At 41.6% G+C, this 122,760-nt stretch overlaps 2 protein-coding genes across 3 annotated transcripts; one reads left to right on the top strand and one right to left on the bottom strand.

Moving 5' to 3' along the window:
- Positions 1-1,543: 1,543 nt before the first annotated feature.
- On the bottom strand, positions 1,544-66,557 carry pdxkb (pyridoxal (pyridoxine, vitamin B6) kinase b). Of its 2 annotated transcripts, none has more exons than XM_060898834.1 (11): positions 66,246-66,557; positions 53,383-53,437; positions 37,639-37,743; positions 25,986-26,069; positions 25,833-25,867; positions 25,186-25,271; positions 15,090-15,135; positions 14,386-14,497; positions 6,149-6,285; positions 5,965-6,031; positions 1,544-3,684 (listed from the first exon to the last, which is right to left on the bottom strand). In XM_060898834.1, the coding sequence occupies exons 1-11, from the start codon at positions 66,495-66,497 to the stop codon at positions 3,572-3,574; spliced, it is 1,092 nt and encodes a 363-aa protein (XP_060754817.1). In that variant the 5' UTR covers positions 66,498-66,557; the 3' UTR covers positions 1,544-3,571. The 2 variants fall into 2 exon arrangements, with proteins under 2 accessions (XP_060754817.1, XP_060754818.1); XM_060898835.1 differs by lacking the exon at positions 66,246-66,557 and adding an exon at positions 64,185-64,247.
- Positions 66,558-77,360: 10,803 nt separating this feature from the next.
- tmprss3b (transmembrane serine protease 3b) lies at positions 77,361-110,709 on the top strand. Its single transcript, XM_060898285.1, has 12 exons — positions 77,361-77,432; positions 80,307-80,604; positions 87,664-87,780; positions 92,588-92,704; positions 93,506-93,629; positions 96,720-96,848; positions 98,446-98,492; positions 101,728-101,893; positions 105,230-105,399; positions 105,641-105,736; positions 109,998-110,125; positions 110,524-110,709. Exons 1-12 carry the CDS (start codon positions 77,361-77,363, stop codon positions 110,707-110,709), a joined length of 1,650 nt encoding a protein of 549 aa, XP_060754268.1.
- Positions 110,710-122,760: the final 12,051 nt, after the last annotated feature.

Genomic DNA, 122,760 nt, shown 5'->3' with positions numbered 1-122,760 from the left:
GGCAGTTCACTTGCAGTCAATTTCAAAGAGCTTTAGGTAGAAGTTGTCTTCCTGTGCTGATCTCAGATCAGGCTCTTTAACTCAAAAGGTTTACCACTAACTATCCAAAGAGAAAACAAAGCTGTTCTTCAGTCAGCAACCACAGGTTACTGCTACATGGATCATTTAATTCAGCTGCCCTCACATAGAAAGTTTCAGATTTCAGTATGACAAGCATGTTTTATATATAGTTGCAGGTTGCAGCCAGAAGTTTGCATACACTCATCATGAACATGAGTATCATAGCAACGTTGGGCTTTCAATGATTTCTTTGAACTGTTCTTTTTCTGTGGCAGAATGACTGCACAACTTGCATCTTTAATCTTGAAAAAAAAAAGTGCATAAGTTTTAATTTATTTTGGGTTTTCTGACATCAGCACAGTGTCAAAATTATACATCCTGGGTCAAAAAGATACATACACCCATTTAGGTTAACTCAGTGATGCTCAAAGTTCCAGCATGTCTTAACTTGCCAAGGCCAAGGTCTCTTAACTTCCTGTTAGTGATCATGAATTAATACAGCGGTCAGTATGGCAGCTGAGCTCCTGATAGCTGCTCTATGCCAACATAAAGGGTTTGTTTGACAAGTACAAGTTAATGGAAAGTATAGCAACTTTACCAAGGTCTGGAAGAAAACCCAGACTGTCACCCTCAGCTGAGAGGAAATTGGTTCGGATGGTCAGGAACAATCCAGGAACCACCAAGGTACAGGCCTGCCATGAAGTGGAAGCTGCTGAAACACCAGTGTCCCTGTCTACAGTCAAACGTGTTTTTCATCACCATGGACTGAGGAAGAGGCTGCCATATAAAAAAGAAGCAGCTGACCACATAGATAAAGAAAAAGCCTTCTGGAGGAAAGATTGAGTTGTTTGCAGACAATGACCAGAGGTATGTTTGGAGGAGTAAAGGTGAGGCACTTAACCCCAAGAACACTGTACCAACTGTTAAGCTTGGTTAAACAAAGGGGATGGAATAATAAAGGAGGACTACCTCATTATTCTTCAGCATCACCTCCAATCATCAGCGAGATGGTTGAAACTTGAACACAATTGGGTGTTCCAACAGGACCATGACCCCAAACACATCAAAACTGGTTGTGAAATGGATAAAGCAGGCTCACATTAAGCTTTTGGAATGGCCTTACCAAATTCCTGACCTCAATGGTACTGAAAATACCATTGAGGTAAGGACTTTACCAAGAAGCACACAAATGTAATTGAACTCTAACAATTCTACCAAGAAGAGTGGTCAAATATCCAACCAGAATTCTGTTAGAAACTTGCTGAAAGGGTCTGGTCAAGGTGAAACTTGCTAATCAAATATTAGGTGTGCTGTCTCATCTCATCTCATTATCTCTAGCCGCTTTATCCTGTTCTACAGGGTCGAAGGCAAGCTGAAGCCTATCCCAGCGAAAGGCGGGGTACACCCTGGACAAGTCGCCAGGTCATCACAGGGCTGACACATAGACACAGACAACCATTCACACTCACATTCACACCTACGGTCAATTTAGAGTCACCAGTTAACCTAACCTGCATGTCTTTGGACTGTGGGGGAAACCGGAGCACCCGGAGGAAACCCACGCGGACACAGGGAGAACATGCAAACTCCGCACAGAAAGGCCCTCGCCGGCCACGGGGCTCGAACCCGGACCTTCTTGCTGTGAGGCGACAGCGCTAACCACTACACCACCGTGCCGCTTAGGTGTGCTGTATTTTTATATAATCATTGAAAGCCCAATATTGCCATGGCATTCATATCCATAGAGTGTATGTAAACTTGTGAACGCAACCGTCCATATACCCAAAATACCCCATTAACCTTCAAATCTTATCTACGGACACAAATATGTATATAGAATTATACACAAACGCACACAATTCTTCCACCCCCTTAAACACGTTCATACGTTTACATGTACAGATACACGCTAGACCATATTTAATACATCATCGCTTTTATGAAAAGGTGAGGAGGAAGTGCAACACCGAGAGCAACACTGACCCCTGACTGGTCCTGCACATGGACACGATTTCAGAAACAACACAAGCTCACAGGTCCTTGGAAAGGAAAATGTCACACATGGCCAGCATGGATGAATGATGAATGGGAAAACAGAAATGTGAAATAAAATAGAAACGAAATGTGCAAAGATGACTAAATCTGTGTAAAGGAGTGATACGCTGTGTTTACCAGTGCAGTATTTATTACTGTTTAAACTATTAAACAATAGAGCTAAGCTACTGAGTCCAGTTGGTGAAGGAAAAAAAAGAGGGGAAAAAGAGATTTAGAAAATAAGAGAGAAAACTCACAAAAACACTCGAGTTTTTGTGAAAAGCTAAAGGTGATTTTAGTAATCAGTCATTCACCTTCATGACATGAAAGTTAACAAAAAGTCTGAATAAAACAATATTTTGTAGGCACAGACTATTAGCACCAAATTTAGTCATTGCCAATTCACAAATCATCTCTTGCTTTACACAGTGTAGTTGTAGTAGTTAGCCTAGTGTTAGCTAGCTTGCTAGCAACATTAATTACTGGTTTTTACAATATAATAGTTAGCCAAATGTTAGCTAGCTTGCTAGAGACACTGGCTATTGGTGTACAAAATATAGCACTTAGCCAAACATTACCTAGCTAGCTACTGGGTCACACAATATAATAATAATTTGTCAAATATTAGCTAGCTTGCTAGCAACCCTGGTTGCTAGAACAATATAGTAATTAGCTATCAAACCTGGTAATATATTATTTCTTGTAAAATATTCTTCTGGTCGGTCTTTAAAACATGGAATGAAACAGCAGCATAGACATTTTTAAGACCGGTTAAAAATATGTCGAAATGTTAGTCCCACATTTCAAACATGCAAAAGTAAATGAGAAATAAAAATAATTAAAAAAAATTTTTAAAAAGGGGTATATGACAAATAGTTTTGTCCCCCTAAAGGCATGGACTCATGCAATAAAAATAACCACAGCATTTTTTCCCCTCGAAACATCCATGCAAGAGGGGCATACAAAGCTTCTTTCTGAGCTGTCGTACAGTTTATCACGTCAAACTTCATTGTGAAGATTTAATTGTAACACGATTTCCTGGAAACACATATCCATTAATGATGATGGTTTAATGAGATGCTAATTAACGTCTTCACTTTCGCTTGTTTCAGTGCTGAGAGTTTCTCAAGTAAATCTGATGAAACCTGCATTCAATTGCTTCTTCAATGTGCAGGACAAACAGGGGTTTGAGATGAGCGCAGAGAAGGAGACCTGGTTAGAGAGGAAAATAACTGAAAAAAGAGAGATTTCTCTCTCCTTCCTCACTTTCATCACAGAATTCGGTCCTTCTCCTGCTCCTTCTCTCTCTGCTGCTCGTCGATGCGGCTGTACCCTGCTATTTCTCCCTCCGAATGAAATGTTGTGCTCTGTTCAAGATTTCTAAGGCAAATGTCACATTACAGATCCAAAAAATGTACAACATCTATACATTGTGCGATTGTGGTATAGGGGAGAAGGGCATGGTGTGTGTGTATTTCTATAGAACAGTGGCCTCCATTACGATGGCTGGATCCTCGATGTCTGCTTTGCTCTGAATCATTCGTAGCTCAAGCTGAGCCGGGCTCGGTTTTCTGCCAGGACCTGCCATCTCTGGGAGAAGAGAAATAAAATTAGTTGGGAAGTCCCCAAAGCGTGCACACACACACACACACGCACACCAGGGCTTTACATTAACTTTTTTGCTCACCGGCCACTGTGGCTAGTGGTTTTCCCGAGTCACTAGCCATTCAGCCTTTTCACTAGCCACAATTTTGTTGCCAGGAAATCGCAGTTTTTTCTTCACCGTGATGCGTTAAAGTTCGGAAGATCTAGATTTAATTATGAATGGCAGCGTATAATGTATCTCTACAGTAGCACGCAAGTATTCAGTGCTGTTAAGGTAGATCCCTGTATGAAAACATGCAACCAATTCAGACAAAAATATAAACAGAGTATTCTGTTTATTGAACTCAAATTCAAGCCCCTTACAATATGAAATATCGTATAATATGAAAAATAACATTCAGTACAACTGAACTGATTCTAATATTAAAAGTCCAATTCAAAACATTTATAATTGAAAAACATTTGATGTTTTGATATGCAAGTATTATGTGTATTATCAAGTATTATTATGTATATTATGTATTATCTATTAATAGTGTGTGTGTGTGTGTGTGTGTGTGTGTGAGAACATGTGTAGAGAGAGACATTAAATGTTCTCATTACATTCATCATCAGATGAGTCTGAATGGTCCATGAAAAATGGTCTTCGTGACCTGAGGCTTCCAGCATGCCGTAAGTTGATAGCTGGGGCGGATCAATTTCTTTCCAATCGCGTGAACGTTTCTAAACAGCAGCTCCATCCTCTCCAGCTCAGCCGACTTCATGACAGCCAGAGACTGAAAGCAATGCTGTCCTGTAGTGGCAAGCCGTCTTTGCCGGTTTTGATGTTATAGTACTGATGCGTGCATTTGACTTTTCGTGGTCCTTTATAGTTTCGAGTTTAAAATTACTGGTGTCTGTCTTTGCCAGACTTTCTACAGTCTTCACAGTACATGGTATTTTCGGTTTTGCTATGAACTATCCAATCTCGCCCGAACTTCCATTTGTCATTGAACTGTCTTATCTTCCTATTAGCGTCTTGTTCATCTCCATGGCCGCAGCCAGCTCTGAGGCCCCCGCGGTCCGGACCTCGGTCATTTTTAAGAGCTGAAAATACATTTGTACGCTAAATATTCAACTGGATAAAAAAATAAAGAATAACATTAAAACGTCTCTGTAAAAAGTGCATTGTTAATTATGTTAAACGTTGATTCTGTCTTCTGTCTGTTTGGTGCGCGGCTCTGAGACCAAGAACACAAAAGTGAACGAGCGCGCGACTCGGCAGAGGAACGCAGTGCAGGAGACACGGGGTTTCCATGGGAACCATCATCGCACTTTCATGAAGCTGTTAAATTTACATTTTCAAAGCAGAGCAGTTGTAGTCTGCCTTGTTTGTGATTTTAAAAATAAATCATTCGATAAGCCAAAGCAATAGAGTGGAAAGTTTCAACTTATGTTTGCCTTGGATAACTTTGCCTAAAACATGGTGGTGTATACTGATTTTTTTCCCAGAATTTTTTTTTTGTGTGTAGGTGTAACAGATGCCAGATTGTTAATGTATCTTAGTTCCATAGGCTACATGGTTAAGGTATCTTTTGTCCTCATTGCTTGGGCCAGATCAAACCATTAAACAAGCTTAAATTATTCTTACTCTTGCCACATACATGATTTTTTTTCAAAACTGATGATATTCAGTTCAAACACCATTAAAAATAATTTCAGGAATAGATCTCTTGTGTGACGTGTAATTCACCCCCTCATTTAAATATGTCGAACATTTTTCGGTGCGCGCTTTGCGCATCACGGTCCTCAGTGATTTTAAAATGCTGCTCTGGCCCTGCGCATCTCTGCCCCTTTTCCCCTGAGCAGCAGGGTTTGAAACTCCTGCTATATGCCGCCACATAGTGCGCTTGTCAGTCGTCAGCAACTTTGTTGCTTCGTTCATTAACCGCAGGTTACCGTATCATTGATTTTATCTGAGACGTTAATGAACAGTCTCAACAATTCTAACATGTCAGAATGTTTATGCAGGTGCTCATGGGAGTTGTAGGCACGTAATATTACATTGCAATGTGTTTATTATATCAGATGCCTTCAGAGAAAACTACAATTAAAATATATTGTCATACCACAGAATAAACCACCCGCTGAAGTGGCTAGTGGGACTAAAGTCATTACCCGCCGAAGTCGAATTTTACCCGCATTTGGTGGGTGGGCAGGTGCTAATGTAAAGCCCTGACACACACACACACACACACACACACACACACACAGGCTAATAGTTACCGAAGGCATAAGAAATGGTCCTCTGAATAACATGGTACATGACGGAGAAGGTTTTCTCACACGCCATCTATGAAAGAGAAAAGGGAACAAAAGGCATAGGATTCAACATAACACAACAAATGTGCTGAACTATTATTTAAGTCATGGGTAGCATGCTGACTGTCTGTGTGCACACTGGATATACCTTCAGGTCTGTTGGGTAGTGGTGTGTCCAAGCCAGCAGCATAGCTGCAAACAGGTCGCCCGTCCCAACAAACACTGCATCTACTTTGGGCACCTCTATCCGGATCCTCTGGGTCGTGAACGTGCCGTCTGGCATCACTGCGGTGCAGTCAAAACAAATGCATGACTCACTTTAATTTTCCCTTTTTAAAAGACACACCATCAATTTCGGTAACACTAAAGCTAGAAGCCCATGAGCTGGCCTAGTGGTTAGCGTGTCCGTCTCTTGATCATGAGTTCTATTCACGGTCGGGTCATACCAAAGACCATCTTTAAAAAAATGGTACCTACTGCTGTCTGGCAAGGCACACTGCAATACAGATGTGAGTAGGAAGTCAAACTCTTGTGGTTACCAGAGGACTGGCCCCCCACTGTAACCCTAGTTGTACAGGCAAGAAGCGGAGATTAGCACCGCCCAATGCGCCTTAAGGACCTGGTTAGTACTGGGATGGGAGACTGCCTGGGAAGACCAGGTCCCGGTATGGGAAGGGCTTTAACTTTAGGGCACTCGGAGAGCAAAGACATCTTCTGTGATATGCAAATCTGCAACCGCAAACACTTTATATGTCTGGATACATTTCCAAAATTATTATGTGCCTCCAAGTGTATCTCAGAGGATTACTGGTACCTATGAATGTTGATTACAATAAGGAATCATTGTATTTCTACACCGGGCGACACGGTGGTTAGCACTGTCGCCTCACAGCAAGAAGGTCCTGGGTTCAAGCCCAGCGGCTGGTGAGGGCCTTTCTGTGTGGAGTTTGCATGTTCTCCCTGTGTCTGCGTGGGTTTCCTCTGGGTGCTCCGGTTTCCCCCACAGTCCAAAGACATGCAGGTTCGGCTCTATGTGTCAGCCCTGCGATGACCTGGCGACTTGTCCAGGGCCTCTCGCCTATAGTCAGCTGGGATAGGCTCCAGCTTGCCTGCAACCCTGTAGAACAGGATAAGCGGCTACAGATAATGGATGGATGGATGGATGGATGGATGGATGTATTTCTACACTGGCAGATACTGCCATCTACTGGATTTTAAGATGTATGGGATTTTTGAGTGCAGACCTTTGCCAAGGCCGAATGCCATATTTCATGTTAACAAAAGGGAAAATTAATTTTTTGATCCGCTCCAAAATGTAAATGGTTCTTCCTTGGACTATGATACACCCTTCTCCAGAATTTCATGGAAATTGGGTTGTAGGTTTTGCGCAATCCTGCTTAGTTAGATAAACCACACTGAAAACATAACCTCCTCAGTGGAGGTAATAACAGTTTATCATACTCCTAAATGATTATTCAATCTTTCCAGTGACTGCTGATCATTTCAGTAACTCCCGTCATGCTGTATACGAACTGAAACACATGATATACAGTGCTGAGCGTAAATGAGTGCACCCCCTTTGAAAAGTAACACTGTAAACAATATCTCGAACACAATTTCCAAAATATTGACAAGACAAAGTTTAATATAACATCTGTTTAACTTAGAACGTGAAAGTAAGGTTAATCATATAACTTAGATTACACATTTTTTTCAGTTTTACTCAAATTAGGGTGGTGCAAAAATGAGTACACCCCACAACAAAAACTACTACATCTAGTACTTTGTCTGGCCTCCATGATTTTTAATGACAGTACCAAGTCTTCTAGGCATGGAATGAACAAGTTGGCGACATTTTGCAACATCAATCTTTTTCCATTCTTTAACAATGACCTCTTTTAGTGACTGGATGCAGGATGGAGAGTGATGCTCAACTTGTCTCTTCAGAATTCCCCATAGGTGTTCGATTGGGTTCAGATCAGGAGACATACTTGGCCACTGAATCACTTTCACCCTGTTCTTCTTCAGAAATCCAACAGTGGCCTTAGATGTGTGTTTAGTCATGTTGGAAAAGTGCACAACGACCAAGGGCACGGAGTGATGGTAGCATCTTCACTTTCAGTATAGAGCAATACGTCTGTGAATTCATGATGCCATCAATGAAATGCAGCTCCCGACACCAGCAGCACTCATGCAGCCCCACATAAGGACACTGCCACCACCATGTTTCACTGTAGGCACCATGCATTTTTCTTTGTATTCCTCAACTTTGCGATGCCATACAGTTTTGAAGCCATCAGTTCCAAAAACATTTATCTTGGTCTCATCACTCCAGAGTATAGAGTCCCAGTAGTCTTCATCTTTGTCAGCATGGGCCCTGGCAAACTCTAGGCGGGCTTTTTTGTGCCTGGGCTTTAGGAGAGGCTTCTTTCGTGGACGGCATCCATGCATGCCATTCCTCTGCAGTGTACGCCGTATTGTGTCACGGGAAATAGTCACCCCAGTTTGGCTTTCTACTTCTTTAGATAACTGCAGTGAACTTGCATGCCGATTTTCTTCAACCTTCTCATCAGAAGACGCTCCTGTTGAGGTGTTAACTTCCGTGGACAACCTGGACGTCTCTGTGAGACGGTTGCAGTTCCGTCTTTCTTAAATTTTTGTGCCACTTTTGCTATAGTATTCTGACTGATAAGTAAAGCTTTGCTGATCTTCTTGTAGCCTTCACCTTTGTGGTGCAAAGAAATTATTTTCTTTGGGGAATTCTGAAGAGACAAGTTGAGCATCACTCTCCATCCAGCATCCAGTCACTAAAAGAGGTCATTGTTGAAGAATGGAAAAAAGATTGATGTTGCAAAATGTCGCCAACTTGTTCATTCCATGCCTAGAAGACTTGGTGCTGTCATTAAAAATCATGGAGGCCATACAAAGTACTAGATGTAGTAGTTTTTGTTGTGGGGTGTACTCATTTTTGCACCACCTTAATTTGAGTTAAACTGAAAAAAAATGTGTAATCTAAGTTATATTATTAACCTTACTTTCACGTTAAGCCCTGTGATGACCTGGTGACTTGTCCAGGGTGTACCCCGCCTTTCGCCCGTAGTCAGCTGGGATAGGCTCCAGCTTGCCTGCGACCCTGTAGAACAGGATAAAGCGGCTAGAGATAATGAGATGAGATGAGACTTTCACGTTATAAGTTAAACAGATGTTATATTAAACTTTGTCTTGTCAACATTTTGGAAATTGTTTGAGTTCATTGAGATATTGTTTAAAATGTTACTTTTCAAACGGGGTGTACTCATTTACGCTGAGCACTGTACTTTTTTTTTTACTATCTTTATGCAAGTTGGAACACACCCAACAGATTACAGGATTGTGGTTTTATAGTCTTCAAGACATTTTTATTAAAAATCGGACGTGTGAAGCATCTGTGCAAGCCTGGGAAACACCTACACATGATCTGATCTGTTGCGTTATCCCCAAAAGTCAAAAGGGAGAAAACAGCATTTAACGGTTCCAGTCTGAATGTGACGCAGGAGCATCATGGACATTTTGATAGCTGGGATCCTGTTACAAACTGAACTGATTAGACGATGCAACAAATTGATCAGTGTGACATTCTTTGTGTGAGACAATAACAGCTAGCCGGCACTGTTTTAGACATCTTTAAGGCAGACAGACTGCATTTACAACACTTTGTTAAACTGCCACCTTGTCTTTATACTATTTGTTAAAAGCCTAGGGAAGAATAAAAAGCAAATAAAACAACATTTCGCATATCATTTTGGTTGAAATAATTATGGTTTCTTAAAATCATGTTGTAAAGTATGATATAGGGATGAAAAAAACTATTTTGGCCAAAACTTGACTCCTTCTTCTTTTTTTTGGTCAACATCTGATGGGTTTTTCCCACACCATCACATGTATGAAATGAGAAGTTCTTTTCAGGAACAGAAGGCAACTAGTACTCAGCATGCAGCATGCACGGGAGCATCTACATCACAGGAGGTCCTCATGAAGCTGCCGAAGAAAACCCAAAGAATGCGTTCAAAGTGTCATCAGTGTTACTTTGAGGAATATTAGATGTTTTTCCCCCTGTGATGATCTGGCAACTTGTCCGGGTGTACCCTGCCTCTCGCCCATAGTCACCTGGGATAGACTCCAGCTTGCCTGCGACCCTGTACAGGATAAGCAGTTACAGATAATGGATGGATGGATGGATGGATGGATTTTTTGGTAGTCATTTTCAGTATTCATGTCCAGCTAACATCTATAACTTCTCTGGTGTATTTACTATTGACTGCAAAAGAAAGAATCTCGTTGGTTCCTGTATTATGAATGTACAGTACCAGTCAAAAGTTTGTACACCCCTATTCATTCTGTATTTTGACTATTTTCTACATTCTAGAACAATACTGAAGACATCAAAACTATTGAAATAACATAAGGAGCATATATGGAATTATGTGGTAAACAAAACGTGTTAAATAAACAAAAGATGTGTCATATTTTAGATTCTTCGAAGTATCCAGCGTTTACCTTGATGACACTTTGCACACTACTGGCGTTATCTTAACCAGCTTCATGAGGTCGTCACCTGGAATGCTTTTCAATTAACAAGTGTGCCTTGTCAAAAGTTAATTAGTGCAATTTCTTACCTTCTTAATGTGTTTGATCTCAAACAGTAAATAGTAAGTAATAAAAATACAGTAAATAGCCCGATTCCACAACTGTAGTAATCCGTATTCCACTCAAGTAAGTAAAGAGAAACGACATCCATCATTACTTTAAGACATGAAGAGTCTTTTAATTAATAAAAATAAAGAACAAATATTGAATTAGAAGGTGTGTCCAAACTGTATACTTTATGTCAAGTGCTGTATGTTTGTGTCTGATACCGGCTTTACCCCAACCATTAAAACTGAAGTGACTTCCTTCCTCCTGAGTGACTGGGACCAACACTGCATCCAGTTAGCAATCATACCTGTCAACCCTCCCGTTTTTCCCGGGAAATCCCTTATTTTGACTTATTTCCTGCTGTCTTCCCGTTTTTTTATTTTCCCGAAAATATCCCGTATTTTCACATTATATAAAAGTCCCGTATTTTCACAATATAAAAAAGTCGGTAGGTCCAGAATTCATGACGCGCCTCTGACAGGAGTTTACAGCAGGAAGTCGGGCCATGAATTCATGTCCCCGCCCTCTCAGGCATCAGTAATTACATAACTACGTCCAGAGGCGAGGCTGAGCAAGTGATTAGGTCCAGTGTTGCCAGATTGGGCGGTTTCCTGCCCAAGTTGGGCGGTTTCAAGTGCATTTTGGCGGGTTTTGAACAGGGCTTTGAACCGGAATTTTTTTCCTATTGGTTCGTTCCGAACAGAAACGGAATTTTAACGTTTCCGGTTTTGGGTTCCACCATTAAATAGACGTTCCCGAACCGGTTAGAACAAAAAAATTTCGTTCCCGGAACGGTTAATTACGTTCCCTCTCAGCTGTTTAACAAATGGCTATAAAATTATGTCTCTGTCTCATCCAGCTTAAGCCAAATGTAGGCTAATTCTATTACAACCTTCATTAAATAAGACAAGAAATAATTCAAAACAATTATTATTTCAAATGTTGGCGATTTGGATTCTCAGTATGTCTTCCCATCTACACAAACAGAAAAAGTGGCAAAAATGAAAGAGAATTCGTTTAGTGTGTTACCAAAGGCTAGTCAGGCCCTATAGAGGGCTACCGCATGACGTCACCGCGCCGCGAGATTTTGTTAGGCGCCATATTTGAAGACCAAGTACACATCTATGCAAGTACATACATACATAAAACAAACTACACCTGAAATGTAGCCAGGGCCGGTTCTGCCCTAATCTGGACCCGGGTGCAACATCGCGCAACCCCCCCCAAAAAAAACAGTCTAAATCAGGACAACCATCACATAACTATAACTATAAACATTTTATATCAACTATTTTAACTAAATGGGCTATAATAAATAAGCCTGCAGGCAGCCACGGCGGGCTGCCTCAGAAAAGTAACCATTCAATGACACAACTGAAAGCCTGCAGCCACGGCGGGCTGCCTCAGAAAAGTAACCATTTGTCCTACCTTAAAACTCGTTTTGCATTTTCTGCCTCCTTTTTTGTATTTTCGACCCTCTGTTTATTTTCTTTCCTTTTCTGAAAACCCGATTTGTGTCCAGACATTTTGTTCTGCTACCAACGAACTAACTCGTCAGGTCTCGTCTCTCGAGCCCGCGATGATTCCCGTGGGAAGGGCAACAATTGATACATTTTTACAAACAGCCAATAGGGAGGTTGCATCGTTCAGGCTCTTCTTTGCTCAGACACTCAGTAATGCACTTACTCACTAGTAGTCCACCTTCCCGCTCTCTCCATTCAATCAGCGAACGTCACACAGGAAGTGAACCCCAGCGGGTCATAGAAACTTGCGCAGGAGAAGAATGACTATTTGTAGGCTACAGAAACTTTGAGGAACGAAATAAAAACCGGTATTAACCGGTTACCATTATTTTTAATAAGCGTTTCTGTTCCGGAACATAAAAAATAATAAAGTTTCTGGTTTCGTTTCTGTTCCATGTGAAATAGAAAAAGTTCCCGGTTTTCGTTTTCGTTCCTTGAACCGGTTCAAAGCCCTGGTTTTGAACATATTTTGGGCTGGAAAACGTCAGCAGTATCTGGCAACACTGATTAGGTCTGAGGTGAAGATGGCGATGCTAATAGCTAAGAAAAACATTAGCCTCTCTTTCTTTGATGATTTCAACAAGTGCGTGGCTGGAATGTTCCCAGACTCTTCCCTCGCAAAGAAATTTTCCATGGGGAAAACGAAAGCCTCCCAAATAATCAAAGGTAAGCTACACATGTTTACATTAAGTATGTCCTGGCTAAGACCTCATAAATAGCCTAGTGTAAACTAATTGGTGTATTAACTGTTTTATCCACTCATTGTCTATTTTATTTTCTATCTGAAACTTACCCATTTTAAATCACTCTTGGTTTAATATCTTATATTACTCTCTCTTTATTACATCTAGTTTCTCTTTATTACATCTATCTATCTATCTATCTATCTATCTATCTATCTATCTATCTATCTATCTATCTATCTATCTATCTATCTATCTATCTAGTGTTCCGAGGCCATGATTATGGTAAAACCATAATAGATTGCAATGGAATTGAATTTATTGACTGGTTATATAATAACCTTTCTTATTTTAACATAAGATACGTATTTTAGCCCTTAATTTGGGAAATAACTGGTACCACTGAAAGCAAATAAAAATAAATGTATAGTTTATTCACAAATGCACTCTATAAACCATAAGCATATTGAGTTTGTGTCTTGGCTATCACCAACATGCACCAGAGTACAGGAAATCACAAATACTAGATAGAAAATTGCCCCCCATTCAACTACACACCCACTTTTGGTGAAGGGTATGACTTTCCGAAATTTTCCCTTCTTTTGAGTTAAAAATCTGGGAAATATCCCTTTTTTTCAAACCTCAAAGTTGACAGGTATGTTAGCAATTTGTATCCATGGTCTTTAGCTCAGTATTTAAAGTCATGCTGAATAGTTTCTTCTAAATACTACACTGTGACAAGATAATCGCAACCTTCAGCACTCACCCTGGATATGGTGAGTGAACTATAAAGCTCATTTTAAACCAGAAGTTGTAACCACAGTGCTTTTCTCCAATTGCAATATGATTCTACGGAGCTTTTTGATATTGGATGGAGGAAACAACGGCGCAGCAATCAAGCATGCACTGTAAAAAATGTTTGTTGCTTTGAATTAAAAAAGTGAGTAACCTGGTTGCCTTAAAATTTTGAGTTCATTAAAACTCATATAGTAAGTTAGCATAATGAGGCAATCAAGTTGCATTGCGCGAACTTACTATCTGAGTTTCAACAAACTTGAAATTTTACGGCAACCAGGTTAATCACTTTTTTAAGTTAACACAACAAATTATTTTTTTACAGTGTGCACAAACTGCAGTATTATCCTGTTTTTCCCACCAAGACTTCGTGAAAATGCTTCACTTGTACGTATAAAAAGGAAATGGAGACAATGCTTCAACTGTAGTGAAAAAAAGAAATCAAGTCGATGCATAAAACAAGCACAGCGTGACAGGAGCGCCTTGGAGACAGCTGGTGTGCTTGTTAAAATTTACGTGCATCAAAAAAACTCTTCAGCAGTGCATCTGGTAAGAATTGGCCATTAGAATAAATGTAAGGTTTGTTTCTGGATGCAGGACATTTAACTAAATTTGGTCATGCTGCTTTGTCCCAAAATGTTGTGGGGCAGGGAGGAAGACTAACACTTAAAAATCTTTATGCACGCTCACACAAGCTCTCACACACATACCGATACGTTGGCTGCCAAGTGAAACCAGAAAGCGGTCTCCGAGGCGAGGTGGCAGATCAGAGCTGGTGATGACCACTGTGTCTGGACCCATATTATGGAGCAGATCCATCACCTGGCAGAAAGAGATTCATTTACACATTTATTTGAGAAACTTAACAAAAAAGTCCCAGGCCATGATTTCTACCTTAGAAGTGTATAATATGAAAAAAGTATGTTAGGCAAAGGGGGCGGCACGGTGGTGTAGTGGTTAGCGCTGTCGCCTCACAGCAAGAAGGTCCGGGTTCGAGCCCCGTGGCTGGCGAGGGCCTTTCTGTGTGGAGTTTGCATGTTCTCCCCGTGTCCGCATGGGTTTCCTCCGGGTGCTCCGGTTTCCCCCACAGTCCAAAGACATGCAGGTTAGGTTAACTGGTGACTCTAAATTGAGCGTAGGTGTGAATGTGAGTGTGAATGGTTGTCTGTGTCTATATGTCAGCCCTGTGATGACCTGGCGACTTGTCCAGGGTGTACCCCGCCTCTCGCCCGTAGTCAGCTGGGATAGGCTCCAGCTTGCCTGCGACCCTGTAGAACAGGATAAAGCGGCTACAGATAATGGATGGATGGATAGATGTTAGGCAAAGGCTTCAGGAGGGGTAGGGGTTTGTGTGGAAAGAATACAGGAGAAAGGAGTTTGCATCGAAAATATTGTGTATACGTTGCTCTCTTACCTCTACTGCATCTTTCTCTGTGCTGATATTCTTTCCTGTCAAGAGCCTAAAAATAAAAATTAGTGATTGAACACTTTCTTTTTTTTTAAATCACTGCTCGTTTCTGAGTCAAACATTAAGAACTTTTTACATTAACACTAAACCACACTTAAAAGGAATTCAGATGAGAGATGTAGATAACAGATTTAATAATGCAGTGCTGCACTAATGATTATCATGCTAATTAAGTAATAATTATTCAGTAATAGTTGTTGGAAAAGAATTGCAGTTCTTGATCTTGGCCATCAGGGGGAGACATATAACTACTGATAAACAAAGCCTTCTGATGTTAATTGATTGTGTTGCAGCGCAAAGCCAATTATTTCATCTCATCACGATTCAGCTTCATGCAGAAGAATCTTACACACACACACACACACACACACACACACACACACACACAAATCTCACACCTAGAAATCTCTTTTATTAAATGAACAAAACTCATTCAAGCTTATGAAAGCGCTGACCCATAAAACGCACATCATCAGTCCAAACCTAGATCAGTGTGCAAACACAGAGGAAGGCAGGTTAACGTTTACACTGGTATGACAAGAACAGTAGAAGGACACGAAGACAATGACACCTACAACCCCGATTCCAAAAAAGTTGGGACAAAGTACAAATTGTAAATAAAAAAGGAATGCAATAATTTACAAATCTCAAAAACTGATATTGTATTCACAATAGAACATAGACAACATATCAAATGTCGAAAGTGAGACAGTTTGAAATTTCATGACAAATATTGGCTCATTTGAAATTTCATGACAGCAACACATCTCAAAAAAGTTGGGACAGGGGCAATAAGAGGCTGGAAAAGTTAAAGGTACAAAAAAGGAACAGCTGGAGGACCAAATTGCAACTCATTAGGTCAATTGGCAATAGGTCATTAACATGACTGGGTATAAAAAGAGCATCTTGGAGTGGCAGCGGCTCTCAGAAGTAAAGATGGGAAGAGGATCACCAATCCCCCTAATTCTGCGCCGACAAATAGTGGAGCAATATCAGAAAGGAGTTCGACAGTGTAAAATTGCAAAGAGTTTGAACATATCATCATCTACAGTGCATAATATCATCAAAAGATTCAGAGAATCTGGAAGAATCTCTGTGCATAAGGGTCAAGGCCGGAAAACCATGCTGGGTGCCCGTGATCTTCGGGCCCTTAGACGGCACTGCATCACATACAGGCATGCTTCTGGATTAGAAATCACAAAATGGGCTCAGGAATATTTCCAGAGAACATTATCTGTGAACACAATTCACCGTGCCATCCGCCGTTGCCAGCTAAACTCTATAGTTCAAAGAAGAAGCCGTATCTAAACACGATCCAGAAGCGCAGACGTCTTCTCTGGGCCAAGGCTCATTTAAAATGGACTGTGGCAAAGTGGAAAACTGTTCTGTGGTCAGATGAATCAAAATTTGAAGTTCTTTATGGAAATCAGGGACGCCGTGTCATTCGGACTAAAGAGGAGAAGGATGACCCAAGTTGTTATCAGCGCTCAGTTCAGAAGCCTGCATCTCTGATGGTATGGAGTTGCATTAGTGCGTGTGGCATGGGCAGCTTACACATCTGGAAAGACACCATCAATGCTGAAAGGTATATCCAGGTTCTAGAGCAACATATGCTCCCATCCAGACGACGTCTCTTTCAGGGAAGACCTTGCATTTTCCAACATGACAATGCCAAGCCACATACTGCATCAATTACAGCATCATGGCTGCATAGAAGAAGGGTCCGGGTACTGAACTGGCCAGCCTGCAGTCCAGATCTTTCACCCATAGAAAACATTTGGTGCATCATAAAACGGAAGATATGACAAAAAAGACCTAAGACAGTTGAGCAACTAGAATCCTACATTAGACAAGAATGGGTTAACATTCCTATCCCTAAACTTGAGCAACTTGTCTCCTCAGTCCCCAGACGTTTACAGACTGTTGTAAAGAGAAAAGGGGATGTCTCACAGTGGTAAACATGGCCTTGTCCCAACTTTTTTGAGATGTGGTGTTGTCATGAAATTTAAAATCACCTAATTTTTCTCTTTAAATGATACATTTTCTCAGTTTAAACATTTGATATGTCATCTATGTTCTATTCTGAATAAAATATGGAATTTTGAAACTTCCACATCATTGCATTCCGTTTTTATTTACAATTTGTACTTTGTCCCAACTTTTTTGGAATCGGGGTTGTACATTAATGGATTACAAAGCTCCAGGGGTCGAGCTACACACACACACACACACACACACACACACACACACACACACACACACACACACACACACACACACACCCCAGGGCTGTCCAACTTCTTCTAAAACTGCATTCCGACATTAGAACTCTAATGCTTAATGTTTAACATCCTGGCATTGCAGCACCCACGCAGTTTGAGATTCAGCAACAGATAATGCCTGACTACACAAGTGCCTTCTGTAAGTTAACACATTCAAAGTTTCAGCACAGTTTAAAAATATGTATAATTTAAAAATATAGGAAAATAAAGAGCCCTTGGGCTTCTGAGTGGCAGAACAGAAAAGCTATGACCCTGGATGGCATACTATCTCTCCGTGTCAATCAGAGCGACACTAGCCAATCGCAGGCGTCTGTGAGCTCATGTATGTGAAAGAGGGCAGATAGCACTTTAAAAAGATACAGCTGTCTGGTTTCATGTGTCTCTGAGGAATCATGTTAAGGCTGATTTATACTTCTGTGTAAAATCTAGCCACGTACCCGATGCCATACCCTGACACGCGCCGCACCAGAAATGTAATTACACATCGCAGTGACACAAATCACAACAAGTGTGACTGGTCTGCTTGATAGCATCGTATTTCCTTCTTCTCCAGAAATATACTATCACGACAGTGTGTTAACATAAATCATGTGCAAGGCTCTAGAGCGGCTGTAGTTCATTATAACAACCGGTTTAAATTCTACAGAATCACACACTTTTCTTTCTTTTTTCTTCTAACAAACTCACAATAGACACACGACGTGTCCATGATGTAAACTGTAGCAACTCAATAAAAATAATAAAGGATCAATCAATCAGTGATTTATAGACTTATGGATTTATACACTAATTACACCGAAGTGCTTCGAGCTGCTCATACTGCTGAATACAGGCGAGTTAAAACACTTCAGAAATGCTTTCAGCAAAAATTCACTTGGGTTATAATTAATCACACAAGGCTCCTTTGTCCCCACATAAATTTGTTTTAAAAGATTTTGTCTGTGTTATTAACCCCGCCGACAGTAGTCGGAGGGGTTATTATTTTCACCTGCGTCAGTCTGTGTGTGTGTGTGTGTGTCTGTCTGTGTGTCTGCAAGATATCTCAAGAACCAATGGATCGATTTGGACCAAATTTTGTACGTGTTGCCAATCACCCAGGAAGGAAACCATTAAATTTTGGAGGTCAAAGGTCAAAGGTCAAGGTCATGGCAGAACTTCGAAATTTTCGCCCAATGTATTTTAATAGGGAAAAGGCGGGGTTTGCACTCGTTAGAGTGTCCCTGTCTAGTTTTCTGTTTATTATTCCTACGGTGAAACGCGGAATTTTTTTTTTTTTTGCTCTCCTTCTATGTCAGTAAATTCTGGTGTATTTTATACAACAGTGTCTCATAGAGCAGGGGTTCTCAACCTTTTCTACTTCGAGGCCCACCTATTCATACTTGTAACGAGTCGGGGCCCATTAAAAAATGTCCTCAATTATTTTGGCTCCTCTATTCTATTAGAATCTAATAATCTATTGTAAAGTGTATTAATGGGATGCGACATCACTCCCTGTTACAGACAGGAGCCCAGGAATTAAATAAATGCAAAAAAAACAATTTTTAAATTGTAGGTATTGTATTTAAAACTGCACGTGAAATTAGCTCAGCCTTTAGGGGCACCAGCAGCCTTAGTCAGGTGTATACCGGGAGCCAGGGCGCCGGACATAGCAGGTAATCTTAGGGTCCTAGGCAAGCATAGGTTCTCAAAGATAGTTATCCATGCAGGAGCTAATGATATACGCCTTCGTCAGTCTGAGGTTACTAAGAGTAACTTTGTAGAGGTGTTTAAATTAGCGAAGGCGATGTCCGATGCTGTAGTATGCTCTGGCCCCATCCCAATGCGGCGTGGCGATGTAGCTTACAGCAGGTTATGGTCGCTGAACTGCTGGCTGTCCAGGTGGTGCTCTGAAAACAGTGTGGGCTTTATAGATAATTGGGCTAATTTTGAGGGCACTGCTGGCCTGTTAGGGCGGGACGGTATCCATCCCACTCGGGAAGGTGCTGCTCTCATTTCCTGCAGCATAGGTCATAGTCTCAGAACAGGCCTAGTTAATTTCTGACAATCCAGAGCCAAGGCCAGGGAGCAGACGAACAGGCTAAACCGACTGTCTGCTAGCTGCACAGAGTCGTCACTCAGGGCCCACTACATCGAGACTGTGTCTGTTCCCCGAGCTCAACAAAAAGGTAGAAATTTTCAGAGAGTTTGTTCCAGTAACCTAATCAATATAAAATTAGATCAGACTGACTGTACAGCTGCTGCCAGCACCTTTGATCTAAAGGTGGGGCTATTAAATATTAGATCTCTTACATCTAAAGCGCTAATGGTTAATGAACTCATTACTGATCAGGAGTTTAATGTACTGTGTTTAACAGAAACATGGATTAAGCCAAATGAATATATAGCATTAAATGAAGCGAGTCCTCCTGGATACAGTTATATACACCAGCCTCGTCTAACTGGCAGAGGAGGAGGCGTCGCGGTTATTTATAACGATTATCTAGGTGTAACACACAAACCTGGTTATAAATTTAATACATTTGAAGTTCTTCATACTCATATAATGTATGTAGCCTCAAAAAATAAGTCTACCCAGTTAATTCCATTGCTTATTATTTACAGGCCCCCGGGGCCATATTCTGAGTTTCTTTCTGAATTTGCAGATTTTATCTCAGATTTGGTTATTTCCTTAGACAAAGCTTTAGTTGTCGGAGATTTTAATATTCACTTTGATAACCCAGAAGACCCTTTAAAAACAGCGTTTGTGTCCATCTTAGATTCAGTCGGGATTAAGCAGAATGTCATAGGACCGACCCATAATGGTGGTCACACCCTTGATCTAATACTAACATTCAGATTAAACGTAGACAATATAGTCATACTTCCACAGTCTGAAGTTATCTCAGATCATTGTCTCATCTCATTCAAAATATGTCTGAGTAATAATTTATGCACCTCACCACGCTACTGTATTAAACGTACTTTCACGTCAACTACTGCACAGAGCTTTATAAATGATCTCCCAGAGCTGTCAACTTTGATTGGGTCACTGTCAGCCCCTGCAGAACTCGATCAGGCAACTGAATGCTTAGAGTCAACATTCCGCCATACTTTAGATAATGTAGCTCCTCTAAAAAGGAAAATGGTCAGAGACAAAAAATTAGCACCCTGGTATAATGATGACACTCGCACATTAAAACAGACCACTCGAAAATTGGAACGTAAATGGCGTCAAACAAAATTGGTAGTGTTCAAACTGGCGTGGAAGGAGAGCTTCCTGAAGTATAAAAAAGCTCTTAGTGCTGCGAGATCAACATATCTCTCCTCCCTAATAGAAGATAACAAAAATAATCCTAGATTCCTATTTAATACTGTAGCAAAATTAACCAGGAATAAGTCCACTATCAACACATGCACACCTGCAGTATGTAGTAGCAACGACTTCATGAATTTTTTTAATGACAAAATTGAGAATATCCGACAAAAAATTCAAACTACTAATTTAAGGTTAGACAATGAAAGTGACCTTGTAGTTAACAATATAACTGTATCAGATCATCAGTTAGAATGTTTTACTCCCCTAAAAGAAACTGAATTACTCTCATTAATCTCTACATCAAAAGCCTCAACTTGCGTACTAGATCCCTTACCGACACATCTATTCAAACAGATAATGCCTGGAGTAATTGAACCGCTTCTAAAAATAATAAATTCTTCTCTTATGATTGGCTATGTACCCAAATCCTTTAAACTAGCAGTTATCAAACCCCTGATTAAAAAACCTGACCTTGATCCCTGTCAGCTGTCCAATTATCGGCCAATATCAAACCTCCCCTTTATCTCCAAGATCCTTGAAAAAGCTGTGGCACAGCAGTTATGCTCATATTTACATAGGAATAACATCCATGAAATGTATCAGTCAGGATTTAGACCTCATCATAGCACAGAGACAGCACTGGTTAAAGTAGTAAACGACCTACTGTTGGCGTCTGATCAGGGCTGTGTCTCGCTACTTGTGTTGCTTGACCTTAGTGCAGCATTTGATACCATTGATCATTCCATTCTTCTGGATAGACTAGAAAATGTTGTGGGAGTTAAGGGAATGGCCCTCTCCTGGCTCAGGTCTTATCTAACTGATCGTTATCAGTATGTCGATAGAAATATATATTTCTAGACGTACCGAGGTAAAGTTTGGTGTTCCACAAGGTTCTGTCTTGGGTCCACTGCTTTTTTCTCTATATATGTTACCTCTGGGCGATATTATTCGTAAACATTGTATTAGTTTCCACTGTTATGCTGATGACACACAGTTGTATGTCTCTGCAAAACCTGATGAGAGACACCAGCTTAATAGAATTGAGGAATGTGTTAAGGACATTAGACACTGGATGCTCGTTAATTTCCTTCTGCTTAACTCTGACAAGACTGAAGTACTTGTGCTAGGACCACATACAGCTAGAAGTAAGTTTTCTGATTACACAGTAACTCTGGATGGCCTTTCTGTTTCTTCACGTGCAGCAGTAAAAGACCTCGGAGTGATTATTGACCCCAGTCTTTCATTCGAAACTCACATTGATAACATCACCCGGATAGCTTTCTTTCATCTCAGAAATATTGCAAAGATAAGAAATTTAATGTCACTACATGATGCAGAAAAACTAGTTCATGCTTTCGTTACCTCCAGGTTGGATTATTGTAATGCCTTACTGTCTGGATGTTCCAATAAGTGCATAAACAAGCTCCAGTTAGTTCAAAATGCCGCAGCAAGAGTCCTTACTAGAACTAGAAAATATGACCACATCACGCCTGTCTTATCCACACTGCATTGGCTCCCAATCAAATTTCGTATTGATTATAAAATACTACTATTGACCTTTAAAGCACTAAATGGTCTCGCACCACAGTACCTGAGTGAACTTCTGCTCCTCTATGACCCGCCACGCCTACTTAGATCAAAAGGTGCAGGCTATCTGCTGGTACCTCGTATATTGAAGGCTACATCAGGGGGCAGAGCCTTTTCTTACAAAGCCCCACTGTTATGGAACAGCCTTCCAAGTAATGTTCGGGAATCAGACACAGTCTCAGCATTTAAGTCTAGGCTGAAAACATATCTGTTTAGTCAAGCCTTTTGTTAATGGTGTTTATGAGGTAAAGGAGTAGATCTGGAGGGTCCTCAGACATAGAGTGTTTTGGTAAACTGGGATGTATGGATGCTGTCAGTCCCCACTTGCTTGCTCACTCGAGTTTGTTGACGGTGCAGTGGCTGGCTGCTTTATGTCCTGGGGCTCCCTCATGCCTGTGTTACCTTCTGGCTCTCTCCTTTTAGTTATGCTGTCATAGTTAATTGCCGGAGTCCCTGCTTGTACTCGGTGCAATATGTATACTGTTCCTACTTATTCAGGTGACATTGGGCATACCTAACCACCTGTGTTTTCTTTCTCCCCCCCCCCAAATCTGTCCCTCTGAGTTACATGGAGTCAACAGGAAATCTTTTGGTGGAGACGGTGGGGACCTCGACTGGCTATCGTAGCCTGCAGGGAATCGGCCGTCAGACATTCTGTCGCATGTCCCAGACCCGGTGAAATGTAACTGAATTGTCTTGGCCAGGCCTAAGAGTCCCATCTGCATCTCATCATTGCTGAGGAGTGTGCTCCCATCACCCAATCAAGCATCCAGCCAGAGCAGGTCATGATATATTTTTTACCATATTAACATGCCATTGTGCGTCATGCCTGATGTAAAGACTCTCGTCTCTGCGAGCCTACCACACAGATTTAATACTTGTCATTTTTAGGGCATACCTAACAACGTGTTTTCTTTCTCTCTCCCCCCCCCCCCATCTGTCCCTCTGAGTTACATGTTGATCCTGGGATTGAGATGCTGGCCTCTTCTGCCCCTCGGACCTGCTTGATCCATCCTGGTGCCCTGTGTCTGGTCGGAGTTTTATCGCCCCACTCCTGTGAAGGACGGCCCCATGAGGACAGTTGAGGGTTATACCTGTTAAAACTGTTAATATTATAGTCAGGCTGTCTGTTGTTGCCCAAATGAGGATGGGTTCCCTTTTGAGTCTGGTTCCTCTCGAGGTTTCTTCCTCATGTCGTCTGAGGGAGTTTTTCCTTGCCACCGTCGCCACAGGCTTGCTCATTGGGGATAGATTAGGGATAAAATTAGCTCATGTTTTTAAGTCGTTCAAATTCTGTAAAGCTGCTTTGCGACAATGTTTATTGTTAAAAGCGCTGTACAAATAAACTTGATTTGAAACTTGATGATATGGATGTCAACATAAAACCATGCATGCAGGGCATTCTTAGTCAAAAGGGATTAACGATCCAAAAGTGGAGTCTGGTCCATTAACACAAGAACTTACTGCCATGTTTGTGTCCAGCAAACAAGCAAGTTATTAAAACCAAGAAGTACACACAAGAAGTGGATATAGAACCCACTCAATGGGATTAGATCCTTACATGCTAACAAAGAAGGATTTTTCCAATGAAAGAAAAACTTACTAGCTAAATTTGACATTAGTAGAATAAATTTTGATCCTATTGTAGCCATAACTAAATACAAAGACAATAGTTATGCATACTATTAATTAACTTAATGCGAAGATAATGAACAGATACTCAACAGATTTAAGGGTTTTTAAAGATCGTATATATTTTTAGTCTTTTGTATTTGTAATATTTGTATCTGTACATGCATGACCCCACCAGCTCTGCTGATCAACTTGTGTTTAAATAAAGTTATTCATTCATTCATGAAAATTATCCATCCATTGAGTTTCCCGACATCTCAAACTACCTGGTGCTGCAGACATCGTTCTACACGGACACACAGATGGAAACCTGGAAGAGCATGGAGGCGAACAACTTTTTATATGTGGCTGGGTTAAAGATCTGGGGATCAGGACACTAGAAGATAAATCCTGGATGGTTTTTGCCCGGGTAAATAGGAGTTTCTTGGCTTTTTATACATGTCTTTGAGATGGTTGCTAGGACACTACAAGTTTTAGTATTAGGTGTAAACAAACCACTCAATTCTCAATCCTCCCTGCTCTTCTCTTCTAGCAGGCATCACAGAACCATATAGTTTACCCACAAATGTATTTATTTATTCAGCCCCGCTGCGCTCTCTCTCTCTCTCTCTCTCTCTCTCTCTGTGTATGTGTGTATGTGTGTGTGCGCACGTGTGGATTAAATGTGAAAAAATAAAGGCTCGTTCTTCTTAATTTACCCACAAAGGTATTTATTCCACTTGAAAAGTGTACGGCAAACCAGCTACCGGATTTGGGACACGACGACATCCTGAACTATTTAGTATTTGGCTTCAAACTTGAAAAAATTTCACGGCCCACTAGATGGCGCTTCGCAACCCACTAATGGGCCACGGCCCAGTGGTTGAGAAACACTGTCATAGAGGACATGCTCACCTTACATGCAAGTATAAATACTTCACCCTCTGTAAGTATCAGTGCCATGCATTCAGCGTAGATTCTACGCAGAAGTACAAATCAGCCTTTAGCCTTCACCCTCCCAGGTTGGTAGCCGTTGTATGATCTGTGAGGGCTGGCTGGTGGGTGGGGAGAAAATGGAGAAGAATCCCAGCCCTATTCTTATATAAACTGACACAAGGCCATTTGGTGATTTTTTTTATAAACCTTGGGTTATGTTAAGTTAATTAAAATTGAACATAATATCAGGAATTTTCAACTGTGGAATGTTTGAACACACACACACACACACACACACACACACACACACACACACACACACCGTACTTACTCTGCCTCAAACTGGTTAGGAGTGATGATATCTGCCACTGGTACCACTTTGTCCTTGTAGACTGGATACAGATTCTGAGGTACATACTAAATTAAGAGAGAAAAGAGGTTATATGACAGTTATTTATTGTAAAAAAAAAAATCACACACTTGGCATCATACATGACAGAAAACATCACGTGACAAGATCATTTTAAACATGGCTGAGTGTAATGAAGCATGTCTATGCATTAACAACATTCAGCATACATTAAGTTCTAGTGCATCTCTCTCTCTCTCTCTCTCTCTCTCTCACATACACACGCACGCGCTATGCATGAGTCATAATGACATGAGTTCTTCTGAATAGGTCTCCCAGCTAACAGAACAGGAGGCTTTGTCCTAAATGCAACCAGGCAGCAGGAAATAAGACGAGCTCTCCCTTCATGCTACTGGAATGGTCATACATTTCCCTCCCTACATCTCAATTCTTGTTTTCTCTCCACCCTGCAATCTCTAACACGTAAGCAAACATACAATCAATCCAGTGTGCAAAGACAGAGCCATCTGCCAACGCTACAGAACATTAAAAGCGCTGAGGAAATGAAAGAAAGTCAATGAGACCAAAGCAACAGATGACAGAATAATAAAAACACACAAAAGGCTCACCATAGAACCATGATCACCCAGGACAGGGTCACACACTGTAGATTAGAAAGCAGTGTACAGGATGCCAGATTACTACATAAACTAATAACGTATATGTCTATAATCGTGAACACGATGTTCAGTAAGAGTCTCTTTAAAAGGCAATCTACTGACCGTATACAAGATTAGGATTGGCCATCTTCAGTTCCTGTACGATGTCCACCACCATCTCTAAAAAAGATGTGTCCCTGGTGTAACCTGTACAAAATTTATAGCATAATCAATACATCATTTTCTATGGATAAGGAAGCTTCATATGCATGAACACAAACTTTTACAAACATAAGGAGGCGTCTTCTGACAAAAACCTACTGTTTAAGAATAGCTATGTGAATGAAAAATGTGCTTCCAATTGTCAATTTCTTTATGAGTAAAAACTTAAACTGACAGTTAACTATCCAAATACTTGGCTTATAATTTATATTGTAGGCGGCACGGTGGTGTGGTGGTTAGCGCTGTTGCCTCACAGCAAGAAGGTCCGGGTTCGAGCCCCGTGGCCGGCGAGGGCCTTTCTGTGTGGAGTTTGCATGTTCTCCCCGTGTCCGCGTGGGTTTCCTCCAGGTGCTCCGGTTTCCCCCACAGTCCAAAGACATGCAGGTTAGGTTAACTGGTGACTCTAAATTGACCATAGGTGTGAATGTGAGTGTGAATGGTTGTCTGTGTCTATGTGTCAGCCCTGTGATGACCTGGCGACTTGTCCAAGGTGTACCCCGCCTTTCGCCCGTAGTCAGCTGGGATAGGCTCCAGCTTGCCTGCGACCCTGTAGAACAGGATAAAGCGGCTACAGATAATGAGATGAGATAATTTATATTTCTAAATATAAACACATTACTTTACAGGCATTTAGCAGACACTCTTACGCAGAGCGACGTACAACATACCCAAAGTAGCCTGGGGAGCAATTAGGTGCCTTGCCCAAGGGCACTTCAGCCATTCCTACTGGTCCAGGGAATCAAACCAGCAACCTTTTGGTTGAAAAAGCTGCTTCTCTAACCATTAGGCAATGGCTTCCACCAACACAATTTAATTTTTGTAATAAAAGCATACACGGACCCTTATTATACTTTATGCTTCCACATTTATTTCAGTTATATTAACTACACACCATAGATTTTGTTGTATTTTAATTTTCAGTTAGCATTTCAACATTACACACTGCTGAATAGCTCATTTCCGAAAACAATGTTTTGCTATCAATTTATAGACACCGCCTTAGACGATGTAATGATTTGTGCTGAAAGATTCACCAGTTCCTAGAATTCTGTTGGTTACTGACATTATATTTGTTATTCGCTTTCTCATCTTTTTTCATGTGACAAATCATTTTTACAGCCTTTGAAGGACAGAATGTGCACTATAAAGAAGAGACACCATACACTGGCCCATCGTTCTTTCAGAACCAGTGACTGCCGATGAACCAAAACACATTCAAAGCCTCACTAAACTCCCTGATGAGTTCACTTTTGGCTTCAGTCACGATCTTTTAATGAAAGAAACGAGGCACTTGAGGCCTAGAGGTCTGCCCGCTGTCCTTTATCCTATCATGATTGACAATCAAGCAAGGCCTCTTATGTTTTACAGATTTAAAGTAATTAATTACGAATGAAATCTATTAGGCATCAGGGTTACAGTAATGATACTGTGCTACACGGTCTGTCAACCATGTTAGCGTTATTTGGTTAGGTATTCATGCATTATTTCTATTTTCTCATCCAGGATGAACAGAAACGTCTGATATGATATTCTAAAAATAAAAACCTGAAGTAGAACAAGACAATTAGCATGAATGAATTAATGAACGAATCATGGAAAACTAGCATTAGGAAGCTAGTTAATCGAGTTCATGTTCGCAGTAATCAGAGGACTGAAGTGGCTCCTTCTCCATTTTCCTCTCAGCCTCTCTGTTTTCTCTCTGGAAGTTAATAACCCAAAAAAATTAAAACAGCTTGTTGAGAAACAGGAAAGTGCAAAGTTCTCTCTCCGTCCTGAAGTCTCTTCTGTGGCCCAAAACTTATACACCATTACAAATCTGCTGACACCTCAGACTTTTTCCACGTGTGCTAAATAAACAAGCCACTGGTTAGGACTAGCTTGAGAGCTAATGTGATTAGCGAATATGCTAAGAACCTCTCACATTAGCTAGCATGATGATGCTACTTTTTCCCTCTTTTTAATTGTTAAATACAGTAGTTGTACATGGTTTTTTTTTAATGTGACACTTTTTTTTTTGCTTTATTTGTGCTGTGAAAATCAAAGTATTCTAGCATCATATTTTTGCTGTATCATCCACACCTACTGATAGTGTGCTAGCAAGCTAGGTGCCTTTATTACACAGTTAAGCCCACCGCACACCTTCCCGATTCGCTTACGATTTTGTCGGGCCGATTAAATCGCTTGCGAATTGTAAATGTATGCAGGGGCACCTCGTAACCGATTTCATTGGTTCTCGGCTCAGATCAAACTGGTCTTGATATTTTCGGACGCGATCTCCTCGTACGCAACACAATCGGTAGTGTGTGCGTTGTTACTACGATCTCATCTCATCTCATCTCATCTCATCTCATTATCTCTAGCCGCTTTATCCTTCTACAGGGTCGCAGGCAAGCTGGAGCCTATCCCAGCTGACTACGGGCGAAAGGCGGGGTACACCCTGGACAAGTCGCCAGGTCATCACGATCTCATCGGTTACGATAATTTTAAACAGCCAATTGGAGTGCCAGGATTGATCACAAGTGGACTGCAGGCCGGGAAGCACAACTTGTGTCGCTTTGGGAAGCGTCCACCTGTCTTTATGACATTAGTTCACCTGATTACAGCAAACGGGAAAAGAGGAACGAGGCTATAGCTGTAATCGTGTCAGCTTTGAAAATGCCTGGTAAAAGTATTATAGCATTGTCAGTGGTACAGAAATCGCTTGTCCGGAATCCCGGAACAAGTTGAATTTTAAGAACGACTGAACAAATTAGAATCAATTCTTATTATTGATTTGTCTAGTTGGGATTATTATCCCTTTTTGATTCTAATATTCAAAACTTAATACTTCCTTAAAGCCTAGGTCACAACCGGATGTATGATTTTTTGGCCGTGCGATTTTTGGCATTTCCCAAATCGCTGCGGTTTTTTTGTTCGTGGAGAAAGACGCACGTTGGCCGTAAGTTTGTCTTGCAACCTGAAAAAAACGTAAGCGCCCGTAGAGTTTGTTTGACATGACAAAGAACCGCTGCGGCCGGTCTGCGGCCAGTCTACGGCTCGAAAATCAGCACGTCACGCGCGCGCCCTCCGTGCGTTTCTTGTGTTTTTTGCACGTAGACTGGCCGTAGGAGCACGTACCTAGGCTGTGACCTAGGCTTATGTATGTATGTATACGTATATATATTTTGTACTATCATGTGATATCTTGAACACGTGACCATCTATTCGGGCTGAACGTGTACAATGTCTCGCAAATGTGTGCGGGGAATTTTAAACCGATCAAATCGGGCCCGTATACTTGTAACCGATCGCCTGACACACGAAGCCCCGATGAAATCGGGAAGGTGTGCACTGGGCTTTAAATAGCCAACACAAGTTAACTGTGAATCTCCATCAAGTCACAGATTTCAGAGTGTAATCCACAGGACATATTTACACCAAATATTTGGGTCACTGTACTCACAGCTTTTTTTTTTTTTTTTTAAATCCACTCCCTATGGCAGTGGATATTCAAACCCATTTCCTCACTGCTTACTAAAAACCTTCTACAAACATGCCAACCATGAAGACCTATAGTCTTCCTCACTCACAGACATTATTCACACAACGTTCTTCAAAACTAATCCACACATTCAGAAATGCACTGTGTACAAAACAGATCTACAACTGAACAGCATTTCACAAATGTATTTACATTGTACAAATCTTTCTATAAGCTCAAAAACATGCTGACCCTGTTTGATTCGATAATATGGTCCTCAAGAAACCAGTAAAACAGCTTTTTTGGCACATACGACAAAAACTGGAATCTCCAGCAGAGTAGTTACATTCAAATTGTACTGAACTTTGAAGCATTGTGTACTAAGGACCAGCTCATACATAATGCAATGAGATGTTACTGAAGCTGTGGATGAGCTTGCAGTTGCCACTGAATTAATGACCTTCAAAATGGCAAATGAGGCAAAACAGCATGCGGCGCATTCACTTTCACACACGCACAGGCTCTCTGCTTGGAATTCTAGCTTCGAGTGTACTATCTTCAATGTACTGGCTTTGAGAGCTGCTGACTTTGCAGCCCTAGTCTAGGTGGGAGATAAGGACTCCAGTAGAAAAAGATGTTTCTGTGGTACTGCTGACTTCAGGTTTCCCCTCCATATGCGTGTGTATGTGATAGAAAGTATGAGTGAGTATGAGGGAAACCACATGACGGAAAATAGATTTGAACAGAACAAAAATTAAAAATAGAAGCAAAACTAATAATCTGTGAAAGAACCTTTCAACTGAGCCAATTATTTTGAGTATCGCTCACATCTGCAAGACCCAAATCGGTACTTTGTAGGCTAAATATTCCCAATGATGCCTGCACAAAAAAAAAAAAAAAATCATATTTCAATCATTTCTGGCATCCTCACTCATTAATTTTCTATGCCGCTTATTCGCGTTGGTCGAGGGTGAGCTGGAGTGAATCCCAGCTGAGACTGGGTGACAGGCAGAGTACACTCTGGCAGGCTTGTAGTACTCGAGTCTGACTTGTGCCCTAATTTTAAGGACTTGTGACTTGACTTGGACTTCAGCACTGATGACTCAGACTCATACATTAACTGCATTCGGACTCGTAAATTGGAGATGAGGACTCGGACTTTTCAAAAAAATTTTTGCAACCTGCCATAATAATTTGGCATAAGATATTTATATCTACATTAATTTTGTACTAATTTCTTGCAAGAGTGTCACACCTGCGCACCTTGGCGCGTGCATCAGATAGACTCTCGGGCGCGCTCCGGACAGCGCGTGCGCCAAGCGGACTCTCGCGTGCACCATAAACGACTCGCATCTGCACAGGATTAAGGCGCAATCAGCATGCCTATATAAAAACTGTGAAAACACACTTACTTTGCAAAGTACTGAGTTGCGTTGCTGACACATTACCGAGCCTTATTTCCTTGTTTGGTTTCCTGATCCCCGATTTCCTGTTTCTCGTCTTTGATTCTGCCGAGTCTATGATAGCCTGTTTGTGCCTCGCTTGACCTATTGCCTGTTTCACTGTTTTACGATTTTGCCTGCCGTTCTGGATTATTTACCTGTCTTCACTTGTATTAATAAACACACCTTCTGCACTTACATCCATTTCCCAGCCATCTCTGACAGAATACTTCACACTCCCTGATAAAGAGAAGCACATTCACCTGTTCATACGTCATGTTCAGGAACAAACTAATGTTAATGGCGCTAAAACAGCCACCGTCAAATGGTGCAGTTGGAGTCTTGTTCTCGGACTTGACTCGGATCAATAGTAGACTCGACTTGAATTTTTTTTAATGACTGGGACACTGGGGACTCGAGAATGGACTCAGACTCGAGGTTTAGTGGTTCGACTACAACACTGCACAAGTCACTAGTCTATCACAGAAAGACAGACGGCCATCACACTATGGGGAATTTAGAGTAGTCAGTTGACCAAATATGGATGTATTTGGGAGGAAACCGGAGCACCTGGAAGAAACCCAAACAGGCACAAGAACGTCACGCAAACTCCACACAGAAAGGCCCCAATCAAACCTTAGGTTCAAACCCAGAACCTTCTTGCTGTGAAGTGACAGCGATAACCGCTGCACCACCGTGCCGCCCATCCTCAATCAGTTAGACATAATCAACAGTGATATAGATGAGCTCAGCAAAACCGAAGTTGATTACCTCACATTACATATCAGATTTGATGAACTCTTGCTTTTTAATTGTCTTTATTTACATACTGTGGTGGCACGTTTCTTTTTTTCTTGATTGAGCATTTAAAAGATGCACTCAATTAACCTGACTATTGAACCGTCTTATTCTAATTCAAAAGACTCATATTAGAAGGAACGCAATGTGAGGAAAAAGTTTTACTTCTAAACTGGATTACTTTCTGTAAAAACCACGATTTCAGCATGGAGAAATATACATGGTTATAATTTCATAGCCTTACTTCCAAGTTTACTCCTGGTGTTTGCTGTATCTCACAGTCAGTTTTAAGTGCAAACCATGTAATGTTATGAAATGCAGCCACACACATGCACACACTTCTGGGAGACTGTTATTGTTTTGACAGGGTCAGCCTTGTTTCTCACATTCTTCACAAGTCGGCTATGTATCTGTCAACACATCAAGCATCCAGTGTCTGCAGACAAAAACGGTCCTGCAGGAAATGAGGTCAACACTACATTCATCACAACAATCCTGTACACTAACTGACAGCGTGAGAGAGGGATTTTAAAGTGAACAGCAGGATGGAAGGCAGACAGTTGTGTGTTGCATTCATAAAAAATATCTTCAAGCTGTACTGCCTTTCAGATTTTTCAAGTTTAGGTCATAAAAAGAATTTTCCCCGACACCCAATTAGTTTTGTTTAGTGGACCGAAAGCTACTGAATTCAAATCACAGACTTCCAATTTTATTAGTTTTTTTTTTTTTTAAATAGAGTCAAAAGCAAGTCAAAGAGTCCCATATATACGTTTTGGGTACGTACGTTGGGGGAGTGTCTGTTAGAGAACACACTCTGTCGGCATGGTGAGGTAGGGTGGCCAATTCCTTTCCTCGCCGCCTTTTGACTTCCCCAGTGTTTTTCCACCAGGTCCCCATTCACTGCTGGGTGGACAGGGAGCGAGCCCCAGATCCCCGTCAAGCCGAGGCTTGAACTGGGGACCATTCGCTTAGCGGTCAAGAGCTCTAACCACTTGGCCACCTGCGTTCCTTTTAAATAGAACAATTAATGAATTTAGGGCCACATGGCCCTAAATTCTCCGCTATTTTTTCCTGCTTCACCATGACCCAATTCAAGATACTACAACCCCGATTCCAAAAAAGTTGGGACAAAGTACAAATTGTAAATAAAAATGGAATGCAATAATTTACAAATCTCAAAAACTGATATTGTATTCACAATAGAACATAGACAACATATCAAATGTCGAAAGTGAGACATTTTGAAATTTCATGCCAAATATTGGCTCATTTGAAATTTCATGACAGCAACACATCTCAAAAAAGTTGGGACAGGGGCAATAAGAGGCTGGAAAAGTTAAAGGTACAAAAAAGGAACAGCTGAAGGACCAAATTGCAACTCATTAGGTCAACTGGCAATAGGTCATTAACATGACTGGGTATAAAAAGAGCATCTTGGAGTGGCAGCGGCTCTCAGAAGTAAAGATGGGAAGAGGATCACCAATCCCCCTAATTCTGCGCCGACAAATAGTGGAGCAATATCAGAAAGGAGTTCGACAGTGTAAAATTGCAAAGAGTTTGAACATATCATCATCTACAGTGCATAATATCATCAAAAGATTCAGAGAATCTGGAAGAATCTCTGTGCGTAAGGGTTAAGGCCGGAAAACCATACTGGGTGCCCGTGATCTTCGGGCCCTTAGACGGCACTGCATCACATACAGGCATGCTTCTGTATTGGAAATCACAAAATGGGCTCAGGAATATTTTCAGAGAACATTATCTGTGAACACAATTCACTGTGCCATCCGCCGTTGCCAGCTAAAACTCTATAGTTCAAAGAAGAAGCCGTATCTAAACATGATCCAGAAGCGCAGACGTCTTCTCTGGGCCAAGGCTCATTTAAAATGGACTGTGGCAAAGTGGAAAACTGTTCTGTGGTCAGACGAATCAAAATTTGAAGTTCTTTATGGAAATCAGGGATGCCGTGTCATTCGGACTAAAGAGGAGAAGGACGACCCAAGTTGTTATCAGCGCTCAGTTCAGGAGCCTGCATCTCTGATGGTATGGGGTTGCATTAGTGCATGTGGCATGGGCAGCTTACACATCTGGAAAGACACCATCAATGCTGAAAGGTATATCCAGGTTCTAGAGCAACATATGCTCCCATCCAGACGACGTCTCTTTCAGGGAAGACCTTGCATTTTCCAACATGACAATGCCAAACCACATACTGCATTCAATTACAGCATCATGGCTGCGTAGAAGAAGGGTCCGGGTACTGAACTGGCCAGCCTGCAGTCCAGATCTTTCACCCATAGAAAACATTTGGCACATCATAAAACGGAAGATATGACAAAAAAGACCTAAGACAGTTGAGCAACTAGAATCCTACATTAGACAAGAATGGGTTAACATTCCTATCCCTAAACTTGAGCAACTTGTCTCCTCAGTCCCCAGACGTTTACAGACTGTTGTAAAGAGAAAAGGGGATATCTCACAGTGGTAAACATGGCCTTGTCCCAACTTTTTTGAGATGTGTTGTTGTCATGAAATTTAAAATCACCTAATTTTTCTCTATAAATGATACATTTTCTCAGTTTAAACATTTGATATGTCATCTATGTTCTATTCTGAATAAAATATGGAATTTTGAAACTTCCACATCATTGCATTCCATTTTTATTTACAATTTGTACTTTGTCCCAACTTTTTTGGAATCGGGGTTGTACGTCATCCATCATGCGGTGGGCTTTCCCCGTTCGCGCAAGGCATTGTGGGATACAAATTTGAAACAGGAGAGAAAAATGGAGGACGTGAGTGTGCGAATGAAACGTGAAAGACTGACTACAGTAACGGAAAGCGAGAAGAAAAGACGTTATGTTGCGAAGGAAAGGAAACGCAGGACCAAACTAATAAATATCGGCAGTCAGCGAGCACCTCGGTGTGATCAGCTGTTCGTTTAGCAACAGAATGATGTACAGTAACTGTCAGTGCACGGTCAAGGTAAACCTGTAGATGGCCGTAATGCAACACTATGGATGCCAGCTGCCGTAAAACCCAAAAAAGTTAGACTGTAAGCCTGCGCATGCGCACATGGACTTCCTCTGTCTGCTTGACCGCGCGAAACAAGTGATTTCATGCACCTTATTTGCTAGAGAATCCCCTCAAATTAAATAACTTCCCAGCCACAGAATGGCCTGGGTTTTTTTTTTAGATATTACAGAAATAAACATATATCACAGTGACCAAATTTCAGAGGGAACTAAATTTCACCGATTTTATGAAATCGAAAGGCCGTCTAGCTTTAAAATTAAAATGGCTCCTAGCTGGCCAATTTACATAGAACTATATTTACAAAACTTGCTAGTCTTGCTAGGCGGCATGGTGGCGTAGTGGTTCGCACAGTTGCCTCATAGCAAGAAGGTCCTGGGTTTGAACCTAGTGGCTGACAGGGGCCATTCTGTGTGGGGGTGCTCTGGTTTCCCCCACAGTCCAAAGACATGTAGGTTAATCGGTAGCTCTAAAGTGACTATGAGTGTGAATGGTTGTTTGTCTCTATGTGTCAGCCCTGTGATGATCTGGTGACTTGTCCAGGGTGTACCTTGCCTCTTACCCATAGCAGAGATGCCTACCCCAAATTTTGAATTTCAGTATTCTTGAAAACATTTTTCAGTATTTTGGAATGACTTTCAGTAACATTAATTTATGCGCATTTCCATTATAAAGAGATACCTCTTTATAATGGAAATGCGAATTGAATAAACAAAACGCAAGCAGCCATCTCAACTGAATTTCCACTCAACAAATTTCTAGAGCATACAATATATCGCATTTTTCTCAATACAATAGTGTTCCCTGTTTGCAGACATTATGGTTGACTACCAATCATTGGTATTGAATGTAACTCCTCAAAAGTATTATATTATATTGCCTGGCAAAATGTTCTACCTGTTAACGGATTCTAATAAAATTAAAAAAAAAATTTCTTATTTCATGCCAAAGAGAGTCCGACATTGTTATCTTAATGTCCCAATATATAAATACTTCAGCATAATGCTTCAGAAGAGACATTGAATAAAATGACATTTATAATTGTATTTAAAACAGTGGAATGATCAATTTTTTGCCACAATCCCAACAGCACTAATCATAAAATTCTGTTTTTGATCATACTACATGTACATTTGCACTTGCAACACTGAAAAGACTTTGAATTAAAGAAGTACAGCCAGTGTTTGATATTTCAGTGAATAAAAATCAGACATGTAAAAAGAAACTGAATAAGTTTAACTCACATTTCATGGCACTAATTGGCAAGTTCAACTCCAAGCACAGGTCAACCATCACCGCTTCAGCACGTGTCACGTTCCGTGTCTTTTCATCCACAGATTTCGTAAAAAACTGCTGGATACCCCCAGATTTACTTTCCGCCTGACTCGCCATTTCAGCATACTCCATATGTTTTTTGTAGTTGACATGCTGCGCGCAGTCATCGCGACCACCATGAGTGATGTTAATGTCAGTTCTACACAGTTTGCAGTGCGCGTATCCATTGCCCTTTTGACTGGGTGTAATGCACGGCCATTCTACCGTATCGAAAATAGTGCGAACAAATGTGCGGAATCTGCGCATGTCACACACAGCATGTGTGGTTGTCGTAAAAATAAATAGCCTAGCCGTGAATCGCGCATGGATTGAAAAAGTCGCTTGGACATTTAAAAATAACTCACTGGAATTTTTTAAGACTTTATAATAATTCCGTACAGAATAACACTGTTTGCCGTAACATCGTATTTACGTAACTTTTCCGTACAAAATACGGCCAATCCGTACTAGTAGGCATCTCTGCCATAGTCAGCTGGGATAGGTTCCAGCTTGCCTGCAACCCTGCACAGGATGAGCAGTTATGGATGGCTGGATGTTAGTCCTGATTTTAAGACATCTAATTTTTTTTTGCCCTGAAACAAATTCACTGAGCATTTTCGCATTAAAAGCAGCTCCACTTTATCCAAGTAGCCACTCGAGGGGGTCTGTGAGCTCATGGATGTGGAAGAGGGCTAGGGTTAGATTATTACTCATCTTGTGCAAATCACAATCATAATTACAGTCACTTGCAACATTATTCAGCAGACATACAGCATGTCTGGAAAATGCATTCTGTCAAAATAGTACATTTGAAATGTAGGTCCGTTTACGATACTTCTTAGTGCTAAGATAAGATTTTTTGTGAATACAGCCCCAGAATAACGTCCTCAGGATAAGGACTTTAAGCTCTATTAGGCCAAGGATGAACACTGCACTACACACTTTTCTCCTTTCTCACTCAGTTGCCCTTTTCCTCTCTTTCCTGTCATCTCAAGGCGATGAGGCAAGAGACTATATCCATCAGAATGTAATACACACTGGAGTGTACACACAGACACACACTAAAACTGGAAATGATGCATAGCATCTGGGGCTTTGTGTGTGTCCGTCCTCTATGGGCCCTGTGGTAAAATGTGAAAGCTATAGCAAGCATAGAGTGTGATATTTTTATAGTTTATTATATCACACTGTCTGAGTAATATGTTCTGCCCTTTTAAAGACAATCACTTATTTACGCTTTGGGACCACATTCCAAGATTATGAAGTGTAATGGTCTTTTTACTACCATATACCGCTATCATGTAGAAAGTCATTTAGCCATTTTCATCTATTCCAAATGAAAATTCTTGATCTTCTGCATATGGATGAGCATTGTTCCAGTATACAATTACATATCAGTCAGTGCAACCCAAGTGCTTAAGGACATGCGCATGGTTTAAAATAATAAATAAAAATGGTTTTGAAGCTGTGGGTTGCCATTCCACACAACCTAAATCCCCTCACCCACCTGTGAGTACGTAGTCATATTGATTGGCGTTGTTGAGCTTGATTCCCTCATACAGCACGTGGAGCTCGTCCGCTGTCACTACCTGCCCCCTCCAGTGCGCGTAACCTGGATGACATAAAGGTCAGAGGTCAAATGCTGAGGTGATGGGGGAGAGACCCGCAATTTCTTTATATTCACTGAAAAAAAATTCCTTCTCCTGTGGAAAACCATTCACTAATATAAACATACAGAAGTATTGGATATTGTCAAAGTTTTTGATTTCAACAAGATGTTTTATAGTGTAACTGCTTCATCATGTACTTAAAAGTAATACCTGGCAACAAATTATGGTAGGCTATTCGCATAAGTTAGCATAATATACAGTACCAGTCAAAAGTTTGTCCACCCCTACTCATTCATTCATTCATTCATTCATTCATTCATAGGTTTTTCTGTATTTTGACCATTTTCTACATTGTAGAACAATACTGAAGACACCAAAACTATGAAATAACATCTGGAACATATCATGCAGTAAACAAAAAAAAGTATTAAAATATGTTTCATATTTTAGATTCTTCTAAAATACAGTAGCCAGCATTTACCTTGATGACACTTTGTACACTACTGGCATGATCTTAACCAGCTTTATGACGTAGTCACCTGGAACGCTTTTCAATTAACAGGTGCCTCGTCAAAAGTTAATTAGTGCAATTTCTTGCCTTCTTAATGTGTTTGAGATCAAACAGTAAATAGTAAACAATAAAAATACAGTAAATAGCCCTACTCCACAACTGTAGTAATCCATATTATGTCAAGAACCGCTCAACTAAGTAAAGAGAAACGACATCCATCATTACTTTAAGACGTGAAGTCTCATCTCATCTCATTATCTCTAGCCGCTTTATCCTGTTCTGCAGGGTCGCAGGCAAGCTGGAGCCTATCCCAGCTGACTACAGGCGAAAGGCGGGGTACACCCTGGACAAGTCGCCAGGTCATCACAGGGCTGACACATAGACACAGACAACCATTCACACTCACATTCACACCTACGGTCAATTTAGAGTCACCAGTTAACCTAACCTGCATGTCTTTGGACTGTGGGGGAAACCGGAGCACCCGGAGGAAACCCACGCGGACACGGGGAGAACATGCAAACTCCACACAGAAAGGCCCTCGCCGGCCATGGGGCTCGAACCCGGACCTTCTTGCTGTGAGGCGACAGCGCTAACCACTACACCACCATGCCACCCACATGAAGTCTTTTGCTTAATAAAGAAAAAACTGTTGCATTAGTAGTTGTGTACAAACTTTTGGATTGATACTGTATTTCTTACAGTAATCAGGCTCAATTCATGATCTTCAGCACTAAAAATCTGGGGTAACAGACACTCACTTGCCACTTTAATAGGGACACTTGCAAACTGGCTGATTCATGCAATATTCCATTCAGCAAATTATTTGGCAGATATACAGTACACCATATATAGATGTTCAAACAATAGCCTCTAGAGTCAGGCTTGTAGTACTTGAGTCCGACTTGTGCCCTAATTTTAAGGACTTGTGACACGACTTAGACTTGAGCACTGATGATTCGGACTTAGACTCATGCATTAACTGCATTCAGACTTGTAAATTGGAGATGAGGACTCGGATTTTTTGTAACATGCCATAATAATTTGGCATAAGATATTTATATCTGGGCGGCATGGTGGTGTAGTGGTTAGCGCTGTCGCCTCACAGCAAGAAGGTCCGGGTTTGAGCCCCGTGGCCGGCGAGGGCCTTTCTGTGCGGAGTTTGCATGTTCTCCCCGTGTCCGCGTGGGTTTCCTCCGGGTGCTCCGGTTTCCCCCACAGTCCAAAGACATGCAGGTTAGGTTAACTGGTGACTCTAAATTGACCGTAGGTGTGAATGTGAGTGTGAATGGTTGTCTGTGTCTATGTGTCAGCCCTGTGATGACCTGGCGACTTGTCCAGGGTGTACCCCGCCTTTCGCCCGTAGTCAGCTGGGATAGGCTCCAGCTTGCCTGCGACCCTGTAGAACAGGATAAAGCAGCTACAGATAATGAGATGAGATGAGATATTTATATCTAGGCGGCACGGTGGTGTAGTGGTTAGCACTGTTGCTTCACAGCAGGAAGGTCCTGGGTTTGAACCCAGTGGCCGATGAGGGCCTTTCTGTGTGGAGTTTGCATGTTCTCCCCATGTCCGCGTGGGTTTCCTCCGGGTGCTCCGGTTTCCCCCACAGTCCAAAGACATGCAGGTTAGGTTAACTGGTGACTCTAAATTGACTGTAGGTGTGAATGGTTGTCTGTGTCTATGTGTCAGCCCTGTGATGACCTGGCGACTTGTCCAGGGTGTACCCCGCCTCTCGCCTGTAGTCAGCTGGGATAGGCTCCAGCTTGCCTGTGACCCTGTAGAACAGGATAAAGCGGCTAGAGATAATGGATGGATATTTATATCTACATTAATTTTGTACTAATTTTGTGCAAGAGTGTCACACCTGTGCGCTTTGGCGTGTGCATCAGATAGACTCTCGGGCGCGCGCCGGACAGCGCGCATGCCAAGCGGACTCTTATGCGAGTGCCGTAAATGACTCGCACCTGCCCAGGATTAAGGCGCAATCAGCGCGCTGATATAAAAACTGTGAAAACACACTTACTTTGCGAAGTATTGAATTGCGTTGCTGACACGTTACTGAGCCTTATTTCCTTGTTTGGTTTCCTGATCCCTGATTTCCTGTTTCTCATCTTTGATTCTGCCGAGTCTACGATAGCCTGTTTGTGCCTCGCTTGACCTATTGCCTGTTTCACTGTTTTACGATTTTGCCTGCCGTTCTGGATTGTTTACCTGTCTTCACTTGTATTAATAAACACACCTTCTGCACTTACATCCGTCTCCCAGCCATCTCTGACAGAATACTTCACACTCCCTGACAAAGAGAAGCACATTCACCTGTTCATACTTCATGTTCAGTAACAAACTAATGTTAATGGCGATAAAACAGCCACCGTCAAATGGTGCAGTTGGAGTCTTGTTCTCGGACTTGACTCAGATCAATAGTGGACTCGACTTGAAATTTTTTTTAATGACTTGGACACTGGGGACTCGAGAATGGACTCAGACTCGAGGTTTAGTGGTTCGACTACAACACTGCACAAGTCACTAGTCTATCACAGAGAGACAGACAGCCATCACACTATGGGGAATTTAGAGTAGCCAGTTCACCAAATACGGATGTATTTGGGAGGAAACCGGAGCACCTGGAAGAAACCCAAACAGGCACAAGAACGTCATGCAAACTCCACACAAAAAGGCCCCAATCGACCCTGAGGTTCAAACCCAGAATAGTGGACTCGACTCAAATTTTTTTTAATGACTTGGACTTGACTCAGACTTGAACACTGGGGACTCGAGACTGGACTAGGACTCGAGGTTTAGTGACTCGTCTACAACACTGTCTCCACAGAATGGTGTGAAAAACAAAGCGTACCCAGTGAGTTGCAGTTCTGTGAGCACAAACACCTAGTTGATGAGAGAGATCAGAAGAGAATGGCCAGAGCTCTCAGGAAGGTTATAATTCCTTCTGCACACTTTACAATCATGGTCGGCAGAAAAGCATCTCAGAATGCACCCCATGGCAAAGACATCCTATACAACTGTGTGCTTCCAACTTTGTGGCAACAGTGTGTGATGGTCAAGTGTCCACAAACCTTTGGCCATATGGTGTATAAAAGCCATGCTTTTTGCAAGCCATGCAACTTCAGTTTACAAGCAGAAGGTGGTTCAGACATTTCCAGATTCCTTGAAACTGGATTTTATGAGGAGTGTAAAAAGAAAGTCGAGGCACTTTTCTGCTGTCTAATGTCATTTTTTATGGACCTGCAACGTCAAGCAATTGATTATTCAATATAGAAATAAACTGATGGTCTTCCAAACAAAATTTGGCTGACTAAGTGTTGCGAGACTCCGTTCATTTGAGTCAGTGATGCGAAAGCAACAGAAATGAGAAAAGGAATGGTTCGGCATCTACAACCACAAGGACACTTGACTGACTGACAGAGGCACACTCAGGGAAAAAGAGGTGCAGTGCACAGAGGCTTCGCTGCCTCATCAGAGACAGTTACTGTTGCCGTGGGAAGCCGTGATGTCACAATTCAGGTGAATCACCAAGCTGGTCACATGATGTGCTGCTTGTTGCTAAGTAACAGGGCAGAAGAAAGCCTGAGGAGGAGTTGCACGAGAGAGCCACTATCTCTGTATTCACGTGTGTGTGTGTGTGTGTGTGTGTATACACACATGTGCATAGGGGATTCTTTGTCATAAGATGTCCTCCTGTCATCTCAATTTGTTCTGGCAATTCAGCAATGTCTTTATGCTACAAAAATGTACACACACTGCTCTATACCTATGACACAGGCAGTTTATTTCACACTAAATTATAATCATGAGCATGCAGATAAACACACAAATACACACAGAGAAGATTTATGGTGTACGAGGCAGCAGTAACACTGCGTAAGCTGCTTTTACTCCCCAATGCGTTGCAGTCTATACTTATATTCCTTATATTGTTTAGCGGGCGGCACGGTGGTGTAGTGGTTAGCGCTGTCGCCTCACAGCAAGAAGGTCCTGGGTTCGAGCCCCGGGGCCGGCGAGGGCCTTTCTGTGTGGAGTTTGCATGTTCTCCCCGTGTCCGCGTGGGTTTCCTCCGGGTGCTCCGGTTTCCCCCACAGTCCAAAGACATGCAGGTTAGGTTAACTGGTGACTCTAAATTGACCGTAGGTGTGAATGTGAGTGTGAATGGTTGTCTGTGTCTATGTGTCAGCCCTGTGATGACCTGGCGACTTGTCCAGGGTGTACCCCGCCTTTCGCCCATAGTCAGCTGGGATAGGCTCCAGCTTGCCTGCGACCCTGTAGAAGGATAAAGCGGCTAGAGATAATGAGATGAGATGAGATATTGTTTAGCTGAACAGAAAAAAAAAATCACAGCTCTTCAAGGTCACACAATAATGTAATCAGTTGTTCTGCCTTCTGTCCTCTGATCTTAGTAAAGACTAACATATTCACCGGAGTCCTTGATATTGAAGTGCAAACTCCTAGCAAGAAATGCACCGGTAATAAGTGAAAAGGTCTCAGTACAAAGATTATCTTTACAAACATTTAGCATTGTTTAAACGACCTGCTCTGTGGCTCAGCAAAAAGATTCAGCATCTCGGCTTTTCAAATTTATGACAGGTAAGGTTCACGGTTTTCAAGGAGGGGAGATTAAAAGCCATATTAAACCTTGGACATGACGGGCCATTAGACCAAGAAGCCAGACTGGTACTGGGCAAAACAGGATCCAGATGGCAGTACCAAACACTATCACAGAAAGCAGATTTGAAAGATAAGAGAGTCAGTCAATTTCTGTGATTGAGTCATGCTGAAAGTGTTCATCCTGCCATCAGGAAATGGCAAGTTTGAATTCTGATGATGCCAGGACCACCCATGACTGGGAGCCAAGAAAGAAATTGGCTGAGCTGTCTGGATATGACGGATAGCATACTCTCTGTCACCAGTCAATTCACAGTGACACAAGGCAATTGTAAGCATCTGTGTGCTCATGTGCAGTCAGATCAATAAGTATTAGGATAGCAAAACAATTTTCACAATTTTGCCCGTGTATACCACCACCAAGGATTTGAAATGAGGTCATCAAGATGTGATTGAAATGTAGACTTTTAGCTTTAATTCAAGGGCATTGCATGAACCATTTAGGAATTGCAGCCTTTTTTTTTTTAACATAGTACCTCCACTTTCATAGACTCAAAAGTACCGTAATTAGAAAAATGACTGATAAGCAGTTTCATGGCCAGTTATGGCCTGTTTCCGTGTTAATTCACAACAAATTAAGGAGATAAAATGAGTTGATTCCAAGTGCTGAATTTGTATTTGGTAGCTGGGAATTCTCAATATGCAGTCCAACGAGGTGTCAATGCAAGTGAAGGAGGCCATCATAAGGCTGAAAAAACAAAATCAGACCCATAGCAGAAACCTTAGGAGTGGCCAAGTAAACAATTTGGTACCGTACATTCTTAAAAAGAAGGAATGCACTAGCGAGCTCAGCAACACCAAAAGGCCTGGGAGACCATGGAAGACAACTAAAGTGGTCAAGTCAAAGTCCCTTCCACGCCAGGATCTGGTCTTCCCAGGCAGTCTCCTGTCCCAGTACTAACCAGTTCTTTGAGGCGCACGGGTGCAGCGCCAAACTCCGTAGCCCTCGGCCTCTCACCTATACAGCTAGGGGCTAGTCTTCTGGTAACCGCAAGAGTTTGACTTCCCCACTCGCATCTGTATTACAGTGTGCCTTGCCAGATAGCACCATTTTAAAAATTTTTTATGATGATATTTGGTATGACCCGACCACAAGTAGAACTTGCGATCACCTGGTCGAGAGGCAGACACGCTAACTACTAGGCCAGCTCGCAGTGAAGACAGCTAAAGTGGATGATCATAAAATTCTTTTCCTGGTGAAGAAAATTCCTTCACAATATCTAGCCAAGTCAAGAACACTCTCAAAGAGGTAGGCATGATCACTGTCAGAAGTTGACCACCCAAGAGCTTCTGAAGCAAAGAAATGGAATGTTCTTTAATAGCTGAGTCAGTCAACCCAATTGAGCCGCTTTTCATTTACTGAAGAAAAAACTGAAGGCAGGAAAACCCACAAACAAGCAGCAACTGAAGGCACTAAAGGCCTGGCAAAGCATCTCAAGGGAGGAAACTCAACATTTGGTGATATCCATGGGTTCCAGACTTCAGGTGGTCATTGACTGCAAAGGATTTGCTATTTTATCCAATTACTTTTGAGCCTGGGACAGCCTTTGTAATGCTGGGAAACATCTAGAAGGTACACAACATCTCGACCTCCACAAAATCAGTGATCTTCAATTGAAACATGAAATCAGTTTTGTTGTATGGGGCAGAGACTTGGCAAACAACAAAAACACTCCTAAAGAAGATCCAGGCTTTTGTCAACAGATGCCTACGTAGGATCCTAAAGATATAGTAGCCAGAAAAGGTTACCAATGAAGAGTTGCTGACAAGAACAAAAGAAACACCCATGGTAACCCAAATACAGTGAAGAAAATGGCGGTGGATTGGCCAGACCCTACGGAAACCTAGAAACATCATCGCAAGACAGGCGTTACAGTGGAATTCCCAGGGTAAAAGAAAGAGCGGTCACCCCTGGAATACCTGGAGATGGAACACAACAGCAGAGATCCATACAGCTGGCTACACCTAGAAGCAGGTGGAGAAAGAAGCACAGAACAAGACAGAGTGAAGGAAGATTGTCAATGGCCGATGTTCCTCTTTGGAACCACAGGCTTAAGAAGAAGACTTTTGAGCCTGTGAAAATGGAGGGACCATATAAATGGCTGTAAATCTTAAATGGTTGATCCAATATTTTTCTTATCCCCCTTGAATTAAAGCTGAAAGCCTACACTTCAATCACGTCTTGATGGTTTCATGCAGAGGTGGAAAAACCTGGGTGCAGAAAGTAAAAACCCTGCCACATTTTTGCTCCAGCCAATTCAATGAGCCAGCTGATCCTAATTACCACATCCCCTAAGCCAGGTTGATGAGCTAATTGGTGAAATCACCTGTGTTGAGAGCACAGGCAGAAGGAAAACCTAAGCAGGACTTTTACTTTGTCAATCCAGTTTTTCCACCTCTGGTTTCATGTTACGCAGCATGAAGATCAGTTTGAAAGGATGCGTTTGGCTGTCTTCATGTGTCTCGGAGAAAGCAAGTGTTAGCTTCCTCCTAGTGAAAATAACGGGCATGATGAGCCTTGGTCTTTCATCAAGTCAAGTCAAGTCAAGTCAAATTCCCTCTCATGCCAGAATCTGGTCTTCCCAGGCAGTCTCCTGTCCCAGTACTAACCAACTCTTTAAGGCAACTAGGGTTACAGTGGGGGGCTGGTCCTCTGGTAACCACCAGAGTTTGGCTTCCCCACTCACATCTGTATTGCAGCATGCCTTGCCAGACGGTAGTAGGTACCATTTTTATGATGGTCTTTGATATGACCCAACAGCAAGTAGAACTCGCAATCTCCCAGTCAAGAGGCAGACACGCTAACCACTAGGCCAGCTCACGGTCAAGAAGATGCCATGCCAGTGCAAAAAACATTCACTTCTGAAACGGCATTTAATTCTTAAACAAGAGTGCTCTGAGAGCCCCCGCTGGCAACTATACCATAACTCTGGTAAAATATGACTGAACTGAATGAAATTGCAATATGCGTATTACTGACATATAAGAAAGAATCCTGTCAAGTTTCATGAAATTCCTCCAAAAATTGTGAGAGGAGTTGATTTCAGAAGGTGAGTACCCTTCCCAGGACGGACAGACAGAAGGAAATTGCAGCGACATAATCCCTCTTTAGGCCTTTCAGCCAGCAGGGGATAAAAATATTGTTTTTCATTAGAGAGTTTAAGCAACATCAGGGCAATAAAATATAGGCTACATTAATGGCATTCAGCAGATGCTCTTCTCCAGAGCAATGTACAACATACCCAGAGCAGCCTGGGGAGCAGTTGGGGATTGGGTGCCGGGTGCCTTGATCAAGGGCATTTCAGCTATTCCTGCTAGCCCAGGGACTTAAACCAGCAACCTTTTGGTCCCAAACCTGCTTTTCTAGCCATTAAGCCATGGTGTCCCCCGAAGAGTTTGCTTTTCAGTGTGGCACAGTAACCGCATGTCACAAATAAAAAGCAACACAATTTGTGTATTGTGTTTCACCCTATTTTACTGCTTTTCTCGATGGTATGGAACCATACTGCTACAAATCGGATGTGTAAGAAGCTGCCCTTTCCAGGAAGGCTGATTCATACTGGCCATCATTTACTGTTGTAGCAAAATTAGCATTGGTAAAGAATTTTCATTTGCTAAAACAACAGAGAGAAGCCGAATGCAAATCAGTAACAGGATCCTGAGCCCCACCCCCTTACCCAGGTCTGGATGCAGTTTAGACCTCCTACCGTAGATCTACCCAATGGCTGAAAAGCTGATGTCAGACTTAATTTCTCTTATCCCTATCTTTTTTTATCAGTCTCCAGGTCTCTACCTCCATCGTGATCACTCACTTGCCATTCACATGTAATCTCTCCCTCTCCTCCATTCTCAGTCTTACTCTATTTTCATCTCTGTGCCTTTCTTTTTTTTTTTCTCTCTCCAAGGCCCAGGAAGCCATCGCTGTTGCCAGAATGAGTGAAACGGTGTGCGAGACGGTGCCATGTGCTGCGGGATCCTAATGAGCCAATGCACACGCACACACACAATGAATCAGCGAGGAAAACTCGAGCATACTTTTACACACATGCACACAACTGTGTGCATCGTTCACCTTCAGATTTCTGCCAAAGAGTGCAGCTCTCCCATTCAGAAAACCCTCCACGGCTGCCACCTACTTACACACCCTAATTATTCCATACACATCCTCTCCCTCTCCCTGGGACAGCCTGTTCACTATGATACTACATGAAGCCAGTTATTAGCACAATAACTGACACACCACACTGATTACTGCACAACGTATGCACATTTCAACTGATGGTATTCCAATAGCAGGTTGCGCTGAGGTTAAGAACGTGCTCGGGCAATAAGCTCAAATACAACTCAATTAAGTATTCAAACAACTAGGATGCCATCTATAAGAAAGTGCCTGCCTGAGGCTCCAACATCAGCCAAGCACGCATTTTATCCCCCCCCTTCTTCCGCTTTAAGGTCCATTAGAGGCACAAAGCAGCTCAAGTGGCTAAAGACAGCATCAAGGCCCAAAGGGAAAGGGGTGCATTCGACCAAGATTTCAGTGCTCAATCCCAAATCAGTCATCTGGCAATGAGAGCGATGTAAGGGTTTATATGTTGAGCATAGAGTCGGTTGATTCAAACAGGATGTGAACCTAAGTCCATTCACTCCAGTGGGAAACTGTTTCTTCTTTCTGGAGTGTTTAGTATTTATGCTTTGGTAGTTTTGTGACTGATTATATCCACCTTATACACATTTAAATCAGCTTGTTTACAGTAAGGACGCATTGATACCGACACCGTTATTGGACATCAGTTCAATTCCATGCTCATTTACTTCTACCTCATCTCATTCATTATCTCTAGCCGCTTTATCCTGCTCTACAGGGTTGCAGGCAAGCTGGAGCCTATCCCAGCTGACTACGGGCGAAAGGCGGGGTACACCCTGGACAAGTCGCCAGGTCATCACAGGGCTGACACAGAGACACAGACAACCATTCACACTCACATTCACACCTACGGTCAATTTAGAGCCACCAGTTAACCTAACCTGCATGTCTTTGGACTGTGGGGGAAACCGGAGCACCCAGAGGAAACCCACGCGGACACGGGGAGAACATGCAAACTCCGCACAGAAAGGTCCTCGCCGGCCATGGGGCTCGAACCCGGACCTTCTTGCTGTGAGGCGACAGCGCTAACCACTACACCACCGTGCCACCCTACGTCTACCTATTAAAAGAAAAAAAATGCCTTCATATTAGGCATGACCCTGGCGACTTGTCCAGGGTGTACCCCGCCTTTCGCCCGTAGTCAGCTGGGATAGGCTCCAGCTTGCCTGCGACCCTGTAGAAGGATAAAGTGGCTAGAGATAATGAGATGAGATGAGATGAGATGAGATTAGGCATGACAGAATTTTTTTTGTCTCAAATCTCTCAATACAGAATGCCAGCAAGACAAATTTTGCTTCTCTGAAGTGTATTGTGATATCAATCCATCTATTATCTGTAGCTGCTTATCCTGTTCTACAGGGTCGCAGGCAAGCTGGAGCCTATCCCAGCCGACTACGGGCGAAAGGCGGGGTACACCCTGGACAAGTCGCCAGGTCATCACAGGGCTGACACATAGACACAGACAACCATTCACACTCACATTCACACCTACGCTCAATTTAGAGTCACCAGTTAACCTAACCTGCATGTCTTTGGACTGTGGGGGAAACCAGAGCACCTGGAGGAAACCCACACGGACACGGGGAGAACATGCAAACTCTGCACAGAAAGGCCCTCGCCGGCCGCTGGGCTCGAACCCATGACCTTCTTGCTGTGAGGTGAGAGTGCTAACCACTATACCACCCGTGTATTGCGATATTTCCACTTAATATTCATTATTATTCTATCCACATTCACTGGATATGAGCAATTATGCACTCTGATTGGCTAGTCTACTACTAGGCTATCAGCTCATATACCATGAGTAGAAAAAAACAAAATGGCGGCGCGTGTTGCTGAACCAACCGAGGATGAACTAAAAACTCTACTTGAAAACAAAACACCAAAAAAACCCCAACAAAATATGGAATAAAAGTATTTAATGATAAGAACGTATCTTTTTTCCAAGAATTATTACTATCGCATTTTTCACAAATTGCTCCTGTCATTTCACCGGTTTGTTTACATTCTAAGCAGAAATTATTTTGTCGGATGTTTTGTATAAAGTTTTTATTTATCGAATTTCCAAAATTAAAAACGCTCTGTTTCTCAAAATCCAGTGAGTGTGGGTAGAATAAAACAGTTATTCCACTCAAACTTGTCGTACACGGCTTATAGCCGACTCAGCAATCAGCTCATGTATGACTCGATCTCGTGGAATAACTGTTAATGAGCTCTACCTTTTCTTATATACGAGGCAGGAGCAAGAAGACATAGCAGTATACAGAACATGGATTTTTTTTACCTTGCGCAATACCAGAAAAATTCGGTTGAAATTTGAGGCGAATTGGTCCGCCTCTGAAAAAACTTGGCATTTGGATTTCCCGGCAAATATTGATTTTTGTGACGTCACGTGCGGGACGCCTCCTTCTGAATCCTACGTCAGCGCTGGTTTGTTTATGAGAAAACGACCTGGTGGTTTTCTGCGAATTTCTTCAACGTTATCACACAATTATTAAAATGGTTAACAGATATATCGTAGGACGGTGTAGCAACACCAATCTTGATGGGATTAGTACTCATCGTTTTCCAAAAGAGCGGACAATGAGAGAGAAATGGGAGCGCTTGGTCTACACAGGCTGTGCACTGAAACCGTGCAAGCTCGCGCAGCCTGCTGGCGCTTCCGCAGGTGACGTCACAAATCTGGCTCCAGACTCCCTTGGGATTTTTCCAGACGCGTTTTGTTATTTTATTTTTTTCTGCTGTAGACAGATGGCCTTGTGCAAAATTACCCTTCTGGATGAGTGTGTAAAGAGACATGCTTTCATATAAAAAAAACCCAAAACTGGTCCAGAATATGCACTTTAAGCTAATCAGAAAAAAGCGTTATGGCATGTGTCAAACAGCCTGTCTTAAGATGTCATTAAGATATGGATTTAGTGTATCCTTTCATGCCTACTTAATATCGATGTCCAATACAGGTAGTCGTCGACTTACGACCTATGCGACTGACGACCGATCGACTTTACAACCGTTTGGTTATGACTAGCAAGTGTTTCCCAGCTGAGCTAGCTGAGCGTACGACAGTTTCCACCCCAACCCCCGGCAGCGCCCAGCATCCAGCCAGTGTTGCCAGATACTGCTGACGGTTTCCAGCCCAAAATATGTTCAAAACCCACCAAAATGCATTTAAAACCGCCCAATCTGGCAACACTGCATCCAGCCTCTTCTATTATGTGTGCAGTGTTTCGCTGGACAAACAACGAGCGAGCTACAGCACGCGTACGGCTTAACCAGATCTTGTGCTATAACGTGCGCAGCTGGTAATCAAAGTAACTTTCACTTTTCTGTTCTGTTTCACTGTTCTGTGTCCAATGTCCAAAACGAAAAGTTAGTTTTGAACTGTTCAGCTAAAAAAAAAATAATTAAAACGATTGTGTTGTTGAAATGATGTGTTTGCAATTTATTTATAATCAAAAACTGATACAGGTGGATGAAAGCGTGATAGTGTGATAAAAAAGTACTATACTAGTACTACTGAGTGATAAGAAGTCCTAGTGAATGCTTGATAAATAGACAATAATAAATAATTAAGTGTATACTTTGGCTCAAAATAATATACCGGCAAGAAATAAAAGTTACTTTCACCCCTGAGTATGCAGTGTTTGACTTAAACCAAATAATGAGCCACGGTCATGAAATACGAAAATGTTGATAAAATAAGACTTTAAGATGATTACAATATCATTACACATCACAATATACTTACGTTCATTTAACACAGGCCGACTTACGACCAGATCGGTTTACGACCGGTCAGTCGTAACCGAACGCAGTCGTAAGTCGACGACTACCTGTACTTTGTGATACTATGTGACATAAGAGTAGTACATGTTGTGACGCTAATGAACAAATGACACAATATGATAGCAATCTGGACAGATTTCATGATTAATAAACAAACAAAGCAGACTGTAAAAGCCAGGTTGCAAAAATATACAGCGTCTAAGATATTTCATTTTCATCTTCCTTCCATTACTAGCAAGACTGTAAAAAAGGTCTTTATAAGCAAAGCCAGAATGTGACTAATGGTATTGCAGACTATGAGCTCACTCTGACAGACCCACAAAGCCGGAGTCAAAAATGCTTTAACAGAGAAATTCAGGTTACACAGTAGGTTTCCAGTTGACTTGGAAGCAAGTCAGAGCTCTAAATAAGTGAGGTAGAAAGGAGAAGAAAGGTGTTTCTCACTGATAATAGAGAGAAAGGGAAAAATAAAGCCTGTCCTCGAGATCAAAACACGTTCTTTACTCCCTGAGGTGAGAGCAAGATAGTGTGTTTGTGTAATAGCAGATTATATCTCAATATGCTTATAGTATTTCTGAGGCTATAATAAGGAACAACGAACACACACACACACACACCTTGAAGCACCAATTTTTCCTCTCTTGCTGTCCTTAAAAGTTTTGTCTCACTACATATTCTCTTTGTCCTGTGACTCCTAGACTACCTCTGGTGGCATCCTGCATACTGATCATCCAACACACACACACACACACACACACACACACACACACACACACTATACAAGTATATTTCCCTAGACAATCATCCGAACGCCCTAAGCAGCAAAGCCATCATTCACTCTGTCCTAAAAACGTCCCTCCTATCTCTCTTTATTATGGACATTTAGAGGATATTAAATGTGACAAATGATCAATAGTTATTTAACACGTGTTCAAAAGTGTTTAATTAAGGCATCCCAAATTAGACTCGCTTTAGCCTCAGTCCAGAGGAAAAGGGCTTTGCCTGATCACATGACAACACACCCGAACTCTGAGGCCAAGTTTACATTAGACCGTATCTGTCTCGTTTTCTTCGCGGATGCACTGTCCGTTTACATTAAACCGCCTGGAAACACCGGGAAACGGGAATCCGCCAGGGTCCACGTATTCAATCTAGATCATGTCTGGTCCGGTGCTGTGTAAACATTGAGAATACGCGGATACGCTGTGCTGAGCTCTAGCTGGCGTCGTCATTGGACAACGTCACTGTGACATCCACCTTCCTGATTCGCTGGCGTTGGTCATGTGACGCGACTGCTGAAAAACGGCGCGGACTTCCGCCTTGTATCACCTTTCATTAAAGAGTATAAAAGTATGAAAATACTGCAAATACTGATGCAAATACTGCCCATTGTGTAGTTATGATTGTCTTTAGGCTTGCCATCCTTCCGCTTGCAAGTGGTAAGTGATATGCGCTGGGATCACACACACATAGCGGCTCAGTCCCGAATCACAGCTTGTGCACTACACTCGCGCACTCTGTGAGCTGCGCAAGGCCGGAGTGCGCACCCTCCAGAGGGCACTCGCTGTTCAGGGCGGAGTGATTTGGAGCGCAGGATGCCTGCGGAGCCGAGCGTATCCGTGTATTGGTGTTGCTGTGTGCACGCAAATCATTTTAAAAATGTTAATCTGATGATCCGCTGATACGGTCTAATGTAAACCCCACCTGAGTTTCTTGTGTACAACTTGGCTAATGTGTATGCAGCAAACATCCCATTTTTAACTACTACCTACACAGCAATTATCTCCGAACATGCACAGAGATCAGTGCACACACCCCTGACCACCTCATCACGCACACACACCTGATTGGCCATGGGAGAAACAGTAATCAGGAACAGATGAGAGTCTGGATACAGTTCTAAACGCATATAGTGCTTGCTTACACTCCTGTTAAACTGCATGTGTAAATACAGCATCATTCTGCTCTAATGAAATTAATGAAGCTAAACCAAGTGATCAAGAAAAGCGTGATTAAGCAAATAAATTTGTCTTAAATTATCAGATCATGCCTCTGTAAGCTCAAGTTTCTGACTGAACATTAAATGTATTGGGCAGTGGCTTCATGAAGAGATTTTTTACACTACATTATATCCAGAAAAGTTTTAAAGGACATTTTTTGGGGGTTTTTCAACTGGGTTGAAAAACACAAGCCAAAGCTTTGGGGTCAAGTCAGAAGGTTCTGAGCCTTCAGTGCAGTAAGTCAGTGGGTCAGTGAGGACAAAATGTCAAAGAAGGTCCTCGCAATTCTGGATTTTAGCTTACGGTGAACAAACACTGCCTTTCTTCTTATGGTCAGTGTTTAACAGAGTGGGGCGAAAATTTTCCCTGTAAACCTTGGTGTCAGCTGAGTTCACCGTTACGAAGGGCAAAGTTCGTGATGTCGGACACGACATCACGAGAGACACCATGTGGGTTTTTGATGTAGCATTTACCAAGACACATGCTAGATATGTTAAGAAACAATATGCTCCAATTATACCTGTATGGTTGGAGAACTGGACTGAGTTAATGGAGTCCACTTCAAAGCCCATCACCTGTAACATAAAAAGATTGTACAAGATTAATTGTATTAAAAAAAAAAAGATGCATCACTAAACTGAAAAACACCACCATGAAAAATCCCACCCTTAACATTCCTAACTTAGTCATTGCCAAATCCAACCCACTAACTAGTTTTGACTAGCTGTCACTTTAACACACCACAGGTTTTCAAACTGCTGCTCATGCAACACAGTGCAGTTAAAGCACAATTCTGTATACAGAGGCGAACAGATGTTCTATCCACATTGACTGGATATGAGCAATCGCGTGCTCTGATTGGCTACTCTACTACTAGGCTATCAGCTCATATACCATAAGTAGAGAAAAACAAAATGGCGGCGCGTGCTGGTGAACCAACCGAGGACGAAATAAAAACTCTACTCGAAAACAAAACCCCAAAAAATACAAAAAAAGCAACAAAATAAAAGTATTTGATGGTAAGAACATATCCTTTTTATTTCTTTATCTTTTTTAATTCTTGAAAAATAAAAAAGAGACGTTCTTACCATCAAATACTTTTATTTTGTTGCTTTTTTGGTGGTTTTGTTTTCGAGTAGAGTTTTTATTTCGTCCTCGGTTGGTTCAGCAACATGCGCCGCCATTTTGTTTTTCTCTACTTACGGTATATTAGCTGATAGCCTAGTAATAGAGTCACTTTAACACACCACAACCTTTCAAACTGCTGCTATTCTGTATACAGAGGCTAACAGACATTCTATCCACATTGACTAGATATGAGCAATCATGCGCTTTGATTGGCTACTCTACTACTAGGCTATCAGCTCATATACCGTGAGTAGAGAAAAACAAAATGGCGGCGCGTGTTGCTGACCCAACTGAGGATGAAATAAAAACTCTACGCGAAAACAAAACCCCCAAAAATAGAAAAAAAAGCAACAAAAGTATTTGATGGTAAGAACGTTTTTTCCCCAAGAATTATTATTATTATGATGATGATGATTATTATTATTATTATTATTATTATTATTATTATAGCATTTTTCACAAATTGCGACCGTCATTTCTCCAGTTTGTTTACATTCTAAGCGGAAATGATTTTGTCTGACATTTTATATGAAGTTTTATTTATCGAATTTGCAACAAATAAAAATAAAAGTGCTCCGTTTCTCAAAATCCAGTAAACGTGGATAGAATAAAACAGTTATTCCACTCAGTCTTGTCATACATGGCTTATAGCCGGCTATCAGCTCATGTACGACTCAATTTCATGGAATGACTGTTAGGACTTGGACTGTTTTGGCCTCTAGAGGCCGCTGTTATTTCCTTTTCGTGTCATATTTATTTTGGCCTCTAGAGGCCGCCACTGTTCCTGTGTTTTGTGTTTTTTTTTGTTAATTGCCTGTTAGTCCTAATTATCTTCACCTGTGTCCTTAATTAGTTTGTGTATTTATACCCCTGAGTTCAGTCCTCTTGTCACGGAGTCTTTGTGCTGTTATGTTTATCTCCAGTTTCCTTTGTACTGTGTTTTGTGGATCTTCTGAGCTTTTGCATTTTTGCCTTTTTCTTTTTGAATTATACTCTTTGTTTTTGTTGTTTTTTGTTTTGCCCTGTATATAGTGTATATAGTATAAATAAACCTTTTGATTCTTTTTCTACTTCCGCCTCATGCCTCTGCATTTGAGTCATCCCCCTGGTGGCCTAGTGGGGGTTTGCTGGATCATCACACCAACGAACCAGGTTCGAATCCCAGCAAAACCCTAACAGAAAGACTCCGTCATGACCGACTCAGCAGAGGCTGCTTCAACTGTCTACCCGGCCAACCTTCAGGGAATTATGGCAGCTTTGACACGCTTCGGAGCGACCATGGACGCTCATGGACGTACGCTCACCAGCCAACGTGAGGCCCTTGCTCGCCACGAGGAACTGCTTCAGCAAATTGGGAAAACCCTGGCACAGCTGACATCTCTGCCTGCATCTCCTGATCCAGTTCCTGCTCCTGATCCAGTTCCTGCTCCTGATCCAGCTCCCACTCCTGCTCCAGTGCCTCCTGCCATGCTGCCTTCTTCACCTCGCGAACCCAGCCTTCCTGCACCACAGAGGTATGACGGCAAGCACAGTGAGTGCCGAGAGTTCCTTACCCAGTGTCAACTCACCTTTGAGCTTCAGCCTACCACCTACACTACGGATCGCCGCAAGATTGCCTTTGTGATCACCTTATTAGCTGGTAAGGCGCGAGCCTGGGCTACTGCTATCTGGCAAAGACAGGGACCTGAGTGCTTTGATTTCCAGCTGTTTTCTGAAGAGATGCTTCGGGTCTTCGATCAGGCAGACATCAGTACCGACGCAGCCCGAAAGCTCATGTCCATCCGGCAAGGAGGAAGCGTCGCAGATTACGCCATCTCGTTCCGAACACTCGCAGCAGTAAGTGGATGGAACGAGACTGCCCTGGTGTCAGCCTTCCACCATGGTCTGTCTGACCCCATCAAGGACGGTCTGGCCTCTATTGGATGCCCAAGTGACCTCGAAACCCTCATCTCACATGCTATTCGTCTGGACAACAGGATGAGAGAACGCCACCAAGCCTTGAGCCCCCCCAGCCTCCCTACCTCTACCTGGAGACCGTCTACCTCCTTCAGTGACTGTCCAGAACCCATGCAAGTGGGTCGTACTCGCCTCTCTGCATCTGAGAGGGAGCGCAGAAGGAGGGACAAGTGCTGCATCTACTGTGGCAAGCCTGGTCACTTCCGAGCATCATGTCCCGAACTCTTGGGAAAAGGACCGCCCCGTCCAGCCGAGGGAGGGTTGTGACGGGGCCTACCCTCTCTCCCGGACTCCCTGGTCAAGGAATCTACATCCCGGTCTCCATCTCCTGGGGTGAGTCTGTCCACTCTTGTCAAGCTTTGATAGACTCAGGGGCGGCTGGGAACTTTATGGATATTCACTTCGCCCAAAGCATCAATATACCTACTGCACCTCTTGAAGTCCCTCTGTCTGTGTCTGCCCTCGATGGCCAAGCGTTAGGTGATGGAAGAGTCACCCAAGTTACTTCTCCAGTCTTCCTCCAGTCTCAAGGTCACAAGGAAGAAATATCCCTGCACCTGATTCCTTCACCTGAGTTCCCAGTTATTCTAGGCCTTCCTTGGCTTATTCGCCACAACCCTCGCACAGACTGGGTAACAAGCCAGGTTGTGGAATGGGGCCCTGCATGCCATGCCTCTTGTCTGCTCTCTAGCTCTCCTGTGTCTCCTGCCGAGCCCCCTGATCTCATCGAGTTATCTCAAGTTCCCACAGAGTACTGGGATCTCAAGGAAGTATTCAGCAAGAGCAGGGCCGCCGTTCTTCCTCCGCACCGGGCCTACGACTGTGCCATCGACTTGCTCCCTGGGACTACCCCTCCTCGTGGCAGACTGTTTTCCCTCTCTCAGCCAGAACGCAAGGCTATGGAGGAATACCTCAAAGACGCCCTGGTCTCTGGGTTCATTCGACCCTCCACCTCACCTGCTGGTGCCGGCTTCTTCTTTGTCGGCAAGAAGGATGGGGGGCTTCGACCATGTATTGACTACAGGGGCCTGAACAAGATCACTGTGCGCAACCGATATCCCCTTCCGCTGATGTCCACTGCTTTCGACCTGCTCCAAGGCGCCACCGTCTTCACCAAGTTGGACCTACGGAACGCATACCACCTCATCCGTATCCGACAGGGAGACGAGTGGAAGACTGCCTTTAACACCCCGTCTGGGCACTACGAATACCAGGTGATGCCCTTCGGACTCACCAACGCACCAGCTGTTTTTCAGGCCCTAATCAACGACGTCTTAAGGGACATGATTAACCTGTACGTCTTTGTCTACCTCGATGACATCCTTATCTTTTCCAAGACCGTGCAGGAGCACCGCCACCATGTCCGCCAGGTTCTCCAGAGGCTGCTACAGAACAATCTGTTCGCCAAGGCCCAGAAATGCGAATTTCATGTTCCCGAGGTCTCCTTTCTGGGATTTATTGTACGGACAGGCCAACTCCAAATGGACCCTGCCAAGACCCTGGCCGTCCGGGACTGGCCTACTCCCAAGTCCGTTAAGGAGGTTCAGCGGTTCTTAGGATTCGCTAACTTCTACCGCAAGTTCATCAGGAACTTCAGTTCTGTGGCAGCACCCATGTCAGACCTCACCAAAGGGACAGGTGGATCTTATGGCTGGTCTCCTCAGGCAGAAAAGGCGTTCAAAGACCTCAAGGCCCGCTTCTGCACGGCACCCATTCTGGTCCTCCCGGACACCTCCCAACCATTCATCGTGGAGGTGGACGCCTCGGACAGTGGTGTCGGCGCGGTACTCTCTCAACGTTCGGAAGGAAAGCTGCACCCCTGCGCTTACTTCTCCCACCGCCTGAGTCCTGCGGAGTCCCGGTACGATGTGGGGGATCGAGAACTGTTAGCGGTCAAACTGGCCCTTGAGGAGTGGAGGCACTGGCTGGAGGGAGCGCAACATCCATTCCTGGTTTGGACTGACCACAAGAACCTGGAGTACCTCCAGCAAGCCAAGAGACTGAACCCTCGACAGGCTAGGTGGGCCCTGTTTTTCAGTCGGTTTGACTTCACCCTCTCGTACCGTCCCGGCTCCAAGAACACCAAACCTGACACACTGTCCAGGCTGTTCTCTGCCACTAACAGGGAGAATGAAGTCGGGCCTATTATCCCAGTGTCCCGGATTGTGGCCCCTGTCCGCTGGGGTATTGAGGAGGCTGTTCGACGAGCCCAACGCCAGGACCCCGGTCCTGGGACGGGGCCACCGGGCCTCTTGTACGTCCCACATCAAGCCCGGGCCAAGGTTCTCCAGTGGGGTCACTCTTCCCCTCTCACCGCCCACCCGGGAGCTCGGAGGACCCTGGACTTCCTGAAAAGACGCTTCTGGTGGCCTAACATGGAGCAGGAAGTAAGGTCATTTGTCCTGTCCTGTGAGGTTTGCACCAGAACCAAGAACCCACGACAGCGTCCCCAGGGTCTCCTGCATCCTCTGACCATTCCCCGGCGTCCCTGGTCCCACGTGGCAGTCGACTTCATCACGGGTCTCCCTGAGTCACAAGGTAACATGGTCATTTTGGTCATTGTTGACAGATTCTCCAAGGCCTGCCGCTTCATACCTCTGTGCAAACTCCCCTCTGCTCTTGAAACAGCGAAACTTATATTTAATCATGTCTTCCGAGTCTTTGGTCTTCCACAGGACATCGTCTCAGACCGAGGGCCCCAGTTCTCCTCCCGAGTGTGGCACGGGTTCTGCAAGGTCATCGGAGCCACTGCCAGCCTCTCCTCTGGGTTTCACCCACAGTCCAATGGTCAGACGGAGAGGCTCAACCAGGACCTGGAAACCACCCTGCGAGGCCTGGCTATGGATAACCCGACATCATGGAGCACCTGGCTGCCATGGGCAGAGTACGCCCACAACACCCTGCAGTCATCGGCCACCAAGCTGTCGCCATTCCAGTGCCAATTCGGGTTCCAGCCACCTCTGTTCCCGGACCAGGAGGAGGACGCGGGGGTGCCCTCGGTCAACCAATATGTGAGACGGTGTCGCAAGACCTGGAGCAAGGTCAGGAAGACCCTCATACAGACCTCCAGAACCAACCAGACTCAGGCCAACCGCCACAGAAGACCTGCACACACTTTCCGCCCTGGGCAGCGGGTTTGGCTGTCCACTAAGGACCTTCCGCTGCGGGTGGAGAACCGCAAGCTTGCTCCTCGCTACATTGGCCCCTTCAAGGTGGTGCGCAGGGTGAACCCTGTCTCCTACCGGCTCCAGTTGCCCCGGACTCTGAGGATCAACCCCACTTTCCATGTTTCCCTGTTGCGGCCTGTACTGACGTCTACGTATGCCCCTGCCCCTAGGAACCCCCCACCCCCCCGCATCTTCCAGGGGCAGAATGTGTTCACTGTGCATCGCCTGCTTGACTCCCGCCGGGTCCGCGGCGGGTTGCAATATCTGGTGGACTGGGAGGGCTATGGTCCTGAGGAGCGCTGCTGGGTTCCTGCTCGGGATGTCCTGGATAAAGAACTGTGTCGGGACTTCCATTCGGCCCATCCGGATCGCCCTGGGAACGTCAGGAGACGCTCCTAGAGGGGGGGGTCCTGTTAGGACTTGGACTGTTTTGGCCTCTAGAGGCCGCTGTTATTTCCTTTTCGTGTCATATTTATTTTGGCCTCTAGAGGCCGCCACTGTTCCTGTGTTTTGTGTTTTTTTTTGTTAATTGCCTGTTAGTCCTAATTATCTTCACCTGTGTCCTTAATTAGTTTGTGTATTTATACCCCTGAGTTCAGTCCTCTTGTCACGGAGTCTTTGTGCTGTTATGTTTATCTCCAGTTTCCTTTGTACTGTGTTTTGTGGATCTTCTGAGCTTTTGCATTTTTGCCTTTTTCTTTTTGAATTATACTCTTTGTTTTTGTTGTTTTTTGTTTTGCCCTGTATATAGTGTATATAGTATAAATAAACCTTTTGATTCTTTTTCTACTTCCGCCTCACGCCTCTGCATTTGAGTCATCCCCCTGGTGGCCTAGTGGGGGTTTGCTGGATCATCACACCAACGAACCAGGTTCGAATCCCAGCAAAACCCTAACAATAACTGTTGATTGTCAAGCATCACTCTGAGTCACATCCTCCCAATTAGGAGATCAGTGCCAATTCCAATTGACCCAAATCTTTACAGATGACGTATACCCACGTATGACATAAAAATTTTAATTCACCTTGAAGAATTTACCTCAGAGTAGTGAATTTTGACAATACCACAAAATGTCTTATGATATGTTAAGACCAGAAGTAGCAAAAGCGTCAAAGTGACTGGAAGTAGTTCATTTCATTTTCAAAGCTAGTGAGCGTGTCCTATAACCTGTATGTTAGCATCAACACAAATTCACACGACACAAATAGCTTTCAATTGGTTTATGTCAGTCTTTTCCCCCCCTTACTAACAGGCATGTAATGATTCGCCCAATTCATGATTCGATTCACAATAATGATTCGATTTCCCCTTTATTTTTTGGGAAAAAAATTAAATGAAGAAAGCTTTATGACAAAAAAGCAACATTTATTTTTCTTAATCTTTATCAACTTACCTAAACTTTTTGCTAAATTAAAAAAAAAAAAACTTTTTTTCCTTTTCCTAATAGCCAACAACAATTAGGAAGCCATGGCCTAATAGTTAGAGAAGCAGCTTTAGGACCAAAAGGTTGCTAGTTTGATTCCCTGGACCAGCATGAATGGCTGAAGTGCCCTTAAGCAAGGCACCTAACCCCCAACTTCTCCCCAGGCTGCTTTGGGTACATTGTACGTTGCTCTGGATAAGAGCGTCTGCTAAATGCCATGAATGTAATGTAATTATTTACCCACATTTGTAAAGGTTGGAGTAAAATAATAGCCTATTAATAACTAAAATATTCCTTTTATAACAAATTTTTAAAAAGTTAATAACAAATAAGCTTTTTTTAACTTATGAACATTTTCCAACCTCCATGTTCTTCTCTTCTCTCTAGCTTTCAGCAGTCTGTTAAAAGAGAGCACTGATTTCTTGTTAAATCTATTTGTACAGTCAATTGTACAACAGCTCTTTCCCATTTTAAGTCTGTTTACGTGTTTCAGCGGCATTAGAGCTGTGTTACTTCCCCCTAGGGTGAAGTCACATGCATTCCTGCTAGTTTACATTATTGCACCCTCTGCTGTTTAAACAACACAATTACATTCAGGAAAAACAAAGATTACACAGCCTGGTAATAATCACCCTTCATTTTTTATTTCGATTTGAAGCATCATAAATTGATATTGCGAATTTATATTCTCATCTCATCTCATTATGTCTAGCCGCTTTATCCTGTTCTACAGGGTCGCAGGCAAGCTGGAGCCTATCCCAGCTGACTACGGGCGAAAGGCGGGGTACACCCTGGACAAGTCGCCAGGTCATCACAGGGCTGACACATAGACACAGACAACCATTCACACTCACATTCACACCTACGGTCAATTTAGAGTCACCAGTTAACCTAACCTGCATGTCTTTGGACTGTGGGGGAAACCGGAGCACCCGGAGGAAACCCACGCGGACACGGGGAGAACATGCAAACTCCACACAGAAAGGCCCTCGCCGGCCCCGGGGCTCGAACCCGGACCTTCTTGCTGTGAGGCGACAGCGCTAACCACTACACCACCGTGCCGCCCCGCGAATTTATATTATCGTCACATAATATATCTTTACATGCCTACTTACCAAACGTGTAAACATAATTGTTCATTTTTTTCCCCACTGATTTATTTCTTGTCTTCGCACTTAAAAGAATTTCGTGAGGTTAATTGGTCAGTCGGCACAAAGATACCAGTTGATGTGTCTGTTTGCTTTACAGCCACTTTAAAAAAGTTTGCAAGAACAAGCATTCCCAATGAACTGTAGCTGCCTATTTCATCTACGTCACAAAGTGTCTACGAATTTCGACAGCGTCCTTGGCAGGACACACAGTGCGAATTTTAATGCTCTCACCACATTTGGCCTGAACGTCCCATTATGCTGCGAAAACTGCACTTGACAGCATCACTCAAAGGCGTCGTCATACATCTTCGCAAAGAGCGATTTACTGACAGCTTCTTATGCTTTTACACAGGAACAGAGAAAGACCTTTTTCATCATTAATGTTTTAAAAATCAGCCTGCTTTTCTTCACCGACAGTCAACCTGAAGTAAGAAGAAAAGCTAATGTTTTTCCTGGAGAAATTTTTTTCGGCGGTTATTCGGGATTCATCTGACTTATGTGATAGCGTAGTGTAGTACATTTGCACGCTTCAAAATGTAGTAGATCATCCATGTACTGTTCAACTACTATTAAATGCCTGAGTATTCGGACACCCTATAGATTATGACGTACTGATTTTTTTTGCGTACTACATAGCAAGGCAGTATGAGTTTTCAGATGCACATTCAAGAAGCCTTTATTTATCACATGTACACTCAAGCAGACTTAAGCACAGTGAGCAATGAGTGCACACATATACCCAGAGCAGTGGGCAGCTACGCTACAGCGCCTGGGGAGCAGTTGTGGGTTAGGTGCCTTGCTCAAGGGCACTTCAGCCCAACCTCACGCCACAGCTGCCCCATGTTAACCTAACCGCATGTCTGTGGACTGTGGGGGAAACCGGAGCACCCGGAGGAAACCCATACAGACACGGAGAGAACATGCAAACTCCACACAGAAAGGCCCCTGTTGGCCACTGGGCTTGAACCCAGAACCTTCTTTCTGTGAGGTGACAGTGCTATTATACCACCATGCCACTCTCCACCGCCCCCCGTTTTTTTTTACTAGAAATAATTTTCAGGTTCATGACGCCATTTGCATATAGCTATAAATCGCAGTCATGTGCTGTTTACATGGGTTTGGTACTTGTAGGACACCATAGTCTGTTGCTCTTCCAGCTGACTGAACTGAAATTGATTCAAAATCCAATGAATCTATGCATCTCCTGATTGAACAGCCAGAAAACAGGGTGCTCAGCTTCTCTCTCTTTCTCCCTCTCTCTGATTTTCCTATGAAGGAATCGATCAGAGATGGTGTCCACAATGACCGTTTTGTAGCTTGGTGTCTGAGTGATTCACAGAAACACATCAGGTCCAGAGATCAGTTAATGACAGACCATTTCAGTCTTCTTCTTCTTCTTTTGGCTGCTCCCGATTAGGGGTCGCCACAGCGGCTCTTTCGTCTCCATTGCTCGCTGTCTTCCGCATCCTTCTCTACCGCTTTCATGTCCTCTCTCACTACATCCATATATCTCCTCTTTGGGTTTCCTTGTTGTTTTCGTGTGCCTGCCAGCTCCATCCTCCTTCCAACATGCTCTGCATCTCTTCTCAGGATGTGCCCATACCATCTCAGTCTCATCTCTCTTAGCTTAAAGGGCAGATTCTGGACCAATTTCATTTTTTTTAATATGAAAGTATGTCCCTTTACACACTCATCCAGAAGGGTAATTTTGCACAAGGCCATCTGTCTACAGCAGAAAAAAATTAAAAAACAAAACGCGTCTGGAAAAATCCTAAGGGAGTCTGGAGCCAGATTCGTGACGTCACCTGCGGAAATGCCAGCAGGCTGCGCAAGCTTTGCACGGTTTCAGTGCACAGCCTGTGTAGACCAAGCATTCCCATTTCTCTCTCATTGTCCGGTCTTTTGGAAAACGATGAGTACTAATCCCATCAAGATTGGTGTTGCTACACCCTCCTACGATACATCTGTTAACCATTTTAATAATTACGCAATAACGTTGAAGAAATTTACAGAAAACCACCAGGTCGTTTTCTCATAAACAAACCAGCGCTAACGTAGGATTCAGAAGGAGGCGTCCCGCACGTGACGTCATTAAAATCAGTGTTTGCTGGGAAATCCAAATGCCAAGTTTTTTCAGAGGCGAACCAATTCGCCTCAAATGGCTTGATTTCAACTGAATTTTTCTGGTATTGTACAAGGAATGCAGAGAATGCAGAATGTTACAGATATATGACCAAAGTTTAATATAAAATAGGAGAATTACATTGATCTTGCTTCTGAATTTACCCGTGATATGCACTTTAATTCCCAAGCTCTCCATATGTACTGTCCCTCTGATGTGCTCATTCCTTATCCTGTCCAACCTTGTCAATCCCATCGCAAACCTTAACATCCTCAACTCCACCACCTCTAACTTTGCCTCCTGTCTCTTCGTTAAGGGCACGGTCTCCAATCCATACATCACAGCTGGTCTCGCTACTGTCTTATACAGCTTACCTTTCACTTTTGCTGGGACTTTCCTATCACAAATCCTTCTCCAACTGCTCCACCCTGCCTGCACTCTCTTTCTCACCTCACTATCGCAGCCCCCATTTTCCTGCACAAATGTCCAGACCATTTGTTTATTTAGATGCTCACAGGGAATAAAGAAAGAAAGCACAACTTTATTCGTCACACACTTGTGAAATTCCTCTCTGCATTTAACCCTTTAATGCAAAACATGGGTCAAAAGTGACCCGGCTGAGTTTTTATCTTCTATATCTTTGCAATAAATTAATTCCATCATTCAGTATTCAAGGTATTCCTCAATTAGCTTGTTTTTGATCATCATACATCCTTATTTTATTTTTTCCTTTCGTACTTTTTGAATAAAAACCCTTTTTGTACGGTATCACTACCCTTCTAATGCACAACATGGGTCAAAAACGACCTGCATTCATTTTCCAGGTTATTTCATGTATGGCTGAGTGTTTCTATGATATACTTTTGAAATAAATTCATTTTGTCATTTACTTTTCCAAATATGCAGTAAATATCTTGTTTTTGTTTAGCACAAATCATCATTTTTATTTTTTCCTTTCTTAAGTTATGAACAAGCACAGCTTTTGTAATTCTACATCAAGTTTACACACATGGGTCAGAACCGACCCGCATGCATTTACTCCAGCGTTTGGTGGGAACTGTGAATTGTGCTTGTGTCAGACATTTCACAGCTCAGCACGGCGCCCTTTGCCCATCTAATACATGTAAGTAATGTTTTTCAATTGTTCTAACATTACCTTAGAAAATAATTGATTATGTTTAGGTTACCTTGAGAGTGAGTAGATTACATGTCAGAAAGTTGCAAGTAATTACTATTAGCTACCGAGCTGTTGACATATTCTACTTTAGTTAGCTAATTTTATTGTAGTTGGGTTAGCTAACTACATAGTTAATAAATAAATAACTGGCCCCATTCACTGCTAAAGTAATTACTTGAAACAAATTATTTTTATAGTATTAAGACGTTTAATTTTAAATTACACTTGGATGACCCATATAAAAAGTATTTTTGTTCATAAAGTAGGAAAGAAAAAAAAATTAAGGGCGGCACGGTGGTGTAGTGGTTAGCGCTGTCGCCTCACAGCAAGAAGGTCCGGGTTCGAGGCCGGCGAGGACCTTTCTGTGCGGAGTTTGCATGTTCTCCCCATGTCCGCGTGGGTTTCCTCCGGGTGCTCCGGTTTCCCCCACAGTCCAAAGACATGCAGGTTAGGTTAACTGGTGACTCTAAATTGACCGTAGGTGTGAATGTGAGTGTGAATGGTTGTCTGTGTCTATGTGTCAGCCCTGTGATGACCTGGCGACTTGTCCAGGGTGTACCCCGCCTTTCGCCCGTAGTCAGCTGGGATAGGCTCCCGCTTGCCTGCGACCCTGTAGAACAGGATAAAGCGGCTAGAGATAATGAGATGAGATGAGATGAGAAAATACATTGATTTCAAAAGACAGAGCAAAGAAAAACTCAGTCAGCATGAAATAACCTGGAAAATGAATGCGGGTCATTTTTGACCCATGTTGGGCATTAGAAGGGGTGTGCATAATGTTTTGCATCAAAGGGTTAACCCATCTGAAGCAGTGAGCAATGAGCACACACACATACCTGGGGAGCAGTTGAGAGTTAGGTGCCTCGCTCAAGGGCACCTCAGTCCAAGGCCGTTCCATATTAACCTAACCGCATGTCTTTGAACTGTAAAGGAAACCCATGCAGACACGGCGAGAACATGCAAACTCTATACAGAAAGGCCCCCGCTGGGCTCGAACCCAGAACCTTCTTGCTGTGAGTGCTGGATGGAGCATTTTATGGAATGCATGATGGAGAAACTGGGAATTACTGGATAACTAAAGAGTTCAAATGAATGAATAAATACATAAATAAATAAGTACACAGATATTTCTACCATGTGACCTTTGCCTTCTTTGCCACACTGAGTCTTGCCGGTGCATCTGTCTGGAAGCGCGTGCACTGGTGAAAGAGCTCAGACTTTTTTTTTTTAAGAAATAAGAAAAATGCACGAGTGTTACCTGTAAAGGGAAGGATGCAGATTTGTTCCCCACGTATCCCCTCACTACATGACTCTGAATGGACAGCACTCGGCACTCCATGTCGCGCATAAAGTTGTTGGAGAGCTCCGTGCGCTTGGCACGACAGCACCGCGGTTTGGCCCCCAGAGAGCCGCAGGATGAACAGCCGCCCACCGGCTCGCTCTGCTTCCACATCTGGATCCGTGATGGCAGTTTGAGAAGCCACACGCCGAACTGAAGGACATGCAACATGGAGAGACCTTCATTGGTGAGGCAGAGCCAAACCGCAACAACTACTCAGGCATTCTCAGAGAGCACCTAAAACTGGCTGACATCACAACCAGTGTTTCCAATCCACCACCTCCTCTCCTCTCCTCCTCCTCCTCTCCTCCTCCCCACCCTGTCCTGATTTATTAAAAATAATTAAAAAAAATAAATAAATAAGAAGCTGGAGTGTACATCCTTCTCACATGTCATCTTGTATTATTATTATTATTATTATTATTATTATTATTACAAGGATTAATCTCCTGACTCGTCATTACGCATTAATGCACAGTTTATTAACAGGTCATCCTCTGGGTTGTTTTTGTTTGTTTACTTGTTTATGCAAAAACACTCTGTTGTTCAGAATGGATGATCCAATACAGCATTCAGCACGAGCGCACTAAACTTATCTACATATAAAAGCCCTGAAAAATAAACGCGTTTGAGAGAGAGAGAGAGAGAGAGAGAGAGATGCTCAATGCGGAAGTTGGGTCCTTTCGGAAAACACGTCACGTTCTGAAACCCGCCAATCACTTTTGAGCGCAAATGATGACGTCAGGACTATTCTGCATGGGCTTTGACGTCGACCGCGTCAGCAACATGTGTCTTTTTTTCTATCATTAGAGCATGGAAAATACCTTTACTGTGTTCACTCAATAACTTTAATGCATTACATGCAGCAAGGCAACATACTTAAACTAGATTTGGATTTCCTGAAGGAAATACTAGTGCTTGCAAAAATAGATAGATAGATAGATAGATAGATAGATAGATAGATAGATAGATAGATAGATAGATAGATAGATAGATAGATAGATAGATAGATAGATAGATAGATAATGATTGAAAGAGAGGGAGTGAAAGAGAAAGAGGGATTATACACACTTTAGACAAAGAAATTAAGAAAGAGTAAGAATATTAAGATAAATAGAAATAATGAATGGAGAGAGACAGAGAGAAAACAGATGGGGAAGTTATAGATAGATAGATAGATAGATAGATAGATAGATAGATAGATAGATAGATAGATAGATAGATAGATAGATAGATAGATAGATAGATAATGATTGAAAGAGAGGGAGTGAAAGAGAAAGAGGGATTATACACACTTTAGACAAAGAAATTAAGAAAGAGTAAGAATATTAAGATAAATAGAAATAATGAATGGAGAGAGACAGAGAGAAAACAGATGGGGAAGTTATAGATAGATAGATAGATAGATAGATAGATAGATAGATAGATAGATAGATAGATAGATAGATAGATAGATAGATAGATAGTGATTCAAAGAGAGAGAGAGAGCTGGATTATGCACAGTTTAGACAAAGAAATTAAGAAAGAGTAAGAATATTAAGATAAAGAGAAATAATGACGAGAGAGAGACATGAAACAGATGGGGAAGTTATAGATAGATAGATAGATAGATAGATAGATAGATAGATAGATAGATAGATAGATAGATAGATAGATAGATAGATAGATAGATAGTGATTCAAAGAGAGAGAGAGAGAGAGAGAGAGAGAGAGAGAGATGGATTATACACAGTTTAGACAAAGAAATTAAGAAAGAGTAAGAATATTAAGATAAACAGAAAAAATGAATGGAGAGAGGCAGAGAGAAAACAGATGGGGAAGTTATAGATAGATAGATAGATAGATAGATAGATAGATAGATAGATAGATAGATAGATAGATAGATAGATAGATAGATAGATAGATAGATAATGATTGAAAGAGAGAGGGAGTGAAAGAGAGAGAGGGATTATACACACTTTAGACATAAAGAAATTAAGAAAGAGTAAGAATATTAAGATAAACAGAAAAAATGAATGGAGAGAGGCAGAGAGAAAACAGATGGGGAAGTTATAGATAGATAGATAGATAGATAGATAGATAGATAGATAGATAGATAGATAGATAGATAGATAGATAGATAGATAGAGGGAGTGAAAGAGAGAGGGATTATAAACAGATATACAGAAATAAAGGAGAGATGAAACAGATGGGGAAGTGATAGATAGATAGATAGATAGATAGATAGATAGATAGATAGATAGATAGATAGATAGATAGATAGATAGATAGATAGATAGATAGATAGTGATTCAAAGAGAGAGAGAGATGGATTATACACAGTTTAGACAAAGAAATTAAGAAAGAGTAAGAATATTAAGATAAACAGAAATAATAACGAGAGATGGACATGAAACAGATGGGGAAGTTAGATAGATAGATAGATAGATAGATAGATAGATAGATAGATAGATAGATAGATAGATAGATAGATAGATAGATAGATAGATAGATAGATGGAGTGGTGCTTGAAAGTTTGTGAACCCTTTAGAATTTTCTATATTTCTGCATAAATATGACCTAAAACAACATCAGATTTTCACACAAGTCCTAAAAGTAGATAAACAGAACCCAGCTAAACAAATTAGACAAAAATATTATACTTGGTCATTTATTTATTGAGGAAAATAATCCAATATTACATATCTGTGAGTGGCAAAAGTATGTGAACCTTTGCTTTCAGTATCTGGTGTGACCCCCTTGTGCAGCAATAACTGCAACTAAATGTTTCCAGTAACTGTTGATCAGTCCTGCACACCGGCTTGGAGGAATTTTACCCCATTCCTCCGTACAGAACAGCTTCAACTCTGGGATGTTGGTGGGCTTCCTCACATGAACTGCTCGCTTCAGGTCCTTCCACAACATTTTGATTGGATTCAGGTCAGGACTTTGACTTGGCCATTCCAAAACATTAACTTTATTCTTCTTTAACCATTCTTTGTTGGAACGACTTGTGTGATTAGGATTGTTGTCTTGCTGCTTGACCCACCTTCTCTTGAGATTCAGTTCATGGACAGATGTTCTGACATTTTCCTTTAGAATTTGCTGGTATAATTCAGAATTCATTGTTCCATCAATGATGGCAAGCCGTCCTGGCCCAGATGCAGCAAAACAGGCCCAAACCATGATACTACCACCACCATGTTTCACAGATGGGATAAGGTTCTTATGCAGGAATGCAGTGTTTTCCTTTCTCCAAACATAATGCTTCTCATTTAAACCAAAAAGTTCTATTTTGGTCTCATCTGTCCACAAAGCATTTTTTCGATCGCCTTCTGGCTTGTCCATGTGATCTTTAGCAAACTGCAGATGAGCAGCAATGTTCTTTTTGGAGAGCAGTGGCTTTCTCCTTGCAACCCTGCCATGCACACCATTGTTGTTCAGTGTTCAACTGATGGTGGACTCATGAACATTAACCAATGTGAGAGAGGCCTTCAGTTGCTTAGAAGTTACCCTGGGGTCCTTTGTGACCTCGCTGACTATTACACGCCTTGCTCTTGGAGTGACCTTTGTTGGTCGACCACTCCTGGGGAGGGTAACAATGGTCTTGAATTTCCTCCATTTGTACACAATATGTCTGACTGTGGATTGGTGGAGTCCAAACTCTTTAGAGATGGTTTTGTAACCTTTTCCAACCTCATGAGCATCAACAACGCTTTTTCTGAGGTCCTCAGAAATCTCCTTTGTTCGTCCCATGATACACTTCCACAAACATGTGTTGTGAAGATCAGACTTTGATAGATCCCTGTTCTTTAAATAAAACAGGGTGCCCACTGATACCTGATTGTTATCCCATTGATTGAAAACACCTGACTCTAATTTCACCTTCAAATTAATTGCTAATCCTAGAGGTTCACATACTTTTGCCACTCACAGATATGTAATATTGGATCATTTTCCTCAATAAATAAATGACCAAGTATAATATTTTTGTCTCATTTGTTTAACTGGGTTCTCTTTATCTACTTTTAGGACTTGTGTGAAAATCTGATGATGTTTTAGGTCATATTTATGCAGAAATATAGAAAATTCTAAAGGGTTCACAAACTTTCAAGCACCACTGTAGATAGATAATGATTGAAAGAGAGAGGGAGTGAGAGAGGGATTATAAACAGATATACAGAATTAAAGAAGAGAGAGATGAAACAGATGGGGAAGTGATAGATAGATAGATAGATAGATAGATAGATAGATAGATAGATAGATAGATAGATAGATAGATAGATAGATAGATAGATAGACTGAAAGTGATTGAAAGAGAAATAAGAAAGGGATTATACAGAGTTTTGACAAAAAATTAAGAAAGAGTAAGAATATTAAGATAAACAGAAATAAAGAGAGAATAATTGAGAGAGAGATATAAAACAGATGGGGAAGTTATAGATAGATAGATAGATAGATAGATAGATAGATAGATAGATAGATAGATAGATAGATAGATAGATAGATAGATAGACTGAAAGTGATTGAAAGAGAAATAAGAAAGGGATTATACAGAGTTTTGACAAAAAATTAAGAAAGAGTAAGAATATTAAGATAAACAGAAATAAAGAGAGAATAATTGAGAGAGAGATATAAAACAGATGGGGAAATTATAGATAGATAGATAGATAGATAGATAGATAGATAGATAGATAGATAGATAGATAGATAGATAGATAGATAGATAGATAGATAGATAGATAGATAGATGAGGAGTGAGAGAGCTGTAGAGACTGCAGCAGTGACTGTTAACAATGGACAGTTTTTAGTGTTAAAGTCACAAAGACTCCACCATTCATTTCAATGGGAAATTTTTACTAGTTTTTCTTTAATATCTTAAAAAAATATAAAGTGTAGAAAAATGAAAATAAAGTTTTCCACTGTTTCTACACTGAAAAGTTCTTGAGGAATTATTTGCAGAAATTAGTTAGAAGAAAAAAGGGAATGATCATAAGAAGCCTGGGAAGAACAATATAATGCTTCACTTTATAAGCACTATAATAATTCTAGTACAATGAGGGGTCTTTAGTTTGTTACATCCTTTGAAGTTCAGTGTAGAATCATCAATCCTGCGTGTCCTGTAGATGTTATCCTTTTCAAAACTGATAGAGGTTCAATGTTGAATCATCGTGGGGGGAGAGGGGTGGTGGCACCAAGAGGGATGGTGATCCACACTTCGTACCAGTTGGTGGCAGTAATTCTAGGGCTGTAGTGGTATAGGAATTTCCTTACCACAGTATTTGAAGAATTGCTCCTTGCGGTTTGCGGTAATACAGTCCCATACTGCACAAGCTCTACACCAGCTACATTGTTGTCATGCACCACTTACAGCCCATGCATTGAGCCGCGCACTTTCCCGAGACACATACACAGTCCTACCACACGGTGCTCACACATTATGAAAGCCTTGGAAGAGAGCGTTGAGTTTGAGCTCTGAAGTGGCACATAGAGCCCATGCAATAATAAATGCCCTTTTGCAGCGTGGTGAACATGAAACTTTTAGCTTGTCCATTCCTTTTATTTCCACTGAGGAACTGACTGGGCACTGACTATTTTTAGTCCATGGTAGAAGCCATATAGTAAATGCAGTAGTGGAGTCAGTTCCCAGTGGATCCATGAGACTGTGAAAGGTGCTGCAAATCCATTCCTCTTTCAGTATTTCATAAGGATCCAAGCTCCTGATAATGTTACTTTTTTCAATATAGCGCTTCTTTTCTTCTGGTAGGAGTTTATCTCTGTACAATCCCTTTTCTTTCAACCTAATTTTAAGCATATGTAGATAGTGTGAGCAGTACAAGGAGTAGCATTTAGACAAGTCTGTTGGCTTGCTTTGGTTCATGGACACAAACTATGGCAGTTCTGCACCATACGGCATTGTGCAGTGATGTTGGTTGCCAAGCTCTATAGTGATGCACTTGCTAAATGTTATGTGTATGCTCAGTGCAGAGGTCTGGGTGATTTTGAATATTTAAAAAAAAATTTATATGGAGAGATTAAAAAACCATGCATGTACTGTGGATGGGATCCTTTTCAAAACTGATAGAAAAAGTCTCATCTCATCTCATTATCTCTAGCCGCTTTATCCTTCAACAGGGTCGCAGGCAAGCTGGAGCCTATCCCAGCTGACTATGGGCGAAAGGCGGGGTACACCCTGGACAAGTCGCCAGGTCATCACAGGGCTGACACACAGACAACCATTCACACTCACGGTCAATTTAGAGTCACCAGTTAACCTAACCTGCATGTCTTTGGACTGTGGGGGAAACCGGAGCACCCAGAGGAAACCCACGCGGACACGGGGAGAACATGCAAACTCCACACAGAAAGGCCCTCGCCGGCCACGGGGCTCGAACCTGGACCTTCTTGCTGTGAGGCGACAGCGCTAACCACTACACCACTATGCCGCCCGATAGAAAAAGTGAATTTTCAAAAATATCTGGATATGTGTAGACAAGGCCACAGACCAAGCCAAAAACTACACCAGAATCGCAGTGCTATAAGATAACAGATAAAAAATCAGCTATGATGGTAATCGTGGTGACAGGCTCAACACTTCAGTACATCTCCTATACCTTGGTTTGGCAGTGATGTGGTTATTCTTGCTGCCCTAGGTAAGGCACTAATTTGTTCTTTGCCAACCACCAATAAACCTCAAAGAAAAAGAAAGAAAAGAGGGCTATCGACCAGGAGAGGGGGCATTGTGAGTGGTGGGTGTGTGAGGAAGCAGAAAAAAAATGTAACTAGGTGGCTCTTCCATCCATCCTGCTTTCCAATAGCGGCTCCCTGGACAATAAACTGGACTACATCCAACTCCAGCAGACTACTCAGCAGACCACTCAACTGGAGTTTAGCAACTGCTCTGTCTTTATTTTCACAGAAATGTAGTTCAGCAATAGAGTTCAGGACACCACCATTCAGCTAGACAGGCTCACCTAATTTTTTGCTGGAAGGCTCACAGTGGTTGCTTGTGTTTACATCAACGCAGAATGATGCAAGAACTCAGTGCTAGTTTCTAGCTACTGCTGATCAATTTACTTACCCTAGGAATGTGTACTGGTTGGCACTGCACTGTCTTTTACTGTTGTTGTTGTTGTTGTTTTTTACTTTTACTATTACCCTGTTTTAGTAATTATTGTACTGTCTTGAAATGTTTGCATGTTTGTACACATGCACTTTATGTAGTCCTGTGTAGGTCTGTGTGGCCTTATTTAGTTCTGTGTAGTCTCGTAGTTCTGTGTTGTTTTATGTAGCACCATGGTCCTGGAGGAGCATTGTTTCATTTCACTGTGTACTGTAACAGCTGTTTATGGTTGAAATAGCAATAAAGCCACTTGACTTAATCATAGTATTTGTGCATACAATGTTTATGAAGGGTTTTATATATCTTGCTAATCTTCACTTCATTGTGGTTTGGATGATGTATTTTTGTCCTTCAGTGTTGTAGTCGAGTCACTAAACCTCGAGTCCAAGTCCAGTCTCGAGTCCCCAGTGTTCAAGTCCGAGTCAAGTCCAAGCCATTAAAAAAAATTTGAGTCGAGTCCGAGTCCACTATTGATCCGAGTCGAGTCCGAGAACAAGACTCCAACTGCACCATTTGATGGTGGTTGTTTTAGCGCCATTAACATTAATTTGTTCCTGAACATGACGTATGAACAGGTGAATGTGCTTCTCTTTGTCAGGGAGTGTGAAGTATTCTGTCAGAGATGGTTGGGAGACAGATGTAAGTGCAGAATGTGTGTTTTTTAATACAAGTGAAGACAGGTAAACAATCCATAACGGCAGGCAAAATTGTAAAACAATGAAACAGGCAATAGGTCAAGCGAGGCACAAACAGGCTATCGTAGACTCGGCAGAATCAAAGATGAGAAACAGGAACTCGGGGAGCAAGAAAACCAAACAAGGAAATAAGGCTCGGTAACATGTCAGCAATGCAACTCAATACTTCGCAAAGTAAGTGTGTTTTCACAGTTTTTATATAGGCGCGCTGATTGTGCCTTAATACTGTGCAGGTGTGAGTCGTTTACAGCATGCGCGCGAGAGTCCACTTACCACGCACGCTGTCCGGAGCACGCCCGAGAGTCTATCTGATGCATGCGCCAAGGCGCGCAAGTGTGACACTCTTGCACGAAATTAGTACAAAATTAATGTAGATATAAATATCTTCTGCCAAATTATTATGGCAGGTTACAAAAAGTAAAGAAAAAATCAGAGCCCTTGTCTCCAATTTACAAGTCCGAATGCAGTTAATACATGAGTCCGAGTCCAAGTCTGAGTCATTAGTACTCAAATCCAGGTCGAGTCACGAGTCCTTAAAATTTGGGCACAAGTCAGACTCAAGTCTAAGTCCTGGACTCGAATACTACAAGCCTGGTGTCCTTGCATGCAGTTTTTTCAATGACATTTTATATTATAATGTTTGTTTTGCTTCAACTATGAGAAAGAGACATTCACTGGATTTCATCTTATTTCTCTTTTGGTCAGATAGGCTAGTTGTTAGTGGTGTTGTTTTGGAAATGTGCGTCTCTGAATTTGGAGGGGGTGGAGTTTCAGAAGGAACACTGGAATAAAGTTTTATCTAATCTAATCTAATCTAATCTAATCTAATCTAATCTAATCTAATCTAATCTAATCTAATCTAATCTAATCTAATCTAATCTAATCTAATCTAATCTGGAGACAGTTGTGTATTTGTCTGCTTTATTGAGTTCAAATATCAACTGATACCAGTGAGTCGTAGTTCTGTTTGGAAATGTCTTGTTGATGAGAGCGGCCAGAGAAGAGTGACCAGATAGATTTGAGCTGATAAGAAGGCTACAGTAACTCAAATAGCAACTCTTTACCACCATGGTGAGCAGAAAAGCAACTCTGAATGCACAATATGCAGAATTTTGAGGTGGATGAGCTACAACAGCAGAAGACCACATTGGGTTCTACTCCTGTCAGCCAATAACAGGAGTCTGAGGCTACAGTGGGCACAAACTCACCGAAACTGGACATTTGAAGATTGGAAAAAGACGATAGGTCTATTAAAGAAGTCAGTTAGTGTAAACATACCCTCAAAGATAAAACCTTACATCCTTATCTTTACGGTCCACCTACATACTTCTATTATATTCCTCTACAATTCCTCTGCCTGTGACTACATTCACAAACAAACTACCTTTAAATGCACCGTCCCAGTCACAAAATATTTATAATCTAACACCACTTTTAGTACATTTCGTTTGAGAATGTGGTGTAGATCATTGGAGCATACAATTATCAGTACACTGAATGAAGTGCCTCTTAAAATGAGATCCTGCAAATATAACTCATTAGCAGGCTCTAAAACATATTGCAGCTGCACATTTCTCCCTGACAGCTGAGTCACTACAGTTCTCTCTCTCTCTCTCTGTGGTCGTGACTGCAGGAGAAAGGGATTAGAGCTACACAGAAGTCAGTTGGCACACACGCACTGGTGAATCATCACCACTGAGCACAAAAGCCACTTCAACATCATACTGAGAGATGGAGGAGGTCAACACAACATGCCTGACTATAACGAGAAGTAGCAGCGATTTAGTGACACCTGCAGGTCAAATCATGTCATTACATACACGAGTCCAGTGTAGAAGAAGAAACCTTTATTTGTCACATGCACACTTCAAGCACAGTGAAATTCTGAAGCAGTGAACATACACACACACCCAGAGCAGTGGGCAGCCACGCTACAGCGAGCAGTCAGGGGTTAGGTACCTTGCTCAAGGGCACTTCAGCCCAAGGCCGCCCCACATTAACCTAACTGCATGTCTTTGGACTGTGGGAGAAACTGGAGCACCCCCACGCAGAGAACATGCAAACTCCACACAGAAAGGCCCTCGCCTTTACTAAATTTCTAGCTTGGCAATAAAAACCATTTAGCTTATTTGATCTATTTTTGAAATAAAAATAAGTGTTTTGCATAAATATTTATTGACGGAATTCAGCTGCCCTTAGTGAGTTTTGACTAAGCAGCTTTTCAGGTCTTCTCGCTGCAGGGAAACTTGTCAAAATTTATTGTTAGTGGTACTCACACATACAGTACATATGGATATAGTCTGATAAACATTAGGTTGAAACATGCTGGAATTTTCCTTTAAGAGGATTGCTCTTAGACTTCCAGTTTTGCTTGGTTTCCTTTTTAAAAGCAGACTAACCTTTTATATTTAAAACAAATCTTGAAAGCATATTTCAAAGGAGACGTCACACAAAAAAAGCAAGTATATAACTTCAGTATCGTTATATTGTTATTGCACAACATTAACTGTGTAACCATTTCCAATATCCTTATCATGATATATCGTAACATGCCTCTTCATGATGAATTATTTAAAGCTAGTCAACATGACTGCTGCTATAAGCAGGGATAAATAAAGTTTTAAAAGAGATGACCTTTGGGCTTGTGGGCTGACCTTTTCATGCTTGGCCTCTTTTGTTGGCAGGAGGCTGGTGTCCAGCTCCATCTGTAACTGCTCTGGTGTAACTGGAGTAATGAAGGCAACACATTGCCGGGAGATCTGATCCACAGCTGTAGTGGCATTACAGAGCACTGCTCACTTGATCAAATGTCTCATTGTGTTACAGAGGAGGTGTGGAGAGAGAGAGAGAGAGCGAGAGAGAGAGAGAGAGAGAGAGAGAGCGAGAGAGAGTTAGTTTTTCAGAAAGGTCGCCAGTCAGCTGGTCAGTTAACCTTTATTGCATTAACTTATATTCACTTCTGGAATGGAATATTAATTAGCATATGTATTTATGATAATATTTTGGTCTTTATTTGTGAACTGTTTTTCTCAGCATCATGACATTGTTTGGGAGTGAGATCAACAAGATCTATATCAAGTAGTCTTATCCAGTCAATTCATTTGCTGAAAATATTTCTTCAGTTGCCATTTTCTTCATTTGACCTGTCCACGATCAGCTTGTTGGAGACATGGTGGGGTGGTATTTATGAACAGTGTCACCTACTGAGTGCCAGAGATGAAAGGATGAGACAGAAATGATGGCTTACCTTGAAAAGAACACTGGAGAACAACAGCAGCCTGCCACAAAGAGAGAACACACTGTGCAAAAGGTAAGGAAAATTTGTAGTATTTGCAGTCACTATTCTCTATCCTAACATGCCTCTCGCTACATTTTATCCAAAGTATTGCGAGAATAGAATAAGCAATTATAAATAAAAATTATACTTTATATATATATATATATATATATATATATATATATATATATAAAATTTAAACGGGTAAACCTCAGTAAACTTAGATTTTAATTCCATCCATGAGAATTGCACATCAAATTGAACATTGCTTCATGCTCATGTAAAGTCAAAATGGTGTTTAATTACACCATTACTTTGGCTGTTACTTGCATCATTGGCTATCTAGTTAACGTACTAACTAATGTAATGATGTATCTACAACAAACATGATGAAACAATATGAAATCTTAATGTTCACACTGGTCAACAATTTTTCAGAAGTTGTCTGCTTCAGAAATGAAACTGGCTGTTTGTTATGAAATTCAATTCAATTCAATGCCTTTATTGTCATTATACGTCAAGTACAACAAAATTATGCTGCTACTCCAACTCGGTACTCAATGCCATCAATAAATAATAAAATAAATAGAACAATAAAACAATGAAAAACAACAACATCTATACAGAATGCGATCAAGAATAAAAAGTACAACGTGAAGAGTTCATAAGTGAGAGGGTAGCTTAGGCAGTTGTCATTTCTGTTTGTTTAGGTATGTTATGGCATATGGGAAGAAACTGTTTATGAATCTAGTGGTTCTGGATTTGCTGGACCTATAATGCCTGCCAGGGGGCAACAGTTCAAACAGATGGTGACCTGGGTGAGAATTGTCCTTAATGATGAGGCTTAATGATCACACTGGTCAACAATTTTTCAGAAGTTGTCTGCTTCAGAAATGAAATTGGCTGTTATGAAATTTGGTGTGTTGAATTCAAACATGACAATTAAAACAGCTGATTGGCTACGGCTTCCAAGATATTTAAGATTTTACATTTTATACTTATGTACATTGTGTAGATAGTAACGTTTTAAGTATAAATTGTAAACCTAGGTCTCTTCATGTGTTTATGTTTGGTTTACATGATATTTCACCTGTTCTCTTTATGTAACACTAGAAAATCAGCAAAAAGTTTATATAAATAAAATGTATCATGAACCAAATGGCATAAAACAATTATGTATAAGTACTGAATAGGTTTAGTGCGTACTCAGTGTTTTTTGGTAGCTTGTCTTTTGTATTCATGAAATGGAGCATTTCTTGTCAAGCTTGTCAAGCAAAGACTTAATCTCGAGGGTATAGCACTGTATGATTTTTTTTTTTTAAAGCTGATATAGGCCAATTTGTTCAGCAGAGTGATATAAGTTGACTTATGATTGCATCATTGGGACTTCTAGGAATAACATGATATCATGTATGATGCAATACTGGCTTCAGATTGCATCATTCATTGTTTTGCCAAAAAAGTAAGTAACATCCAAACCCAATCATAGATTTATTCATAGAGCCAATCTTGAAAACTAGAGCCAATGAAGAATTTTAAGTTTCATTTTCGTTCTCAGCGACCCAGAATTACTAAAGTTTGACTATATTTATTTCAGAAGCATTTTGGCTGTAGACCAGTGTAATAGTAATTGTTAAATTCACAAGTGTGTGGGTTTCAATATTTATACCAACTGACCAGATTATTATCTTTTTAATACCACAGTACTTTTTGAATTCTCAATTCTGATTGGTCAGAAGGTGTTGATTAATTTTCCATAATAGCAGCTCAGGGCGGCACGGTGGTGTAGTGGTTAGCATGGTCGCCTCACAACAAGAAGGTTCTGGGTTCGAACTCAGCGGCTGGCGAGGGCCTTTCTGTGTGGAGTTTGCATGTTCTCCCTGTGTCTGCGTGGGTTTCCTCCGGGTGCTCAGGTTTACCCCACAGTCTAAAGACATGCGGTTAGGTTAATATGGGACGGCCTTGGGCTGAGGTGCCCTCGAGCGAGGCACCTAACTCCCAACTGCTCCCCGGGCGCTGTTAGCATGGCTGCCCATTGCTCTGGGTATGTGTGTGTGCTTGTTGCTCACGTGCATGTGTGTGTTCACTGCTTCAGATGGGTTAAATGCAGACAGGAAATTTCACAATTGTGTGATGAATAAAGTTGTGCTTTCTTTCTGACAAGAGTGCTGGCTGTAATTCAAGTTACAGGTTTATATTAATGTACAATTACATTACATTAGCATACATTAGCATTTCTATAGTAACAGCTTACACAAGGACATGTGTCAGGGACACTCGAAATAAACCAATTTAAAAATATGTGTCATTGTTGATATAGAAAAGTTTTCTGCAAGGAAATGTTTATTTATTATTTTTGGAATGAGTCTCCAGTGTCAGTGCTTTGTAATGATCAGTAGTGTGTGTGGGTTTTTTTTTCCCCCTAATAACTTTTATGAGACAGGAAAGTCTAGTATAGAGGATTTGCAGTTTCTTGGAAGCAATCTTTGGGTCTTCTGTCTTATTAATTTCAAGAAAGGGAAAATAAGCTAAGTGTAATAAGAACACTAAGTGTATACTGCAAGATTCTCAAAGCTAATATTTATATCAGAGCTGCCATTCAAAAACATGTACGAACCTGAACCTCTGTGGAACTTGTATAAATTGTTAACAAGTCACCCATCACCCATGCTTTCTACATCCAGGCATCATGCTTACAGTTGGATGAATCCAAATGGTGCTATCAACCCATTATATATATACAGTATGTGTGCGTGTTGCCTGCTAATAAATATGATGATGGATCTATAAAAATAGACATTATATTTGATGAACCAAGCATTTTGAGCACATTTTACAAGACCCAGTGGTGTTGATGGTTTTCACTCTTATTCCTTGCCATTAATACACACCCTATTTATACTCCAGATCTCTGTTAAGGAGGAGGTGGTGTCAGGTCACTTTAAAGCAGATACAGAGAGCGAAGACCTCCCTACCATCAGGACCCCCAGTGTGATCAACATGAGCCCCTTCAGCAGTTCCATAGGCGGCTGGGGGCCATCTAGACCCCTGCAGTACTTCGACGCCAACACCCATGACCCACACATTCCCGTTGGCTTGCCTGCTGAGACATCAAATTCACTCCCCATGTACAAACGGCACACCATTAAGACATCCTATAATTCACACAGAACATCCATCATTAAAGTGCAGCCCTTCATCCATGGTATGTGAAGTTGGACTTTTGGTACTCTTTGTACCACATCATACACTGTGGTTTATAAGCTGCTTAAGTGTGCTTTGTGCTTTATAAGAATATTATATTATATATTATTTTTACAGTTAGATATTCATATAGTTATATATAGATAAAAGGAGTTTGCACCATTATATAGTATACTGGGAGTAATTAATGTTAAAATAAAACATTAAACCTTTATTGACTCATGTGTATAAAAAGAATGAATGTCTGAAATGATTTTTTTTTACGATTATGCATCTATTATCCATTGCAGCATACTGACTTTCTCTTTGTTTTCTGGCTTTAATCTATATACAGTGGTGCTTGAAAGTTTATGAACCCTTTAGAATGTTCTATATTTCTGCATAAATATGACCTAAAACATCATCAGATTTTCACACAAGTCCTAAAGAGAACCCAGTTAAACAAATGAGACAAAAATATTATACTTGGTCATTTATTTATTGAGGAAAATGATCCAATATTACATATCTGTGAGTGGCAAAAGTATGTGAACCTCTAGGATTAGCAGTTAATTTGAAGGTGAAATTAGAGTCAGGTGTTTTCAATCAATGGGATGACAATCAGGTGTGAGTGGGCACCCTGTTTTATTTCAAGAACAGGGATCTATCAAAGTCTGATCTTCACAACACATGTTTGTGGAAGTGTATCATGGCACGAACAAAGGAGATTTCTGAGGACCTCAGAAAAAGCGTTGTTGATGCTCATCAGGCTGGAAAAGGTTACAAAACCATCTCTAAAGAGTTTGGACTCCACCAATGCACAGTCAGACAGGTTGTGTACAAATGGAGGAAATTCAAGACCATTGTTACCCTCCCCAGGAGTGGTCGACCAACAAAGGTCACTCCAAGAGCAAGGCGTGTAATAGTCGGCGAGGTCACAAAGGACCCCAGGGTAACTTCTAAGCAACTGAAGGCCTCTCTCACATTGGCTAATGTTCATGTTCATGAGTCCACCATCAGGAGAACACTGAACAACAATGGTGTGCATGGCAGGGTTGCAAGGAGAAAGCCACTGCTCTCCAAAAAGAACATTGCTGCTCGTCTGCAGTTTGCTAAAGATCATGTGGACAAGCCAGAAGACTATTGGAAAAATGTTTTGTGGACGGATGAGACCAAAATAGAACTTTTTGGTTTAAATGAGAAGCGTTATGTTTGAAGAAAGGAAAACACTGCATTCCTGCATAAGAACCTTATCCCATCTGTGAAACATGGTGGTGGTAGTATCATGGTTTGGGCCTGTTTTGCTGCATCTGGGCCAGGACGGCTTGCCATCATTGATGGAACAATGAATTCTGAATTATACCAGTGAATTCTAAAGGAAAATGTCAGGACATCTGTCCATGAACTGAATCTCAAGAGAAGGTGGGTCAGGCAGCAAGACAACAACCCTAAGCACACAAGTCGTTCCAACAAAGAATGGTTAAAGAAGAATAAAGTTAATGTTTTGGAATGGCCAAGTCAAAGTCCTGACCTTAATCCAATCAAAATGTTGTGAAAGGACCTGAAGCGAGCAGTTCATGTGAGGAAACCCACCAACATCCCAGAGTTGAAGCTGTTCTGTACGGAGGAATGGGCTAAAATTCCTCCAAGCCAGTGTGCAGGACTGATCAACAGTTACATACTTGCCAACTTTTCAAAATTCTCATGGGGGAGAAAAGTGCGTGAATGACATTTTCAATTGGACAAGGGTATGATGCGCGGTTGAAACAATAAAAACAGTGGATCCCAATTAATTGCAAACCATTTGAAATGTATACAATTAAAGATTTTTTGAATTGTTGATATTATTCTGTCAATTACTATAGGTTATGGGATTCATGTATCAGGCATGACAGAGCTCAGAGTGAAAAATCTGAAATAATACTCATCTTGAATTTTAATATAATAACAATGAAAGGGAAGTCTTAAATCAGATTTTTAGCTGAAAAATCTCATGCCTGAATATTGTATACATACAGAGACCCACAGAAAATAACACAAGTGATGCTTTAGAAGAATGTTTATCATTTCTTAAAATAGTCACAGTGAATGAAAGTATTATTGGATTGCATCAAATGTGTTTTCCTTCTGTAAGCTCATGTAAAAATATAGAGAACTATAATATATAAGAGATCGGGGTTCAAATCCCGGTTGGGGCAAAACATCATCCAGTAAGGGTCCCTCATGATATATCAGCCTACCTCAGGAATGAGTGAAGACATAACTGATAGAGTCATACTGGCTCAGACGTCGCCCGGGTCAACAAGGTCTGCGTCAGTTGCTAGGGAACCAGGGCAAACTGATGAGAAATGGGCTACTGGAACAAGACATCGATGGACGAGGACAGAAAATACGGATTTGCTGGAATGCTACTATACAAGCTCTCCTCAGAGAGAGGGGATACATGCAGCGAATGTGGGACCATTGGATACTTCGAAACCCACAATCAAGGCTAACAAAGAAACAGCTATTAGCCCAGTGTTCCAACATCCGTAATCGAAATCTACTATCACAACTAGAGATTAATGATGCTACGGCAAGGGGGAGCCAGGAAGACAGGTCAGTGGGGAGATGTCATCATCAGATTGGGTACCAAGCCCCAACAGCTAACAGCCTCAACACAAGAGCTGCTGACCTGAGAAGGAAGATCATGACCCAACTGTGACCCGATGAATACCGAAGCTGAGTTGCCAAGTACCTTCAGAAGATCTACTAGTAGATCTTCTGAAGACAATCTCCACAAGAACCATCACTGAGACCAACAAGCTGATACACAGTACAGCACAGTACAGATGCTTGGACACAAGGTGGGCTCAGGACATAACAGAGACGAGACGATTAGAGCACGGAGAGAAGTTAGCCAGCTAGCTGAACTACAGAAAGGGAACATGATGAATAAAGGGGCACCCAGGAAGTACAACTCACTCTCCATACCAGAGGCACTCGAAACTGCCAAACAGGTTGAAGAGATACACCAAGGAGGGAGAGGCCAGGAGAATAAACAAGCTGTTCTCCACTGAACCAACAACCAGTCAGACCCACCAAGAGCTGAGGTGGAAAAATACTGGAAAGACATATGGGAAAGAAAGGCATCACACAACACCGATGCCCAATGGTTAGTGGACCTAAGAGCTGACCACAGCAACCTCCCAGAACAAGAACCGGTAACCATCTCAATGGCAGACATCCAAGAAAGAGTGTCAAAGATGAAGAGCTGGACAGCACCAGGCCCCGATATGATCCATACGTACTGGCTGAAGAAGCTAACTGCACTCCATGAACGCCTAGCAGCACAGATGAACCAGCTGCTGAGGGATGGGACCCACCCAGAATGGCTAACCCAAGGCAGGACAGTCCTAATCATGAAGGGACCCATCCCATCCCAGGGAATTACCTGTCTCTGCACAACATGGAAGGCCCTGTCAGGCATCATTGCGGCAAAAATGAGTAAGCATGTGCGAGGCACAGAAAGGAATTGGCAGTAACACCAGAGGAGCCAAGCACCAGCTACTGGTCGATAGAACAGTTGCCCGAGACTGTAAGAAGAGACAGACCAACCTGTGCACTGCCTGGATTGACTACAAGAAAGCCTACGACTCAATGCCACACACATGGATACTGGAATGTCTGGAACTGTATAAGATCAACAGGAACCTAAGGACCTTCATCCAGAACTCAATGGAAATGTGGAAGACAACCCTAGAGGCCAACTCAAAACCCATTGCCCAAGTCAACATCAAGTGCGGCATATACCAAGGAGATGCGCTATCACCACTGCTGTTCTGCATAGGCCTGAACCCCCTCAGTCGGATCATCACGAAGAGCGGCTACGGGTACCGATTCCGTAGTGGGGCAACAATCAGCCACCTGCTCTACATGGATGACATCAAGCTGTATGCCAGGAACGAGCGAGAAATAGACTCTCTGATCCACACCACCCGGCTCTACAGCGATGACATAGGGATGTCATTCGGATTGAACAAGTGTGGCCGGATGGTCTCAAAGAGAGGCAAGATGGTCCGGACTGAGGGGATTGACCTACCAGAGGGCAACATAGGTGATATCCAAGACAGCTACAAGTACCTTGGCATCCCACAGGCTAATGGAAACCATGAAGAGGCCACAAGGAAGTCAACCACAGCCAAATACCTCCAGAGAGTAAGGCAGGTCCTGAAAAGTCAGCTGAATGGTAAGAACAAGGTCTGAGCCATCAACATGTACGCACTACCAGTCATCAGATACCCCGCTGGTATCATAAACTGGCCAAAGGAGGAGATAGAAGCCACAGATATCAAGACTAGAAAGCTCCTCACCATGCATGGAGGGTTCCACCCCAAGTCCAACACCCTGAGACTATACACTAAGCGGAAAGAGGGAGGCCAAGGGCTAGTGAGCGTCAAGACCACGGTCCAGGATGAAACATCGAAAATCCGAGAATACATCAGAAAGATGGCCCCAAAGGATGAACTGCTAAGTGAATGTCTCAGGCAGCAGAACCCTGATGAGAGTGCAGAGGAGGAGGAGGAACAGACAACCTGGAGGGACAAACCCCTACATGGCATGTACCACCGTCAGATAGAGGAAGTGGCTGATATCAAGAAATCCTACCAGTGGCTGGATAATGCAGGACTGACAGACAGCACAGAGGCACTAATCATGGCAGCACAAGAACAGGCCATAAGCACAAGAGCCATAGAGGCCAGGATCTACCAGAGTAGATCAGACCCAAGATACAGACTGTGCAAAGAAGCCCCTGAAACAGTCCAGCACATAGTAGCAGGGTGTAAGATGCTAGCTGGATCAGCGTACATGGAGAGGCACAACCAAGTGGCTGGGATAGTATACAGGAACATCTGCAACCAGTATGGAATAGAAGTACCCAAGTCCCAATGGGTCATACCACAGAAGGTGGCTGAGAACAACAGGGCCAAGGTTCTGTGGGACTTCAGCTTCCAGACTGACAAACAAATCCTGGCTAACCAACCGGACATAGTGGTGGTGGACAAAGAGCAGAAGAGGGTGGTGGTGATAGATGTGGCGATCCCAGCTGACACCAACATCAGGAAGAAGGAACATGAGAAACTTGAGAAGTATCAAGGGTTGAAAGAGCAGCTGGAACGGATGTGGAAGGTCAAGGGCTGCGTGGTCCCCGTGGTAGTGGGGGCACTTGGGGCAGTAACCCCCAAACTGGGAGAGTGGCTCCAGCAAGTCCCAGGAACACATCTGAAGCCTCAGTCCAGAAGAGCGCAGTCCTAGGAACATCGAAGATACTGCGCAGAACCCTCAAACTCCCAGGCCTCTGGTAGAGGACCCGAGCTTGAGGATGACATGGATACCACCCCCCCCCACCCCCCCACCCCCCGCCGGGGGTGAGAAGGAGATTTTATATATATATATATATATATATATATATATATATATATATATATATATATATATATATATATAAATTAAATTTTAATACGATTTCACCAAAATAGTAACAACTCAATTAAATAAATACTGCACTGTCTTAGTACTACTAAAATGCATCTCTCTCACTAAACACTTTCCAACAGAATTTTTAAAAAGCACTAGAAATCCTATCAAAATCCTATTGGAATGCATCAAAGGAATTTACTCATTTGCAAACTTTGAGTAATCTTTCACTTAAAACCGTAAAACTCTATCAAAATCAATCACTTTCCAGATAATTCACTTGTAAACTTTCAGTTAAAACTTTCAAACATAAATTCAAAATAGCACTAAGACACGATTCAAATACACTCACCAAGCAAATTCTCTGTCATGCAAAATTTCAGTAAACACTTTAGAAGTTGTACAGTTTGTTTCTGAAATGGTATGGAAGACTAGTTTAATTTCACACTCAAATGTCCATTATTTGACAATTATTAAGTTCAAAGACATGCAGTTAGGTTAACATAGGATGGCCTTGGGCTGAAGTGCCCAAGAGTGGCGGCGCACACCTATGCAGCGGCTTTGCTCTCCTGTGATGAACTAAATGTCGTTGTACATTTGTGCAGTGACAATAAAAAGGCATTCTATTCTATTCTGATTTCAGGTATCTTTACCTTAAAATGTGTAACTGGCTGGTCGAAAATTTGCTTATCCATGGAAATTCATTCTCCCATGCAGCCTGATATTTGCATTCATATTTTTGCCGTGTGGTATTGGGTTTAGTGGCCATGATGAATGACTGCTTGTAAAAAATGTCGGACAGCCTGGGTGAATCCTACATTACAGAAGTGACTGTTGTTCTGTTCGTTGATTGGTTAAAAATCAGTTGACATCAGCAGTGTTTCTCATACGATTCTGATTGGACATAATCAGGAGTATTTTTAACTTGGTGGTAGGGATTTCCCAAAACCGTGAGATTATCCAGTTTTTAACAAATATGATCGGGAGGCGGGAGACGGAGGCTAAAATCGGGAGCCTCCCGCCGAAATTGGGAGGGTTGGCAAGTATGCAGTTACCGGAAACATTTAGTTGCAGTTATTGCTGCACAAGGGGGTCACACCAGATCCTGAAAGCAAAGGTTCACATACTTTTGCCACTCACAGATATGTAATATTGGATCATTTTCCTCAATAAATAAATGACCAAGTATAATATTTTTGTCTCATTTGTTTAACTGGGTTCTCTTTATCTATTTTTAGGACTGGTGTGAAAATCTGATGTTGTTTTAGGTCATATTTATGCAGAAATATAGAAAATTCTGTAGGGTTCACAGAATTTCAAGCACCACTGTAGTACTAAACTGTTTTATAACACACTATTAACTACTAGCCTGTTAGAACATAGTGCTTATGTTGACTAATTCACACTCAGGAAAATCAGTACGAATCTGTACTGTTCCATAATATCCTGCCTGTACTGTTTAAAAGGCACACGAAATCCACATTTCTATGTCTCTAAAATAAGTGTACCTCCTAGCGACAAGGAAAGGTACAGTTTAGTACCCTTTTTTCAGGAATAACTGGTTTCAATCCCTTATCATATAGATTTCATTTGGTGACCTCTTCTTTTTTATATCTCTCTAAAGGAGATGACCTGTCAGACTATAGGCGCTGGCCACACATACCACACAAGCTGCTGGTGCTGCTGATAATCATTTGTTTGTTAATAGCAATAACTCTGGTTCTAGGAATTGGTCTGGGAGGTGAGTGTGTGTGTGTGTGTGTGTGTGTGTGTGTGTGTGTGTGTGTGTGTGTGTGTCATGACTTCCTGGTGTAAGACACCCTTCAGTATCTTCGCACAATACATATTTAATGACCTACACCCTGTGATTAAGCAGAATTGCCTGACACCCTTGGAGCAAACTGAATTTAGCTTTTAATTAATGTTTATAATAATAATAATCAGAAGAAGAAGAAAGTCTTGTTTATAGTATGCAATTTCTATAAAGTTATGATTATATATATATAAAAAACTGTTTTATATATATATATATATATATATATATATATATATATATATATATATATATATATATATATATATATACACACACACACAGTGGTGCTTGAAAGTTTGTGAACCCTACAGAATTTTCTATATTTCTGCATAAATATGACCTAAAACATCATCAGATTTTCACACAAGTCCTAAAAGTAGATAAAGAGAACCCAGTTAAACAAATGAGACAAAAATATTATACTTGGTCATTTATTTATTGAGGAAAATGATCCAACATTACATATCTGTGAGTGGCAAAAGTATGTGAACCTTTGCTTTCAGTATCTGGTGTGACCCCCTGGTGCAGCAATAACTGCATCTAAACGTTTCCAGTAACTGTTGATCAGTCCTGCACACCAACTTGGAGGAATTTTAGCCCATTTCTCCATACAGAACAGCTTCAACTCTGGGATATTGGTGGGTTTCCTCACATGAACTGCTCGCTTCAGGTCCTTTCACAACATTTCGATTGGATTAAGGTCAGGACTTTGACTTGGCCATTCTAAAACATTAACTTTATTCTTCTTTAACCATTCTTTGGTCGAACGACTTGTGTGCTTAGGGTCATTGTTTTGCTGCATGACCCACCTTCTCTTGAGATTCAGTTCATGGACAAATATTTTCCTTTAGAATTTGCTGGTATAATTCAGAATTAATTGTTCCATCAATGATGGCAAACCATCCTGGCCCAGATGCAGCAAAACAGGCCCAAACCATGATACTACTACCACCATGTTTCACAGATGGGATAAGGTTCTTATGCTGGAATGCAGTGTTTTCCTTTCTCCAAACATAACACTTCTTGTTTAAACCAAAAAGTTCTATTTTGGTCTTATCCATCCACAAAACATTTTTCCAATAGCCTTCTGGCTTGTCCACGTGAGCTTTAGCAAACTGCAGACGATCAGCAATGTTCTTTTTGGAGAGCAGTGACTTTCTCCTTGCAACCCTGCCATGCACACCATTGTTGTTCAGTGTTCTCCTGATGGTGGACTCATGAACATTAACATTAGCCAATGTGAGAGAGGCCTTCAGTTGCTTAGAAGTTATCCTGGGGTCCTTTGTGACCTTGCCAACTATTACACGCCTTGCTCTTGGAGTCATCTTTGTTGGTCGACCACTCCTGGGGAGGGTAACAATGGTCTTGAATTTCCTCCATTTGTACACAGTCTCTCTGACTGTGGATTGGTGGAGTCCAAACTCTTTAGAGATGGTTTTGTAACCTTTTCCAGCCTGATGAGCATCAACAACACTTTTTCTGAGGTCCTCAGAAATCTCCTTTGTTCGTGCCATGATACACTTCCACAAACATGTGTTGTGAAGATCAGACTTTGATAGATCCCTGTTCTTGAAATAAAACAGGGTGCCCACTCACACCTGATTGTCATCCCATTGATTGAAAACACCTGACTCTAATTTCACCTTCAAATTAACTGCTAATCCTAGAGGTTCACATACTTTTGCCACTCACAGATATGTAATATTGGATCATTTTCCTTAATAAATAAATGACCAAGTATAATATTTTTGTCTCATTTGTTTAACTGGGTTCTCTTTATCTACTTTTAGGACTTGTGTGAAAATCTGATGATGTTTTAGGTCGTATTTATGCAGAAATATAGAAAATTCTAAAGGGTTCACAAACTTTCAAGCACCACTGTATATATAAAATAGTTATTCCACGAAATTGAGTTGCACATGAGCTGATAGCCGACGAGGCACATAGCGCCAAGTTGGCTATAAGCCATGTACAACTCAATTTCGTGGAATAACTGTTCTATTCTATCCACATTCACTGGATTTTGCGAAACAGAGCATTTTTATTTGTATTTTTTGCAAATTTGATCAAGAAAAACTTTATACAAAATATCTGACAAAATCATTTCCACTTAGAATGTAAACAAACCGGCGAAATAACAGTAGTAATTTGTGAAAAATGCTATAATAATAATAATAATAATAATAATAATAATAATAATTCTTGAAAAAAAGACATGTTCTTACCATCAAATACTTTCATTCAATATTTTGTCACTTTTTTGTATTTTTGGGGTTTTGTTTTCGAGTAGAGTTTTTATTTTGTCCTCGGTTGGTTCAGCAACACGCTCAGCCATTTTGTTTTTCTCTACTCATGGTACGGTATATGAGCTGATAGCCTTGTAGTAGAGTAGCCAATCAGAGTGCACGATTGCTCATATCGAGTCAATGTGGATTGAATAAATATATACAGTGATATGCAAAAGTTTGGGCACCCCTGGTCAAAATTGCTGTTACTGTGAACAGTTCAGCAAGTTGAAGATGAAATGATCTCCAAAAGGCATAAAGTTAAAGATGACTCATTCCTTTTATATTTTAAGCAAAAACAAATTTTTATTTTCATCTTTTACATTTTCAAAATGACAAAAAAAGGAAAAGGGCCTGAAGCAAAAGTTTGGGCACCCTGCATGGTTAGTACCTATTAACAACCCCTTTGGCAAGTATCACAGCTTGTAAACACTTTTTGTAGCCAGCTAATAATCTTTCAGTTCTTACCTGGGGGATTTTCACACATTTGTCCTTGCAAAAGGCTTCCAGTTCTACAAGTTTCCTGGGCTGTCTTGCACCCACTGCTCTTTTGAGACCTATCCACAGATTTTCAATGATGTTTAGGTCAGGGGACTGTGAGGGCCATGGCAAAACTTTCAGCTTGGGCCTCTTGAGGTATTCCATTGTAGATTTTGAGGTGTGTTTTGGATCGTCGTCTTATTGTAGGACCCATCCTCTTTTTAACTTCAACTTTTTTACAGATGGTGTGATGTTTGCTTCCAGAATTTGCTAGTATTTATTTGAATCCATGCTTCCCTCGACCAATGAAATGTGCCCTGTGCCACTGGCTGCAACACAACCCCAAAGCATGATCAATCCACACCCATGCTTCAGAGTTGGAGAGGTGTTCTTTTCCTGGAATTTGGCACCCTTTTCTCTCCAAACATACCTTTGCACATTGTGGCCAAAAAGTTCTATTTTGATTTCATCAGTCCACAGGACTTGTTTCCAAAATGCATCAGGCTTATTTAGATGTTTATTTGCAAACTTCAGACACTGAATTTTGTGGCTAGGATGCAGGAACGGTTTTCTTCTGATGAGTCTCCCATGAAGGTCATATTTGTTCAGGTGTCGCTGCATAGTAGAACAGTGCACCACCACTCCAGGATCTGCTAAATCTTTCTGAAGGTCTTTTGCAGTCAAACAGAGTTTTTTTATTTGCCTTTCTAGCAATTCAACGAGCAGTTCTTTCAGAAAGTTTTCTTCATCTTCCAGACCTCACCTTGATCTCCACTGTTTCTGTTAACTGCCATTTCTTAATAACATTACAATCTGAGGAAACCGCTACCTGAAAACACTTTGCTACGTTCTTGTAGCCTTCTCCTGCTTTGTGAGCATCAATTATTTTATTATTCAGAATGCGAGGGAGTTGCTTAGAGGAGCCCATGGCTGTTGATTTTAGGGACAAGTTTGAGGAGTCAGAGAATTTATACAGCTTTGAAATCTGCATCATCTGACCTTTCCTAACGAAGAATTTGAACAAGCCACAGCTCAATAAGCTAATTAAGGTCTGGAACCTTGGTAAAAGTTACCTGAGAACTCAAATGTATTGGGGTGCCCAAACTTTTGCATGGTGTTCCTTTTCTTTTTTCACTCTCCAATTGTACAAAACAAAAATAATACACAAATCTTGCAGAAAACGCTGAAAAGAAATGTGTCGTCTTTACCTTTATGCCTTTTGGCGATCAGTTCATCTTCTGCTCACTTAACTATTCACAGTAACAGACATTTTCAGTAAGGGTGCCCAAATTTTTGCATGCCACTATATCCCTCATCAAAAAATTCCCATGCAGGGATTGGCCAAGGATGGCTTATGTGACATAAAATAGTTCCACCATTGATTAAGCAATGTATCTCGTGGCATCAAAAATAAAAATAAAAAATGGATATGGTGTGAGTCAGTCATGGTATATCCTGGATATACCATGAACTGACATCACAATTTTGCTCTTTATGGCCGACTCGAGTCACATCTGTGACTCCACGAGCATTTCTGTGTGTGTAGATCTATCATGATCATACCTAGTGATGTGATTTTTTTTTTCAGATTTATTTCTAATTCTTTGTAGTGAATACTTTTGGTTTGGATTTTTTTTTTTTGATGAGGGATATAAATCAAATATACCATGCACTGAGAGGCACTGGTAATTATGGATTCTTTTCGGTGACTGGCATAGTACTATTTTCTTCGCCAATCACTTCAGAGAAGCCATAATTTCAACCGGAGCCTCTGGAGAGAGAGAGAGAGAGAGAGAGAGAGAGAGAGAGAGAGAGAGAGAGATACACACAATAGATAGATAGATAGATAGATAGATAGATAGATAGATAGATAGATAGATAGATAGATAGATAGATAGATAGATAGAGAGGGAAAAAGAAAAGTGACCATTTCTCAGTGAACGTGATTTATTCTCACTTTTTCACAGTGGGTTTGAGTTGCTCTGGAAAATTCCACTGTGTGTCTTCAGTTGAGTGTATCAGGAGATCTGCTGTCTGTGACGGAGTCAAAGACTGTGGTGAGGGAGAGGATGAACTCAACTGTGGTGAGCACACGCACACACACACAGTAAATGAAAGTGTTAAATTACTGAGACGAATAGGATGAAGCTTGATTCATGATCCCACTTACAATGTTTAAACTCCTCCCAATTGAATCATTGAATAGTAAACACTAGTCTTCAAATATTATTTTCATTTGCTTTCTTGGTGCATTTACTGCATTAACTTGCTCCCTAGATAAATATTTTTATGACTCTAACTTTCACGAACAATTAGTAAATCCTCTGTAGGTACAGTAGGTGTTTTTCAGTCCTCACATTGCTCGTCCAAGGTTAGTGTAAATATACTGAACAGAATGAAAGAAGGATCAAAAAAATTAGGATTCATTTTCGACAAGGTAAATGATTTTACACTTTTTGTAATGTTTGGTGAGGTACTGGTGAAGCTTAAAAAAATATTAAGCATGAAAAATAAAATATCTGCTCAGAGGAGAAACTCTGATGTCTGTGATGCCTTGAGCTTGGTAAACAGAAGAAAAAAAATAAACTGAAACCCAACTGGACCAGCAATATCCAACAAATCAGGGTACGGCAGCATCTGGATCTACTTGTAAAAAGAGAACGCTCCATCTCTAGCTTGTGTTTTGAGGGTGTGGCTTGTTTTGAGGTGTGGCTTTGAGGGAATGCTGAAGGGATGGACTGTAATTATTTTCGACTTTCCACCAAAACCGCTTTCTATATCTTTAAGCAGAATAATATGTTTAGAAGTGTATTGAGTCATGCAGGAAGCCCCCACAAACCTGCTGTCTTTTAATTACCATTATTTTTCATCTCTGTTTTCATTAGTACGAGTGAGTGGGAAACACTCCATCCTGCAGATTCACAGTAGGGGGATATGGAGCTCCGTGTGCTGGGAGAACTGGAGTGCCAGTCTGGGATTCTCTGCCTGCAAACAGCTCGGCTACAACAGGTGCAAGAGCACGTCAACTAGTAAAAGCCAATGGCTCCAGTGGTTCCTTATTTGATGATTGATGTACTGTATAACATTTAGCTTTATTCATTTAGCAAATACTTTGATCCAAAGCAACATACAATTGAACTGAGATCCAAGTGCCTTGCTTAAGGTTCCAATTAGGGACAGATTTGTAAATTAAGGACTTCCTCTGCATCCTGCAGAATAAGAAGTAATGAATAGAGTCCTGACTGCCACGCCCCATAGCTCAACACATATAAAATAAAATACATACATTACTATGTTACACCTCTATTATGAGTATTTGGAAGTTCTGTTGCTCTGAGAAAACAGTCTTAGATAGAAGCCATGTATTCATCATCATCATCTCTCTTCGTGCCAGTAGGCTTTCACATTTGTTTTCCACTCCTCCCTGTCTTTAGCTGTGATCCATCTTTTCCATCCAGCTTTGTTCCTCTCCTTCAATACAGTTCTTCTCCACATTGTCTTTGGTCCTCCTCTCGCTCTGTGCCCTTCAGGTGCCCATTCCAAAGCTGTCATACAATCACTTTTCCTATCACCTCTGAGGATGTAACCAATCCAATTCCATCTCCTATGGCGTATTTCGCTACTGATGTTCTCGAGACCCACTAGTTCTTCTACCTTCTTATTAGAGACCTTTTCCCACCAGTATCCATCTAAGACATCTGTGTTGGAAACTGTTCAGCTTCTTTTCATCTTGCTTAGTGATTTTCCACATTTCACAGTCATACAACAGCACAGGTTGAACCAGTGCACTAAACACTAAATCGTGGTTCTCCTCCCTATTCCTCTTGTTGTCCACATTGTCCGTAACCTCTGAAAGGTGACGCGAGGTTGCTGATGTCTCTATTTCCTCCTCCTTCCTTGTCTACCATAGCTCCTAATTACACAAACACATCAACATCTTCAACATGCTAGCCGTTCAATATTATTCTTTCTTCGCTTCTAACGTACTCAGTCCTCAATGTCTTGAGCTTTTTGGCATTAAGTTTTAAGCCAACTCTGTCTGCTTCCTCCATCATTTTCTCACTCAGGTCATTAAACTTGAATGACAATAGAGCAATATCGTCTACAAAGTCAAGATCTTCCAACACCGTCGAGAAATTCCGCCTTATCCCTCTTTTCCTACCAGCTGTTGCTCTCTCATAACCCAGTCAATGACCATTAAAAATAAGAATCCAGACATAACACATCCCTGCTTAACTCCGGTGTTGATCTTGAACCAATCAGATATCTCAACCCCCATCGATCACTGCACATTCAAAACCCTTGTAGATTCCTTTTACAACCCTCACAATCTTACTTGGTATTCCATAGCTCACCATGATGTTCCATAAACTTTCTCTGTGTACAGAATCGCATGCTTTTGCAAAGTCGATAAGTAGCCATATATTAAACTTGATTTATTGGTTTCTTGATTTTTTACGTCACAAACTCATCCACCAAATTAGTAAAGTCCAGCTCTTTAAGAAGTTCGGACTCAATGACAGGCCCGTTAAGTCTTCTTTGGCTCAATTGAAGCTTGATATTTGTTTTTTAACCTGACCCATGAGGCAAAAAGAATGTTCTCTGGCTTTCCTTTACTTTTTAAGGTTTTTTTTCATTGATAAACTCAATGTGGTTTTATGGCAATTCATGTATTTTCCATGTTTTTATCTAGCACCAATTTAAAACTCACACTCATTGGTGACTAATTCATACCAAGTCACAAGTAGCATTTTAGAATGTATTTCATATTCTGTGATTTTATGTTCATTGGCTCAGTTTCAATGTATCCCACTGTGTGCAACAGCAGAATGGACAAATCTTTCACTTTATGCCTATGATTGTCAAAGGCCCCATAGTGGCTAGGAGCCAGGACACAGTAAGTCCTTTGGGTTATCTGTCACTGAGCCCAGCAGTGGCTGTGTGGCAGTATTGGGATTTGGGAAAGCACAATCCTGGGAAAGAACTCGCTCAGACCCTTCAGCCACTGAGTCACCATTGTCTTATCATTGTTCCAAATATTACAACAAACCTATTTCCTTCATTTCAATTCAAGTGCTTTTAATGTCCTACCACTTGGGACAACTGGAACTATCAGGAAATCTGATACAACAGGAACAAACCACTGAACAAAATCAATCTGATAAGGGGTTTAAAAGTTAAGCACTGATAAGACGATACTTAACACACAGAGGGGCCATGTTTCTGCAGTTCCCATGGTGATGTTCTCATTCAGATGTGAGGATCTTATTCTTGGAAGACCAAACAGTCACACATTGAAACATAAAGAGAAGAACAGTTGCCATTTATTCTCATCCTGCTTTCTTTCTTTTTGAAGATACACTTACAGTTAAAATTCTACTCATTCTTAAGTATGTCAGCATCATTGTACCATTAATAACCTGCAGTGGCAGCCAGAGGAGGATGGGTTTCTACTAAGGTTTCCATATGGTTTCTTTCTGTATGTCTTGGTTGTGTGTGTGTGTGTGTGTGTGTGTGTGTGTGTGTGTGTGTGTGTGTGTGTGTGTGTGTGTGTGTGTGTTCCCCCCCTTATATCACATGGGTGTAATACAATCACTTCATCCCCAAAGCCCCACATTAACAGCTTCATTAATCCTATTAAAATCAGTCTGCCATTAAATGAAGGAGAAAATCATTGCAAACACATTCACACCAGAAGTAGGTCAAAATGTTAATTTTACCCATTGATAGCCTTTCGTTCTTGCATTCCTTTTTAATTTTTTTCAGTGTCTATTTTTCCATTTAACAATGCAGTCATGGATCATTGCTTTTACTCTGCAGGCAGGCAGACGTTGTGGCTCAAATACAAACACAAAGTTTATGCGCTTCCTCTTCAACCTCCTATCAAGATTAATTACAGTGCCTGAAGACAGCTGCTCATAATCACACAACTAATATGACTGACTGAATTGTTATGAATTGTTTTATTGCAAGTGTCAATCACAATACAGCCAGATAAAATTCTATGCAAGCTAAGTGTGTGTGTGTGTGTGTGTGTGTGTGTGTTTTCTGCAGATGCTCTATATACATCTTCACAAATGACCCTCTGTCTCTTTGCAGTTATGTGAATTCTACTTCAGTCCCTCTCTCTTCCGTCGAGTCAGTCTTCAAGAAAAACATAGTGACGATTAGTTCCCGCTTTCCAGTACATCATCAAACATTCAAAATTCACAACAGCTCCTTCCTTAGGTATGCCAAACCTAACATGTTTCAACATAGCCCTTAGGATACGTTTACACAAGCATTAACTCCACTTTCCCATGCTTAGTATATGCTATTTAAGGATTAGTGACATGATCATGACAAATTCCCTCGTTCTTTGGAAGATTAGGTTGTTGATTTAGCACACGTGAAGAGATGGAGCACATGTTCACCTCCCTATAGTGTCCATAGAGAGCCATATAACTAATAGCCAGTTATATACAGCAATGGGCAAAAATACCTAAAAAAAATTAGTTATCGATATCCATCCATCCATCCATCCATCCATCCATCCATTATCCGTAACTGCTTATCCTGCCCAGGGTCGCTGGAGCCTATCCCTGCTGACTATGGGTGAGAGGTGGGGTACACCCTGGACAAGTCGCCAGGTCATCACAGGGCTGATACATAGAGACAAACAACCATTCACACTCATGGTCAATTTAGAGCCACCAGTTAAGCTAACCTGCATATCTTTAGATTGTGGGGAAAACCGGAGCACTCGGAGGAAACCCACGCAGATACAGGGAGAACATGCAAACTCCACACAGAAAGGCCCCTGTCAGCCACTGGGCTTGAACCCAGAACCTTCTTGCTCTGAGGCGACAGGGCTAACCACTACACCATCGTGATGACCCCTAGGTGTATAGTTATTATTAAAAAATATTATAGGGTAGCACAGGGTTGTAACTGAATACTAACGCTAGTAAGCATGAGAAAAACTCATGGGCATATACAAGCAAAAACAACTGAATCAGAAGGAATAAAAAACAGTCCTGCACATATTTCTAATTGAGGCCCATTATGAACTCGAGTGATGTACGGTACCAGTCAAAAGTTTGGACACACCTTCTAATTTAATGTTTTTCTTTATTTTTTATGAATTAAAAGACACTTCATGTCTTAAAGTAATGATGGATGTTGTTTCTCTTTACTTACTTGAGCGGTTCTTGACATAATATGGATTACTACAGTTGTGGAATAGGGCTATTTACTGTATTTTTATTATGTACTATTTATTGTTTGATCTCAAACACATTAAGAAGGCAAGAAATTGCACTAATTAACTTTTGACGAGGCACCTGTTAATTGAAAAGCATTCCAGGTGACTACCTCATGTACAGTAGCTGGCTAAGATAAAGCCAATAGTGTACAAAGCGTCATAAACACTGGATACTTTGAAGAATCTAAAATAATGAACACATTTTGATTTTTTTAACACTTATTTTTATTTATTCCATATATATTCCAGATGTTGTTTCATAGTTTTGATGTCTTCAGTATTGTTCTAGAATGTAGAAAATAGTCCAAATAGAGAAAAACTGCAGAGCAGAGCAGTAAGGCTCATGTTGAATAACAGCAACAATACAAAAAAAAAAAATCCTCTTTCTGGTTTAGGCCATGCCCAGTTGAATATAGATATTTGGAGCACTTAACAGATACAAACACAAATAGTGTCATTGTGTTACACCTCGAATATAGCTGCAGCATAATCTGTTTTTTGTTTTGTTTTTTAGTAAATTGTGCTTGATTTTGTATATATAAAGATGTGTTTTGACATTTAAAAAATTGACTGTTTCTCTAGAACGGTTCCGTGCCTGTCCGGGTTGGTCACAGTACTCAAGTGTATAGGTGAGTTAACTGTGTGTATGTATGTACAGTTGTGGTCAGAAGTTTACATACAGTGACATGAATGTCATCTTGGATATAAATGTCATGACAATATTTGGGCTTTCAGTAAGTTCTTTGAACTGTTCTTTTTCTGCAGCAGAATGTACAGCATACATTTTAATTTAAGAAAAAAAAACAATAGAATTTGGTGCTGTGGGTGCAATTGGTCTTAAGTGATCAGTCTCATTAAATCAGTCTCATTAATAATACCATTAATTTTGGGTGTTTAATAATAAATTACCAAACAGCTAAACTATGGTGTATTCCAAATTATTATGATCACTACTGATGCAGCAATAATGTATTACTTACCGTATTACATAGACACTACAGCCAATAGCATTCATATACACTTGGGTGAAAGCAATTTGGAGTTCTTTGAGATTGTGTGACTTCAAGAATACAGTAGCAACAGACAAGCACAGTTTAACAGAATAATTGAATTTATTATAACAATGATACTAAATGGGTAATAGCAGTTGAATACATTCAATATAGTCAGCAGCAATATATAGACAAGGCACAAACAGTGAGGTAGTATATGTGTGTGTGAGCGTGTGTGTATATGTGTGTGAGCGTGTGAGCGTGTGTGTGTGTGTGTGTGTATGAGAGGATGCGCTGTAAAGTTTGGAATGTTATCTAATGTTGGGGGAAGGGAAAATCACCTCGTGGTCTTCTTGAGACAAAGGAATTCGTCGTGGTTGCTAATCTCACTACCCTATAACATTACCAAATCCACTGAAATCTTGATGAGGTCAAAGTGTGTGTAATAATGAAATTAAGGGATGTTAGAGAAGATAGAAAAGAGCATGCAACAACCTATCTATTAAAACAACGGAGAGAACAATGTAGAACCACAGTGATCAACTCGACACTCTAAGTGTCTACAGTGTGCACAATTAAACAGTTTCTGAGTTTAAATTCACACTACTTCATAAAGCTAATTCCTAAGACTAGTTTGCCCAAATGCCAGCCTTACTTCCAGTATCGATGTCCCGAAGTTTCGCGGAGTTTCAGGTGCTCGCGGAGGCTCACTGAAGGCTCGTGGGTTGTTTCTGTGGAAGCACAGAGATGTCCTTGATCCGAAGCTTCGTCGTTCGTGAGGAAAAGTCTCTGATCAATAATGTGCACAGCGATTAAGTCAGAAGGAATCCGGTCGCTTCTAACTTTTAATTAACTGCTTGGGCTGCAGTCGTAACGTTACTTATGATAAACAAATAAACCGGTTGTAACTCAATTGAGTGAGACGGCGGAACTTAGGTACTCTTTACCGTGGCCAGTGGTATATACGAAAGCGCACTGAGTCTTCTTTCTTGCAAGGCAGACGTCGTGATTTCGGATGGTCCGATGAAAGTGGGTATCTCTATATGTCTGTATGATACGAAGATCCACAGAGCGAGAGAGGACGAGTTGAGGATGACCGGGTCACTTATAGAGTCGGTGACGTGATGTGACATAGGTGATCATGGAAGTTAGTTGATGGGATTTGTAGTTCTAGATGGGGACTGTGGCTGTCCCTACAGTGCACAAGTTTTAATTTTCTTTGGGTTTTCTGAAATCAACACAGGGTCAAAATTATATATACGTGGTCAAAAATATACATACAGCACACCTAATATTTGGGTAAAATGTCTCTTCGCAAGAGTCACCTTGACCAAACATTTTTGTTTACCATGAACAAGCTTCTGGCAGAATTCTGGTTGGATATATCATGACTCTTCATGATAGAATTGGTAGAGTTCAATTAAATTTTTTTTTTCTTCTTGGCATGGACTCGACTTAGAAGCATGGTCCATATATTTTCAATAGGGTTGAAGTCAGGACTTGTTTTAAGCTTAATGTTAGCCTACTTTATCCTCCATAACCAGCTCTGATGCATGTTTAAATTCACTGTCCTGTTGTAAGTCCCAAGTCATGTTCAAGTTTCTGATGGTTTATACTGAAGAATTCTGAGGTAGTCCTCCTTCTTCATTATTCCATCCACTCTGTGCAATGAACCAGTTCCACTGGCAGCAAAACAGCCCCAGAGCATGATGATCCTACCACCACCACCAGCTGGTACAGTGTTCCTCTGTACATGGTGGTCATTGTGGCCAAACAACTCAATCTTTGTCTCATCTGACCATACAGCTATCCTCCAGAAGGCTTTTTTCTTTGTCCGTGTGGTCAGCTTCAAACTTTAGTTAAGCTTGAAGGTGTCAATTTTGGAGCAGGGGGTTATTTCTTGGATAGCAGCCTCTTAGTCCATGGTGATCTGAACTGTAGACAGTGATCCATCAGCTTCCAGTTCATGGCAGGCCTGTGCCATGGTGGTTCCCAGGTTGTTCCTGACCATCCAAACCAATTTCTTTTCAGCTGAGGGTGACAGTTTTGGTTTTCTTGAGGCAAAGTGGCTTGGCAAAGTGACCACACCTCACAATAGAGTAGCATACAATTGTTTGAACTGATCTTGGAATTTGCAGTTGTTTAGAAATGGCTCCAAGAGACATTCTGCAGTGTTGTGTACATCTGCGATCCTTTTTCTCAGATCTGCACTGAGCTCCTTGGACTTTCCCATTGCATTGTGTGTTAGTCAATCCAATGAGTGCTGTAAACAAACCCTTTTTATGAAGGCACAGAGAAGCTACCAGCTGTAGTCAATCATGATCACTAACAGGAAGTTAACAGACCTCAGCCTTGGCAAGATAAAAGACATTTTGGAAGTTTCAGCACCTCTGAATTAATAATCTAAGTGAGTGTATGTAAATTTTTGACCCTGTATGTGTAATTTTGACCCTATGTTGATTTCAGAAAACCCAAAGAAAATTAAAACTTGTGCACCAAATTCTAGTGTATTTTTTCTTAAATTAAAGATGTATGCTGTACAATCATTTTGCCACAGAAAAAAAACAGTTCAAAGAAATTACTGAAAGCCCAAATATTGCCATGACATTCATATCCAAGATGATATTCATATCACTGTATGTAAACTTCTGACCACAACTGTATGTGTGCTTTTAGTATGGGCTCAAGCACCCCTTTAACTCCTAAGTTACAGTTAATTGTTCATATTAAATAACTACAACAACAACCTCAAGGTAGTGATTTAGTAAATCTGTAACCACAGTACTATATACGTATTATTACTTAATTAGTATTCAGTTCCAGACACTTTTCACCAAGACATGTGTTACTATTGTTACTATTATCTGTGTAGAGTGTGGAACCAGACCTGAATTCAGAGCCCGGATTGTAGGAGGAAATGCATCTCTGTCTGGGCAGTACCCATGGCAGGTCAGCTTGCAGTACCAGAACCAGTATCTCTGTGGAGGTTCACTAATAACCAACCAGTGGATAGTCACTGCTGCACACTGTGTATATGGGTGAGCAACACACACACATAGAAACATACACTGTAGTATATACTTTAACCCTTTACAATTTTAGCTTATTATTCAATAACTATCAGCTATTTTGTTTCTACAAGGATGTAATCTGTAGTTGAGAGTCTAAGACTCAACCTGTTGATAAGTCCTGAGAGTTTAATAGGTTTTAATACATGCAGTCTCCCTGCTTGGTTTAAAGGTGCAGTACGAGATTTTGGAATAACGGTTCCCGCAAGCCAGGCGGCATGGTGGTGTAGTGGTTAGCACTGTCGCCTCACAGCAAGAAGGTCCTGGGTTCGAGCCCCGTGGCTGGCGAGGGCCTTTCTGTGCGGAGTTTGCATGTTCTCCTCGTGTCCGCATGGGTTTCCTCCGGGTGCTCCGGTTTCCCCCACAGTCCAAAGACATGCAGGTTAGGTTAACTGGTGACTCTAAATTGACCGTAGGTGTGAATGTGAGTGTGAATGGTTGTCTGTGTCTATGTGTCAGCCCTGTGATGACCTGGCGACTTGTCCAGGGTGTACCCCGCCTTTCGCCCGTAGTCAGCTGGGATAGGCTCCAGCTTGCCTGCGACCCTGTAGAACAGGATAAAGTGGCTAGAGATAATGAGATGAGATGAGGTTCCCGCAAGCCATATTTTGAAAAGAAACACGCCCGCCCTCGCCATGCTCCCACCCCCCGCGTCTCGTTAAGTTAGAGTGTAGAGAGCTTGGAAAAATAGCTCAAACTTTTTCATTTAAACTGTGTTTTCAGCCCCAATTTTCACTCCACACACATAATTTTCTCAAAAGTAGTAGCCACACTTGTCCTGATTCACACAATGTGTCTACCTACACGATAGGACTTGCAGTTTTTGAATGAGAAGCCTGAAAGTGAGGAGAGCACAGCTGCGCAGCCTCATAGACTGCCATTATAAACTTGGCAGAAAAGTCACTCATTTTTAACTCGCTCTAGTGACCTCATTTTTTACACTACAGACAAAAAAATTACATCAGTGTGTTCAGGAGAGCCTTGTGGCACTCATCTCATCTCATTATCTCTAGCCGCTTTATCCTTCTACAGGGTCGCAGGCAAGCTGGAGCCTATCCCAGCTGACTACGGGCGAAAGGCGGGGTACACCCTGGACAAGTCGCCAGGTTATCACAGGGCTGACACATAGACACAGACAACCATTCACACTCACATTCACACCTACGGTCAATTTAGAGTCACCAGTTAACCTAACCTGCATGTCTTTGGACTGTGGGGGAAACCGGAGCACCCGGAGGAAACCCACGTGGACACAGGGAGAACATGCAAACTCCACACAGAAAGGCCCTCGCCGGCCACAGGGATCGAACCCGGACCTTCTTGCTGTGAGGCGACAGCGCTAACCACTACACCACCGTGCCGCCCCTTGTGGCGCTCACTGTGAAAGCATTTTGTGAATATCTCCTTCCGTTTTCGTGTAAATCCCCGTTGTTTGGAGGGACCTTTTTCTGTGCATTTCTGTCTCTCCCTGCTCAGCGCGCGGGTTGGGGGAGGGGCTGCTCGCTCTCTCATACATACACACACACACAGAAGGGACGGGCTGCTCGTGGGCTTCAGTCTGATTGACGTGTCAGTATCCAATCATTTTGAGGTGGTACCTCGATAGGATTGGATGGCGTTTTTCCTTTATTTTACACTGTAGACTGGATTAAAATATTTCGTTTTTGGGTCAAACCTTCTATTGTACTGCTTGCAACATGGGTGTGAGGAGCTTTTCAAGCAATATGGTAAAAAATACTCCTGAAAAAAAATCTCGCACTCCACCTTTAACTCAAATATCTAATCTCTTATAGTTATGACTGATAATGAATCAACAGTATGACAAGATATGTTACATTAAAATGAGACGTGTTCAATATCATGCTAGCTGATATACCACAGATAAAAACCAGCCAATATTATTATTATTATTATTTTTATTATTATACATACACACTCTCTTTTCCAGTTTTTCGATGTCCGTTGGTATGTTTTTCTCTTGTAAACAAAGGGGAACCGTCAGGGCCTTCTAGTCCTTCAGAGAAGGCCGAAACATATCAGCATTTCAAATGCTATATTTAATTTATTTCATTCTTTAATTGCTTTTATTATTTCATAATTTCATTATAATTATTCTCTTCTGATTCTAATTTGGCCTCATTTTCTATCAAATTTGGTTCAGAAATGAAAGGGTTACTGTCCTGAAAACATTAAAATCATGTTATCTGGTTAGATTGTTTTTGTTTGTTGTCTCTAGGCAGAGAAGAGTTTAGAGCTGGCTCACTCATTGGTTAGGACTTCATTGCTGGGACAGAAGGCCATGGCAGTGTGTGTTTATGTAGGAAGTGACAGATGAATTAACCAATCAGATTTTGATTTATAGTGGGTGGGACCAAAAATTTATCACCCTAAGCCTCCTCGAAGGCCAACGCGAGCTTAACCGCGTGTCGGCGCTGTCAGCGCAGCAGTGAAATAACATTCCAGCCAGTGTAGCATTCATCAGTAGTGTTAGTGAATCAGTTAGTGGTCAAGCCAGTGCTATCGAGAGCAAATAGCACAGGCTAACGACCGAGAAACTAAGATTTCTGTCTCCAGACTCTTCTTCCACACACGCTTGCTACAATATTTTTCACTCAGACTTAAGTATTCATTCCCCAGTGTAATTTACTTAGTTACTTTTAAAATCAACATTAACAACTACACACAACGGAGCGACCTGGCAGCCTGCCGCTAATCCCTTGCAAAATCCTTTGCCCTGTTACTTTTTTGGTGTGTCTGGCTAAGTTTTGACTGAGTTCAAGTCCCAGCTCTTATAGTAATGGTTCACCACTGCTTGTAAATACGTATGTGTGAAGAATATCTAATGAAGTTTTGGTAGCCTTTCAGGTGTTCAATGTGTCCTTAGTTTCAGTTTTCAGTTTATTTATTTAGTGCTTAATTATAGCACAGCTAATACTAGCACTGGATTAGTCTAATCTTTCTCTTTCCCGGTGAACACAGAAATGCTTCTGCACATGCACAGCAGAAAAGTTTTGTCACTGGATATTCGCATCAGCTCCGACATATGACGTCACGTTGTCTTGATAACGTGCAATATCGTAAACCATATTCAACGCTCATTCTCCATTGGGCAGAGTGATGGAATACATGTAGGATAAGCAATATGATAACAATATTGCATGCTATCAAACCAAATGAATGAAACCCGCTAGAAGGGAATAGAGCACATTTTTATTCCATCAAAAATGTGTCCTGTATGTATAATAGTATGCCTTATTGTTTGGAAATGTAAATACAATCCTTCCCTTTTTTCTCTCTGTGTTCTAGCTTTACTAATCCCACTTTATGGACAGTTCAGGTGGGCCTCACAGAGCAGCCCATGAGTGGAGCAGCAGATCTCTCTGTGATGAAGATCTTCTTCCATCGTGCATATCATCCTGAAGGCCTTAGCTATGATATCGCGCTCATTAAACTAACCCAGCCGCTCGTATTCAACGGTGAGAGCTTACTTCTCATCTTGAATCCTAATTAGATTCCTGGTCTTGAATAAGGTTACAGATCAAGATGCTTTCTGTCATCATTTCTGAACATGGCAAGAAGGAATTTATTTATCATGCTTGAATGAGTTTTTTTTTTTCACTGTGCAAACCACCTATGATCAAACCTCCAGATGGTGAGATGTTTTAGTAAGGGTTAGGTGCAGTACCTGATGGGAAATGTTTACTTCTGTCCCCTCAGGTCAAGTACAGCCCATATGTCTGCCTAACTATGATGAAGGGTTCGGTTCAGGATCCATGTGCTGGATATCAGGATGGGGAGCAACAACAGTAGGTGGTGAGTTCTAATTAGTAGTTCACTTTTAAGTGAAGGGGACTTAAAAGTGTTAGGGTTCTTTCTAGGGAGCAATAAAAGAAGTAGGTGAGGATGTTGTAGTCTGACACCTTCTGAGAAATAATTTGCCCTAAATGCTATTAAAGTTTCCTTTCTCACTTACTGTGAGACTTACTGTAGTCTAAAACCTTTATGTGTTGGCAGCCATGTTGAAGAAACAGACCCCTTTTCTTTCTTTCTTTCTTTCTTTCTTTCTTTCTTTCTTTCTTTCTTTCTTTCTTTCTTTCTTTCTTTCTTTCTTTTCCATGAAGCACAATCTGGCACCACTGTACTGGAAACCTGAACATGTATGAGAAAAAAAATAAAAATAACAATAATAAAAATAATAATATACATGTAGTTCAATTCTGAACTGAACTCATAAATACTGATTAACAAGTGATTTAAAGTAAGTACAACCCCGATTCCAAAAAAGTTGGGACAAAGTACAAATTGTCAATAAAAACAGAATACAATAATTTACAAATCTCAAAAACTGATATTGTATTCACAATAGAACATAGACAACATATCAAATGTCGAAAGTGAGACATTTTGAAATTTCATGCCAAATATTGGCTCATTTGAAATTTCATGACAGCAACACATCTCAAAAAAGTTGGGACAGGGGCAATAAGAGGCTGGAAAAGTTAAAGGTACAAAAAAGGAACAGCTGGAGGACCAAATTGCAACTCATTAGGTCAATTGGCAATAGGTCATTAACATGACTGGGTATAAAAAGAGCATCTTGGAGTGGCAGCGGCTCTCAGAAGTAAAGATGGGAAGAGGATCATCAATCCCCCTAATTCTGCGCCGACAAATAGTGGAGCAATATCAGAAAGGAGTTCGACAGTGTAAAATTGCAAAGAGTTTGAACATATCATCATCTACAGTGCATAATATCATCAAAAGATTCAGAGAATCTTGAAGAATCTCTGTGCATAAGGGTCAAGGCCGGAAAACCATACTGGGTGCCTGTGATCTTCGGGTCCTTAGACGGCACTGCATCACATACAGGCATGCTCCTGTATTGGAAATCACAAAATGGGCTCAGGAATATTTTCAGAGAATGTTATCTGTGAACACAATTCACTGTACCATCCGCCGTTGCCAGCTAAAACTCGATAGTTCAAAGAAGAAGCCGTATCTAAACACGATCCAGAAGCGCAGACGTCTTCTCTGGGCCAAGGCTCATTTAAAATGGACTGTGACAAAGTGGAAAACTGTTCTGTGGTCAGACGAATCAAAATTTGAAGTTCTTTCTGGAAATCAGGGACGCCGTGTCATTCGGACTAAAGAGGAGAAGGACGACCCAAGTTGTTATCAGCGCTCAGTTCAGAAGCCTGCATCTCTGATGGTATGGGGTTGCATTAGTGTGTGTGGCACGGGCAGCTTACACATCTGGAAAGACACCATCAATGCTGAAAGGTATATCCAGGTTCTAGAGCAACATATGCTCCCATCCAGACAATGTCTCTTTCAGGGAAGACCTTGCATTTTCCAACATGACAATGCCAAACCACATACTGCATCAATTACAGCATCATGGCTGTGTAGAAGAAGGGTCCGGGTACTGAACTGGCCAGCCTGCAGTCCAGATCTTTCACCCATAGAAAACATTTGGCGCATCATAAAACGGAAGATACGACAAAAAAGACCTAAGACAGTTGAGCAACTAGAATCCTACATTAGACAAGAATGGGTTAACATTCCTATCCCTAAACTTGAGCAACTTGTCTCCTCAGTCCCCAGACGTTTACAGACTGTTGTAAAGAGAAAAGGGGATGTCTCACCGTGGTAAACATGGCCTTGTCCCAACTTTTTTGAGATGTGTTGCTGTCATGAAATTTAAAATCACCTAATTTTTCTCTTTAAATGATACATTTTCTCAGTTTAAACATTTGATATGTCATCTATGTTCTATTCTGAATAAAATATGGAATGTTGAAACTTCCACATCATTGCATTCCGTTTTTATTTACAATTTGTACTTTGTCCCAACTTTTTTGGAATCGGGGTTGTATATAAAAATTTGTGCATATCTTTATAGAAAACATTTTTAGTGAGATAATCCTTGTTAGCTACATCAACCTAGTAGAAGTGAATGGCTGCTCAATTAAATTTGGGGTCAGTCGAAAATTGTGTAAATGCCACACCCCAACAATCCTTTCTCGAAGGCTAAGTGTAATTTATTGACTTTTAAATCTCTCAGTTTTTATTATCCCCCAGCATATAATGCAGGAGGGGGAGATATAGCTATCGCTTTGCCCGTCTGTCCGTCCATCTATCTGTCTCTAAACATTTTAGTTTCTGGAGCATAACTCAAACTATAAGGAATTTTTTTTTTCACAAAACCTGACAGTTATGTTAAGTGACTAGAGGCGGTGTGCCTTTTGACATTTTGGGATTTCTGTTATTTTTACTGTTTCTGTATTTCCATGGCAACCAATTCAACTTAGGAAAATTTGGAGTGGGGTTTCATGTGGGGGCCGGGGGATATGTCATTTCCTGATGACTCTTGTTTATACAGTGTCTTGCAAAAGTATCCCCCCGGCATTTTTCAGGTTTTGTTGCCTCACAATCTGGAATTAAAATGGATTGTTTGAGGGTTTGCATCATTTAATTTACAGAACATGCCTACAACTTTGAAGATGTGAATTTTTTTTTTTATTGTGAAGCAAACAACAAATAGGACAAAATAACAGAAAACTTCAACGTGCATAACTATTCACCCCCCCTAATGTCAGTATTTTGTAGCGCCACCTTCTGCAGCAATTATAGCTGCAAATCGCTTTGGATAAGTCTCTATGAGCTTGCCACATCTAGCCACTGGGATTTTTGCCCATTTCTTAAGGCAAAACTGCTCCAGCTTCTTCAAGTTAGATGGGTTCCGCTGGTGAACAGCAATCTTCAAGTCTGACCACAGATTCTCAATTGGATTGAGGTCTGGGCTTTGATTAGGCCATTCCAACACATTTAAATGTTTCCCTTTAAACCACTCCAGTGTAGCTTTAGCAGTATGTTTAGGGTCATTGTCCTGCTAGAACGTGAACCTTCATCCCAGTCTCAAACCTCTGGCCGACTCAAACAGATTTTCCTCCAGAATTGCCCTGCATTTAGTGCCATCCAGATTTCCTTCAGTCCTGACCAGCTTTCCTGTCCCTGCAGATGAAAAATATCCCCACAGCATGATGCTGCCACCAACCATGCTTCACTGTAGGAACGGTGTTCTCAGGGTGCTGGGTTGGCGCCACACATGGCATTTCCCGTGATGGCCAAAAAGTTAAATTTCAGTCTCATTTGACCAAAAAAATCTTCTTCCATGCGTTTGGGGAATCTGCCACATACTGTTGGGCAAATTCCAAATGTGTTTTCTTAAGCAATGACTTTTTTCTGGCCACTCTTCCATAAAGCCCAGCTCTGTGGGGTGTACAGCTTATTGTGATCCTATGGACAGATACTCCAGCCTCTGCTGTGGAACTCTGCAGCTCCTTCAGGGTTATCTTTGGTCTCTGTGCTGCCTCTCTGATTAATGCCCTCCTTGTCTGGTCCATGAGTTGTGGTGGGTGGCCCTCTCTTGGCAGGTTTGTTGTGGTACCATGTTCTTTCCATTTGATGATGATGGATTTGATGGTGCTCCGGGGGATCATCAAAGATTTGGATTTTTTTTATAACTCAACCCTAACTTGTACTTCTCAACAACTTTGTCCCTGACTTGTTTGGAGAGCTCCTTTGTCTTCATGGTATTGTTTGGTTAGTGGTGCCTCTTGCTTAGTGGTGTTGCAGCCTCTGGGGCCTTTCAGAAAATGTGTATATGTACTGACAGATCATGTGACACTTAGATTGTACATAGGTGGACTTTATTTCGCTAATTATGTGACTTCTGAAGGTAATTGGTTGCACCAGAACTTTTTAGGGGCTTCATAGCAAAGGGGGTGAATACATATGCACATGCCAATTTTCAGTTTTTTATTTAAAAAATTATTTTAAATATTTTTTCTCATTTCACTTCACTAACTTAGACTATTTTGTGCAGATCCGTTACATAAAATTCAGATAAAAAAAAACATTTAAATTACAGGTTGTAATGTAACAAAATAGGTAAAAAGCCAAGGGGGTGGATACTTTTGCAAGGCACTGTATATTGTTTACTAGTCTAAAAAATAATCAAGTTTGGAAATTTGTTGGGAATTGGGTGTTTAAGCCTCTTGATATATGTGTACAGGAGAGGTGAGTGTGTCTCTACACTCCGCACTGGTTTCTCTCCTGTCTATTCAAGATTGTGGAGTTCCAGGACTTTCACCATGGAACATCTGCGCTGGGTATCTGACGGGTGGAGCTGGCACGTGCCAGGTTTGATGAGTGTATGATGTGATAATAACAGAGATAAACACAGTTTATACTGTCTTTTTAGGTGTGTGTGTGTGTGTGTGTGTGTGTGTGTGTGTGTGTGTGTGTGTGTTATCTTCTGTATTACTGTGCCGGCATGATAGAGCAAATTAGATTAGAATGTTTACTTTCCCAAAAATAAAATATGAATAATCTGTACGTCTTTAAAGAAAGATAAAATATAATAAAGGCTGGCATACGGATACAGAACCAAGCGAGACAGTTTTCAAAATGGACTTTTTTGATCACTGGTTATCTGACAAAACATCTAGTCAAAAGGATTCTCTGGAAACATACCTGATTTATTGAAACATATCTGTACAATATATTACAATAACTGATCTCGATGTGCATGTTGGTAGGGGGACAGCGGGAGCCCTCTTGCCTGTCAGGACCTGGTGTGGAAGTTGGCTGGGGCAGCAAGCTGGCTTCAGGGCTGTGGAGAACGGAACAACCCAGGAGTTTACACCAGTGTAACTTATGCTCTTCCATGGATACACCAAACCATGGAGGTAGGACAAGAGTACTGGCTGAGTACAGCTTTATAGTCCTGTAAAGAATAACATACACAGGGGCGTGCAAATATCGGAAAATATCAATGATATTGTAGTGTGATGTGACCTGACATGAAGTGGAGCTACTGTTACCATCCTGAAGATGACTATATTCGAGTAACAGCATGACCCACTGTCTTTTTTTAATCCTCTTATACAACAGCAATTTGCCAATGCTAACAATATTCATTTGTTAACAAATTCGACATATATTGTACCTTATATCAGTTTATTATTCTATTCACATTCACTGGATATGAGCAATCATATGCTCTCATTGGCTACTCTACTACTAGGATATCAGCTCATATACTGTGAGTAGAGAAAAACAAAATGGAGGATAAAATAAAAACTGTACTTGAAAACAAAACCCCCAAAAAATACAAAAAAGTGACAAAATATGGAATAAACGTATTCAATGGGCAGAGTGTATCTTTTTTTTTTTCAAGAATTATGATTATTATTGCATTTTTCACACATTCCTACTGTCATTTCGCCAGTTTGTTAAGCGGAAATTATTTTGTCAGACGTTCTGTATAAAGTTTTTATTTATCGAATTTGCAAAAAATAAAAATAAAAATGCTCTGTTTCTCAAAATCCAGTGAATGTGGAAGAATAAAACAGTTATTCCACTCAATCTCGTCATACATGAATTACAGCCAACTTGACGCTATGTGCCTTGTCAGCTATCAGCTCATGTACGACTCAATTTCATGGAATAACAGTTAAATAGTTACATTTAAAGTGTGAAACATTCGCAAAACAACTTAGATCCTGTTATCACTTATGTTATATTATAACAGCTTTAAACAGGAATTTCCTCACTAACCTCTTTTTTCTCATTTGAAAATAATGTAAAAAAAAAAAAGCAGCTTTTTATGTTATCTCAAAACACTCTGTCCTGAAGACTTTCCTGTGTCTGGAAAATTAAGGTTACAGTTTTTAAAGCACTGACACTGGAGACTCTTTCCAAAAAATGTGAAATAGGGGGCGTCGTGGCTCAGGTGGTTAAGGCGCCATACCATGAATGCGGGCGACCCGGATTCGATTCCGGCCCGAGGTCATTTCCCGATCCCTTCCCGTCTCTCTCTCTCTCTCTCCCGCTCGTTTCCTGTCTCTACACTGTCCTATCCAATAAAGGTGCAAAAAGCCCAAAAAAATATCTTTAAAAAAAAAAAAATGTGAAATAAACATCTCTTCAAATTGAGTTTCATTCATTCATGACTGCAAGGCAATATACTAATACAACTGTTTCCTAAACAGAAGTGTCACAGACATTTCAAAATATGAAATTTGGTGTGAACAAATACTATCTTCTTCTTCTTCTTCCCCCATAACCAGCAAGGGCTGTAAGGGCACCACTGATCACATTTTAACAGTCCATTATTGGTGTGTCTCGGGCATTTAAACTTGGCGGAGCCCATCCCTCTCCAAGCTTGATCAACAGACAATTTAGAGTAGCCAGTTACCCTAACTGCATGTCTTTGAGGACCCGGAGGAAACCCACAGACACGGGGAGAACATGCAAACTCCACACAGAAAGGCCCCTGTCAGTTGTGAGGTTCAAACCCAGAACCTTCTTGCTGTGAAGCGACAGCACTAACCACTGCATCACTGTGCCACCCACAAATACTATAGTACGACATTATGATAAAACATTAACTACAAAGAAACATAGGGTTTTCAATTGACAAGCAACATGAGAGTAGTAGCTAAGTGAATGCCACAAGGCTGAACAGATGAAAACAGATGAAAGTTGAACACACTTGTGGGTGTCTCAGGGCCCTTGAATGAGCCAACTTGGACAGCATGAGTTATTGTTGTCATTCACATGATGGCAGCTGAAATTGATTCTCCGTCCTCGCTTCCAAATTTATCCTGCTACTCAGTCCCTGTCCCAGTTGGCCTGGCTGATGTCCTGGCTGACAGCTGCAGTTTAATCAGAACTCTCCCAAGCACAGATACTAACTTCTAATATGCTCAGTTAGTAGTATCCACTAATCAAAGGTGGACAAAGTACTGAACTTCATTACTTAAGTCAAAGTACAGATCCCACTGACAAATGTTACTCCAATACAAGTGAAAGTTGTACAGTCAAATTTTTACTTAAGTTACTGAAGTACTTGCTTTTAAAAATACTTAAGTATTAAAAGTACATTTTCTGTCAATGTATTGTTGTATTATTGCCACAACGCTTACAAAACCTAATGCCTCTGAAGCAAACTACTGGATTTAGCACGGTCGCCTCACAGCAAGAAGGTTCCAGGCTCGAACCCAGCGGCCGGCGAGGGTCTTTCTGTGTGGAGTTTGCATGTTCTCCCCGTGTCTGCGTGGGTTTCCTCCGGGTGCTCCGGTTTCCCCCACAATCCAAAGACATGCAGTTAGGTTGATGTGGGGCGGCCTTGGGCTGAAGTGCCCTTGAGCAAGGTACCTACCCCTGACTGCTCCCCAGGCGCTCTGGTGTGGCTGCCCACTGCTCTGAGTGTGTGTGCGTGTGTTCACTGCTTCAGATGGGTTAAATGCAGAGGATGAATTTCACTGTGCTTGAAAGTGTGCATGTGACAAATAAATAAATAAATAAATAAAGGTTTCTTCTTACTGGATTTACAAAATGAACGCATGCTGTGCCATCATGGTGGATTAACGTTAAGCTAGCTAGTCAGTGAAGCTCCACCTGACATGCTAGCAAACTCTTTTCAAACTCGAAATCATATTGAGCAGCTAACGTTACTAGTGTGGTAGGACGAAGCGCAATGGAGGTGAGAACGGGGGCGTGGCATTAATTTAGTCATCAGTGCAGTTGGCCTTTTTAAGGCACAGGTGTCGTGATTGCAGCTCACATTTGTGTGGAGACGGGTATGCTGGATGTTCGTCAAGGGCTCCTGCGCTTGAAAGTGGACCTTGAGATTCGGGGTTAATATTTTCGAGTTCGAGGCTGTGTTGTGTGGGACGACTATAATGCTTCCTGGTCGTAAGCTCAAAACGCACCGCCACAGGTTTGCTGTTGAACATTTTGCCTCGTCTCTATTAGGTAGGTATTTTGCTCTCACCATTTCGGAGTTTAACTATGTTTCTAATTACAGAAACTTGTTGGCTGCTGCTGTGCTGCTTCCGCTTTGCTGTTTCGATTCGGCTTGCTACATATGCTGCATGCGGTTGCTGCTTTCTTCTGCCATCTTCTGCTACTCGGCTTAACGTTTCTAAACTACCTTTACGGGTCTTAATCTAAGGCCGCTGCTCTCCACTTTTCCTGTGGGCCACTGTATGGCGGCTTGGTGTGCTTGTGGTATGTTTGGTGTCTACGTTGTGCGTGTGTGGTGACGTGTCTCCTACTTGTGAGTGTGAGGGTGAATGGTGTCGTCTGTGTCTTGCATTAACTGTGCTGTGCTTGAGTGTTGGTTTGTTTGTCTGTGTGTCTGTTTGTTTGTTCTGTGTTTGTTTGTATTGTGTTGTCCGATAAGTTCATTTTTGATTTTGGATAATTTGTGGGTTTTTTTATTTTTTATATTGCACTGTAACTTCTCAGTACTGGCTTGGGTAATTACATCTAAGGGGGAGGCAAGTGTACTGGCTTACATGCATATCTTATTTTTTGTTGGCTGTGGGTTTTTATTTGGGTGTCTCTTGTAACAGGTCTTATTGAGTGTGCATTTATTATTTGGGTTTGTATTTTTTTATTTGGCTTTTGCTGAAGAGTGCTGTGATTATTTGTGGGGTTAGGGGGACTGAGCCTATGTCGCATTGCTACACTGCTGCTTCTTGAGGCCCAATTCATACAAGTTATCCTGGAGCTACAGTTGCATGTTTTAAGTATATTTTTATATTGAAATGAATTCTTAATAAAGTGTTGCATTTGAGGAATCATGCGTCTGCTACATTCATTTACAGTGGTGCTTGAAAGTTTGTGAACCCTTTAGAATTTTCTATATTTCTGCATAAATATGACCTAAAACGTCATCAGATTTTCACACAAGTCCTAAAAGTAGATAAAGAGAACCCACTTAAACAAATGAGAGAAAAATATTATACTTGGCCATTTATTTATTGAGGAAAATGATTCAATATTACATATCTGTGAGTGGCAAAAGTATGTGAACCTTTGCTTTCAGTATCTGGTGTGACCCCCTTGTGCAGCAATAACTGCAACTAAACATTTCCAGTAACTGTTGATCAGTCCTGCACACCGGCTTGGAGGAATTTTAGCCCATTCCTCCGTACAGAACAGCTTCAACTCTGGGATGTTGGTGGGTTTCCTCATATGAACTGCTCGCTTCAGATCCTTCCACAACATTTCGATTGGATTAAGGTCAGGACTTTGACTTGGCCATTCCAAAACATTAACTTTATTCTTCTTTAACCATTCTTTGGTAGAACGACTTGTGTGCTTAGGGTCGTTGTCTTGGTGCATGACTCACCTTCTCTTGAGATTCAGTTCATGGACAGATGTCCTGACATTTTCCTTTTGAATTCGCTGGTATAATTCAGAATTCATTGTTCCATCAATGATGGCAAGCCGTCCTGGCCCAGATGCAGCAAAACAGGCCCAAACCATGATACTACCACCACCATGTTTCACAGATGGGATAAGGTTCTTATGCTGGAATGCAGTGTTTTCCTTTCTCCAAAAATAACGCTTCTCATTGAAACCAAAAAGTTCTATTTTGGTCTTATCCATCCACAAAACATTTTTCCAATAGCCTTCTGGCTTGTCCACGTGATCTTTAGCAAACTGCAGACGAGCAACAATGTTCTTTTTGGAATGCAGCGGCTTTCTTCTTGCATCCCTGCCATGCGCACCAATGTTGTTCAGTGTTCTCCTGATGGTGGACTCATGAACATTAACATTAGCCAATGTGAGAGAGGCCTTCAGTTGCTTAGAAGTTACCCTGGGGTCCTTTATGACCTCATTGACTATTACATGCCTTGCTCTTGGAGTGATCTTTGTTGGTCAACCACTCCTGGGGAGGGTAACAATGGTCTTGAATTTCCTCCATTTGTACACAATCTGTCTGACTGTGCATTGGTGGAGTCCAAACTCTTTAGAGATGGTTTTGTAACCTTTTCCAGCCTGATGAGCATCAACAACGCTTTTTCTGAGGTCCTCAGAAATCTCCTTTGTTCGTGCCATGATACACTTCCACAAACATGTGTTGTGAAGATCAGACTTTGATAGATCCCTGTTCTTTAAATAAAACAGGGTGCCCACTCACACCTGATTGTCATCTCATTGATTGAAAACACCTGACTCTAATTTCACCTTCAAATTAACTGTTAATCCTAGAGGTTCACATACTTTTGCCACTCACAGATATGTAATATTGGATCATTTTCCTCAATAAATAAATTACCAAGTATAATATTTTTGTCTCATTTGTTTAACTGGGTTCTCTTTATCTACTTTTAAGACTTGTGTGAAAATCTGATGATGTTTTAGGTCATATTTATGCAGAAATATAGAAAATTCTAAAGGGTTCACAAACTTTCAAGCACCACTGTAGTTAAATGGTCTGCTCTGTGGAGGAACACTACAGATTAATTTAAGGGTGATTCATTTGGACTGAAGTAGCTTCAGTTAGGGGCTAAATTCTAGTCATTTGGGTCGGTCTCACTAGAAAAGAGAGATTTCTACATTCTGTTTATTTGGCAGGATTATGCTAAAACATTTCTGAAAGGACTTCAGATAAGTTAACGTTATTCATGTTGGCATAACTCCATTTTTACATGTTAGCTAGTTAATATGGACACTATTTGTTATGTGTTAACGTTAGCCGTGGACAAGGCTATGGCAACTTGGCGGGTAAATCCATAGAAAGTCATTTGACTAACCAGACTGCATAGGTATTGCAATGTTATCGCTAGCTCTAAAAGCACAGACAACTTCATTGCAAGCTTTCTCTTGGAATAAAATGTTTACACACCTCAATATGCTTCTGCAGGTTGGATGGTGAGTTTTTTTAGGCCATAATGTGGTTCATTTTAGGCAAACAAAGCAACGTTTAAAATGAAATGAATCTTAAATCATTGCAGAAAACTGAAACATGGGTTAATGGGCCATGGGTGCGTGCATTCCCCAGAAGAACCGCCTCCTTCCATTCTGCCATCAACTCTTCTTCATGCTGTTTTCCTTCACATGGAGGGGTCAGCAACATGAATTATCTTCCTCCATTTCTTTCTGTCCAGTACATCTCTCTTTTGCAGTCTCTTCTCCTTCATATCATCACTCACCACCTTCTCTGCTGTCTTCCTCTGCTCCTTGTTCCTTCAACTGGCTTATCATAGATGGTCTTAATGAAGCCCTCACTCATGTATGTGTCCAAACCAGCGCAGTCTCATTTCCTTCACTTTCTCTCTGTTAGGGACTCCCAGATGTTTCTTTATATCTTCACTTTTCTTCCGATCTCTCAGACTGACACCCATTATCCATCTTAGCATTCTCATTTCTGTTTTCTCAAGCAGCTTGAGTGCTTTCTCTCTGGTGGACCATGGTTCTGCTCCATACATTACTGGTCTGATTTCAATCTTGTATATCTTGGTCTTCAGTTTTGCTGATATCTTTTTGTCACATAGGATAGGTGGTAATTCTCTGCATTTCCTCCAAGCTGATTTTACCATTCTGCCATCAACTGATCGTGTTCAAATAATGCTACTGGGAAATCACTGAACTTGATTTTATACAGTCTGTGGACATGACGAGACCCTAGTGATTACTGATAGGCTGTCTCAGTGTCACCTGTGAAAAAACCAATCATGTTTTCGAAAAGAAAAGAAAAAAACATCCACTTCCAAAGCTGCTTCATAGTAACGAGGACCTTGATAGAAATGTAGTGGAGTGAAAAGTCTGATATTTGTCTTTCAAATGTAGTGAAGTTAAAGTCATCTCATCTCATCTCATTATCTCTAGCCGCTTTATCCTTCTACAGGGTCGCAGGCAAGCTGGAGCCTATCCCAGCTGACTATGGGCGAAAGGCAGGGTACACCCTGGACAAGTCGCCAGGTCATCACAGGGCTGACACATAGACACAGACAACCATTCACACTCACATTCACACCTACGGTCAATTTAGAGTCACCAGTTAACCTAACCTGCATGTCTTTGGACTGTGGGGGAAACTGGAGCACCCGGAGGAAACCCACGCGGACACAGGGAGAACATGCAAACTCCGCACAGAAAGGCCCTCGCCGGCCCCGGGGCTCGAACCCAGGACCTTCTTGCTGTGAGGCGACAGCGCTAACCACTACATCACCGTGCTGCCCAGTTAAAGTCATAAGTTTCCAAAAAAAATAATACTCAAGTAAAGTACAGATACTCAAAGTGTACTTAAGTACAGTACTCAAGTAAATGTACTTCATTACTGTCCACCTCTGCCACTAATACACATAATAAACCACAGCTTTTAGGGAAACATCCATTAAAATGGAAACACACTGGATATGGGATAACACTAAACCTAAAAATGTCAGAACCTTGCTTTTCTCCCCTTATTTTATGTTTCAAAACTCTCATTGTAATGTGCTGATCCAGGATCTGCAATAATGTTTCCAATAATGCTTGCATTTTCCCAATCTAATCACTTTCAACTGCATCTGCAGACTATGAGGAATTACCCCAAACAAGAATTTTGACATGACCTGGTATTGAGAATAAATCAGGTTAGCACAAAAGTCTTTTAGCACAAATCCAAAGTCTTTTAGCACAAGTTCTAAAGTCTCTTAGCACCAGGGCTTTGAACCGGTTCAAGGAACGAAAACGAAAACCGGGAACTTTTTCTATTTCACATGGAACAGAAACGAAACCAGAAACTTTATTATTTTTTATGCTCCGGAACAGAAACGCTTATTAAAAATAATGGTAACCGGTTAATACCAGTTTTTATTTCGTTCCTCAAAGTTTCCGTAGCCTACAAATAAAAAAAGTCATTCTTCTCCTGCGCAAGTTTCTATGACCCGCTGGGGTTCACTTCCTGTGTGACGTTCGCTGACTGAATGGAGAGAGCGGGAAGGTGGACTGCTATCATGTCTCCACGTGATAATAAGTGAGTAAGTGCATTACTGAGTGTCTGAGCAAAGAAGAGCCTGAACATTGCAACCTCCCTATTGGCTGTTTGTAAAAATGTATCAATTGTTGCCCTTCCCACGGGAATCATCGCGGGCTCGAGAGACGAGACCTGACGAGTTAGTTCGTTGGTAGCAGAACAAAATGTCTGGACACAAATCGGGTTTTCAGAAAAGGAAAGAAAATAAACGCAGGGTCGAAAATACAAAAAAGGAGGCAGAAAATGCAAAACGAGTTTTAAGGTAGGACAAATGGTTACTTTTCTGAGGCAGCCCGCCGTGGCTGCAGGCTTTCAGTTGTCATTGAATGGTTACTTTTCTGAGGCAGCCCGCCGTGGCTGCCTGCAGCCTTATTTATTATAGCCCATTTAGTTAAAATAGTTGATATAAAATGTTTATAGTTATAGTTATGTGATGGTTGTCCTGATTTAGACTGGTGGGTTTTTTTGGGGGGGTTGCGCGATGTTGCACCCGGGTCCAGATTAGGGCAGAACCGGCCCTGGCTACATTTCAGGTGTAGTTTGTTTTATGTATGTATGTACTTGCATAGATGTGTACTTGGTCTTCCAATATGGCGCCTAACAAAATCTCGCGGCGCGGTGACGTCATGCGGTAGCCCTCTATAGGGCCTGACTAGCCTTTGGTAACACACTAAACGAATTATCTTTCATTTTTGGCACTTTTTCTGTTTGTGTAGATGGGAAGACATACTGAGAATCCAAATCGCCAACATTTGAAATAATAATTGTTTTGAATTATTTCTTGTCTTATTTAATGAAGGTTGTAATAGAATTAGCCTACATTTGGCTTAAGCTGGATGAGACAGAGACATAATTTTATAGCCATTTGTTAAACAGCTGACAGGGAACGTAATTAACCGTTCCGGGAACGAAATTTTTTTGTTCTAACCGGTTCAGGAACGTCTATTTAATGGTGGAACCCAAAACCGGAAACGTTAAAATTCCGTTTCTGTTCGGAACGAACCAATAGGAAAAAAATTCTGGTTCAAAGCCCTGCTTAGCACAACTCTAAGTTCTTTAGCACAAGATCCAAGAACACTTATTCTTTATTATGAATACTTACTGATCATGTCTAAAGATGTTTGATGGATTTTTTTTTTAATGAAAGTTGCCGAGATTCCAACCAAAAACGAGCGATTGTATTTCCCCACTCTGCCATCTTGAAACCGCCATGTTTGATATGAAAGCAGTAATATGTGATATCAGATGGACTTTTAACAATCTGAGTAAGTTTTTTAGGAATAGATTCCGCTCTTAGTCAGCAAAACACGTTGTCAAGCAGGGCAAGAGACATAATCCGCTGGTTAATTCGGCAAACGCATTAACAGTTATTATTATTATTGACAGTCAGTTGAATTTGTGATATGATCAGAAGTGACTGAAGTTATCTGCAAAGGTGCCCACAATTCAAGGTTTGTTATGGCTTAACTACAAATATCCAAAGACACCAAAGAATCGAATTTTCAGTCCACATTTCAGGGATCAACAACTCATCCTTAAAGGTCCCATGGCATGGTGGTTTGTTGATGCTTTAAACGGGCTCGTGGAGGCTTCCGGATGTTATATCCGCAGCCTTTCTCGAAATGAACCCTCGGCATGTAAATATAGCCTCCTGGGAGAAAGCCCCATTTCAGCGCTTTTCCCAGTGCATCGTTTTGCTAATGAGAAGCAGGAGGCGGGGAAGGGTAGAGGGTGGGGGCGGGCCATGGGGGGAGGGGCTTGACCAAGCTGCGCACACACATACTCGCTGCTATCAGCGCCTGTAGCCACGCTGCTAAGACAAAACTCCGTTCTCCCTCGGACTCCTTTCGTAAACTCAACGTGATACAGAGAACAGAGAGTGAGAGTGTTCGGAGTGGTAGTTTACGAACGTATAATACCCTAGGCTTGAACACGCACTCCATAACCAAAGAGGATAGAAGCAGCAACTACAGCACCATAGCGCTTATCCAACAGAAGACATGCATTGCGGAGCAATAGTCAAACATAAGCTCATAAGTTACAGTCAATTTCCAGACTAAACTCAGTTTAACAGAGCATGCTGCATGCTCTTTAGTTTTGTAGCGCAGATTACCTGGCTAACTGCAGGAAGCGGTTAGCTGCACAGCTAATGTAGCCATTGCTAGGCTAACGCACCGATTTTAAAACATGGCAAAACGACCAGTTATACACTTACTTGTTCGGTGTTTGTGGCTGATGCGGCAGGGATGCTTGGTACGGACCCAGGCTTCAGTGACAGTTGATGTGCAAAACCTGCCCTGTACTGTCCCAAGTTGTGGAAACATTCCTCAGGAAAATGCTTCCGACAAACATACACCGTCTTAGGTAGACTCGACGGTGTATTATTGAAGTAAATAAAATTAAGCCACTGCGTCTTCAGGGGCTCTCCCATCGGCAGTAAAAACAGACTCTTTTCTGTGTTGTCACATCCATGTACAGCGCAATTTCCATGTTTCACTCGCTTAGGTGATGCCATGTTGTCGTGTCCTCTATGGTCTCCTCACTACAACTGGGCGGGGCAATCCATACAGTGGGTGGGAATCCAGAGGGGGGGCGTGGGGATCATCTCCCTTGCTGACGTAGTAAAGGGAAGAGTTTATCAACGCGCCGTTTTGACGCGCCATTCTCAAGTGTTGGGCATAGTTTGGTTTACACATTATGAAATTTCTAGCCACTGGGGTGACTTAAGAAGGTCAGAGGAACTCATTTTAAAGTTAAAAAACCTCAGAAAGTGAAAATTTCATGCCATGGGACCTTTAACATGCACACCAGCAGAAATTCTGGCTTCCAGTCCCTAAGCAATCATAATAAACCCCTTCCTATAGCAAGATGAGTATTTTTCTCAAGTACTGTGACCATAATCCAGAGTTGTGCTAAAGAACATAGAGTTGTGCTAAGAGACTTTAGAACTTGTGCTGTAAGACTTTTGTGCTAAATAACCGGATACCAATCAAGCATGTTAACTCAAAGTCAAAATGTCTAAGGGTGGTAATTGAACTCTTAGTAAATGTTTCAAGTTCATACAACAAAAAAAGGCAGTTATGTTTCTGAAAAGGTGACTCATACAGATGCAGGGTTGTAGTCACAGTCGGTGACTATACTGTAGCTCAAAACTTACACAACGAAGGTTTTGCATATTCAGAGTCAGGTTACGCAGATATGCAGTGGATTTTCAAACATCTGGTCTTTATCCAGTCCTCACCGGTGCCGTTTCAGTGAGCTTGTACCCACTATAGCTTCATGTTCCTGTCTGACAGGATTGGAACCCGATGTGGTCTTCTGCTGTTGTGATCAATCTGTCATAAGGTTTCGATCTGACACACATTTTGAGATGCTTTTCTGCTTATCATGATAAGTAGTTACTGTATTTGAGTTATCATAGCCTTCCTGTCAGCTCAAACCAGTCCGGTCATTCTGCCCTGAAATCTCCATCAACAGCATGTTTCTGCTTGCAGAACGACCGCTCACTGGATTTTTTTTTTCTACATCATTCTTTGTAACCAGCAGCATGGTGGTGTAGTGGTTAGCGCTGTCGCCTCACAGCAAGAAGGTCCGGGTCTGAGCCCCATGGCCGGCGAGGGCCTTTCTGTGCGGAGTTTGCATGTTCTCCCCATGTCCGCGTGGGTTTCCTCCGGGTGCTCCGGTTTCCCCCACAGTCCAAAGACATGCAGGTTAGGTTAACTGGTGACTCTAAATTGACCGTAGGTGTGAATGTGAGTGTGAATGGTTGTCTGTGTCTATGTGTCAGCCCTGAGATGACTTGGCGACTTGTCCAGGGTGTACCCCGCCTTTCGCCCGTAGTCAGCTGAGATAGGCTCCAGCTTGCCTGCGACCCTGTAGAACAGGATAAAGCGGCTAGAGATAATGAGATGAGATGAGATTCTGTGTAACCGATAGAGAATGTGGGGCATGAAAATCCCAGATCAGCAGTTTCTGAAATACTCAAACCCACAGTTTGAAGAACAAGCTGACC

This window comes from Neoarius graeffei, chromosome 18 (genome assembly GCF_027579695.1).
Source record: "Neoarius graeffei isolate fNeoGra1 chromosome 18, fNeoGra1.pri, whole genome shotgun sequence".
Lineage (NCBI taxonomy): Eukaryota > Metazoa > Chordata > Actinopteri > Siluriformes > Ariidae > Neoarius > Neoarius graeffei.
Note: the sequence above shows the minus strand (reverse complement) of the source record. Positions and strands in the feature narration are given on the sequence as shown.

What these genes read in the sequence shown, in the direction of transcription:
- tmprss3b (XM_060898285.1), top strand. Translation starts at nt 77,361, where the DNA reads ATGGCTTACCTTGAAAAGAACACTGGAGAACAACAGCAGCCTGCCACA. An exon ending in CACAGTACTCAAGTGTATAG is followed by an intron (nt 98,493 to 101,727) that starts GTGAGTTAACTG and finishes TTATCTGTGTAG; the next exon opens with AGTGTGGAACCAGACCTGAA. An exon ending in GTGGAGCTGGCACGTGCCAG is followed by an intron (nt 110,126 to 110,523) that starts GTTTGATGAGTG and finishes GCATGTTGGTAG; the next exon opens with GGGGACAGCGGGAGCCCTCT.
- pdxkb (XM_060898834.1), bottom strand. Translation starts at nt 66,497, where the DNA reads ATGTTGCATGTCCTTCAGTTCGGCGTGTGGCTTCTCAAACTGCCATCA. An exon ending in ATATGACTACGTACTCACAG is followed by an intron (nt 26,070 to 37,638) that starts GTGGGTGAGGGG and finishes AATTTTGTACAG; the next exon opens with GTTACACCAGGGACACATCT. An exon ending in ACTACCCAACAGACCTGAAG is followed by an intron (nt 6,032 to 6,148) that starts GTATATCCAGTG and finishes TCTCTTTCATAG; the next exon opens with ATGGCGTGTGAGAAAACCTT.